This window comes from Anser anser, assembly GCF_964211835.1.
Source record: "Anser anser genome assembly, chromosome: 4".
NCBI classification, from domain to species: domain Eukaryota; kingdom Metazoa; phylum Chordata; class Aves; order Anseriformes; family Anatidae; genus Anser; species Anser anser.
Genome location: NC_139724.1, coordinates 77,095,166 through 77,226,240, shown reverse-complemented (window position 1 = coordinate 77,226,240; position 131,075 = coordinate 77,095,166). Strand labels below are relative to the sequence as shown.

The 131,075-nt window shown below is 53.3% G+C and overlaps 3 protein-coding genes and 3 long non-coding RNA genes across 11 annotated transcripts in view; 2 read left to right on the top strand and 4 right to left on the bottom strand.

The window, feature by feature from the left end:
• Positions 1–7,630, bottom strand: part of LOC310898747 — an 11,895-nt gene extending 4,265 nt beyond the window's left edge. The window contains exons 1-2 of the long non-coding RNA XR_014583599.1: positions 6,123–7,630; positions 1–5,732 (exon numbers count right to left, since the gene is read on the bottom strand). The exon at positions 1–5,732 is cut by the window's left edge and continues 4,265 nt beyond it. This is a non-coding gene — a long non-coding RNA (uncharacterized lncRNA). The remainder of the gene's footprint in view (positions 5,733–6,122) is intronic.
• Positions 7,631–10,222: 2,592 nt separating this feature from the next.
• Positions 10,223–19,951, top strand: EMX1 (empty spiracles homeobox 1). 2 transcript variants are annotated; one of them, XM_083834151.1, is made up of 4 exons: positions 10,223–10,282; positions 10,726–11,080; positions 13,155–13,339; positions 19,165–19,951. In XM_083834151.1, the coding sequence occupies exons 2-4, from the start codon at positions 10,735–10,737 to the stop codon at positions 19,330–19,332; spliced, it is 699 nt and encodes a 232-aa protein (XP_083690277.1). In that variant the 5' UTR covers positions 10,223–10,282; positions 10,726–10,734; the 3' UTR covers positions 19,333–19,951. The 2 variants fall into 2 exon arrangements, with proteins under 2 accessions (XP_083690277.1, XP_083690276.1); XM_083834150.1 differs by having other exon boundaries at positions 10,245–10,343.
• Positions 19,952–20,818: 867 nt separating this feature from the next.
• SFXN5 (sideroflexin 5) lies at positions 20,819–116,358 on the bottom strand. Of its 4 annotated transcripts, none has more exons than XM_083834145.1 (14): positions 116,187–116,351; positions 106,537–106,605; positions 95,863–95,940; positions 80,760–80,786; positions 79,925–79,979; positions 78,118–78,143; positions 73,448–73,501; positions 72,033–72,089; positions 71,075–71,140; positions 59,850–59,940; positions 55,434–55,549; positions 53,335–53,420; positions 44,810–44,927; positions 20,819–25,634 (listed from the first exon to the last, which is right to left on the bottom strand). In XM_083834145.1, the coding sequence occupies exons 1-14, from the start codon at positions 116,241–116,243 to the stop codon at positions 25,557–25,559; spliced, it is 978 nt and encodes a 325-aa protein (XP_083690271.1). In that variant the 5' UTR covers positions 116,244–116,351; the 3' UTR covers positions 20,819–25,556. The 4 variants fall into 4 exon arrangements, with proteins under 4 accessions (XP_083690271.1, XP_083690272.1, XP_083690270.1 ...); XM_083834146.1 differs by lacking the exon at positions 116,187–116,351 and adding an exon at positions 110,447–112,487; XM_083834144.1 differs by lacking the exon at positions 20,819–25,634 and adding an exon at positions 25,648–27,658 and having other exon boundaries at positions 116,187–116,358.
• On the bottom strand, positions 64,948–66,901 carry LOC310898746. Its single transcript, XR_014583598.1, has 2 exons — positions 66,794–66,901; positions 64,948–65,912 (listed from the first exon to the last, which is right to left on the bottom strand). It is a non-coding gene; the product is annotated as an uncharacterized lncRNA (long non-coding RNA).
• Positions 67,546–68,600, top strand: LOC310898748. The gene is made up of 2 exons (XR_014583600.1): positions 67,546–67,680; positions 67,775–68,600. It is a non-coding gene; the product is annotated as an uncharacterized lncRNA (long non-coding RNA).
• Positions 116,359–120,961: 4,603 nt separating the features above from the next.
• The window catches only part of RAB11FIP5 (RAB11 family interacting protein 5), a 27,007-nt gene continuing 16,893 nt past the window's right edge, over positions 120,962–131,075 (bottom strand). For both annotated transcript variants that reach the window (XM_083834132.1, XM_083834139.1), the window contains exons 4-5: positions 125,726–125,924; positions 120,962–124,720 (exon numbers count right to left, since the gene is read on the bottom strand). In XM_083834132.1, coding sequence (XP_083690258.1) covers positions 124,511–124,720; positions 125,726–125,924 — 409 coding nt within the window. In that variant the 3' untranslated portion in view covers positions 120,962–124,510. The remainder of the gene's footprint in view (positions 124,721–125,725; positions 125,925–131,075) is intronic.

The following is a 131,075-nucleotide window of genomic DNA, read 5'->3' as shown; positions in this document are numbered from 1 at the left end:
CCAAACCCGCCACAGCGGTGTACCGCGGGCCCAGCAGCACCCTCCACCCTGGTAGGGAAGGGCTGCCAGGAACGGGAGGCTTTTCCCTATTTTTCTGCACCACCCCGAAACCAGATCTGTCCCCTTTGCCGCCAGCCCATGCGCGATGCAACCCGGGCGCGTTTTGAGCCTCGTGCCCCACACATGGGGACCATGACACCAGCCAGCCCAGACCCCAAACCCCTTTCCATCCTCTTCCTCCGTCCCCACGCTGCTTGGGGGGTGGGGGGGCAGGCTTTTGAAGTCCCCCCCTGCTCCAAACCCCTTTCCCGGCAGAGCTGCCGGCGGGGCCGGGAGCGCGGAGCCGCATTCACATTCCTGCCGCGAGCGCACTTGTCAGCCGAGCTGTCAGCCGCTCCCGTAATAGGGCCACGGCGGTCACTCGTGTTGGGAGTAAACACAGCCGAATCTGAGAAAACAAGAGCAGAGCCGAGCCCGGGCGCTTCCCGCAGCGCACAGGGGAGCGGGGCTCGTGGCGACACCGGGGGGACGCTCATCAGCCCCCCCGCCCCGTCCCCGTCCCCTATATCCCCGCCGCCACCCCAAAAGCCAGCCCCTGGGAAGGGTGTGCCGGAGCTCTCGGACATTTCTGGGGATGAGGTCAGACGTTCCCGCCAGGAAAAGGGGCAAATGTGGGAGCTGGGAGAAAAATTGGGTCACACGGGGTGTGGGAGCGGGTGCCTGGGGACCCCGGGGGAAAAGGGGCAGCCCCATCCCCAGGAGGAGGGAGCAGGAGGAGCTGCAGGGCGGTGGTTGCTGTTGGTGATTCCTGGCACAAACTCACCGCAGCTGGGCTGGAGAATAACAATTTTTTTATTATTTTTTAAACTAAAAAAATGGCATTTTGCACATGCTGGAGCTGCCCCGTGCCTGTACCAAGAGAGGGCCCAGCCTTCCTCCCTGCCCCTGTCTCATCGCCCACCCAGCACCCATGGGTGCCCCCATCCCCGGAGTGACCCCGGCACCTCCTGGCCACCTCGTGCCACCTCCAGCCGTGTCACCAGCGCTGGAGGGGACCAAATGGGACAGATCCAGGCTCGGAGCCGGCCCCAGAGCCCCGCTCCCCTGTAACATGCTGCACCGGGGGCTGCAGCGAGCGGGGTCGAGCCGACGTGCGAATAATTAGCGCGGGGTTATTTGTGCCACGCTATTCCGCCGACTCCCAGACCCTCCAGCCGCATCGCAACAAAGAGGTGGCCGGCCTGAAAAGCGCAGGATTTAGCACAAAGAAGGGGCCGGGAGCAGAGCCGGGCGGCCGAGGGCTGCGGCACGACGCTCCGCAGTCACCCTGTTAATGCTGCTTTGGGGTGGGGGCACGACGGAGACCCCACAACGCTGCCCACACAGCCCCGGGGATGGGGAGAGGGTGTGGGGCCGGGTGGTGATGCCCACAGAGGATTTGAAGCTCTTAAAATTCCGGGGGGGGGCTTTTCTTGCTCCCCGTCATGAAGCTTGGGATGTGGGTCCCATGTCCTGAGTGGGGCTGGAGCATCCCCACAGCTCCCCGGTGTCCAACGAGGTTTCTTCAAACCCAGAAGCCCTAAAAAGCCGAAAACGCCAGCAACATTTTCTCCTGGCGCGTGAGCTGCTGCGGATGGGGGGAGAGGGGCGGCTATTGTTCGCATCCAAACGAAACCCTAAATGTTGGGGTCCAAAGGGTGTCGCTCCGCCTTTGAAATCTCCCGCGGCCTTTATTCCCATTAAAATATCTCCGGGATCAGCTCCGAGCAGCGAAGTTTCTTCCCCACCCCCTTTTTTTTTTTTTTTTAATAATAAAGCATCTCAGATCTCCGAGTTGCAACTCATCTCACACCTAAGCAAGATTGCGTTTTGCACAAGCCTTTCAGCTGTTTTCTCAATCTCTCCTCTGTCTCATTCTCAATTCAGGCAGTTGCTATAGGTATGTTTTAATCCCCAGCATGGTAGATTTTAATTAGTCTTTGTACAGATGGCCAATTAACATTCATTACTTTTGCCTTGAGCGATTAATTATGAGTTTGGATAGAATGGGAGATGGAGACAGAGGAAAGATGGGCAGGTGAATAAAAAAAAAGGGATTTTAATCAGAGTTTGGGATTTATTTTTTTTTTTCTTATTTATATATATACACACACACACAGAAAGAGGAGGGAAGAGGAAAGCGGCGGCACGGAGCGAGTTACGCTCCCGCTGAACCCCTTCCAGGCCCGGAGGCACGGCCCCGATGCTGCGGTGCCGCACGGCCCCGCGCTCAGCCCGTTGCTCAGATGGGGAAACCGAGGCCGGGAGCACCAGGGCGGCGTGACGCCACGGGGCACCCGCTCCATGGGGCACCCCCGGGTGCCCAGGCAGTGTATTTTGGGGTTGCAGAGGCTGGTCCCGGCAACACACCGCCGGCTTTGCCCCGGCGAGCGCGGCGGCGGCGTGCAGGACGGCGCCTGCAATTCTCCCCGCGCAGCGCCCGCTTCCAGCTTCGCCATGTCACTAATTCTTCCTAATTGATTTTTCACGCTCTGGGGAGGGAGATTGTGACATCCAACAACAGAGCCCTGATGTCGCGGCTTTCTCCGCGGTGAAAGGAGCCGGCACCCTCCCCCCGAGCCCGGCATACTTCTCCCGGGCCCGGGTAGCCATGGAGAGGCGATGCCCAAATCCTTTCACCGCTGCCGCGCCGAGCCCGGCTGCCAAAGCGCTTCCACTCGCTGCGCCCGTGCCAGCGCGCTCGCGCCTGCTATTTCGGGCTCGCTCTGGCTGTGCACGCGGGCAAGCCGGCAGGGAAAATTAAAATAGCAGAGCCCCGGGGCCGCATCCTGCCCTCGCGTCTTGCACCCACGCTCTCTGCCTCCTTCCCCGGCACGTGCGGGCCGGGCACGGCGCGGGGCTGCTGGGCTATTCGGGTCGCTTGGGGCGAGGTGTGGGGAGGTGGGGAAGGGCCTGATCCTGCCACCGCCAGGGGAGGCTCTCCCCGTGGCGGCCGGGCGCAGGAGGATGCGCAGCAGGATCCGTCCCACGGGACTTGGAGGGCTCCTTGCAGGCTGCGCTCGCTCCGGTTTTTACACCCATCCAGCGCCACTCGGTATAAATCTGGGGATTTCTTTTTTAGCGTGTTTTACATCTTGGCCCAAAACTCCGGAGATTTGTCACTTTTCTGGAATTCGGCATCAAAACAACTTCTCTTCTATCAGCTGCTCAGCGGGGGGAAGGGGCCCAGGTCCCTCCCGGCACAGCGGGGACGTGGCCGTGGTTTTGCTGGGCGCCGGTGCCACGTGGGTCCTGGTGTGGTCCAGCACCACGGGGACCTGGTCAGGACCCCCCCGGGCACCTGATCCTTGGGGATTCACCCCCAGTGGAGCTCAGCTCGTCCCACTTGTAGGCTGGGGAGATTTCATGGGGCTTTGGGGAGCAGGGGGCACCCCACAGCACCAAAACAACGATGGGCAGCCACACCAAGGGGCACCCACACCAAGGGGAACCCACGCCAAGGGACACCCACGCCAAGGGACACCCAAACCAAGGGACACCCACGCCAAGGGACACCCACACAGGGGGACCCTCAGACCACACTCCATCACCACCACGCCCGTGAGCTGGATCCATCCTCCAGCCCACAGGGCTGAGCCCAGCCGAGGCCAGCCCACCCCCCACCACCAATAACCCAATTTCGCCATTTTTTGCAGATGAAATATAGATGGGGCGCGCAGGAACCCATGCCCCTGCTGCCTCGAAGGGCAACCACAAGCCAGAGGCCAGCTCGAGGCTTCCTCCCGAGGAAGAGGAGGCTCCGGGTGACCACGGGCGGCCGCTGGGCACCTCGGAACAGCACCGTCCCCACCTGCAGAGCAGTGGCAGGGTATGGCCCTCTGCGAGTATACACCATTGAAATGCGCACATTTCCTAAAAGCAATATGGAACAGCTAAATATACTGCTCACAAATCTGTTTACACTAATAATGGCTGGGAGCCTGCCATCCATATGACTGCAAGGAACCATTGATTCAACATAAATTAACTGAAAATTACTTGCGAGAGGGAGAAACTAACTGCGTTTTTTTTTTCCCCTTGTCTTTTTTTTTTTTTTTTTCCCCGCCGGGGAAGGGGGAAGCGCGGAGACATTGGCACCTCCACCGCCGCCAGCCAGGGCTGCGCTTGGCAGCCTCACGGAGCTGCTCCACTCTTTCCTCGCCGGCCCCCTCGCCCCCTTTTGTGGTGATGGGGAGGAAGGAAAGGAGCTGCAGACGTGATTTTGGGGTCTGGAAGGGCAGCAAAGCCACGGCGACAACCCTGCTTGGAAAGCGACATCCCCCAGGGGTCACCCCAAGGGGGATTTTGGGCAGCTGGGTGCCCACAGGAGCTGCCCTGATGCAGGGAGCTCCGTAACCCCATCCCGCAGAGCACCTGAGCCATGCGTGGGTCAACCCACGAGCGATTTCGTTCCCTGCATCCCTCGAAGCCCGGGGTTTCCATCCCAGCACCGCAGTGCTGGGGCTCGAGCTGCCGGGAGGGAGGAACGAACACAATATTTACCCATCTTCCAGGAAACAGCGATGGAGACGGAAGGGTCCGAGTCATTATTTTGGCGCGGGCAGATTGCTAACTTGTTTAAAATTAAAAAAAAAAAAAAAGAAAAAAATTAAAAAAAATTGGCAGCTCCTTGCATATTAGTCGAAATGCTGCAGACTTGGCTCCCGCTCACCTCCGCAACATAATGTTAAATGGCATCAAGACAGTATATCAGTCATTTACATATGTTGCTTATAGACGCCAAACTTATTAACACAATAAAACTGCTGCTCAGAAGCCTTCCTGCCTATTTTTCTCATGGAGAATGTCAGTGTTGGAAGCACCTAGCCGCCTCGTATGGAAACACACGGGGTTGCCTCTCATATGGCACCCGGGAAAATAAACACATGAATCACCCGGGGTCCCCTCCGACCACTTCCAGAGGGAAGCGGGCGGCAGGCTCGTTGGCCTGGTGCTCCGTGCATCACCAGCACCGAGTACCCACGGTACCGGCTCCTCCTGGAGGCACGTCCCCTGCGGCAGGGCCGCACAGGGGCGAGCAGCATCGTGCTTTTTCGGGGAGCTCCACGGCAGCCAGGGCGCACCCAGAAAACCGGGATTTCCCCAGCGCCCCCCGTTCGCTGTGTGCCCGCTCCCTGCCCTCGGAGCTGAGGCTGCAGAGAGCTGGAGGTGCTCAGAAGGGGCCACGGGAGCTCCGTGGATTTGTTTTCCTCAGTGCCATTTAAAGGCGACCCCCGTGTGCCCCCGTACGAGGCGGCTAGGTGCTCCCAGTGCCGGCGCTCTCCATGAGCAAAATAAGCAGGAAGGCTTCTGAGCAGCAGTTTTATTGTGTTAATAAGTTTGGCGTCTATAAGCAACATATGTAAGTGGCTGATAAACCGTCTTGAAGCCATTTAACATTATGTTGGGGAGGTGAGCGGGAGCCAAGTCTGCAGATCTCCACTGCGACAACACAGCACGGTCCCCGCGGGGTTTTGGGGTCTGTCCCACCATCCGAGCGGTGCACTGATGCCATCGCGTCTTCCCCCGCAGTTTCCTTGCCCCGCCGTGGAGCAATCCCACACGGGGTGGTGCCTCCAACATCGTCAGGGGCTGCTGGGGTGTCGCTGGGGGCGCGATGCGGGGCGCACGCTGCGGTGCGACCCGATGGAGGTGTCTGCCTCCGGGAGAAACGTTTTGCTGCAGCGCTGAGCCTGCAATACACGACAAAGCTTTTCCAAGGGCAGCACCCTACAGCGCCAGCGGTATCCGTGCTGGGGGGTGCTAGCTGGGAGAGCAGGCTTCTTCCACCCCGAAACCAGTGGGGCGGGCTGGCCAAGCGCGGGCGGCCTGGCTGAGCCCTTCTGCTCGCTGTCGGCGGCACGAGTGATAACAGAAAGTCACCGGGCAGCGCCACGCTACGCGCAGAGATCCCTGCCACGGCTCTGGGGGAGGTTTTTAAGGTGCAGGGCAGGGATTAGGGCGGTTTGCAAGTGGGCGTGCAGCAGAGCCATGCACCCTCCGCTGCTGTGCCCCTGGGCGCCGGGGTGCTGAGCCAGGGGGCGGCCCCTACCTGCGGAAGCCCACCTCGAGCTGGGTCTCACCTCAATTTTCAGTCCTCTGGCTCCTCGGTGTGACCATGTCCCAGCGGAGCAGCAGGAAGCAGCCTGCCCCCTGCCCGCCTTCACCCCCCCAGGCTGGCTGGGGAAGGGAGCCCCATCACCCGGGACAGCCGCATGTGCACCTCGCTGGCCCTGCGGATCCGTCCCCGGCTGCCTACCGAGTCCCATCGCCACACCGTGTCCCCCGGGGCCACATCCACGTCTCTGAAACCCCCCCGGGTTTGGGACCCCACCACTTCCACGGGTAGCCCGGTGTGATGCCTGACCACCTCTCCATGAAGAAATTCCTCCTAATACCCGATCACAGCTCCTCCCAAAACCTGTGTGCACTGATGTGGCATCTGCACACGGAGACACCACCCCCAAAACCTTACGTGTTTCATGGGCTATGTTTGTAGGGAGCCCTGGACACCAAAAAAAATCACATTCCGGGTCAGCTTTTCCTCCAAAGCACTGCTTTTCTGCCTGGTGTCTGGGCTGTGACAGGCTCCGCATGCAATTTCTAGGAGCTCTGATGAAGAAAAAGCCGTCGTCAGGAAGCCGATTATTCTCCGTGTCAGACTGGTGCCCTTTGGGGCTATTTCTAAGGAGTCATAAAATCAAAAAGCCCCAGAGAGCCCCAGCTCTGTCGGGTAGGTGGGGGAAGCCGACCCTGCAGCCCCAGGGCTGGGGCAGTTGTGCAGGGGCTGTGCCTGGGGGGGGGGCATTGCCACCCCCGGCCGGGGGGGCTGCGGGTTTTGGGAAGGTTTGGTCGGGACATCGGGCACCTGCACCACCCTCGGCAGGTGCTGCGAGATGTTTCCCTCATCCTTTCAGGAGCTGGGGGTGTAAATGCAAAGAGCTGGGTGCAAAACCCTGGTTGCTTTGCAAGCACAAAATTCACTTTAAAGGCACATGGCTGCATTTCCATCCTTCGCCCATCCAGCTCAGGGGCAGCGGGAACCTGGGCACAACGAGGGCTCGGGGGGATCTGCTCTCACCGTTTGGCACATGGCTTTGGCTTTTGTGCTTTCCCCACCTCTCCTCCCTGCCGGATTAGGCTGGGAGCCCACCAGTGCCCACCACAGCAGAGCCTGAGTCACCGCAGGGCTCCTGGGTGGTTTTTTTGGGGGGGCACCAGGCTGTGCTGGGTGCAGCCCCTACAAACAGCCGTGCCCATCGTGTTGGGTGGGGAGCCAGCAGCACCTGTCCTTGCTGTACAAATCTCTTCCAGCCCCTACTGTGCAGCTGTGTGACCTGGGGGGGGGCTTCCCCTCCCTGGGCTACGTGGTGGGATCCTCTCTCCGTATCAGCCTGAGACTACAAACTAAATCTACTTCCCACTTGTCTGTGCCAGTGCATGGACCTGCCGCTGTCTCCACCGTTCCTACGCGATATGCATCCCTCCATCCCTCCACCCCTCCATCCCTCCACCCCTCCATCCCTCTCCATCCATCAGCGGACCAGTCGACACAGCCACCTTAACAAGGGACGGCTCGGGAGAGGTGAGATAAATTTCCTACCGAAGCCCGAGGGGTTGCTCGGGGGAGGCGGATTCCCCTCCAGCACATCCCTGAACCAAGTGAAATAAATTTAAAAAAATCATAATAATAATAAAAAAAAAGGCTGAGGAGGCGGGGGCCGCAGCTCTGTCCTGGCAGGTGGGGCGGTGAGGAGGAGGAGGAGGAGGAGGAGGAGGAGGAAATGATGCAGCACTTTGAAGTCTGGTCAACTTTTAACATCCCGGCCAGCCGTGCCCGTGGCCACGCTCCGGGGCCCGGGCCCTGATTTTCCACCTCCTGCCCTTGCTGCTGTTACAGATTAACGGGAGAGGGGGGGGGACACGGCTCGCACCTGCCGGCACCGCGCCGCATCGGGCCCTGCTGTCCCCCCATCCGCTCCCCAGCACTCCAGGGGGCTGCCCCCCATCCCTCCACCCCAGGGCCGGGTTTCGGTGCCCATCCTGCCCCCTTCTCCCTCTTCTTCCTCCCTCTTTCGTTTGCTCCCCGGGAAGCCGCCGTGACGCCGTTTGGCCGGGGAGCAGCCCCCCCCCCCCGCCCCGGTGGCACCCCCCGGCCCGGGGGCAGGGACCCCCTGCTCGCCCCCCGCCCGCTCCCCGCGCCGCAGCGGCCCCCCCCGGAGCCCCTTTCGTTGAAGGCGAAGCCCCCTCCCCGCCGCCCGCCGCTCCCCCCGGCCGTGCGCCCCGCGGGGAGCTGCGGGCACCCATCCTGCCGGGGGTGCGGGGAGAAACTCGCCCCCCCACCCCCCCCACCCCCCAGCCAGGGGGCTGCCAGAGACCCGGGGAAAAAAATAAAATAATAATAATAATAAAAAAATAGAATCATTTTAACGGCTTGTGATAGTCGGGGGGTTCCCCAAAGCGAAGCAGCTCCCCCCCAAAATGTTCCCCGGAGAGGGGTGCGGAGGGGAGGTGCTGCCGGCGGGGGTCGCCTCCGGCCGCGGGGGGGGGGCTTCGGCCCCAGGGGATGCTCGGGGGGCTTTGGGGGCTGCCCCAAACGAAATCCCGGCCCCGCCGCCCCCCCTCTCCCGCAGCCCCGGCGGCCCGGCCCGGGGCTGGGCAGGGAACGGGGGGGCTGGGAGGGAACCGGGGGGAGGGAAGGGGCTGAACCGAGTGGGGCGGCACGGAGCGGAGCTGAGCTGGGTGGAATTAAACGCTGCGAAGCAGGCGCACGGCATCCGAGCTGTCCCCGCGTCCCCTTCCCTTCCCTTCCCTTCCCTTCCCTTCCCTTCCCTTCCCTTCCCTTCCCTTCCCTTCCCTTCCCTTCCCTTCCCTTCCCTTCCCTTCCCTTCCCTTCCCTTCCCTTCCCTTCCCTTCCCTTCCCTTCCCTTCCCTTCCCTTCCCTTCCCTTCCCCTTTTCCCCTTGCCCTTCCCCTTTTTCCCTTTCCCTTCCCCTTTTTCCCCTTCCCCTTCTCCCTTTCCCTTCTCCTTTTTCCCTTCCTTTCCCCTTTTCCCCTTTCCCCTTTTTCCCCTCCCCTTTTCCTTCCCCTTCTCCCCTTCCCTCCAGGTGCGCCCCGCTCCGCCCCAGCCGCGCTCCCTCCCCGTTTCTCCGCGAACGCCCATTTAAAAACGCCGAGAGGTTTTTTTTTGTTTTTTTTTGTTTTTTTGGTTTTTTTTTCTCCCTCTCCCTCTCTTTTCGCCTCCTCGGAGGAAAAAAAAAATAAATTATAATAATAAAAAATAAAATGAAATAAAATAAACGGGCAGGGCCAGGCGCTGCGGCGTCGCCAAGGCTGCGCCCCGCCGGCTCCGTCCCGCGGGTCCCATCCTGCCCGGTCCCGCGGGTGGGCGCAGGACCCCGGGGAGGGGGGGGGGGGGGGGCGGTTTGGGGGGGGGTGCAGCGGGGGACCCGCGGGGGCCGGCGCGGGGCATTTCGGCCCAGCCAAGTGGAAAATAGACTTTCAGCCCCCTTTGTGCGGGAGGGAGGCAGCCCCCTCCCTCCGCGCCGAAGCAGAGCCAAACTGCGGAGTGAACTCGGGACGGGCCCGCCGAGGTGCTGAGCATCGCCCCCCCCCCCCCCCAAACCGCTTTGGGGGTGGGGGGGGCACGGGCACGAAGCGCCCCCCCCAAGCGGCTGGGTTTTATTATCGTGATTATTACGGTGACTCTGATTTTTTATTTTTTTTTTTTTACGCTGTTTTTATTCCCCGCGCAGGATCGGACCCGTGGGAAGAGCTTTTGTCCGCCGCTGCCGGCGGCTGGGAGCTGGGGGGGGGGGGGCGCCTTCGGAGGGGGGGGGCGGGCGGGCAAGGGGGGCGGTGCTGAGGTCGGGGGGGGGGGCTTCACCTCCCCCCCCCCCCTTTAACCCCCCCTCCCCATCCCACCGGGACCCGCGGGGCTGCAGCCGGCCCCCGAGGGGCTGCGGGGAGCCTCGGGGAGGGGGGGCTCCGGGGAAAAGGGGGGGGGGGGGCGGGCGGGGACCCCCCCGGCCATCCCCAGCCGCGTTCCCCCAACTTGTGGGCTCGCCGGCGGCGGCTCCAGGCCGGTTTTTCAGGCGCTCTCTGCCTCCCCCCCCCCCCTTCCTTCCAACCTCCCCCCCCCCCACCCCCCCCCCCGCCTCCCCGCCGCCGGCCCCGGCCCCAGCCCCAGCCGCAGCCCCCCCAGCCCCGCAGGTGAGGCCGCCCAGGCGGGCGGGCCGCCCCAGGTACCGGCCGTATTTGTAGGGCGAGCCGGGCCGGGGGCTGCGGGGTCCGCGGGGTGCGCGGGTAAGGGGGTGCTGGGGGGTGCTGGGGGTGCTGGGGGGTGCTGGGGTGCGGGGGCGAGGGGGTGCTGGGGGTGCTGGGTGCGGGGTGTAGGGTGCGGGGTGCGGGTTGTGGGGTGCAGGGTGAGGGGTGCGGGGTGCTGGGTGCGGGGTGCTGGGTGCGGGGTGCGGGGTGCGGGGGCTGCCGGCAGCCCGCGGGTGGGCGGCGGGGGTGCGCGCGTGTGTGTGTGCATGTGTGTGTGTGCGTGCGTGCCCGGGGGGGTGGGGGGGGAGGTTTCTTGCACACACACACACGCACACACACACGCACACACACACACACGCGCGCACACGCACACGCAGCCGGGCGCGCACCCGCAGGACCGGCCCCGCTCCGGCCCCCCCAGGCGCAAACCATGTTCCAGCCGTCCGCCAAGCGCTGCTTCACCATCGAGTCCCTGGTGGCCAAGGACACCCCGCTGAGCCCCGACGAGCCCCTGCGCCCCGCCGCCCTCCCCTACCCCGGCCCCGGCCCCGCCGCCGACTCCTTCCCGGGGGGCTTCCAGGGGGCCGCCGCCGCCGGCCGGGCCCTGTACGGCAGCGCCGAGCTCGTCTTCCCCGAGGCCGTGGGGCACCCGGCGCTGCCCGTGGGCCCCCCGCCGCTGCCCCCCCCGCACCCCTTCTTCGGGCCGCAGCACCGCGACCCCCTCAACTTCTACCCCTGGGTGCTGCGCAACCGCTTCTTCGGGCACCGCTTCCAAGGTGAGCCGCGGAGCCGGGGGAGACCCGGGGGGGGGGGTCGGGGGGTCCGGGGGGGGGTTCGGGGGGTGCCGGGGAGCCCCCAGAGCGCCGCCGGCCCCCACCTGTTGCAGCGCCGCGGGGCCCGGAGCCCCCCGGGGCTGGGGGCGCAGCGCGGGCGGTCGGGGTCGGGGCGCGGAGCGGGGACTGCTTCCCGCGGGCCGATCGCCGGCTGGGCTTGCGTTTCTCTCCTTCCTTCTGCTCTTTCTTTCCGTCTTGCTTGCTTTCCTTCTTTCCCTCTTTCTCTCCTCCCTGTCTCTTTCTTTTTTTTCTTTCTCACTTTCTCTATTTCTTTCTCTTTCCTCCTTTCTTCCTTTCCTTCTTTCCATTTCTTTCTTCCTTTCTTTCTTTCTTTTTCTTGTTTTCTTTCTCTCTCTCTCTCTTTCTCTCTCTTTCTCTTTCTCTCTCTCTGTCTTTCTCCCTTTCTCTCCTCCTCTCTTTCTTTCTCTTTCTCTTTTTCTGTTTCTTTCTCTGTTTCTTTTCCTTTCTCTTTCATTATTTTTGTTCTTAATTTCTTTCTCGAATTTTAAAAAAAAATCCTTCTTTCCTAATTGCTCACTTTTCTCTGCCTGCCTTCCTCTTCATTCTCTTCCCGTCTTTTTCTAACTCTCTGCCTTCCTTTCTTCTTTCCATTCGCCGTGTCCTGTCTCCCTTTCCTTTCCTTTCCTTTCCTTTCCTTTCCTTTCCTTTCCTTTCCTTTCCTTTCCTTTCCTTTCCTTTCCTTTCCTTTCCTTTCCTTTCCTTTCCTTTCCTTTCCTTTCCTTTCCTTTCCTTTCCTTTCCTTTCCTTTCCTTTCCTTTCCTTTCCTTTCCTTTCCTTTCCTTTCCATTTTTCTCCTTCCCTCTCCTTTCCTCTCCCCTCCTGCCCCTGTCCCCCCAGCCCCGTACCCCATTTTCCAGCCCGAGCCCCGCCGGCGGCAGCAGCTCCCGGTGCGGCCCCGCAGTGCCCGCAGCGGCTCCCCCGGTGCTGCCGGCCCCGCGGGGCTCTGCCGCGCCTGTCCCTCCGTCCGTCCCTCCGTCTCGCTGCCTGGTCCTCTAATCCTTTTTCTTTCTCATTTTTCTTTTGCTTTATTCCTTTTTTCCTTTTTTTCCTATTTTCTTTTTTTCCTTCTTTCCTTTTTAAATTTCCTTTCCATTTCTTTCTTTCTTTCTTTCTTTCTTGCTTGCTTCCTTCCTTTCTTTCTTCCTTTCTTTCCTCTTTTCTCTCTCTTCTCCCTCTTTTCTTCCTCTTTCGTTTCCTTCCTTTCTTTCTGTCTTATTTTTCCCTTTCTCTCTTTCTGACTTTCCCTCTGGCCTCAGTCTCGTTCCCTCTCTCACTTCACTCCCGTAGCATTTTTCCTTCTGTCTGTCACAGAGTGCTTTGGGTTGGAAGGGACCTTACAGATCTAGTTCCACCCCCCTCACTTTTTTATTTCTTTCTCTTTATTTTTTCTGTCTTTCTGTCTGTCTTTCAGTCTTTCCATCTTTCTGTCTGTTTCCTTTTTCTTTGCCTTTTTAAATTTTTCTTTATCTTTTTTCTTTTCCTTTCTGTCTCTTTTTCTTCCCCCCATTCTCTTTTTCCTTCTTTCTCTTTTCTTTCTCTTTATCCCCCTTTCATTTTCCTTCCTCTTTTTTCTCCCAGTTTTTTCCTTTTGATTTCTCACTTTCTCCCCTTCCTTTCCCCTCTTGTCTCTCTTTCTTTTTTTCATCCTGACTTTCCCAGTTGCTCAGCCCCCTCTCACATTTCTTAGTCCTTCTTTCTCTTTCTGCTCTTCTTTTCCCCCTTCACCCCATTTCTCTCCCTGCTCTCTTCCTTCCCCGGCTCTGTCCGTGCCTTTTCCCTCTCCCCTTTTCCTCCTCTCTCTCCCCCATCCCCTTCCCCTCCTGCTCTGCCCCGTGCCCAGCCGGGAAGGAGACGAGCCAGGCGGGATCACCGCGGTGCCGGGGGGGCTCCCACCCATCCCTACCTGCCCCCCAGACCCCCCCGATCCCCCAGGACCCCATCCCTCGTGGTGCCGGGGGTGCCGCCGCGGGGCCTGACGCTGCTGCTCTGCCCGCAGGGAGCGAGGTGTCCCAGGAGAGCCTGCTCCTGCACGGGCCCTTCGCCCGCAAACCCAAGCGCATCCGCACCGCCTTCTCGCCGTCCCAGCTCCTGCGGCTGGAGAGGGCCTTCGAGAAGAACCACTACGTGGTGGGCGCCGAGCGCAAGCAGCTGGCCAGCAGCCTCAGCCTCTCCGAGACCCAGGTACGGCACGGCCCGGCACGGCCGGCAGCAGCTCCGCGCCGAAACCGCTCGGGGCCGGGGCTGCACCGGGCGAAATCCCGGCTCCTGTCTCCAGGAATCGTGCACGGAAATTGTGCTGGAGCTGCGCAGGGTTTTGGGGTCAGGGTGGGCTTTTTTGGTGGCGGGAAGCTGCTGCCGTTGGCCGAGCAGTGTTTTGGCATCACGGCCCTGTGCGGCGGGGCTGGGGCTTGGGTAGGGACGCAGGTTTCCCCCCCCCATCTCGAGTCAGAGTCGTTTTCCAGTGTTATTCCTTGTTTGCTCGGGTGTTTTGCTGCGTGCCAAATGTGTTTTTAAAAATCCAGCGACCAAAGCAGCAGCGGTGTCACCCCTTTGGCAGAGAGCTGTAAAAATCTGCCCTAACCCGGCCCAGTTTTGGGGTCTGCGGGCAGCCACAGCGGCGCGCGGGACTCAGGACGGTGCAAAGAAACGTGCCCGCGGAGGGTGCTCGCTCCCAGGGCTTGTTTAGCTGCAGCTTTCAGATTTTAGAAAAGACATCGCACAGGCATTTGGCCCTCAGTGTAGGAGATGAGGAAGCCCAGGAGGACAGGGGGATGAAGGCGAAAGGAAAAGCGTATGGTGCCAGGGGAAAACAGGGAGATTGGGGCCGAGCAGCCCCGCACGCTGGGCACGCTGCTGCTCCCAAAACCCCGGGCGAAGGCACGCCGCTTCTCCTGGTATCCAGTAATGGAGTCAACAGGGAGAGTTTCTGCCAAATTCTGGCTGTTAATTTGGCCCGTTTTCCGTATCCATTTAATGGAAAATAAAATACATTCATTCCACTGGAAACTGAAGGCAGAGCCGTGGGTGTTCCTCGCAGCCGCCTGCCTTGTCCTCGCCCAGGCTCCGCCGGCTTCGGCGCGAGCGGCTGCGAGCAAAACCTGCAAATGCAGCCCGGCGAGAGGGAAGTTAGCAGGGAAAATTCCCTGTAACGGGGACAGCGGGCGGCCGCAGCACCAGGAAATGTAACCAAAAGCAGGCAGCCGGGAGGACGGACCGAGCCCCGTAAGGGCACCGCGTCTCGGGGATGCAGCCCCGAAGCAGGGCATGGCAGGAGCTGGCACCCCGGCTCCGTCCCCCTCTCGCCTTCCTGCGCTGCTTCGGCCACTTCTCGGGGCTGAAATCGGTGCTAAAAATAAAAAATAAAAAAAAAACGAAAGGTCAAAGAACAAACAGCAGCCTGCCTGGGCGGGAAGGGCAGCTGCGGGGTGCCCGGGGGCGCTCAGAGCCCCTCGCGTTTTGCACCATTGCCCCGAGCCTAAGCGCAATTACTTGGGAGAAAGCAGAGGCATCCGTCTCTAAATCCGCCTGCATGAGCAGAATCGCAGAGAGAGGCAATATATGTATTTTTACACGCTGCAGCCTGGTTTTTAGTTCCGTATCTCCTCGTCGTGGGGAAGCTGCGGCACTGCCGGGTCGTTGTGCACGGGGGAGCCTCGGCCCCGGGACCAGGGCGCAGCAGAGAGCGGCTGCAGGGAAACCTCCTCCCTCCCAGCTTTGTGCCTTAAAATATGTCTCTATATTATGTATTGTTTAGATATATTTGTAGAGATAAATATTTATATACCTATTACATACAGACGTTTTAAATATTCTATTAATTACCCAGAGGGAAATAACCCAGCCGTGCAGAGGGCTGCGGTGTGGGACCGGGCACAGACTGAGCAGGACCGGAGGGAGGGGGAGGCAGCCAGGGGCTGCTGGTGGTTACCCAACAGATTTTATACCCTGTGGCCGTGCTGCTGTCACCCCCTTGCTTCGTGGTGCGGGCAGGGGCTGCAGAGCCCCACAAACCCCTCTAAAACCACCGTTGTGCTCCGTGCAACGCGGTGGCATCGCACCAGGCGTGCCTCCACCCGTGCCCCGTCGTGTGTCCCAAGTGGTGTGTGGATGAGGTTTTTTTTTTCGTTTTGGAGCTGTGCGCAGGGGCCGAGTGGGGCTGCTGGGCCTGGCCCCCGCTTTCTCGGCTGCTTTTCCCCTGTGAAGGGCAGCTTGGTGGTGCCGAGCCGGGTCCAACAACACCTGGAGCAGCCCCGGGGGAGGTGAAAAGGGTCCCGGTGTCCTCCCTGCAGCAGGAACCGCCGTGGGCCATGGGGGGAGCGGTGGGGACAGGTGATTAACCCCTTCCCAGCCCTCCTCCCACCAAGGTGCTGCCTCGGCCTGGGACGACAGGCAGAGGGGAAAAAAAAAAAAAAAAAGGGTTTTGGAGAAAAGGCAGCGGCGGCGAGCAGCCCACGGCAAACAGGGGTGTAGTGGGATGAAGCCGGGGGGCACGGCGCGAGAGGAGCCGGCCGCAGGGCGTGCGTGTGCCGGGATGACGCAGAGGCGTGGGGACAGCGTGTGCCACGTAACCGGGCCCGCGGGGCGCGTGGGACGTGCGTGTGTGGGGCTGGTGCGACACGGGGAGACGGCGTGCGTGTGCCGGGCAGCGTGGGACAGGACGGGACACGGGGACTGGGTCGTGCCGGGCTGGGTGGCGCGGGCGGTGACAGCGCCGTGCCCATCGCCGGTGGCATCAGGCCGCCCTGGTTGTCTGGCGTCGCCGGCCACGGGAGCGTGCCGGGCTGGGAAATCACTTTGCCGAGTTAATTTTGCACAACCAGGCCTCGTGCGAAATCCTTGCACGCCGCAGGCTGAAGCCTCCCCATCGCCGGCAGCACGTGGAGCCAGCGCTGGAGGAAACCCCACGCGGGGTCCCCTGCCCGAAGCGCCGGGCTCCTGCCCCGCTGCGAGGCGCGGGGTGATTGCGGTGATGCCGTGTGTGACCCCCGTGTCCCGTCCCCCCCCCGGCGTCCCGCTTGCAGGGCTGACTGCCCCACAGCCCCCGTGGGCCGGGGCTGCTCCGAGCGGCGGTGCCGGTAATCATTGACAGAGCGGCCCCGTGACCGTGCGCTGCCAGCGGATGCCTGGAAGTTACAGGAGGAGAAAGATGGGACGCAGATAAACCCGGAGAGCGGCCGCGCTGCAGGGGCGGGCGGGCGGGTGGGTGGGTGGCCGGGTTCCCTGCGCCCTGCTGGGGCCGCAGCTCCCGGGGGGAAATTTGGAGCCCCCCTGACAGCTCCGTAACACGGGCTGCCCACTCTCCCCTCCTTGGATTCACGCGGCGGCAGAGTGGTGTCCCCACGGCAGGACACCTGGAGGCTGGGAAAAGAGGGATAGGGGAGGCAGCAGGAGCCTGGGGGCCTCCAAAGGGGATGAGGTGGCAGCTGGGGACCGTCCCTATAAGACGGCTCTCGGCTCGCAGGGGTGCACAGCGCAGCCCCCCGGTTCTGCCTGGTACCCGAGCTGGGGGCATGCTTCTTGGGCACGGAGCAGCAAGGTGCCGAGCACAGGCGGTCCTGCTTTGGTGCCCTCGCTTTTGGGGGCGCTCCCTTCCCAGACCTCGTGTCTCACTAAGGCAAACTGCCGAGTTTTGGGGTGTTTTTAAAAGAAAAGGTGGCGTAGCCTGGCTGGGGCTTTGTGGCATGGCGGCGGGGCTTCCTGCGCCGCACACCGGCGGGTGCAGCATCACCTGCGCCATCGGGGTCCCAGCTGGGGACCCCAGAGGTGACAGCACAGCACGAGGGGGTGACAGCGGGGCTGGTCCCGGGGTCACAGCTGCTGCAGAGCTCCTCCAGCTGAAATGCTGCTGCTGGAGCCTCGTGCTTACACCGACAGCACCGCTCCCGGCCCGGGGCTGCTGGGGACACGCGGCCAGCCCGAAGGGTTGGGGACAGCCTCGCCGCAGAGCCACCTCTCCGGGTGCTGTCGGCCTCGTGCGAGCAGGGCTGGGAGAAAACCCCGAGGCAGAGCGGGGTTTCTTGGTGGACGTGGGCTTGCCGTCATCGCCCGGCGGTGGTAACGTGCGGGGTGTGTGCGCACAGCGTGCTGCGGGTGGGACGGTGAGCCCACCCCGGGGGGGGACAGCGGGGGCCTGGGGGCAGGGACAGCCGCAGGACGTCTGCTGGAGCCACGCAGACCTCCAATGGCTAACGTGGAGGGGGTTTGGGAAGGGCCAAACCCCCTGCTTGGGGGTTTAAACCTGGGATGGGGCTTCCGAGGGGGCAGGTTATCCCCAGCTACCCGCTGGGGGGGGTCTCACAGTGCTGGGGTCTCATGCTGCAGGGGGGGGGGTCTCCCCCTGCAGGGGTCTCACACTGCGGGGGTCTCATGCTGCTCTCCTTGCAGCTTTTGGGGCCAGGAACCCCAGGGCCAAGGTGCTGTGGCTCCATCCAGCTGAGAAACTCCCCCAGTCCCGCAGCCACCGCGGGTGAGACGGCGTCGGGACGGGGTCCTCCGAGCTGGACGGCGCTCGGGAGGACTCGGGAGATGCCTCGCACCCGGCTCTGATTGCCACAGAGCCTCAGCCAAGCAGCTTAATCGCTTTATACCTTGGTTTCCCCTGCTCTGCCTCAGGGATAAGGCAACTTCCCCGCTCCCAGAGGGCTGGGAGCTTTAATTAAAGTTTGCAAAGTGCTTTGCGGTTGGTGAATGAAAGGCGCCGGCTCGGTATTGTTCGAGAAATGCCCCAAAGCGAGGGAAGCAAATGGTTTGAGTCCGGGCGGGGGTTATAACAGGCTGCGGTGCCATAAAGCGGCCGGTTCGGTGGAACGAGCGCGCCTCGGAGCCACCGAGTGCCCCCCCTGCACGCCAGGAGGGCTTCGCTCCCCTGGGAATCAGGGGCTGAGGGATGACCTCGGCCTCCTGAGAGCCCCCACCCCAGGAGCAGGAGGCGAGCACGGGCTGGGAGCGGTGCCCGAGAAGTGGGGATGAAGGGGGGGCACGATCGGGGAGGTGCCCGGTGCGGGTGATCGCTCCCACCCGCTGCGTCGCGGGGCTGGCATCGGTGGCCGAGCAGCGGCACCTAGTGTCCTGCCAGGGCCCGCGAGGCTGGGCAGCATCCTGCAGGCTGCTCAGCATCCCGCAGAGCTGCTCAGCATCCCCCATCGCTGCACAGCATCCCACGTCACTGCACAGCATCCCACGTCACTGCACTGCTCACTGCTCAGCATCCCGCACCGGTGCTCAGCATCCCAAACTGCTGCACAGCATCCCGCATCACCGCAAAGCATCCCGGTCACCTCACAGCATCCCACATCACCCCACAGCACCCCCCCAGCACTGCCAGCACCCCCCTGCGCCGCCGAATTCCCGGCTGATCTCAGCGCCCTGAGTCGGCCGCCGTGCCCGTGGTGCCGCGTCCCTCGCAGGAGCTGCCCCTGAGCGCGGAGACGCCGCTGCCTCTGGGGCAGCGTGGTGGTGGAAAAAGCTTTCCTTACACCTGAATGCTGTAAATTAATCCCCTAGGATAGCTCCCTGGTTTTCTGCACTCCAGCCGGAGCGGCTGAGAGCCTCAGACCCTTCCCTCGGGCTTTGCGCACGCGGGGCACAAAGCGACGGACCCGTGCGATGGGCCAAGCCCCAAAATGCCGGTTTTTGCCCCATTTTATTGGCCCGGGGAGGCGAGGGGCTTGGTTGGGCTGCACCCGCAGCTGAAGCAGGGCCAGGACCTGGCGATGCCACCCCAGCCTGGGGGCACGATGTGCGGGGCCGGCTCCGTGTGACCTCCAGGCGGCCGTCGGGGCCACCCACGGCACCGGGCACCAGGGTGCTGGGCACCCGGTCCCATCCTGCGAACCGCAGCAGGGGAAGGGTCGGGAAGGGAAACCGAGGCAGGGCTGGGAACGCTCCCGCAGGGACCGGGACCTCTTTGTGGCCGCTCTTCGGGGGAAATGGAGAAATGGGAACCGCTGGGGTCCCACGGTGCCGGGACCCCAGCGAGCGCCTGTCCTCTCCTCGCTCTCCCCCAGGTGAAAGTGTGGTTCCAGAACCGGCGGACGAAATACAAACGGCAGAAGCTGGAGGAGGAAGGGCCGGACTCGGACCAGAAGAAGAAAGGCTCCCACCACATCAACCGATGGCGCCTCGCCACCAAGCAGTCGAGCGGAGAAGACATCGACGTCACCTCCAACGACTAAGGCAGGGACAGGCTCCTGGTGCAGCCACCATGGAGAGGAACCCGGGGGACGAAGGGGGGACACGCGCGGCGGCACCACCACGCGAACTCTAGGGACGCCACTGCCCAAGCCACCGCCGCCGGTCCTCCGGGGGCCCCGCCGGGGCCCGCACCCCATTCCCCCCCGCCGCCCGGTCCCGCGGTGCCTGGGGCATCCCTCGGGGGCGCTTTTTTGGGAAGCCCCCGCCCGAGCCGAGGAGGAGGAAGAGGAGGCTGCCAGGGCCCCGCGCCCTGGGACACGACCGCGCATCCTCCTCCGCGCTGGAAGCCGCCCGTCAGCCATGAGATCAAATCAAAGCGTCCTACCTAGAAGCTCAATGTGCCCAGCCCTGGTTTTTGTTTGTTTTTTCTTTTTTTTTTTCCTTTTTTTTTTTTTCCTGCCTCCCTCTCCCCCCTCCTCCTTTCTCTGTCGTCGTGGTTTTTTTTTGTTTTTTTTTTTCCGTTTCGTTCCGTTTTTACACGGTTCCGTTTTAATTTATTCTTTTATTTTTGTGCCTGTGTGCGTGCGTTCACCGTCGTAGGTAGTCAGCAGCCGTAGCGTGTGTGTTACTGCGTGGAAATAAAAAAAGCAAAATGCGCTCCAGCCACGTCTCCTTGCCTCCCCCGTCCCCCTCGCCCGCCCGAGGAGCACCCCACGAGGACGTGGCCGCCGGGATGCCGGCGTCACCGGCCACGGGTGGCGTCCCCGCCGCGGTGGCATCGCCGCGGGGTGAGGACGGTGGTGGGAGAGCAGCAGCAGAGGGGGGGCTGCTCCCTTGGGGGTGCGGGACCCGCGACTCCGCCGGGGTGGCCGCCGGTATGCCAGGTATGCGGCGGCTTCGGGGCTGGCAGCCCCCTCGCACCTGCGCCGGGGATTGAATGTCGAGGGAGAGGCAGCCCCAGAGCCACCAGGAATGCCCCGGCCCGACGGGAAGCGGGGCGCTGGGGGCTGCCCGGGGACCCCCCCCTCCAGCACCGGGCACTCGTGGACCCCAAGCGAGGAGGGATTTTGGGGGGGGGACGACACAAGGGTCGGGCACCCTCCTGCATCCCACCAGGGTGTGGGGGAAGGGTGCTTATAATAATTATATACATATATAGTATGCAAATATAGTAGTTATATATTATATATATATGCAAATATGTGTATATATGATATATACAAGTATATACACAAATATTATATACCAATATTATATATACACACACACACATATATATAGGATAAAAACTGCTGCTCTTTGGGAAGGGGCAGCCCTCTCCCCACGTGCAGAGAGAAGCCCCGTCCCCGGAGCAGCTCCCCGGCCAAGCAGCACGACGAGAGTTTGCGTTTTCAAGGCGTCTGAAGGCCAAGCCCGCGCCGCGCCCCGTGCTTCGTGGCACAGCCCCAAGGGTCCCGCGGCCCCGCAGCCCCCTCCGTCCCTCCCCGCCTGCCCCCACGCAACAAGGACGCCTGCCACAGGCGGCGAAGTCTTTAAACGCTTTTATTCCAGACGCGTGGAAGTGTTACATAAAGCGTCGCGGTCGGTAAATCCATCGAGAAGGTTAAAAAAAGAGGGCCCCCCCCCACACACACACCGGGGCGCGGTTGGGGGCCGGGTGCGCGCGGCAGCGGCTGGAAGACGTGGCCGGGCGGCGATGCCCACGGGCTGCGGGGCGCAGGAGGCCGACACGAAGCAGCCCCACCGCCAAAACCCCACGGCAGAAGGGGACGGCTCCGAAAAGGACGCAGGGAGGTGCCGCGGGCTGCGGGCACCCGGCGGTGCCAGGAGCGCTTGGAGCCCATTTCCAGGCCGGAACGATTTGTTCGCTGCTCGGCCCCGGTCGTCGGGGTGCTGGGTCCCCACGGCAGAGCTTTCACAGGGACCGAGGGACCGACCCCAGCCCCGGCACGTGGCACCGGTGTCACCTGAGGGCTGCGGGTGCTGCGTGGCCCCGTGCCTGCGCCAGCCTCCGGGTGCTGCGCCGGCCGTCCCAGCGCTGCGGCCACCCGCCCTTGCCTCGCCGCACGTGGGGATGGAGAGCCAAAAAAAAAAAAAAAAGAGCAAGGAGTGGAAAGCAAAGGAGCTGTGAGTGAGGGGAAGCAAAGAAACGGAGAAAAGGGGAGAAGCAGCCAGGAACACCAAAAAAAAAAAAAAAAAACACAGAAAATAGGTTTGGGTGCATGGGCATGGGACATGGACGCTTTGTGGGGTGGCTGCTGTGCCGGGTGCTGCCGCTCGTTCCCCCCGTCCCCAGGCAGGGAAATCCGAGGTGATGAGGCCGGCAGAGCTCAGAGCTGGTGTCTGATGACCACAGCTCCAGGCGGAGGGCAGGGCGGAGCCATTTCCCATTTCCCATTTCCCACTGCAGGCTCCAGGGCACCGGTTCCAGAGCCCCGTGGCTGTCCCCTGGCTGTCCCTGGCCAGCTCGGGGAGCAGCCCCCAGTCACCCCTTCCAGGAGGGAACCTTAACTCCTTGCTGGCACCTTTTGCTGCAACCTGGTCCTCATTATTTCTTAATTAACATATCCAAGAAATCAATTAACTGCGACATTTCTAATTAAATACTACAGGAGATGATCATCTCATTATTATTATCTGCTGAGGTGAACAACTTGATGTGTGTGGGGTTGTTTTTTTTTTCTTCCCATTTCTTCCACTTCCCCAATTATAGGAAATAATAAACGCAAATGGTTGGGTTGTTCTCACAAACCGAAGGCTCCTTTTGTACATTAGGAAAGTCAGAGGGATTAATTAGCTATTAAGTGAATGTGCATAATGTTATCATTAGCCGTTGTGTGTATTCTTTTTTGGCACGATTTGCTGTCCTAATAAACAGTACTAATGTGCTACCGCTTCCCCAGTGCCATGCTTCTCACTCCTCAGACGGCACCGAGAGCCGAGCACGACACCGAGCCGACGTCCCGCCCACAGCCCCAGCGCCAACCCTGCCGGCTGCCACGTGGGGTGCACCGAGGGTGAGCGTGGCAGGTCCCCAAAAGTGACACCGGCCACCCCGTGTGGCCCCAGCGGGCCCTGCCGTGGAGCATCCCGGCCTTGGATTTGGGGATTTGGGGATTTGGGGTCCGGTGCGCGGCCAGGGGCCGGGCGGTGCCGAAGCGTCTCGCTGTTTTCGCGTCCCGGTGCCCTTGTGCTGGGGGACGCTGCCTCTCTCCTGTTCCCCAGGGGAACCAAAGGTGCTCCTCCCGCACACGCCTTGTCCTGCTCCCCAGGTGAGGGGACAGCCCGGGGGACACCTGGGGAAGGGCAGCAGAGGGGGGACCCGAGCCCCGCGTTGGGTTTCAGCTCCGCTGCTCTCCCGGATGCGCGCACAGCCGGACGCACGGCGCCCTCCAGCCCGCACGGCGTTTTGGGGGGTGTGGGGCCAAGCCCCCAGGCCTGCAGCCCCCCGGCACAGCCCTCACCCCACGAGCACCGCCGGCACAAGCGGTACCTTGCGGTGCAACAACCACGGTGATTTTGGCAGAGTTTAGAAACCGTGGGGACCCCTCTTTGCTTTCCGGATGCCCGGCTGACCTGGAAGGAACAGCAGCTGGAGACGGGCTGGGTCGGGGAGCAGCACCGCTCTGCTGCCGCCCCTCGAGCCGGTCCTTACCCCCTGGAGCAGAACCCGGCCCTCCTGATTTTGATTTACAGAGCAGGGGGTAGCAGCGAACCCCAAGCCTATCCTCTGAACCAGCGCAGCCCTCGTTGTGCGCCGCGGGATCAGCCCTCCGCTCATTAACTCGGCGGCGAGCCGAAACGCTCCGCAGGTGAAGTGTGCGCAGGGAAAAAGCCTCCGTGCGCCCCTTCCCTCTCACAAACCAGGAACCGGCTCCTTTCCTAGGCAAAACCTGCCCGATTCCTGCTTTTTCCCCTGGTATCTCTCCTAAAGAAGTGCAGCGAGCGGGGCCCCAGCTACTTCCCTGCGCGGCTCCGTAATTAGCCGTGCGCGCTGCAAATTACTCACTCCATCTGCAGACCCGGCAGGTAGCGGAGTTCACAGCCACGAAATCTTTGATCTGTAATTACGATGTAAAAACCAAATCACCGTCTCCCTCCTTGCTCCACCCCTCAGAAACCACCCCACTACAAAGTGAAGTCTCCATCACTCCCCCCCTCAAAAAAAAAACACAAACAACACCACAACCCAAAGCCCGAGATAAAAAAAGCTTTGCAGCATCTCAGCGGAATGGCTCGGGCACAAAACCCACCGTGGGGGCTTCTGGGGAGCTCAGCTCTGGGCTCAGCTACGCCGCCAGCCCCCGGTGTGTGTTTAAGACCAGCTCCTTCCCCCCTTCAGGCACATCCTGCAGCACCTCAGGGCGCTCTGCGCCTCCCCACACCCAGCGCAGCCCCGTTTTCGGGGCGACCCCTCTGCTGCGGGATCGCGGGGTGATGCAGGAGGGCAGAAGACACTTCCCCAGATATTTAGTTTGGGGAAAGTGCGCTCCAGCCACGTGCCGGAGGGAAGCGCTCCCCAGGGTGCTGCTCAGCAGCTGGTTTCGCACGGGGAGCAGCAGCGCTGTCGGTGCCGCCGTGCCATCGCGCCAGCCCCCCCGCCCCGAAACCCTGTAGGGATCCGAGGGGTGGCCTCACCTGGTGCTGAGCATACATTCATCTCATCTAGTGCATTCGAAGAACTCTGCTGGGCCAGGTCCAGCTGTCCCTTACCCCGGTGGAAATGCAGAGAGCTCCACGAGCTCTGCGCCCCCACCAGCGCCAGGGAACGAAGGGGGAGCTGGGCTGCCACGGCTCCGGCTCGGCCTGGTGCGGCTCCAGCGAGAGCAGCAGACGGGGGGCCGAGCCCTCCCGCCCCCAAACATTGCACCACATCCTTGTGCATACATTCTGCGTCAGTGGCAATTTGGTTTCCCCCGCTCCCCCCACCCTCCCCAGACCCCCCCCCCCCCAAACCCAACAAGGTGGCACTGGCACGATGGCAACGTGTGCGTTCAGCTGCGCCATCACCAACACGCCTCCGTCCCTGCAACGTTCCAGGCAACCACGACCAAAATCTGCTCCCCTGACCCTCAGCGAGTCGCTTTGGGGTTTGCCCTCAGGCAACAGACACTGGAAAGCCAAATCATGCCCCCAAACCCAACCGAGAGCAGCCAGAGGAGTTTTGCTGGGCCACGGGACCGGGCGCCCGCATGGGACGTGGCTCCCGTACCCAGGAAGCACCCCCAGAGCCACGTCCATGCACGACAGAGCAGGATTTGATGCCCTGCCGGGGGTTTATCCCACCTGACGTGAAGCACCTCGAAGTGGAGCAGCCGAAGAGCGAGATGGACAGAGGGATGGACACCTGCAGGGCGCAGGTAGCCCCTCTGCCTGAGGCTGCGGCGTCAGGAACCCCTCACACAGCTGCGCCCAGGTAGCTTGGAGTGACTGCCTCACCTGCAGAGCGCCTGCGCTAGGTGGGACAAACCCCATCTGTTACGTCTGTGCCAAGAAAAGGAGGAATTAAGCACGTTTTCGCCGTAAGATCCCTTCCCACGCAGGGCACGTTGGCTTTCCAGCCCCTTGACCCCCTTGCCACCATGCCTGGGGGCAGGCTCACGGCACACAAAGTCCCGCGGGTGCAGTGAGTGCCGGTGCCACCAGCACCGCCGGCAGGAGGAGCAGGGACGGGGGGCACGGGCTGTGCCCCCGCGGTGCTCACCGAGCTCCCCACGGCTCAGCACCGGAGCTGCTTTCGTGCGCGATCAGCGGGGCAGGACGGCCGCGGAATCGGTACGGGACACTTATCAAACGCCCGGTGAGGCACTCGAAATCCGTGCACCCGCCGGGCTCTGCGGAGTTACTTCTGTGCAGCGTCTGTGCCGGGGTTTAATTCGCATTGAGAACAGGATTTGCTCGGTGAAGCCTACTCTCGTGTAGTTAGGTATAGCCGGGGAAACGTCCCGGAAACTTCCCTCCATGCAGTGCTAAAAGTTCAGAGATTATTCCTTAGCTACTTCTCTAAAGTGTTTGAATGCGATTTCTCGCTGTTGCTCCTGTGGCTACGTTAAAACGATTTCAGTGTTAATCTTTTTGAGTGGTGTGAGGTGTCAGTTCTCCCCAAGTGTTAGTTCGCTCCCCGATCTCCGGGAGGGGCAGTACGTTACTACCGCTGAGCTCTACGCTCGTTTCGTCTCCTTGCTGTGTTTTATCCCAGTCGTGATCTCCAGCTTCCCCCGGCCCTCCCCAGCTCTCCCGGGCCGGGAAGGGGTGCAGCTCCCACTTACAGCCCCTTGTTGTAGACCACAGTCTTGCTGGCGGTGGCCATCGCGATCTCCGGCTCCAGCCGGGCCGTCTCGATCTGCGGAAAGAAAGAGGAGAGGTCAGAGCTGCTGTGCTCGGCAGGGCCGTGTCCCCAGTGTGAGGGGGTTTGCGGCCGCAGTCCGGCCCTCCGGAGTCACTCGGAGTTGTAAATGTACGTGAAGGATGCAGTAAGAGAGAGCATGCTGCTACCTGGCGCATTATTTCCGCCTCTCCATGCCCTTCAGGACATGAAGTCCTGTACTTGGAGCCCCAAAACGCCCCTGGGGAGACGGACGTGCATCACAAGAAGCGATGCCCGCCCTCTGCCTCAGTCCCCAGAGAACTGCAGAGCTCCTCGGGGGATCCCCGTGCGCCGTTCCCCAGCGGACGTCCTCCTCCCAGGCGGGTCCCTCGCGCCGTGCAGGAACGGAGCCAGCCCCGGCGCTGCAGCTGGCACCCACGGGACCCGGTGGCCGGAGGGGACAGGGGACAGCAGAGCCCGGCCAGCCCTGCCCCAGGGGGGGCACGGCAGCTAAACCCCGGCGTGGTGCCCCTGCGCCTTTCCTCCCGGCACCCGCCGCCGCTCCCCCAGCAGGCACTCGCCTCGAGCAGACTAGACACCACGCTCGGCGTCTCTGGGAAGCGCTCCGATGCACAATTTAGAAACCGCACTGTTTTGTCCCTGCTCCTTTTTCTGTCTCCGCGAAAGCACCAGCCCTCGCCTATTTTATTTTATTTTTTTTATTTTTTTCCCCAGCCAGATCTGCACGAAGCTTTCCAGCGCGCTGAGCTCTCGCCGAGCCGCCGCGTCCCCGCCGGGGAGCCGGGTGCTCCCCGCGCCCGAGCGGGACGGGGCCGCGCGCGGGACCAGACTTTTGGAAACCCTCGACGTCGAATGGGTGCCGCCGCTGACACAATGCTAAGGAACCCACGTTAAAATCGAGATGCTTTTGAAAATGTTTAACCTAGTTAGACAAATTAGCAAAAATTTGTGCAAAACAATTTAGGTATTTAAAATATTCAATGTTTTTAAAAACTGGAAAAACTGTTCTTAGCTTTCAGCTGCAAAAACCCAACAAAATATAACATCAAAGCAATCTTAACATGAGGTGCAACATAACCCTTCAGCAAAGCTGTTAAACAGCTACTGGAGCATCATGGGAAATAGCACTTCATTTATTCAAATGCACATATGTCAGGTTTTTGCACCATATGTCATTCCAAGCTATTTACAGTAATAATTAAATCTTAATCAACGTTTAACCTCTGTAAAATGTTTGAAGGGATCTAATCACCCTTCAGACTGCACTAATGAAGGAGAAATATATAAACATAAAAAGAAAATGATGCATAGATAGCACACCAGAAAGAACAGTAATTGCAAAATTGTATTTCTTTTAAATATAATCAGCAAATTATGTAAAGTAAGCCAACGAGTATTTTAAGTGAAGACATCTTGGGTGTCAGAGGTGTGATCAGCTAATTTTGTACTGCTATCCATAACAGATGTAGCATATTTTCTTTTAGTGCCATTATTAGCAACTTCACCATTTCTTTCTGTGCTGCACCACAAAGTGAAGCATTGTGCTGGGAGAGCACCCGGCAAAGGTAGAGGGGAGGCTACTCGCACGCACACCGGCACCCGGGGATCCATTTTGAGAGAGGATTAACTCCGGTCTGCCCGGCTCTGACGCAGCTTTTCTGCCTATTGTTTTCCTTTTCTTCTTCCAGATACGGAGAGAAAAGCTTCTAGATGCGGAGGCGGGGTGGCTTCACCCCCGGGTGCGGAGACCCGGAGGTGAGAAGAGCTGCAGAATGACCTGGCACCGGTCAACCCACTTGGGTTGGGTTGGCCCAACCCAAGCGGCCCGATGCCGGCGTCGGCAGGGCTTGGGGACGTGGTGCAGCTCGTAGAGCGAGTTGGGAACGTCGAGGGTAGGAGAGAGAAGTTCAGGAGAGGCACCACCGTGCTTGCAAGAGGCTGCGGCGAGGAGAGAACGAGGGATGTTTTGTTCGTGCTCTCTTGGGACACAATTCAAAAAGCGGCGAGTACGACTCCAGCTGAACAGCAGGAAGAGCATCCTAGCGGGAAGGAGCAAAGTACTGCAACCAAATGTTTGGGGAAGGTGCCGCGTCTCTGCGGTGGGAAGCTTCAAGCACAACTCAGACAAAACCCATCAAGAATTTTTTTAAGTGGAGTTGAACCCGTCTCGGTGGAAGGAGAGAGATGAGAGAACTGCTCGTAGGTCCTCTCAGCTTTCTTCCCGGGGGTCTAGGAGGAAAACGGCCTCCTTGTAGAGGGTGGCTGAGCCCCTCCGTCACGGCAAGGCTCTGCGCTGAGGGCCGGCTGGGATGGCCCTAGGAGGGCGGGATCGAGGTGGGAGCTCAGAGACAGGTTGTGGGGTCTGAGCAGAGCGACAAGGGAATGGATGCCTAACGGGACACGTCTACGCGGTCAGGGACCCTTTTAAAGACGTCCAAAGGAAATAAAACCAATCGTGGGCACTGGCTCGGGGATGAGTGTTACTGAGCGCACCCAAGCCCCTTGCTGAAGCCTGGGAAGATGTGAAATAAATGCGATGGAGGGTGACTGGTTGAACCGGAGCAAACTGCAGATCCTTTTTTGGTTGACTTTATTAAAGCAGATACAAAGATACGAAAACCCCGCTATAGAGCCTCAGCGACATGAGCTCCAAGGGGCATCCCCACCAAGGAGGCAAGCACGGGAGGGACAGACCCCCAGCAGCACTGGCAGAGCTGTTCAGAAGGGCGCCGGGAACTACTGATTCCTCTCCCTGTGAAATCGAACGCAGAAGAATGAGGAGATGTGTTCAGATGGTGGGTTACAGATATTGAGGTGACATTCACTAGCTGACCTTGCGTGCCCTGATAAATTCTTTAGATCCATCAGGATTTTCTGATGGAAACTGGAAATTCACCTATTTTGGTGTAGACTGCTGGTCTAGCTGCCCAGAGTCCTGGACCTGGACATGGCATCGTGCAACGGACGTGGAGAGCCCAGTTTCTTGTGTCACGTTTCTTGTGTCCGTGCTTCAAAGAAACCCCCCAGGCTGGGTCCTTCTTGGTCACGGCCATGCCAGAAACCCCTCGAACAGGGAACGGCCGCCGCAGAGGGTGCTCTGAGGAACGGGTTCTGCACTACGCGATGGGACCTGTCCCACCCTATACGAGGTGACTGTGTCCTTCCAAACTGAGCACCCACCATGGCACCGGGTTTGAGTTGTGCCCATCCTCTTCCTCCCAACGAGGAAGTTCTTCTTGTGCTGGGTCAAAGGAGGGATCCCCTTCCCGGCTCTGGCACGACAGCACTGAGGTCCCTAACAGAAATAGGACCTGAGCAATGACACCAGGAGAAGACAAGTCCGAGAGGGACACAGGCTCGCAAGCTGCATGCAGGAAACCGTGGTGTATAGACCCCAGTGCTAAAGGGTGCTGAGAAGGGGCTGGTTTGGGGGAAAAAGACAGGCTTTCGGGATGAAAGCTGCATGAGCACCAGTGCAGTGTTGACCGCTACTATCCTGACATACCAGCGTGAGAGACGCTATGATGAGAGAGCAGGAGAAAGGGAATGGCTGCATCCCCCAGGGGCTACCGAAAGCCTTGTGTAGGAGTGAGGAGATCCTCGCTGAGGACAAGGCCAAGGTGCGACCAGAAGAGTGGCACGGGAAGGGGCCGCTGCTAGCTGCAGAGCATCGCAGCACCCGGGAGCTCCTCTAGCAGATAACCAAGAACAAAAAAGGTGTCCCCTGACCTCCAGGCCCCTCCAAGCGACTGTTTATAAACCAGCGTCACCCAGGTAGCGCAGGCGGTACGGCACTGCTGGCGTTTTGGTGGCACCCCTGACCTGGTGAAACCCATCCCCGCCGGGGGAACAAAGCCGCCGGGAAGGGAATCGCCTCTCGCGGCGCCCGCCGCGCGTGATTCCTCTCCCCCCCCCCCCCCTCCGTCTCTGCCTTGCAGTGGGAGCCTCTCTCCTCTCATCAGCACAGACAAGGCTAATTGGGGTGATAAAGAACTGGCTCCGAGTGCTGGCGTGGGCTGGAGGAACAAATGGTGCGGTGGTCACAGCTGGTGCTGCGGAGACAGCGAGGGAGCGAGCGCGAGGCAGGCGCCCGGCGCCCGAAGTTCCCTCAGCCCATGCTGGATGCGGGGCTGCGAGGTGGGGGGCTGTGTGTGTTTTGCATTCGCTGCTGACACGGGTGTAACGTACATGCGCGGCCGGTGAGGCAGAAGCAGGCAGAAAGCAGATGCTTTTTGTTTGGGGTTGATACTCATTTCTATCCCAGCTCGGGAAAAGGTGTAGAAAGGAATGTGCTCCGACGAGCGCAGGGAGAGAGATAGGTCTAGGCGCTCTGCCAGGGATCCTGCGACGATATGGAAGGCAGCTAGGGGAGACAGGAGCAGATGGATTTGGCATACAGCTCATCACTCAGCCAAAAAGGGGGGGGGGGGAAGAGAGAAGAGAAGGAAAGAAAGCAGCCAATTTTGGTAGGGGGAGGGTCATGCGGCCTGACGGATGCTGCACCGCCAGGAGGGGGAAGGGAGGACCAGCCTGGTCACCGCATCTCCTGCTGCCTCCGCGGGGCCGCCGCCGAGGCCTGGTGGTGGTTTGCAGGCCGAGGGGCTCTGTGGGCCCTGCCAGCCGCCCTCTGCCACCTCCTCCCGGGCCACCAGGCAGCAGGGCAGCGGCTGAGGTGACGCCAAGGACGGGATTTTGTAAATGAAGGCACCAAGCGGCCGCTGCTTGGCGGAGCTGGGCCCAGCGCGCCGCCCGAGAGAGCCTGGGGCACGGCCGGCACCGCTCGCAGGCTCTGCTCCGTCTGAAGACATGGGGAAAAACGAGGTGAGCGGCACTACGGCCACCAGACACCTCTGCTTGTAGCTCAGTGCAACCACGGTGTGAAACCACCGAGCTCCTTCGTGGCGCCTCACGGCAAGCCACCGCCGCCACACGGCCACCTAGCCGGGAGGCAGAACCTCATCGAGCTGGCTTAATGTGCTTCCTCGGGGTCAAAACCAGCCTGACTGGGGTTTTGAGGTTTTGTTCCCGCAGTAAAATTGCCTAAATGTTGTTCTTTCAGATATTTCAGACCTTCTCTTCTTCTTTTAATTGGCAGTAGCTGAAGGAACGCTACTAGGACCAAAATCACAAATCTCTCCTGGAACCTGTGCTTAATTTTACAAGGCTTTCCAAAATTAAAAAATGTTTAAAGAATAAGTTAAAGACCATAAGGTTTTTCCTTAAAAATAAACTCTTTCCGAAACTTTTCCCAGCTGTCAAACAATAAAGCGCCTCACATGGACCCACTTGCTAAGGATAAAGTTGAGGAAACCAGCTAAGGAGCACCACTTGGAAATGCCACAGACCTACCGTCAACCCAAGGTGACCTGACAGGTGAGAGATTTGGGAAATGATCCATCTCACCCCAAAACCCGCTGGTTAAATCAGAGACGTTTTTCAGAAGATATCCAGGCCAGCTTCAAGGTCTCGGCATCCTGCTTCAGCCAGCCTCCTGCTTTGCATTTGCCTAAACTTTCACTTCCAGTGTGGCATTTATCGATCTGCTGCACCAAGGAGCTCTCCTCTGCCAGAAGTTTTGACCCCGTTAAAGTCTTCAAAGATCATCAAATCGCCTCTTTGCTAAGTCCTTCTCCTTTATTTAAATTTATTGTTTGCAATACCGATGCTAAAGCTCTTCCTGAGCACTTTAAAGCTTTCCTAGCTGGACACACTGGTTGTCTTGTGACTGATGTGCACAGTAGTAAATAACTGTGTCAGTAACCGAGACTCAGTTTGCTGGCTAAGTCACAATCCAGGGGAAAAGGATCTTCAGGCAAACATTTTTGTTAGGTTTTCCCTGAAATTAATAATAAAAATCAGATGGAATTGACTAGAAAATGTCTCTTCATTTTTTTTGTTTCTCTCAAGTCTTTTAGGCTCCCCTCTTTTAAAGAAACGTTCACGGCTTTCAGAAGAAAAAAAAAATCATCTCTAGTCAAAATGTTTTCCTTGAAAGCACGGAAACAAGCTATTCGGCTCCCTTTGCACCCCTGATGCTGGCTGGGCTACCAAGGAAATTGCAGCAGAGCCCGGACAGACACAGCTGGGGTCAGCAGTCGGGTGCCCCACGGGGCTGTCCCTGGCCACAGCGTGTCCAGATACGGCCGCACCTCGGTGCAGGAGCCCGGCCATGGGTTCGACGCCATCCCCATCCCCATCCCAGCTGAGAGCTGATGCAGGGGTCGCAGGGCTGGGTCCCCCAAAAGGCAGGGATCAAAGGGAGCTGCGCCGCTGCCGGTGTGGAGAACCGAGTGATTCCCCGGTGAGGGTTTAGAGCCTCCCTTCTTGCCATCCCGGCTTTGATCACCTCCTTTCGGCTGACACCTCGAGGCATTGACATCCCCCGAGAGCTCGCAAAGCTCCGCAGCCACCGACCCATGCAAGGAGCCACGGGTGGGCTTCTTCAGGCTGGGCTGCCCCGGGAGGAAGCATCCAGCTCCAGGACGCTCGCGTCTCGCTGGCTCCGAGTCCCTGGGTCAGGGCAGGGGAGACACCACCAGAAGATGCTTTGGGAAGGTGGGGGCTCTGGGAAGGTGGTGGCTCTGGGAGGAGAAGCCAACGAGGGCCAGGAGGTGCTGCACAAGCAAATAGAGTAAGCCTCTCTGGAGCCCTGAACCTGTCTATTTAGGAAAAAAAATGAACATTTGTGATGTACTCCTGTAACCACCAGCGTCCGTGTGGGCTTGCTGCTTCTAAAGAAGTCAGGCACAGCCTCAACCCAGGCATCAGAGTAGCCTCGGGCTGTAAAAACAAGTGAATGACTGCAAATACCACTCAGTGACTGTAACTACAACTAAACCATTGTAAATACAGCTCAACGACTGTAAATACAGCTCAATGACTGTAAATACAACTCAACTGCACTCAGGTCGAGCAGGTTCGGTCTCTGCCCACCAAAGTTTTCCTCTGTTACTGGCATGCTTTGTAAAACCGAGTCAGCAGCAGACAAAGCTGAAAAAAGTAGACAAGCAGCTCGGGAGAGCATTTGATTTGCACCCCCCTGTCACTGCCATGTAGGTGGATTCACACATACATATGTAAAGTTAGGAACAATGAGACAAGCCATGTAACTTGCAAGGCTTTATTGTTCGGCTGCAAATCTGGAGCCCCCGAGCTGTGCCTAGCAGATGGGCACCGTCAGCTCCCCGCGATGTAGAGCTTTGTGGTGGAGCTCCCATCAGAGACTGCATCCAGAGCCCTGTTTGCAAACAGTGTGTTTTTAGGGATGTGTCATGGCTCTGCGGTAAACCAGGCTTACACTGACGTGCAGGGTGGAAATGAAAGGACCCGTGGCCACTCCGGAGCTAACACGAACTCCCCTGACTGTCCATGGGAAGGCAACCATTCAGTCCTGGCTCCAAAACCCACCTGAGAAGCGAGGAACAGAGGTGCTGCAGCCTCTGCTCCTGCCCCTGCACCATCGGCAGCTGCCAGGCCACCAGCATCTTCCCAGCTCACGGCGGCGCATTTACACCAGCAGTGCATGTTGGTGCTGCCCGCAAACCTCTTGCCAAACCTGGAACAGGCATTAAGAAGTGCCATTGCTTGGGATTAATTTTATCTCTCTTTTCTTTACCCTCCTTGAAACAATAAGGAGGAGGAAAACTGGAGTATTTGGCCGTGCAGGCTCTTGAGGGCTATCCATTTCAGAAAGTTTCTCTGGTTTCTGTCAGGGATGCTGTGACCACGAGCGGCCAAATCCTGCTGTCTGTAGGGCAAGGCAGAGAACAGAGGCTCTTTTCAGACCCGACTGGAAAGGGTCGGAATGTGGCCACACGCGTACCCTGCTACGACATCTGTTAGATATAAAGTATGTCAGTGCCGGTGCCGGTGCCACAAGCTCTTCACACTCTATCACATCTGCTGACACCTCTGCACCGTCCCCTGAACACGTCACTGCTTTTAGCAGAGCACGAAACGCAAAGTGTCAGCGGCACCTTGGGTGCCATCAGGTTTCTGCACTGCGACGAGCAGGAATATTCCTCATGCTCAACAGCTGTTTGGATAGAGATGTGCAATTGCTTCTGAGACAGCTACGAGGCTTCGGATGTTACCGCCCTCACCTTAAATGGGAACAACTGACCCTGCCCCGAAGCAGAATGGGAGAGTTTGCAGGATTTATGGGTCAGTTATGGGATAGCACCTTTATCACGGGGGGAGTTTTTACCTTCAGCTCTGCGGATCTGCGAGCGCGCAGCTGCCTATGCATGGAGTTGCAAATTAGTGCATCACAGCTTCTCGAAAGAAAAATAATATGCATCGCTTCTCCATTAAAAAAAACAGCAGAGTAATCGGAAGGGAAAGAAGGAAAACATGGCATTTTAGGCTCCTGCCCATCGGGGCTGGAGCAGAGCACCGCTCCCGCGGGGCGACGAGCTCCCCATGCCCAGCGGCACACGTCTACCAGTGCTGCAGGAATGACCGATGGTAACAAGTCAGCAGGTGGGACGAAATATATGGCAGCAGGCACCTAAGGCAGCTTCAGTGCTGGGCATGCCCCTGCCTGTAGCTCGGCGGTCCAGCAGGTCCCTTCACTCCCGAGCTCCGTCCCGCAGCCAGGTCAGCGGCAAGGCACCGGCTGCAGCCTTCCAGGTCCCCGTGGGAAGCCTTCGGGTGTCTCAGGGTGACACCGGTGTTGAGCAGGCTGCTGAGATGAAGGAAAACCTCGGCCAGCACTGGGCTCACACTGCCCCAAGACCCAGTCCCCTGAACGACACCTCCAAGTCCCTGCAAAATTGGGGGTTTTGGTCTTCTGGGGAAGGAGAGTGCTGCCTACCGCACCAGAAACCCCAAGTATTAAAACAAACAAAGGTTTCGAAACCATCAAGCTTTAAGTAGCAAGACCAAATAACAGTTCTTTCTGAGCTGGAGAGAGAAGCCAAGACAAAGGCACGATGCATTTCCATACAGTGAAGAACCACGTAAAAGGGCTTTGCAGGAACTAAGACGCCTCTTGTCCTTTCTGATGGAGAAGATCTCTTCATGTGTAAGATAAACGCTCACGAGGTAAACTCTCTACAGGAATTTCTGCAGGAGCTGCTCCCAAGGTGAGTCCCGGAGGCTGGTACCACAGCAGCAGCACGGGTTCTGCCCACGGGTCGGCTGTCCATGGGGTAAGGAGAGGCCACCCCCCCAGGAGAGGCCGTCCTCCCCAGACTGGCTCTGTAGGGCATTCAGTCTACACCAGGAAAGCAAAAGAAACTTCCTCCTGGCCCAGGGAAGAAGCTTCACCTTACAGGACACAGACTTTGATGGGGAACGTTCAAGGCAACTGATGAACCCAAGAGTCATCAGCCCGTCTAAAAAAAAATCTGGAGAATGCCCCAAACTGCCGAGTTTAGGGCGAGCTCAAGTCACCGCGCCTTGCCAGAACGGAAGGTCTTTCTAAAGAGAATTAGAGTTGTCTCCCCTCTTCTGGAAGAAACAAAATCCTGCTTTTGGATGTGGGCGTGATAAATGTGGCAAGTTTCCTTTTGATGAAAAGGAGCAATTCGGTCCCTCCTCGTCATTGTCCCTCAAGCACTTCTGTCGAGGAAGAGACCATTTGCTGCTGCTCGGTGACAACGCCAAGCCCTGCGATTCCCTAGCTATCAAGAAGGACCACGGTGGGTGCTGCAGGATTCAGGGAGGGCCTTGCTGCTTTAAAGAAGCCAAGCAAGTTCCTCGGGACCCCAAGCCTTCGACGCATTTCCTTCCCTTGAAGGACCAACGGCCCCAATTAGAAACAGGCTGTTAGATCCGAATGATTTAAAAAGCAATTACAGATAATTATATATACGGGGGAAATGTGATTAATAGCTCGTTCTCTGCAGTAACCGAGCATGCTTACAGCAGGCAAGTCTGGACAACCGGCTGCCTTCCTTCGCTCGTGTCCTTGATGTCTCACTTGGAGTAATCTGAGGTACGGCTGCTTCAGAGGAGCTAAAACAAGTGTCTGAGGGCACGCAGGAAGCTGCGAGACAGGGATAAGGCAGGCGACAGCCAAGGAAGAGCCGGGGATGAACCCGGCTGCACCAAATACAGAAGCTGCTGGTGAACAAGAAAGGGAAACAAATTATCGGGGTGGGCTGGCGGAAAGAAAGGAAAGGTCTCGGCTTTCAGGCCGAGAGGAATACAAGCAAAACCAAAGCCCTGTGGGAGCTGGGACAATTGTACGGGGCAGGAGGAAAGCGGGATGAGATTGGACGGGATGATCTTGTAGGTCCTTTTCAAGCTCTGCTTCTAGGACTGCCACCTCCGCGCACTGCCCTGCGACCAGGGCAGGAACCCCGGGGAAGTGCTTCGCAGGAGGCGCTCTGTTTACAGTAGGTGCTGCTGAAAGGTGTCCCGAAGAAAGACAGCAATTAACAGGCCTGGAGAAAAAAAATGGCTTCTTTCCACAAAGAGCCTTTTAAGTGTGTTTTTCGAGCCACTTTAAGGGTTAATGTTTAGCTGTTTATCCGGAGTTGTCGGATGTCAGCTCTTTCTTTTGACTCCTAATGGCTTATAGCCATCAGGAGGTGAAGACTCCTCAAAAGAGATGGTGTCAGGAATGTTTTTTTATGCCCACTAGCACCCACACACCTGCAGGAGCCTGTGCTTGCAGGATAGATAGTTTACATACTTGAACCTGTATCCCAGGGACAGAGATATAAACATGAAACCAGATCCCATCCGACGGGGCCGTTGAAGCCCCTGGGCAGTACAAAGGGGTCCTTTCTCCCACACCCACCTCCAGTGACCACAAATAACAGCTCAGCTGGAGCCGTCTCTCCCCGCTAAGAATAAGCTCTGCTGGTCCAGGTTACGATTTTAGGGCTGGCCCCCGACAGGTCTGCAGCGCCTTTAGCTCCAAACGTTGGTCGTGAAACAAAGGGCCGCTCTCGGGAGCGGGCTCCAGGAATCAGCCCCGTCACAAATCAAAGCCCCTCGGACAAGGGAACGGGAGAACAAAGACACCGGCCCCCGATCAATCAGAGCGCTGCTCACTCGTGACCTTCCCCAGGTGAGAGATGTCACTGAGCCTAATAATTACACCGCAAGGTGCAAACAGGCCGAGCAGTTGTAAATCTCACCACCGCGACGTTTCCTACGGGCGTTCAAAGGCAGCTGGTGGGGCTGATGCCCCTGGAGACCGGATCCTTCCTCTTCCTGCGCTCTTCCCAAAGCTTCAGCCCCGCTCAGACCAAATCTTCCCTCTTCCTCCTGCTAAACCGAGGCAGCAGCACGGGTGCAGGCAGGGATGAGGGGGATAAGGGCTGCGGCGCAGGTGCGCGCCTGGAAGCGCTGCTGCAGCCAGCCAGACAAGTGCAGAAGGAAACCACCACACCGCGTGTCTCCCCCCTGCTACAGTCCCCAAAAATAAAATAATAAAGAAAGCAGCATCAGACAGAAGAGATGGGGAGTTATAGTAATGAGAATTTATCCTCGGGCACCCTGCTCTCGGTGTCCCTGCTTGAGCAGGGCGCTGGACCAGGTGGACCCCGAGGTCCCTCCCAACCTCAGCCACGATTCTGTGAATTTGGGGCTTTTTGCTGGGAGTTGGGAGCAGGGGGCACAGGAAAAGGATGTCATGGTCGTGGAATCTGGGCTTCCTTGGGTTTGTTTGTTTGTAGAAGCACGGATGATGGCTCAGCAGCTCCGGCTAAAGCACGGCTGGGAGGGGAGGACAACTAACCTTGAAGCCTCCAAGTATTTAGGAACACCTTCAGTGTGAGACATGCTCAAGAACAGGGTTTAAGGCACGTTTAAGGCTGTGTCCTTCCAGCCTGCCTGCGTGACCTGAGCTCCCCCAGAAGCCCTGCTGCCACTCTGACTCGGGAATTTACACCATGGAGGCTGGGTCAGACCCTGCAAGCTAAAATAAACACAGCAAAAGCTCCGGGCTTAATTCTTTGTGTGTCACACCAAAATACTTCCAGCCATGCACAGACTCCTCCGTGCTCGCAGTCTCCTGGGTAGCAGCCTTCCTGAGCAGCACAATTAGATGGAAACCTGAGGTTGTTGAGGGATCCTGCAGCACAGCAGACGAGCTACTGGGGTATTTTTGTTCCCCGTTGCTTTTACAGGAGACATGTTCTGCAGATGCCAGGCTGGAGCTGCAAAGGGAAAGCCAAAGGGTATGGCAAAGGGAGAAGCAGTGTGGGAAGTCTGGCTCCTCGGGAAGCACACGCTGGGTCTGTAAACCCTGCCTGACAGCTGGGGTGGGTGAAGAAAGCCTAAACACGAGGAGGGCGAAGCTGGGAGCACATCGCCTTCTCCTGTGCTCGACGCTCTCAATGAGAGAGGGCTCGGGGCAGCAGAGAAGGGATGCAGACGTCAGACAAGCAAATGGTAAAAGTGCTCCTGTTCCAAGTCAAGGGATATTGAAACTTTCCAAAAAACCGGCTGTTTAGCCTCGAGTTCACTTTTAGTGCTCACCCCTCAGGCCAGTGGCTGCTTTTCCTGCTCAGCAGATTGCAGACATCGCACGTCGCCTCCTTGGGGTGCACGGGCGAGGGCTTCTGCGGTGCCGTGTCACTAAGGTCCCAGCTCTGCACCAGCTACTGAGACGAGGGCTCAACTCACGGCAGAACTGAGTGTGGGGAACTGGTCCCACAGTGCTTCACGCTGCTCTGGTGAAGATTCATGGTCACGGCTGTGGTTTGGTTTGGGGCAGAGAACAACTTGTCACAGAACAAGCTGGTGACAATCACTTCCACCTCCAGACTTCAGGTCCATGCCCACGCTGACAGCAAGGGCAGGCTGCCCCAGAGGCACAGGAGGACAGATGTGCTCCTTGCTTTGTGTACACCAGTCTCTGACTATTAAAGCAAAGGCTGGAGAGATCTTTGCTTTCCACTGCTCAGCTGAGGCACGGTCCCGTCGTGCTACAGGAAGACACGGCTCTTCCGTAATGCAACATTAAGGCTATGGTCCTGTAATTCCAAAAACCAGCTCAGATAAGCCCCATGAGTCACAAATCAAAATAAACTAGAGGTCCCGGACTAAAACTAACGCACCACAGCTCCCTGAATACTTGCAAACGGTCTCTGACCACGGGACACGCAGGGCTACAGCAGCACAGACCAACAGGAACCAGAGCACATTCTCCCTGGTAGAGCCCAGCTTCCACCCGTATGGCTGGCCTCCTCCCCCAGAGAGGGAGGATTTATTGCTGCTCATCAGGAGCAGTCCGTAGGAACACTACCCCCAGCATCAGCTGGGAGGCCAAAACAGACCCAAGAGGATGCAGACAGCCAACCAGGCTGGCCACCATGGGCCACTGTATACGTTATATACCTGGAAACCCTGCCAGGTTTATGAGTAGAAACCTGCTTTATGACTTCCGTAGGCTGTTATTTCTTTGAAAAGACAAGCTAGCAACTTACAACGGGCACTAACGGGCTCCAGCAATCACCTCCACGTTTATAGCTCCCATGGAAAATAAAGATACTCACGTCTGTGCCACTAGCTACTTCGCCGTAATAGGAAGAGCACACAGAGAAACCTCAGAGGAACTTCTGAACGCTTCAGAAGTCAACAGTGGAGCATCATCTGCGTGGCAGCATGGAACCGAAGCCGCAGGGTACGGCTTGAATCCTCCTCAGTCTTTGGCAGACACACAGAGCTGAGCTCCTAGCCTCCTGCCAGTCCTTAAGGACCTCATGGCTTCTTCTCTAAGATCAACCTTCGTTCCCTCCAAGAGCAACCTCCACCCGAGGGCAGGCTTTGGCCAGCAGCACGCCCAGGCTGCTGGACCCTCAGGGAAGGGTTCCTCAGACCCAAAAGCAAAGAAACCCCACAGAACTTCTCACTTCTCAAACATTTTTTTTCCCCATGGCAGCTGGCAAATCCTTTCCTTTGCTTCTCGTCCAAGTTGGACAAAATTACTGCAGAGAATCCCTCCGGCTCCCCTCCCCCTGCGCAATGCAATCCCAAGGGAGAAATGGTTTCATGGGGACCCCCTGCTGTCTTGCATCTGATTTCCCTCCTAAGTATGGTATAGGGAAGCGTCTCGAGGGCTATGGCTGTGACCTCCATACAGCTCTTTTGTCAAGTGCCATTTCATTAAAAAATCAGCCTTTTAACTGTGGACACATTTCAACCTCACCAAATCTGCTAATTATTGACAGTTGGTGAAGAGGAGATTTCACTTGTTCCTCCTGTTAAACTGCATCTAATTAGTAATTACTGGTTCACTGTCATCTTTACTGCAATAATCCCACTGCACATTGGCTCATTAACCTTTTGCTTTTCTAAAGCAGCCTGCCAACAAGATGAAGGCTAAAACAGATTGGAAAACAATAGCTCAGCCTTGGATTTTAGGCTGTTTATTCCCCTTGTCCTGGAGATCCAAAAGGAAGATTATTTTGAAGAAAAGGCTTTCAGCTGCAACCAGCCTAATTCCAGAAGACGGCTTGTTGTGCCCCAAGCAGCTATCAAAGCCCTTTAAACTTAACCTCTGGTGAGGGCACGTGTATTATACATGCGTACAACCCTTCCTAGTGGAAGGGTTTCTCAGCTCTTGCCTTGGCTCCATTTCTCACCCGGCTTTATCCTTCTTTTAGCAGCATGACCCGACACATGGGCCACGGGATAAGGCAAGCTCCTGTGGGTCTGCAGCCCTCTGGAAGCTCGAGAGCATCCTCTCACGTGCTGAAAAATGAGCGATCTGGATGAGCAGAGCCCAAAGGGAAGAAAATCGGTGGAGCAACCCCACGGTTATTTCTTTTGCTGCTACACTGAATTTCATTTGCACAAGTCCCATTTTCAGTTTGGAACTGTCACAGCTGTTTCTATTGGCAGTGCATAGCTGAGTAGGAGTTGTCAGTGGGGATGCTGTAGGATAGGCAGCTAGAAAAGAGATTCCCCGGGGGGCATGGGAGGCAGTTCGAGGTTGTGGGCTAAATGCATTAACTACACGTTTCTCCCAAACTTAACAGAAGTGAATTATTTAATGCATATTGATGTATTTGGGTTCTGGAGTTAACACTATGTTGGGATGCAAAGTGTAGTTCTCGGTGTCTGAAGTGTGCTCTATCTCAAGGACCTGTCTTTATGGTTCACACTAAGGTTTTATTTTTATAAGGTGATCTTAAAAAACCATGACACCTAGAAAAACGCTCTAATTCTGGAGCACCATGGCAGGCAGCAAAGGGGATTCCATCTGTACAAACTGAAGGAAGATTTGAGGTCTTGGTTAGACCCAAAAGTAAGTCTGGATGCATTATTTTTCCCAGGGCATGAAGGCTGCTTAGCTCCACAATTTTCATTTAGCTGATACTTATGTTTCTGTATGCAAGCAGAGCTGAATTTTGATTCCTCTTACGCTACTTCAAAACAGGACTAAGTGAAGCAGCTACATCTGGGGTACTTTGAAGCAGAATCTGACCTGGTTGAGACCAGCCATTTAACTGGGGCATGGATGCCAAGGCACCGTGTAACCAGAATGGGACCCCGCTGGTCCGAGGTTGCTCCCCAGCTGCGAGTGGCAGCAAACCCACAGGGGCTGCCACTCCAGAAGAAGGTATTTGGCAAGACAGGGAAGGGACATTTAGTTGACACATGATAAAATGGCCGCATTGATATGGGACACTTATTAAATATATCACAAGGCTTCAATTTTGCTTGAAAACTAACTGTAAGTTTGAAACATGCTCAAAAGCCCCTTTTGCAGAGAGGATCAAAAGCTCCTGTGCTAAAACAAGAGCTTAATAACACATCAGCTTCTGTGTTTGCTCTCTGACTAAAGAAAAAGGACTGTGAATGTGTGATTAAGGGCAGAATTTGGCTCATTTACAATTCCTGTAAGGGTTGCTGCTCAGACCATAATCATATTTTTGGAACAGAACACGCCTATTACATCTTGTCGTTAATAATTTACTCCCTGGGTAGAGCTCATTACAACAGCATCATCTCTGCTGTGTTATGCTCCTGGCTGTTTCACCTGCTGTAGTTACAAGGGAAAGCACATACACACACACGTACACATATACACGTATATACCTACAGAGAGTGAGAGGTCGGTGTTCAAAAACTGTTAACTTAGTTACCTGGTGAACGGATGGACCAGAAACCAAGAAGCCACACTTTCTGAGAAATACTCTCTGCAAGGAAACTCGGATTTCATTTCCAAGATTGTGAATAAAATGACTCTAGAAAGATTCTTTCAGGTGAATCACTTGCTCTGCTTACCTGAGCATCCCCAAAGCCACTGACCACTGAGGGCGTCTCAATGAGACTGATGAATGGGAGGAACGCCCTTACACGCTCACACACATTTATAGTGAATGCAGAACTAACTGGGAGGCCGATCAGCCTGGGCTGCTTTGGAAAACCTGACTCCTTGGTGTCAAGAGATCCGAGGTCCAGCTGTGCGAGCGGAGCTCACGCCAGCTGAGCAAAGACAAGCCCTCAGCGGGCAATGAGCCTCACCACCAGCTGTAATGGTGTCTCTTCATTGACACGGTGCGTGGGCAGGGAGCACGTCATTCTGTTTGATCTACTAATCAGCGCTGATTCATGTTTACACTGCGGATAACATTTCATCTGCTTTTAGAAGGTCATTCTCAAGTGATGCTGTATGGTTTTCAGTATTGACTGATGCCTGCAATTTGTATATCCTCTGAAGGAAGAGAGACCTTAATTTTTCTTGTGGGCTAGAATTCATTCAGCTGTTAGCATCAACACAATTTTACAAGCTGCTGTATCAGATACGACACATTATAGAGTATCTGTCACCCATAAAGTTCAGACTATAATAGAAAAGGTAGAAAGACCTTGTGAGCTTCATTATTAGATGAGGAAACTAAAACAATGAATATTTTTAGAGCTCAAAGTGTTTACCTCTGAATGCTTCAGATATAGGTCCCAAAACTTTCGTTCCCACTGACCTTAGCTGGCACTTACTATTTCAAAGAATTGCGTGTTAAACGTTGCTTACAAAAAAATACTGAAAATGTACTAAACAATAAGTTTCAAAACAGAATTGGAGGGTCAGATTCCTGTCTGTGTTGAAAGAAAGGTTTGGTTTGGCCAATACTATTAAACATGCGTCATCAGTGAGAAGGGAGAAAACATACAATGACTGCTGATAAAGGTTAGAGATGACACAAAGACTGAGAAAGTGGTAAATAATCAAGAGCCCGAGATCCAGAGGCCTGTAGCTCACATGGCCATCTGTGGAAAGGAAGCCAATGTGCATGGTACTACGGTCAATAACAAAGCTGCCTCTGGAAGCAATGAATGTATGGGACATCTTTTTGGGGGAACGGCGTCAATGCTGCCTTTGGGGTAAATGACATGTTCCTCAAACAGGTGCTAGGCCTGGAAATACTTCTCAGTCTTTCATAACCGAAACCTCTGAGCAGAACTTGGGATCACGGTAAATAACCGATGGACAAGGAGCTTCGGTTGAGCTCATGCCAAAACGACTAACGTGCTCTGTGGACGTACGAACTCAAGCAGAAGCAGGCAAATCACACTGCCCCTGTAACTGGAACTTATGCAATTCCTTACTGGAATACCATGTCTGGTTCTCGTGGAAATGCTCCAAAAAGGATGTTGACTAATTAGAAAAAGTTTAAGAAAGAGCCACACGAATCATTAAAGCAGCAGAAAACATGTCTTTTAGCAAGAGACTCCAAGATTCAGATACACTCTGTTTCTGACACAGAAGATTAAAGGACAGTTTTATCTCAGTCTGTAAACAGCTAGAAGAACAACAGAAAATTGGTAACATGTTTTTCAGTCTTGCAGACAAGTGTACAACAAGATTCCCTGGCTAGAAGTTGTGGATAAACCCATCCAGACTTTAAAAAAAAAAAAAAGGAAGTAACCAATAGAGACTGTGATAGGGACTGCAATACGTGTTCCTGATCGATTGTTCCATATGAAACAAAAAGAACTTCAGCAAAGCCCTTTGCTTTGTTTGATAGAGGTTTTACCCCTTTGTAAGTGACCCTATCTGCAAATCTACAATTTTATAATCTGCAAATCTACAAGCTCCAAGCACTGAATAGTCAAAATTCATGACTCACAAAAAAATACACCTTCACAGTTTGCTCAGCCAATTTAGGTACAAGTGATTTCATTAGCCCTTCTGCCTGTTTCCTTGGCTAGTTTTCCTCTGTTCGCTTCCCTTACAAAACTCCCATCCTACCTTCTCCTCTTGCATTTTAGTGCCCACAAGATGCAGTATCCATCCAGGGAAGTGTTTTGTATTTTTTCCCCTGAAAACCACCCAGGCTCAGACTAAACATTATTCCGAAACGCCAAGAATGTAGTGGAGACTGCGAAGCGGGGAGAAGCCTTGCCCCTGAGGTTGTGTCTTCCTGGAGCCAGTCTAGAAGACAAGCAGCCAGGAACCCTCAAAGAAGCTCTGGGAAAGTAGGTCCACATCAGACGTGTATCCCAGTGGCAGCTCTGAGTAATGGGATATATACTTATTTTCACCACGTGAATACCACGGAAACATCCCTGCCACAGGGACAGCGAGCTGAGCCATGTTCTCCCTGGTGCAGCTCAGCTCTGACTAAGCTCAGGACCACCCACAAGACAGGACAAACCCTGCTGGAGCCACGGGGCAGAAGCCATCAGCCAAAAATAAAAAACATCTCTTGATGTGATCTGACCCCGCCAGACCTCGGTACCACTGGAAGAGGAACCAGACACCCAGTTATGGTCGAGATGCTTCTCTGAGACCAAGCAGGCAGAACATCAGCCTCATACGCTTCCCAAAATGCTCCAGCCTGCTTGCCCCACTGCTCCCTGGTGTTTTGATCGCTTCACAGTCCCAACACCCTCCGTACAGGAGAAGCAGATCCCTGTGGTGCGGTACAACAGATATGAAGGAAAGGAGGACCACGCACTGTCCCCCCTTGTCTTTAAAAGGTATGTTTGCTGGGTGGAATGAGGATTCCCCTTGGAAAGTACATCCCGCCACATGATCCAGCCACTGGTAGAAGTTGGGGCAAAGCCACGTGCTGTTAATCTGTGGTGTAGCATGTGCTAACAGGAGGGACCAACAAAGCCATCACCTGACCAGTGACTTGTCAAGTGAAAGAGACAGCAACCAACTTCATCACAAAATGAATTGGAGAAACGAGACCGTTATCCAGAGGGCAAAACAAGCCGTGGCGTTGGTAAGCCATTCTGTGACATCCCACTGCAGGGACCAGACAGGTACTGACCTCGGACATCTGCGGGAAGAGGCTGATGGCCAAGGGGAGGGCCAGGCCGAAGGCCGCGAGGCACACAAGGCTTTGCACGGGGAGAATCATCCGGGGACGGGACCTCAGGAGGGATGTCCTGGAAAAGAAAAGCTCCGTTAGACCATTTCACGGACCGGACCCACCAGCCTTCCCCACAACTGGTGCGGGTTCCTCCCGGTGGGTCATCCCAGCTGAGAACACCCACAAAGGATCCTGAGTCCTGCACCGAGCTCCTGCATCTGCTGGGGTTACACGGTCCAAGGCCATTTAAGTGCTCACTTTCCCACATTACACAGGACCACTTCACGCAGGCTTCCCCCATTTCAAACCGTACCACATGTGAGTAAACCGCACACGGGGTGATCCGGCCACACGCAGGTGCTGCTCGCTTTAAGGCTTCGGAGGCTGTCCGCGAGCAGAAGGAAATTAGGCTCTTGAGAGACACTGGGAACTCTGTCAGCTGCACCACACAAAAAGGCTTCGTTAATGGGGTAATAAAGTAGTAAACTTGACAACGCCTTAATCTGTGCAAAATGAAACTTCTGCGGAGTGGGTGATAAGGATGCTTTACCACCGGCTGTCCCCAGGGGATATGTTTGAGTTCAAGCCTTGTTAACAGCAAACTTGTGAAGCTACCTGCATGGTCAGGTTCTGATAATGACCCATTAAGTGACTCTTCCAAGGCAATTAACACTGAATGACAGAGACAGCATCTTGCTCGTAGAAGATGCCATTTTAAGTATATTCCAGGATACAGGACCTTGGATGGTTTACGAACGTTAGGGGATAAAATATAATTCTTGAGGGGGTTGTTCGGAAGCTATCTGCACCAAAATGACACCTGTCATTAACTTTTTTTCTACCAATCCAAAACAAATGGAAATAAGACAAGTAGATGGTGAGTTCTGCCTGAGTATTCAGTAGATGTTAACAACGTAGAGGGGCAGCCAGATTTGCCGCAGGGTCATCAGCTATGGCCTTAGTCCCTTGGTCCCAGAGTCCGTATCTCCTCTGACCATCCCTGAGGATGCTGATGCCTCAGGGCCATCAAACATGGGCAGAAATCTGCTGGTTAATGCCCTTCCACTGGGACGAGAACACAAAATCAAGGCAAACAACCCTTCCCACATCAGGACATGCTGCTAGCCTGGGATACGAGCGTTTGGCACACACACACACATTACCTTGCAGGTGCATCTCCCTGCGCAGCCTGTGCCTGCAGCCCATGCAAGAAACCAGATTACTGCAGGCTGCAGGCACGCACCTGATGAATTCTAACGGAGCAGCTGATGTGTGGGAACTTGTTACCCTGCCGTAGGTTGTCTGTGTGCCTGAACATTCAGACTCCGTGCCCTTTGCTAGCAGTGCTTGCTGAAAGCTGTCTTCATTGTAAAAAGGCTTGGGGAAAGTGGGGAAGGAAAACAAGATCTGGAGACTTAACTCCTCCGATATCTCAATTGCTCCCTAATAAGCTAATGAGACAGAATCAATCCTATCGATTTGTGAAGGCCAGGCTTCTCTTCTCCAGCACTTAGCTACTTTGCTTTGCACAGAACATGATCTAAACTACTCTGGACTGAAGTCCACAAGTGTTTGTGTGAGCCAGGGAAGTACCTGCTCCCTACCTTGCTCCATGCTCTACCTGCATTCACCAGCTACGGTTCTGTAAATGAGACATTTGGGAATTGCCAGCGATGAGTTGTGATAACGAGTCCCTGGGACGCAGACGGACAACTGCTGGAAGTGATTTCTTCTTCTGCTAAAGCTGCCGTGATCCACGAGAGCCCTCACTGAGAAAATCCAAAGACCAGCCTCCTCCAAGCCTCCCTGGAGCACGGTTTAGAAGCAAGACATCACTGCTTGTACCACCCTGACACCTCAGTTTGGAAGCTGCACCCTCTTTAATTACTGCCCTGTTGGGGACCTTATAATCACCCAAGTAAAAACTCAACCAATTTAAAGTGATCCCCGGCACAGCCCCCAGGTGGGATTTCCAAAAGTGCCTCAGACCCAGGCCAGTTCAAATTACAATGGCTAACCTCCTAATTAAGAAGAGTTATGGCTTGATTTAAAAAGGAGAGGGGACTAATTAACACATGTAGTGTAATGTCTTAATTGGGATTCGGATTCTAAAATTTGCGTAGTTCAGAATAAATGACTCATAATTAGTTGAGAGGTCACTTTTCTTCCGTCCCTAGGATTGTTGCTCTCGACACAGATCTCAGAAGAATATTCAGCTAAATATTGCTTGCTGCATTTTGGTAGCTGCCAAATGCGATCAGAGCCCCTCTGTTCAACCTTCCCCCCCGGAAGTGAATGATGAGATGTTTCCCGGTGGTTTCATTGCAGAGTATTATAGCAGATTAAGAATCAATAAAATTAATACTCATCTGTTGAGGGAATTAGTTTACTGCATTGTCCTGTGTGCTCTGCCTAGATCATGAAGGTCTGGACCTTTAGATGCTCCTGACAGCCCAGCTTTGCCCCTGGCATCTCCTTTAGCAGATCGCTATATTCACAAGAGTGAATATTATATATATTCACAAGAACGAATATTACCTTAATGGTGCAAAAGCACATGAAGCTGTTCTTGGACAAGACCAGCAGCTTTATGTGCTGCCCTGTACACGGGACAGGGTTGGCAAGGCTCTGGTTCAAACCTTGGCACTCGGATTAAACTCCAAGAGACTGAAGTCTGCACCAAGAGAAGGTGTCATGCTGGAAATCTGCAGAGACACAGTAATATGATCTATTGTTCCTGCTTCAGAAGCCAATTTGTTTATGCATTTGCCTTTGGATGAAAAAAGAAGGTCTATTTTTGCGATACGTTCCTCCACGCCTCTCTCTTCTTCTTTTTTTAAAAGATTTGTTTCTTTAGCCCCCTTCAGAGCCCCCTGACGCTTCTTCTTTCTGCAATTTGCTTCCGTAAAATTTGCCCGGTGGACAGAAAAAAGGCAGCAACGTACCGGGGAGCTTCTGGCTTAATAATTCCAGGTAGCACTTAGTGTGAACGCATGTACCTAAACCAGTGAGCCCTCACGGGTAACTTCAATATGCATGAGCGTGCGTGTACGTAGGTACAGACACAGACACACGCATACTTGTACAGACAGTACATCTGCTCCGCAAAGACAGTGTGTTGTAGCTCTTGTAAATACACCTTCATTCAACTTTCATCACATTGTTCATTAGTGGTTTAAATTTTGCATAATTTGGCAGCTGCCTCCGGCGTTTTTCAAGAGGTACTGTAATTTATTCCATATGGAAGTCAGTCGCTGTACTAAAAAGGAGTTATCAGGTTCAGTGAACCAGAGCTGTATTTGTCTAGAAGGAGGTGTCAGATGCTAAACTAAATATGACAGGAGTTAACCAAAGTCTCCCAGCTGACAGATTCTGTGGGGTTTCTGTAGTGTTTGGTATAAACAGGTTCAGAGCTAATGCATACACTGCAAGACGCCGAGGATGCCAGCGGGGTAAGAAAAGCACGGGAGGCTGAGGCTCTGGGTATCCCGAGGCACCCAGGCTCCTCGGAGCCCAGGGCTCTGCGACCCGTCTGACACAACCACAAAATTTGGGGTGACCGTCCCAGCCCAGACGGTGCACCCCAAATCCCTGCTGTGCTCAGAACTTGCTGGAGCCAGCACCGTGCCACGTCTTGCTTCAGAGAGACCTTTGCTGCTCTCTGCAGAGGGTGTTTGAGCTTCTCTCACTCATTTGGGGTCGTTTCAGGAAAGCTGGGCTCCTCTAACAGCCCGCGGCTCTGTCTGCCACTCCGTCTGGCCGGGCCACCAGGGCTTTGTCCACGCTCAAGAGCATCTCCTGCTCCGGCTCCGGCCTCAGAGCCTGCTCCAGGGGACACAGCAGATGCAAAGGGAGCGATGTTGGGGGATTTTTCTGCCTGATTGACATAATTAAAGGAGCAGTTTCAATGTTTACTTTGGAAACAGCCACGGCAGTTTAAGGTGTCACTGCTGGCAGCTGTTTGGTTCAAACAAACTTCACCGAGGGTTTAGCTGGATGGAGAGACTTTGCACTTGAGGAGGAAGAAGAGCACCTGCAGGAATCGTTCTGCAAGCAGATCTAAAGGGCAATATCTCCAGCAAAAGGCCACGAGCACAAGGTCCAGGAGGATCTCCTACCTCGCTCTCATTTCTGCAGTGAAAATCATGGTTTAAGGCTAAGAAAGCCACCACCGCAGAGCCATGGTCTGAGCACCGAGTATCCTTCAAGACAATCCATTGCTCACACTTTAGTCTGGCTTAGCGATGCCTGAGCAGCTCTGCAAGTTGATCCAGCCTGAGAACATCCTGATTTGATGAGATTTACAGGAAAACAGCCCTGACAGCTGCCGTGTGAGGATGCTGCTATGCTGTGGTGCTAGCAGCTCTGCGAGCCTCAAGATCAGGGTGATGTGGTGGTGAAGGAGGTGTAGAAGAGTTCCTCTTTCAGGGACACAACTCTTCTGCTCCCTCCTTTTCTCAGCTCCTGCCCAGTCCCAACAGTTCCAGCTTTATCTCCCCTCCGTAAGCTCTGCACAGCAGCTCTGGGGACTTTTCCTGTCTAGCCTGACATACGTGAGCTCCTGGAGCCCGTCCTCAGGCCATCTTCTGTGCTTCAGACCCTTTGAGGTTACCGGTACTGCGAGGTAGAGGAGAGGCTTTAGGATAAGGAGATAAGGAAGAGAAGGACTCATGTTCTTCTACCTCCACTGCCTCAAAGTGTCCATGGCAGACATTGCTGGTGAGCTGAGCTGCAGTCTGCCTGTCCATCACTTGTCCAGAGCACGCGAACCAAATAACACCGAATTTCAGTTTTCCCACCAAAGAGATCAGGGGAACCCAAGGCTGGACGTACACAGATCTGGATGCTCTACACACTGACCGTCTGCGTGGTGGGCTCCAGTTCTGCAAGGAGTCAGAAACCTGACAAAGACTACGGGAGAAGCCTTGGATGATGGCTCTGTAACTGGTCCTTTCTGGGAGAAAGCCGTGCAGGTTCTCAAATTCCATCACATAAAAGGATTCACAGAAGTGTATGAATAAAGAAAAATGTTTGAAGTGCACGAAATCCAACTTAACGCATTAGATGCAGTTGTCCTCACATCTCCGTGACACAGGGGTACTAACGAAGTTTTCTTTTCTGATCTGAAGTCAGCTGACTTGAGATCCCACAGATGACTCTTCTCCATCTTACAGACAATATGAAACCAATATTTTTCCGTATTAAAGTTGCCAGCACGGATATTATTTATAAAACTTAAATGAGAATACATCTGCACAAAATAACTGACACCGTGTTCCCCGCATGGCATATGTAGTCTCAAAATAAACATTGATTCTATATGTTAGCTGCCTCAACAGAGCGTCCAAGCAGCAGGAAATGCATGAAACATGGGGAAAGAATGGAGCGCTGCGGCGCTCGGCAGTGGGAGGTAACATTGAATTACTTGGAGAGCAGAGAAGGCGGCCCCGGGAGTTAAAATACACAGCAGGCAAAGAGATGAGAGAAGCCAAGAGAGCTGAAAAAAATGGCACAAGAGACGAGAGAGGCAGCTGGGGGAGTTAAAACATGCAGATGGAGAGATGGCTGAGAGAGAGGAAAGACCTGGATCCAAGTGGAAAGACGACGACCAGGAACTGGCCACTTAAAATAAACTTTCTGAACGCCGAGACACAAAGGAGGGAGCAGGTTTGGATTCAAAAAACGCTGCTGGGAGAACGCGGCTTGCTCCTGGGGTGGTGCGACTCCCAGGCAGCTGCAGCACGGTCACTCTTGTTGTTCTCATTTACGGACACCGCAAGGGCTTCTGTAAATAAACTGATAATACATGCCTGGATGTGACTGCCAATATAAAGTCTAACTAAAGTTTTACTGCATTAAAAAAGTTAAACTTTTCACCAAATACTCCATTTTTTTCCCAACATGAGGTTTCACTTCTGTCCGTGTCCTTTATTTAAGAAGATCTGAGAGAACACCTGGACTGCAAACCCCTCGGATATGGGAAGGGATGCCTTCCGTGCCAGGTGGATGCTTTCACATCCCACAACCTCTGCATGGCCAAACCACACCCCAATCCCTATCCCTGTTGTTTCTCACTCAGACTTCCAGGAATCCGAAGACATATAAAGGGAAATAAAACTGTAGCCACGAAGCTCTACGCAGAATTTAGGCAAAATCAGTGCCCATACATCTTATATCATTCGGGGTGGTGAGAAGGAAACCATTCTCTTGCAAACCTGGATGAAATCCATCAGATAAAACGATGACTTTTTGAAGAGAACCTCGTGTATGTCCACACTTGCTTGACAGATAATCTCAGTTTCAGTAAGTCTTGCCTGGAGCACGGGTGCATGGAGTAACCCACACGGTATCAGTGCAGGAGGTGACGATGCCCAAGTGCAAAAGCACGTCTTGCTGTTAGTTTTATTTAAGGTTGTGGTCCACAATGGTCCTCAGTGTCTCCTGTTGTAGAAGATCATTCTCTGACCAGGTTTCTATGAAACTTTGAGGCTTTGCACATAAAGATTTTGTCTGTTCATGATAAATGGAATAGCAGAGATCCTCTGAATGGCAGGGATAGAAGTTTGTCCTCTGGGGTGATCCTGCCTGGATGAGCTGGTCACCAAGGCACAGGCGGACAGGAACAAGTGACCGCGCTAAGTCAGCAGGAACAGCCACAGCCACCTTGGTGCAAAGCCTCAGGGCTACAGAAAGACGACAAGGAAGAGCCCTGCGGCAAGAATACCACAAATCCGCAATATTTCTTAAGTGTCTGGCATGTGGACAGATGAAAACAGGAGCCCTTTAGGCTGACAACGGCAAAGCGGTTTTGATGGGATTATAAAGGTTGGAATCAGGCATCAAACACTGCACAAAATCATCAGGGCTGGAATCTACGCCCGGTCCTTGTGGGTCTCCAGCAGCCACCTCCAGCCAGTGGCTGGCAGCAAGTGCTACCAAGACTGTGCCCTGCTGCAGGGAGCCACCATGGTCCCTTGGAAAAAAGAGGAAAAAAGAGAAAAAAAAACAGAACGTGTTGGCCAGCAAGGGCTGAAAACTCACTTCAGAGTTCCCAAAACAGCGTTTGTTGCTATATTTCTCCCCACACCCAGGTCATGGGAAGAAGTGATCCTGGTGTGAGCCTCTGAGTGCTGTAGGGGTTCAGACAATAAATATCTTTTAAAATCTGGGTGCTAAAAATCAAGCTCAGGATTTACAGAAGCAGACCCAGCCTTCCGTTAAGGAGAGAAAATTGCCCAGGGGTGTTTCTACAAGGGCACACAAGGCTAACCAAAGCTATGGGTCAATCCCTAATCGTGCTAATTGCTATTTACTTTGTCAGTGGAGTGCTTTAGAGCAGCCATTATCAACAAATTTGTTTAAAGAGTGCTTCCAGCTTGGCTGTCCGGACAAAGGCAGCAAGCCCTTTAGCACCCCCATCTTTCAATGCACTAATCAGTCTCCAAAGGAAGGCAAGGTGATCCCCACCCCAGCACGGGCCATTCACACTGCCTGAGCCTCCATGGGATGGGATGGGACGGGCAGGCAGCTGTTAGCAGGCAGATCCTGAGGAGGAGCCCCAAACGACCCAACAGCTGGGCTCCAAACGTCTCTGAGCAGAATTAAAAGCAGACGTGTTGGGAAGCAAGGTGGGGAGAACATCCAAGGGACGGGGCAGGTCGTTGGGGTTTTTTGTTAGTAAGAAATGTGAGGGATGGTTAGACCTGAAATAATAACCCTACCCACTCTCCTAGCACCGGTGCTCCGTGGCGACATCTAGCAGGAGAGATTCCGTCTTAAACAGGGATGGAAAGCAAATTTCTGCGGAAAGCTGTGATGGTTTGTGCTCTGCCTGTCTGCTTTGGCAGCACAGGGGCACAGCCTGGAGTTAGCCAGGGCTGGAGACAGGCAGGAAGGAGAGAAACCCAGCAGAGGTCCTGTGGTCATGAATGAAATGGCGGTGAATAGAAACCTCGTATTTGCAGTCCCCCACAACGTGAGATGAAGGAAGAAGCTTGATCAAAGATGGGTTTAAAACAAACTAAATGAAGTCTTTTTACCCTGCCATGCCTAAGGGGTTATTGCAAGAGAGCAGAAATGAGTTCAGCCAGGGCAGACTGTGGCGAGGACACAGCACTTGGTCCCCAGCGCTGCCTGAGCACCTTTCCTCTGACCCCATGTGGCAGCTCCAGTGTTTGCTGCACGCAGGACCGAGAACTTCTGAACACTTTTCCACTGAATTCAGAGAGTTTGGGCTCACGCTGACCCACAAAACACAGTTATGCAAACTGCTGGAGGCTCAGAAAGATGATTTAAAATAACCACATCAATGTAACACTTTACCAGCCTACAATGGCCAAAAATGCTGGAACATGAAAACATGAATAAGCCAAAAAATGTCTTTGATGAACAAATTCTAAGAAATACCACATTATAATACCTACTGAGGATCTTTCCCCCCTTCCTCTTGAAAAGTACCCCCCTTCGGAGTACCCACCACTTACTTTTCCAGTATGGACATAATAATTGGAGGTAGAACCAGTATAGGCATTGGCAGGACCACTCTAGTCAGGGCCGTTTCTAGCAGTGCCTGGAAAGGAAAAACAATCAAACAGACCCAAGACATTTAAAACAAATCCCAGGAGGTACCTGCGCTGCACAATCAATGCATGGGAATGGTTTGGCTGGCCTTTCTTGGTTGCATATGTGAACAGATGTATCAACACCCATTTTCAACTTTGCTGTCAGCTCTTTGCACAGAACTGATTTTTGCTCTGTTGCTACAAACGATGGGTGGTTATAAATCCAGTGGAATAAACAGAGAGAGGAATGCAGGGAGCAGGGCCGTGCACCTAACAGCTTCTTTGATGTTACTTTGTGTGACCAAAAGTGCTCGGCCACCCTGTCGTATTTCCACACAAACATCTTGGTGCTGCCTGGCAGATGCCGCGAGGAGAAATATCTCAGCACAGGTTAAGCAGCAGCCTCAATCCTTTCTCCTTTAACTGAGTGTCAATTTCAGTGAAGTACCTTAGTGTTTGATCTGAGACTAATTTCTGTACTTTAACCTGCAGTGGTTTACTGAAAAGCACTGCAACAAGCAGGGCTCCTTTTTGCAGTAGGATGTCCAACTGCAGAGCTATCGTCGTCCCTCCATGGGTGCTTTCTCCCTAGCAAGATTCACCAGGAAGCACCAAACAGAACAGCTTGGCAGCGTGATACATATAAATCACCAAAACATCATCATCGGTGCTCTAGGAAGGTGTATAAACATCACTGTGCCTTCCTCACCTACCTCTTCCAACTACTTTTGGCAGCATCCACTTGGGATGCCCTAAGCACTGTGCCCATGGGTGGGGCTTTGCCAGACTTAGGCAAAGGTTACCGTAGGTTTGGGATGGGAACGCTGAAATTTACACATCCGACCAGGCTTGGGAGCACTCAGTCCTCCTAAAGTGGGAGGAGGTTTCAGAGAGGCGCAGATGTAACGCCAAGGATCTGCCAAATTTTACACTACAGAACCCAGCACTGTGCTATTCAGGAAGATGCATCAGGACAAGATGGCATCTGAGCAGAAGTCCTCAGAAGTCTGATGCCGAAACTCCACTTAAACCAGTACCTTCAGTTTTAATACTTCTGTTCCATGTTGTCTGTCTTCCCCTAGACCATTAGGACGGAGAGGGGAAGCAGGGTCTTGAAGCCAGTAATGTTAAGTGAGGAAAACTGGCTCAAACAAGTATCTCTGAGCCCTTCAACAGATTGTTTTAAGCTCCCTGTTAAACATCAATATGGAGCAATATTAGAGATCTCCCATTTCTCGCTGAAGACTGTAAATCTGTACATTAATTGCTGTCTATGAAGTGCCTTAAGAGCCTTGGACAGAAGGAGCGAGAGAAATGCCAAGCATTATATTATTAACTCCTCTGCCTGGGCGTGTGCTTCTGTACATGCTTTACATTTCAGATTAAAGCCCACTTGGAAACAACATGCCTCAGACAATCAGATGATGCTCAGAAGACAAAACTATGTAAGAAGGGAAGAAAGGGGAATAATTGCAAGCAGATGGCAGAGTGTAGAAGGTTACAGGGGAAAACAAACCAGGTGTTAGCACGAGGATAAAAACATCTGGCTACCCTCACAGAGCTTGGGTTAGCAGTTGTTAATGCAGCATTAACATGGCAAGGGTTAAAAAGCTCCTCAGCTCGAAAATGAAGTCTTCCTCATTTAGAAAAAGGTGTAAGTTATCTTTGCTTCCTATTCAACATGAACTGCTTACAAGTTTCCACAAAGAAATCCTAAGGCTGTGAATGCATCGGTGTGGTCCAGGATCTTCCTGATCCAGCCCGCTCCCTTTCAAACCATTACACCAGGCACTGGGTGTGCCATGCTCATGTCCACCAGCACGCCCACTTCTGTGGCTACCTTACTGCACGTGTGCCTACAAAGAGGCATTAAGTTCTGCTGCGTAATTCTTCATGCATGATAAATACAGGTCATCTATTTCCAGCTCTTTCAGGTCATCAGCTGTGGGAGCTGCTGAGCCTGAAGGCGAGCTGTGTACGTGCTCGTGTAAGCGTTCACCAGGTGCACCACAGGTACATACGTGTTTTGCAGCGATTCTGGAAGACCCGACGATGTTTCCGTTATTGTCCAGAACATCAATTCCTTCTTCCAGCTCCGTGTGCCTCATCAGGACAACATTGCAGATATTGGCACTAGCTGAGGATGAGAAAAGCATGATGATTAGCACTGCAGCCCTGGTCAATACCAAATGGCAAGCTTCTGTTCTCCACGACATCCCTTCAGCTTTGATTTCATCAGCCTGCCAAGAAGTTTCTTAAAGTCAAGGACTCACTCTGGTACTGAGAGTGAAATGTGATTCTGAAGTGTGAATAATAATCAAGATCGTTTCCTTTTATTTGCCACCATCAGAAACACATTGACACAAAGAAATAGCAGCATTTCTACACCTCCTGTTTTGACCTACGAGGCCAAACCAGGTCCTTGCAGTGGGCCACCAGCCGGCACCGCTGGCTGACAGCTGCCTCGTCTCACCTCAGATCTCACAGCTGGGTTTGAGTCCTCTTACTACGCCAGCAGACAAGCTCTTCTGAAATAATGAATTTTGGCAGGTGTGAGGGAAATACAAGGCAAGGGATTCCACCGAGCTACGAAGGACAGCTCAGGTCCGAGCCCTCAGGAGGGCAGAAGTTTCCTTTGAACCAAAGGAGACACGGTTGGGTTGCTGTCATGGACACGTAACCTGTTAAGAGTGGTTCTGCTGACTATTTGCATTTCTTCCATGTTCTAGGGGGAAAGTGGCCCTGTGGACATGCTCTGCAGAGCTGGAGCTGTGGTTGTTTGCTTAATGACGCTTTTTCTAGCAGGGACGAAAGCCCCGTGCGGGCTGGCCAAGCTCACTTCAGCTGCTGTAACTCCTCGAGGCGAGGGCAGCCCAGCCCAACCCTAGTGATGCTCCCAGGGGGGCACCGGCTGTCTCCCCCTGCGGCCTCCCCGATTCCCCCAGCGCTGCCGTCTGCCGTGCACGGGCTCTGAGGACTCCCAACGGGCACCTCAGGGCCGACGCAGTTCAGTCACCTGGCGGAAAAAGGGGATAATTCCTCTCTGGGAGGGGTGGAAGGACATCGCCGCCTCTTTTGGTGCCATCGAGCCGGCTGCTGAGAAATCACAACCCCGCACCTGGGGCTCAGGTGGGGACAGATCTGGTCCCCTTCCCCAAAAATCTCCCTTTGCCCAGCTTTCTGCACTGGTGCCTTCTCAGAATGACCCCAAATCCTGCTCCTAGAGCGACGTGTGGGGCTTGTGCTTCACAAACATCCTTCCCCAGGAGCAGCTCTCCTCCGGGGTCCCCGCAGAGGTCTCCAAGTCCCTGCAGGGAATTCTTAAACTTTTCCAAAGAAGAGCTGCTAATTCCTGCAAAACTTTTGTTTCTGATAAAAACTGGCATTTTCCAGCTACCCCCCCCCCCCCCCACGTTTTGTTTTTCCACCCAGAACTACTGCAAGCCCACTGTTGCTGCGGTACCGCTGCTTCCAAAAATGTGTTTCTGTGCTGCTTGACGGGTTAATATTCGCTAATTAATCTCAATTCATGTCATATAACAAATGTCTAATTTTTTTGCGGGTGGTGGGTGGGTGAGCCCTATATGAATGCAGCTCCCTGCAATCAAGGATGATTTGTGGTGACAAATGCTCCTTACACTCCAGAATAAGAGGAACATACACACACGCACACTCTGTCTCCCTCTTTAATATTCTAACTACTGGACCACTCTTCCCATCTATCAAACTCCCTGTGCTACCAGCCCTTCAGCTCGCTAACCCGTGATAAAAAAAAAACAAAACAAGCATTTCATTTAAGCAAGTTTAGTCCCTTTTTTCCCTTTTTTTTTAAACACTCCCATGCCCCGGACTTGTAGCTGGCAGCCAAAACATGCCAGCAGCGATGCTCTGTGCTGCACAGGCTGTGAGGCTCGGGGTGAGGTTTCCAGACCCGAAGCTCACCGGTCACCAAAATGTGTCCCTGAGTCTTTGCATCCTACTGGGGCTTCCTTGGCCAGATCCCAAACTCAAGACCTGATTCCAGCATATTTGCTTGAGACAACCCCTGGTTTGTTTTGGTAACACACGCGGAAAGCAGGAAATACCGCAGGCTGCAGGTAAACTTCGGCTTTCTGAAGGCGTCAAATGCAAAGGGAAATGGGAAATGCATAAATACAGGCGTAGACAATTTGATTTTCAGAATTTGGAAAAAAAAATGGTACCACAGCACAGAAACTGCTCTTGTGAAAACACTTATTTGAAACTGGATTTGGGTACAAAGCAATCCACCGCTGAGCTCTCTCTGTACATATTTCTAAACCAAATGGGTGCTCGCCACACGGTAAATATGCCCATGTACATATTTACAAAATTCACAAATTTAACCCCATTTACAACAGAACAAAACCAAAAAATAACCAAACCACGGAAATGTTTCCTGGGAGAAGAAAACCGTCCCCCTCCTCACCTCCCTTCCCTCCAAGGGGCATCGTTCCACCAGCGGTAACCTCCTCTGGAGCAGGCCTGGGAAGAAACTTTTGGGGTTTTGGGTACGTGGCTCTCTTATATCCTTTTTGATGCCCTTTGCCACCTAGACTTCTGAAAACGGCTCCAGCCCCTTCTTGCTCAGCCCTGGGAGCAGCCAGGCTCCAGAACACACCACCACTACGCCCCTTCCTGGTGAAATTCCTGCAGATTTGGCCCCTGCACCAAAAACCCTCCCGGTGAAGAGATGATGCTGGGGTGGCTGACACCGAGCACGGAGCCTTTTGTGCCAACCCTTTTGTGCCAAGCCAGCTGCACACGCGGAGCTTTGGCCGCCTCCACGGGCTGCCCCGTGTGCAGGTTCGTTAAATACGTCCTGCAGGCAGCATTTCTGCTCGGTTTGCTGGGTGAAGACAACAGTTTCAGGGCCCCGAGGAGATGGACACGCTGCCGAGAGCGTCTCAGCCCGGGTCGGTGGGATGGGGAGAGGGAGGAAAGAAGATGCGAGGGGAACTTGCTCAGTCCTGTGCACGGTGGTGGAGCAAGAGGCTAGCACCAGCTTCCGGCTTTTCGCGTAGAAAATGTTAAATCCTGCCCTTCTGCTGAGGGCTGGCAGCTCAGAAGCAAGGGGAAGGCGCTTCTTAATTAAACAGTTTGTCCAGGTCTGCAAAGCAGCGACTTGCAGCTTTCAGAGCCGCAAAACAGCAATTAGTAGGAGGATTCCTGATGTCCTGGCACATAATGAAGCATGACAGTACACAAATAAAAGAAGAACGAGAGAATTAATTACAGGCTAAACAAATTAATTACGGGCCCTCAATCAACGCTGACGCAGGCGTAACCTCCTGCTCCCGACACCTTGGGACACAAACAGAAGAGCCCGGCAGCGAAGGCTTCCCGCATGCCTCTCTGACTCAAACCCAGCCTCCGAGCAGCCTCTCGGGGCCGGTGCTCAACTCTCGTGCCCTCCTGGCTCCAAAAAGCAAAAGGAAGCTGAAAAGCTCTGAAAATAGGCTCCGGGGAAGCAACAACAACATCCACAGATGCCCTACGTAAAAGCTGAGCGCTCAAAAATGCGACCGAGACCCTAATCCCCGTTGTCCCTGCTCTGCTCGAAGGGCAAGCAGCTGGTTTTCTAGTACAAAAAGAGGAAAAAAAAAAAAAAGCCCCAACAACCTGGGAACTGCAGGCAGGAGGGGCAGAGCAACGGGCTCTGTGCAAAAAAAGGAGCAGAAGGACCAGAGGAGGAGACTCGGTCACGCTTGGAAGAAGCTCTGAGAACTTGGACTGCAAAGGGAAAAGCTCGAAGGGAAGTTTTGGATTAAGGAGTTTGAAAAGGGACCCGCACCTGTGAGCAAAACCTTTGGAAACTGATTTCCTCCGTGCTTGGACAAAAATGTGTTTGCACTGTCTTTATGAAAAAAATCATAGGTATAGGTATAAAATAACCCTGACACCACTGAAGATTTCTTCACAACGAAGCCAACTCACAATTTGCTGAATGCTGCAGCCGCTGGATTTAGCAAAGCCTGAGTGCCCCCCGTGTCCCCAGACACTAGCAGTTTGCTGACAAACCACAGAACATTATTTTGTGCCCTAACAAGCCCGCAGCAGCCTCAATTCTCCATGTACATAGGTTATTTTTTGTTTTGTTTTTTTGTTTTTTAATCAGCAGCTCTTAGAAATCCGTGCATTCAGAGCAGGAGCATTTCACTCCATTTCTATCGGAAAAATAATTTTAAAAAAGCCCATGGTGGTTATTTCAGCTGCTTGGGAGTAGAAAGTGCAGCCGGACGGGGCTTCGCAAGCTGCCGCATCACCTCTGGGCTGAGTTTTCCTGCGGCCCCGTGGCTCAGCAGCATCCCGGCCGTCCCCACGGGGACACAGCGGAGAGGCAAGAGCCTGGGAGACGTTTCGGTGCTTTGTGTCGGCGTAGGGCGAGGTGAATACAGAGAAAAGGCAGGGTTTCTTACCGACAGCAGGGAATGGCACAAACCTCTGGATCAAGAGACGCGTGGCGGGGGTAAACTTGTTCGCTCTCTGAACCAGAACATTAAGGCCCACCTTTGAACAGAAAAAAAAAACACACAGAGAAAGGGCATCATTTAGCTAGCAGGAACGGGACAGGTGCCACAGCTTGCAGCCAGCAGCAGCACCCTTCGCAGTGACACGCTGGGGTCTCTCTCCATGCTCCTTTTGAGGACTAAATCCCCGGTGCCACGGGTTTTTGCTGTGTTGGGCTCGACCCTTGATGAAATTGAAGCCATTTCCAGCCAAAAATCAGGCTACAAAACACTGCAACGCCCTTACAGGAATGCCCCTCGCTGCACTTTTACCCCTTCCACTAGCATTTTCCCAGCTGCTCCTTGCTGGCTTTCCCTTCTAGCACAAAATTACTGGGGCTGGGGGGTCCTAACCCCCAAAACACCAAACATCCCTGCTGGTGGGTGCTCCAACACAACTCATTCCTCCTTGTGGGGCCGTACAAACCCCTGCACCCCGCTCCAACGCAAGCATTTGGGCCATAACGGAGCTATTAAGAGGCAAGAGATGGTAGGCAGCTTATTGTAACCGCAGATCCTTTTTTTGTTGCCTCCTCCAGCACTTGAATAATGCAGATTTCTACGGTTTTGCCGGGATCTAAGGCATGGCAGACGTGCTGCAGGCAGTGCGGAGGAGACTCCCTGCCTTCGCAGCCGTGCCGTTGGGTATCGGCGGTAGTTGGAGAACCTCCACCAGCATTTGTTTCCAGCAGAAATGGGGTTATTAATTAAACCAACCCCAGAAATGGGGTCATTAACTAAACCAACCTATTCGCAAGGAACGGCTTCTGCCTTCAAATCACTCCCCCCCTCCCCAATATTTATTCTTTCTCAGCCGAAAAACAAACATGCAAACGAAACCCAACGGCCCCCAAGTGTGGGAATTTTCGGCCGAAAATGGAAGTTGTTCGCAGTGCCTGGCCAAAACGTTTTCAGCCAAAAATGCAGCAAAATTCAAAAAAAAAAAAATCAGCCAAAGCCAAAAACCTGCCAGCAAATAGTGATTTGGGGGCTTTTTTTTTTTTTTAAAAAAAAAAAAGCAAAGCATGGGAGAACATATTTTGCAAGCTGCTACATTATACATGCATCCGCAGCGCATCTCGTCTCTTTGTAGGCTGCGAGGAAGATGTGGAGAAGCACAACTGCTGGGCAAGCCCCGCATAAGCACAGCCTGGTTTTCAACACCCATGGAGCATTTCCAGAACCCCACAAGGCCTTCACCAAGACCCCAAAGGGAACCCTTCCTCCTGTCCTTTGCCATGTCGGCTGATCCCAAGAGAGTGGCGTCCCCGCGGTGTTTCTTCTTATTCCCGGCACGAATAAGGGTTTTGTCTCCTTCTTCTTCCCACTCAAAACTGACCGAATGCTATTTTCTTACATTTTCCGAGTACTGGGACTCGCAGAATCTGAACGCTTCCAGACACCAGCCTAAAAAACGTGCCTGGAAAAGCAAAGCTACAACAGTTCTCAGCTGGCGTCGCTGGTGCTGCCCCGTGGATTCGGGTATTTATAGCCCAGAGACAGCTAATCTGTGTAGATCGCAAATTTCGTTGGGTTTCCAGCCTCTGCTTGTAGGTTTGATGGAAGGATTCGAACGGGAAGTGGAAGAGCAGCAGCTCTGGAAACAGACAAGATGCAGCCGAGCCTGGGAGCTCCTCCACTTCCAGCAGCCACCCCGCTGCGAATATGAAATTAAACCTTGCTGCGGATTGAAACCCCGTCTCCCAAATCCCCAGCACGAGGACTACATTTAGGAGACTAACGAGGCTCTGTTTTTAACAGTTTTGAAATGATTTTGGCCGACCCGTGGTCCCCTTCCTGCAGGTCACCAAGGGGATGGCAGCACCCCCAGGACAGTGCCCAGCCACGGGCGGGTGCCCCCCGATCCCAGCCCTCCACCAGCAACAGGCAGGGCTAAAGGGGTTTAATTCCCAGGGGCTGCCCAAAGAACACCGACTACGGAGTAAAATTCATCCCCAGAGCTGAGAAAACAGCCGCGGGAGGATTATTATCATCACGCTGCCTACAGCCTGAGTCACAGCTCCGGGATCCACCACGCTGGCGCTGCGCAGACACGTAACGGCGTCAGGTGGGATTCATCAGAGCAGACGTGGTGCCTCCAGATGGGCTCACTTTGCAGCCCAGCCCGGCGAAATGTGCCTTTTTCAGGGTGTTTATTCTCCTCCCAAGACAGACATTTACGTGTGCTCCCATGAAACACCCCCAGCGGTGCCCATTCAGCTCTGCTGACTATGAAAGGAGCCCAGGGACTGAGCTCGGATGAAGATATCTACGCTGGCGATGTCTAATTTCTGGCAAGACAATGCATTTTAAATAATGATTTCAGTGCAGAACTGGTTCAGGATATTCCCAGGCTGCAGCCTAGACTAGGGGACAGACCCAGCTCTTTTAAATGGCTTATTTTTTCTTTGTGGGGTTCTTCCAACAAAGCCTTTGCTCAATTTGGTTGATGGAGCATCCCGACAAGCTGGGGAAAGCTCGGTTTTGGGGCTGTGTTACAGCACGATTGCTGCTGAAATCCTGCTCCACAAAACCAGGGCTGCAGGCTGCTGGTGCTGCTGAGTGTGTAATCATCACCCACCATTTCCCTTTCCTTTTCTTTTCCTTCCCGTCCTAAAAAGTTCTGACTTCATGCCCCCTAAGACGTGAATTTAAAAAGCATGGAAACCACACAACAACAACAAAAAAATCCCTTTTTATTCTGAAAATTAACTAAAAATTACCTTTTTTCCCCTCTACGACTATTAATATTTTTGAAGCCTGAGAAATGGGATTTGCAGGCCTAAGGCTGGCAACTACCGAGCCACTTGATAGAGATCCGACCCCCGTGCTCTTAAACCAGTTCCATGGTGGTAAATACATCAACTTGCAAAGTTCACTTGCAAAGAAGTTATTTCACTTAATTTTGTCAATATTTATAAAACAGGAGGCCACAAACAAGGTGGATGCTGCTGGGCAGCTCTCCACACTCCACTCGCCACGTTGGTTAGGTCTCTGTTGATTTAAGGGGTTCGACTTCCCCAGGTTTCAGCAGCTTTTGGGCAAACGGGAACACCACAGCACGAGCTGCTCCCAGCGACTTAGAGTCAATGGGGAAGGAGGGAATGGCTCTAAGGAAGCTTATCCTTCAGCCCCCAAATCACCAGATTGCTGAATTAAAACACCACAGCACTAATTGGATCTGATGAGCCCCATCCAGCTGAACTAAAGAAAAGAGCATTAGGAGAAGGAAGGAAAAAAATCATTCATTAGGGCTGAGAGGTGAAGATGGAGGCAGAGAGATGGGAAACTGGGCCGCTTCCCAACTGGAGCTTTACCAAGGCAAGGAGAACAGAATGGAGGAGCACAGGGAAGGGAAAGCAATAACGAACCGGGTGGAAAGAGAACGTGGAGAGGAGCAAGAGTAGGGAAGGAGGTAACGTTGGTCAGACCCAAAATGACGGCAGAAGGGCTAAGAGCAGCAGCCCCGCAGCTGGATGCTTTAATGGAAGAAAATGGCACGGTTTGGAGAAAGAGGTGAGAATACAGGAGAGGTTTGAGCAGAAGAGTGGATTAACAGGGGTAATGAGCGAAACTGGACGTGGCAGATGATGAGGAAAAAAGAGGAGGATGGCAGTCCCATGCCCAAGACCAGAATTTGGTTTAACATGGGGTTTTCCATGCATCCGGGTCCTGTTCAGCAGCAAACAACGCAGCTGAGCCTCAGTAGGCCCGAGTGGGGCAGGAGGAAAAGGCATGGAGGAAAACAAAGGAGCCAAAGACACACCAGTGAGATTAAACAAGGGAGAAAATGCTGCCGAGGGGACCAACGTGCAGAGGGTACAGAGAGGCCGGAGCCAGGCTCTGCTCAGCGGTGCCCAGGGCCAGGCCCAGAGGCCGCGGGCCCAGCGCGGAGCCCCGGCGGCTCCCCCTGCCCCTCAGGCAGCACTGCTGGGCCGGGCGGGTGCCGGAGCCCTGGCACAGGCTGCCCAGAGCTTGGGGGGCTCCTCCTGGGGGAGCTTCAGCAGCCGCCGGGACGTGGGGCTGGGCACCCTGCTGGGGGGGGCCCTGCAAACAAGAAGGCAGCAGGCGAGGACCCCGAGGCTGCTACAAACCCCTGAGCCCAGAGGCAGGGTGAAGGGCACCGGCCCCCCAGCACACCCCATCCTACAGGTGTCTTTGTCCCCGCCACATCAAAGCAGCCTCAGTGGAGTGTGAGGCTCAAGGCTGAGCCGTGGGGAACAGCTACGGCAGCTCCAACAGCTTATGGGCTACATGTAGGAGCTGCTGAGGACCGCAAAAATCTCTTCTGGACCTCGTAGCCGTGAATCATGTGGGGAGGTGCAGCAAGGGGAGCTTCTGAGCACAGGTATCGACCGCATCGCTTCATTTCAAGAAGTTTAGGCGGCACACCAAAGTTTACCACCCACTCCTCCAACCGACTGCTCCCATAAAGCTTTGTCCCCAAGGGGGTCCCGGTCCTGCTCCCGTCCCGTGGCAGCCCCGGGCAGTGGGAGGCTCACAACCTGATTACGGGCATCACACCACAGCCGCAGGCTGTCAATGCAGCCGCGCCGCGCGGCTCACAAACAATTATCGGGAAGAGGGAGCTGGGATTAGAAAAACCCACAGGGGCGCCTTCACCTAGAGAGGAGAGTGAAAAACGGTGTGTGTGCGTGTGAGTTCAGTGCCGTGGGGAGGAGGGAGAGCGAGCGGCCAGCTACGGCGACGGCACGAGAGGGAGAGGGTGGACGGCTCTGGACCACTACGTGAGAGCTCATGGTCCCAGGCAGCGATGTGCAGAGGAGACTGAGCACCTCCTAGGTCCAGCGGGTGCTCCTGTCCTCCCTGAACGAGGACACGAAGTTAAGATGCTGTGTTTTTTTCTGCTCTTGAATTTTCCAAGTGCAACGAGCCAGCCTAACTCTAATTTATCTCATTACTGTCTTAGATTCTCCTCTAGGTTTGGATAAATGCCCTGTCCTCATGCATCACATAGCTTTACTTTTTTAAGGACAGAGCTGCAGTATTTAAATGTAATTTTTTTTATTATTTTCACTCCCTGGTGGCAGATTTTTAAACCTGCACATTGAAGCACGCATATCCCCTGCGAACGGCATCCGCTACACTGCTCGCTGAGCCGCGGGAGTCAGGACCGCGAGGCCAGGCATTGCCAAAAGCTGGCTGCGACACAACCAGCACAATGCTGATATTATTTTACAGCTATAATCTTAGGCTCGAGCAGTCTTCACCTCTCAGCTTCCTCAGGAGAAGGTAAATAAATCTTCCTGCTGAAATCCTACGTGGTTGCAAGAATGTCTTAGGCTGTAAGGGGCGTTTCTAAGATAAAGCACATTTTGATTTTACAAGATGCTGACTTCTTCTGGGGCAGAAAAAAAGACAGCCTGGCTTGAAAATACCATTTTTGCCCATTTGTCTTGAAGCAAACTCTGCTTTAATCTCTCAGACACAAACTGGGCTTTGCTGATTAGACTCCTGCACTGTTGTGGGTTTTTTTGGTTGGTGGTGGTTTTTTTACAGCTAAATATAAACTTAGCAGATTTACATTTTGCGTAACCTCTGTGCTCAACCCGTTCTGACTGCAGCTGAGATTCCTGCACAAATTATAATGCATGAACCTCGTGAAACTAAATAAGAAATCTCCGGGACAAATGACCACGATTCAAGAAACCAGAAGCTACGCAGAAACCCTACAGAAACTACGAGAGGCCCCAGAAGCCGCATTTGCAGGAGTGACAAAAGCTGTTCAGAGCTCGCAGTGCACAGCAGCTCCACACATTCACCACCTCTGTTTTGGTTTTTTTTGTGCAGATTTAGACGTGCAGCCCGGGCAGACAGCAGGGCATCCTCGTGCAGACACCTCTGCAGGAAGCTGCTGTTTCTTTTCCAAAAAGCGAGTTATATTTTCTTGGAAATAACATCACCAAGGCGTCTGTACAGGAGAAGGTTGCCCCAGGATGACCTACAAGACATCTGCAAGGAGAGGAGGGATTTCTTGCTGCAAGAGCGGGCCTTCAGTGGGCAGGTAGGTAGGAGCGGCTGGAAAGACAGACCTCCACCTTGGCTCAGCTCCTTGCAGCCTCAGGTTTGCTTAAGCCATCAGTTTTTTGCCCAAAGCCAAGCAGCACTCGTCCACTACATTTCTACTGAGCCACTGCGGGGACACGAGGGGTGACACGCGGCCGGAGGGACACAACACCTCCAACTGCTGCAGCTGTTGGCTGGATGAAAGCACATCCAAACCCACAAACCAACATCATGAGGATCGGCTGTCCTAAAACCCATTTGTACAAAGCCCTACGCTACCAGTATTGCTTTTTTTCCCCTTGTGTTCTTCCAGGATACCTTCATGTTCCTCCAGGATACCACAAATCATGGGGGCAAACCCCTGTCCCTCCAGCCTGGAGGTACCCGAGCTCACACACGTGCTTGTGTTTCCCTTTTTATCGGGGGAGAACTGAGCCCCTCCTGGAATCTCTGGGCTGCCCTACCTAGGCAGCCCCAGCAGATGTTTCCTGGTAAAGCTGCACACTTCTATATACATAGGACACGTTCTGCCTGCCTGCCAGGTTTTCTGGGGTCTAATCATGGCCCATCCTGTGGACAGGAGAGGACAGCGATGTACGTGGCACCTCCAGGGCATGTGGAGTGGACAACAGATGGGCAACAAACTGAGCAACACCACATTGCTTACTGGGGGGCATCAGAAAGGTGTCCAACAATACTGAAAGAAGAAAAACCCCTCGGAGGATCTGCACAGGGCTTTCAGCATCCGAAGGAGCAGGTTTTGGAGTCGGTCCTTCCATGTCCAAGACATGGAAATCAGCGGGAAAGCGAGAAACCCAGCGACTCACCACCATGGTCTCCTGGTCCCCAACCCGCAGCTCTCAGCACCAGTGACACCCCAGCGAGTGACACCTGCTCACAGCTCTTGGCCTGATCGGGTTTGATTTCCACGCGTTTAACTGCAGCTGCAAGAACCACGTCGGGCTGAAGTCAGACTTTAAGGCCCTAATGCCAAACAGCTGAGGCAGAAGCAAAAAGGATCAGCAACACAGGGGCAAATCAAGTTTGGATCAGAAGCTAAGAAACATAAAATATGCAAAAAGTTATCAACAGCACTAATAATAAAGATGGTTTTGATTGAGTAGCTTTTTTAACCTTTTAAAAGCTTGACAAAAGTAGCAGAGAGGGAGCGTGTGTGTGTGTCTCTCCCTGCTGGAAGGATTTTCTGTGTAATTACAAACCCTCTGATTAGTATAGTTCCTGGCGCTAGAATATTTGGGGAATAAAATTAAAATATTCTTGGTCTTTCTCAGTTCTTATTACTACTCTCTGCCTTTGCTTGCCTTCCTCGGGATAACCAGCTGGTATTAATTGTGCATCAGGAACAGCAGCCAGATATCAGAAACCAAGGCCTAATCCCAGGAATCCACTCAATTGTTAAAAAAAACAAAAAACAACAATTACCACTCCACGTTCAGAAAAGCTGTAAATCTGGAACGATCAAAACAAAAGGCAGGAGGGAGGCTTGGCTATGGAGAGCACGATAAAAATAAACTCAAATCGCAGGAGGAGGAACACAGACCTAGGTTACCTAAGGGTAATCAGAAATCACAAACCATAGGGCATCCCAAAAGCACAGCGCTGAGACGCCAGGAGCGGTGAGCGCTGTCTGCAGAGGCGGTGCCTTCAGAAAGCAGAGTGCAACTGCCACGTGTGAAGAGCAAGGGGGTCAGAGGTGCAGGAAATCTGCTACATCGGCTCTTCCACCTCTTTACCTGCAGCCAATCTTAAGGTTACTCCTCCTGATGTCTTCTCTAACCTCCTTTCAGGTGATCGCTTCAGCTGATACCATACCGGAGAAGAAACACAACCCTGGCAGAGCTTTCTTTACCCAAAGCTGAACCGTGAACTGGGTTGGGAGTAGATGGGGAAAAAAGGAGAAAAAAATATTGAAAAAAAGAAATACTGACAAATAGTGGAAAGGAATATTTAAAAAAGCACATTCATTCCTCTAAACTCTCATCCCGAAGGACTGCAAACCAGGGGACCCAGACCTAGAGCTGGGTCCGTGCTGCTTCTCCGTGACAGCAACTTCCCCCCCCTTCCTCCCTGAAATGGGAAAATAATCAGGCTATTTGCAAAGATTCGCCGAGGCTTCTAGTTTAATTGCGAGAAGCGTAAAGCCAAAATCTGCTCTTCCCTCCATGTGAGGAAGCCGTTCGTTTGTCCCTCGCTGTGGATGAAGCCACAGAGGGTTAAGCCGACGGGAGGCACGATCACAGCTCGACTGATCTGTCGCTCCACCAGCCTTTTCCCTGCGTCGCTTGCCAACTGCAAACATGGAAGGGGCTCGCTTTAATTAATACCGGGTCTCAGCAGACCACTGGAGGCAGTGGCACTTGTTTTCAGGTCATCTGGTCCTAATAGGCTCACACTGGGAGGTGATCTGTTGCTAACTGACAGCAGAGATCAGTTAATGAGGGCTGAGGCCTCAGAATCCAGGGTAATGAAACTTGGGGCTACCGCTAAATTATTTGTCATCGTCATTAAAAAAAAAAAAAAGAAAACTGCTTCAGGAGACGCTGGTTATTAATCCAGATATTTACAGCATAAAAATCACTCCCTGCCTGCAGGATTTTCTCTAGGCTGCTCTGTGTGGGGATTTGAGTACGCGATAGGGATCAGCAGGGCTCCTCTGCAGCAGCTCGTGCAGCGGTCATGTCCCTAACAGCTCCTCTGCACCGGGACAGCGGGGTGGGCAGGCTTCACCTCGGCTTTGCAAGTGTCCATAGCGAGCACACCTGAAGTGCCAGAGCTTAATCCGACAGAAGCAGACCTCCTGCAAACATCAGGAAGCATCCATAAAACCTGCTGTCCCCTGCTGCCCCCCCGGCCACCTCAGCAGGTGTCGGGAGGGCTGCTGCCCCCTACGACAAAACCTCTGCCCCTCAGAGCTCCGAACAGCTGCTGCGCCACCGTGCCCGACACTCTGCACGCACAGGGCATCCCCGTGGCACTCCGGCTCGGCGTGCCCATCGTGGCGTGGTACCTACCACCGGCAGACTGACGAGCCACCCACACGCGTGTCACCGGTGGTGACAGCCACCCTGCAGTTACCGCAGGTCACTGCTGGCTTGCAACGACTTCTTTTATCCCCAGCTCTTGGTTTTTTTCACACTGCTTCAGGGAATGGGCGTTTCTCCCACCACCACTGGCGGTCCCACAGAAGCCCCTTTGCAATGTGAACCTATCTTGCTGCTTCAGCTCCTCTGCAGGCAGCACAGGAGGGCCCAGAGATATCAGAAACCTGCATCGGCTGTCCCACCACGGCACAGTGGATTCCTTACCAAAGCCTGTCAGCTCCTCGGGGTGACAGAACTGCCAACATCACTTCTCCATTGTCTCCTGCCCTCTATCTGCTCCTGTTGCCAAAACGGAGAGGAGCATTATTGCCAACAAGGGGAAATTATCTGTTATCGTCCCTCTGCTGCAGCTGTGCTTGCTGGTGGCTGGTAGGCAGGTGGTGAGCAGCAGCAGCACGGCAAGCTGGAGCGCTTTGCTTTACTCAATTCACAAGGTGGAAAAAATTCTGAAGTAAGGACCAGAAGAGATAGCGACGCTCTCCTGTGCTACGCCAGGGAACAGCTCACAGAGAACTGCTGCTAACTGAAGCGCTGAGGGTGGTGCAGTGGGGACCTGGATGTCCCGGTATTTCAGCTGCAAAAGCACGGGGCTGGTGTGCACGCATCTACACGGGGTTACGAAGGGTGGGAGCTCACATCAACGCAAGGCTGGTCAACGCACACGGGGCTGGGTTAATTCTAGTAGGGGAGCAGAGCGGCAGCCAGTGAGAAAGCCAAGCCAGAAATATGGAAAGCTATTGGGAAGAAGTGTATCTGGGAAAGCTCCTGCCTCCGTAATTCTGCTATCGATCCCCAGCCTGCTCTAGAGAAGAAAAAGGGGTGACAGTTTTAAAATAAAAGAGAATGGTTTTATATGTATGTATTTATATGTATTTATATGTAAGGAAGAAATTCTTTACTCCCCAACCCTGGCAGTGCCCAAGGCCAGGCTGGATGGGGCTGGGGGCAGCCTGGGCTGGGGGCAGGGGGCCCTGCCCATGGCAGGGGGCTGGGGGGGGCTCTGAGCTCCCTTCCAGCCAACCCAAGCCACTCTATGGCTCTGTGACTATATGAACTGCACCTTGTAAAGAAATCTAAACAAGCCCATGCGGCCTCTTCCTCGGGGTGAGTTAGGGAACGTGGCTACAAACAGGGTGGGGAGCAGGCTGAGCGCTGACCCTTCCCATGGCTCAGTCTGTTTGGGAAAGAACGCCTGGAGAAGAGGGGAAAAAAAAAATCTTCCCATAGGATCTTTAATGTTCCAGCAGGAAAAACAACCATACATTTCAGAGGTTTGTTTAAAAAGCCACCAAAGGAAAGAACTTGTTTAAGTTGCTCCTGAAAAACGCACCTGCCTCCTTGGGAATTAGCTGCCAAAGATGTGAACTTGTGCTCCTGGAGCATCACACCGCGATTCTGACGATTACGCCACCAGACCAAGATTTTAGCAAATTAATCATTTAAAATCGCCTCTATTGCAGATTACTTTAACTGTGACTTGAACACCAGGCTCCAGCTTGAACGCTGCCTGCAGGTAAAAGACGTCACTTGGAGCACTGCCTCTCCTTTAGACCAAGGTGCAGAGCCACCAGGGGACCACCTCCAAAAGCTCAGCACATCAGCTCTCACACTGCCACTCTGCAGCCTCAGGGTCACTCAGGGGCTGGCATTTTAACTTGAGCTAGGCTAATTCACCAGAACCTAATGCACACGTGGATAATTTGAGTCGCCCAGCAGTAAAGCCACAGTGCTGAGACACAAGCGGAGCACAGTGCAGGACATGCTGGAAGCAATCCCTGGTAGAAGTCTCCTTCTGCTGAAAAGTTTGGGCATGCATGGACAGAGACATCTTATGGTTAAAATATTTTCCTGTTATTTGGACTGAATTATGTCAATTAAAATATAAACATGCTTGGCAATTCAAAGAAACATCTCACAGGCACTGCGGTACTACTGTAAGGGAGCAGTTATGAGTAGGGAAAGATACAGATATAAAGCGTTACCCACTGCTATTGAGACAGCACTTATGACAGCTCCCAAGTAGCCCTGGATGAACTTGGACGTCGGAGAAGGCTTTGGAAAGAAAAACAAAACATATTTTCAATAAACAAACTTCTGGTTATTAAAATACAACCAAGCTCCTTTTTTTTTTTATCTTTTCTGTATTTGTTTTAAACCAGAGACAGGTTTAGTTTTGTCATATTGTTCGGTGACACATGGTCTGTCATCTAGCAGCGGCAAAACCAAGGAACATTCTGACCTCATGAGCAAGGTTAAAGGGAACGGAAAATTAATTGGCATCAGAAAATTATAATAGTAGCAGCTAAAAGAAAGTATGTGAATGAAATATAACAAATGGTAAAAAAAAAAAAAAAGAATAATAAATTGGCATTCTAATCACTAGCGGTGAACCCCAAACTCTCCACATAAAATATTTGTCCTCAAAATGTTATCTCAATGAGTTGGATTCTTTCCATTTTAGCTCTCTGTCTTGATGTCCCACATCCCAACAAGAGATGATTGACACTAAAGTAATGGGAAGAAAGCAGGAAGGCCACCACCACGTCCGCGGCACCGTTCATGGGAGCACTGCTAGGAACATGTAGGAAGTCCTTACGACACAGAAGTGTGACCATGGCCCCTTCTGCTATCCAAACACCCAAATAGACATCATCTTCGTGTTCATTTACGTATCAAATTAAACCATTTCATACCAGTTAGACTATATACTGGTTCAGCACGAAGGCACTGAGCATCGCTCGTGAGCCTCGAGTGCTTTTGAGATCCTCCTGCCATTTACAGCTGAAGTTTAAAATGGAAGTGTATTCAGGAGAATGGGCAATCTATAAATTCGTCACAGTGCCTACTCCGCAGTTTCTATTAACAGCAAAGAGACAAGACTTATGTTTCCGTGTCAAAACAGAGCTAACGTGCAGCACGCGCTGCATATGTTGGGTCTCCTCACCTTTGTCGCGTTGCGGTTTGCATAGTTGACGCATGCATTGTGGCTCTGATTCAACCACTGAAGAGGAAACAAAAAGAGAAAGAGATAAATATAACTTCACAAAAATAAGATCTACAAACACAGGAGCGACATCTTCGTTTGGGCCTGCCTGTGACTTGCCACATCTTTTCAAAGGCTTGTGCACGCACCAATTCTGATGTGATGCCCTTCAAAGCGAGGCAGAAAAACCAACGCACGCAGTTTTCACCAGCTCTGCTCCCATACAGAAGCACGTGCACAAGCTCTGGTTCACGAAAGTAAACAACTAGATCTAAAAACAAATCTCAAGATCGTGTTATGGAGCAATTTAAAAGCTAACAGGCATAATCTTCACCTAAAACCTTGTGCAGTGTCAGCGTGGGGCTATGTGGGGAATGACTTTGACATGAAACCCTTGCAGAAAATAGTGGAGGGGAAGCATGGATGCTCTCTGGCTCAGGAGTTTGATGCTTGTGATATTACTGATGCAAGAAAGAATACGAAATTCAAGGAAGGACTTCCAAAATATCACTCCGATTTGGGACTAACTGGTTTGACACTGGGTCCAGCAGGCTATGAGCTAGAAGAGTTGAGACCCATCCATAAACCCAGTGCCTCAGGCACACTACGCTCACCGGCTGGCCTGCTGTGACCTCCCTCTCAAGTGGGCTTGTTTTGATTTTGTGTTGGAAATAATCTATTTAGTTTTAAAAGGGTCCCCCCTCCTTTTAAAGCTGAAGGCTTCCCCTGACCGCATTTGGACCAGCTGCACAGAGATGGGGGAGCAGGAGCTCCCAACTTGAGCCGCTTACAAGACACCTTGCAGTAGCTATCTCCAGATAGCCGATCTACCCAAAGTCAACTCTTTCCACCTTCAAAGCCCAAAGCCAGGGGAGGCAAATTGCCTTCCAGAAATACAAGCTTAGAGCTAAATACACCAAATCATAAGTTACTGGGATGTACCTATATATTCTCAGTTGTGCAGACTTTCTGACATCCTAGGCAGATCTAATTCTGCTTTGACACTTCTTAGCTGTGTAATTCTCTACTGTGAGTTACACTAGATCATAAAAACCAATTTGCAACTAAAAATGAAAATAACTTTTTTTTTTCAGTTAGTCCTGAAATATTACTTAATTGGGGTGTTTACTGTGGTTATAACTCATTCATGTGCACACTCCCTCCCCTTACTCTTAGTTACATCTCCCTTATGATGGCATAAATTGCTGGGCATGACAAAGCAGACCCAACACTTTGCTTACAGCCCACTCCAGACCTGCCAAACCCTTCTGTGATCATACCCAGCCACATCACTTTCCTCTTAACAAAGTCAGAGGCTGCTTTCCTTTTCCTTACATTCTCCACCCATTCAGTGCATGGAAGCAGACAAGCGTTACCTGCCAAAAAACAGTGGATGCCAGCGTCTGGTTGGGCAAGAGAAGACCAACAACCTGCAAGAGAAGAGATTTTCATGTTAACAAATATATGGTTGGTTTGGGTTTGTTGGTGCTCTGGTAGGCACGAAAGCAGCAAGCGTATTTTCATTGACTTTAAACAGTTGTCTTCATTTATTAATTTATTTCATGGTGAGTGGCCAGAGTACAAACCAAGAGCAACTGGGTGAGGGAACAGACCCATCCCTCTAGTTCTTCTAAAAGTGCCCACTCCAGTAAGAAGTGATAAAGGCTAAAAGGGAATAGATTCAGGACACAGCCCTGTCGTTTCCCCCCTGAACTTCCCTTCAGCCCACCGTCTTTCAATTTTCCAGTGGGGAAACTGGGTAACACATCTGCCCCTAAGAGCTTCACAACTGTAATTATTGCTTGCAACACACTTCTAAGAGTCTGTCAGCACAAACTGTCCGAAGATTAGTTCATTAAAAGTAAACGATTGATTTTATCCAAGTATTTCTGGAGTACAACCCAAAAGTTGCAGGAATACAAGAGTTCAAAATTGCTCCTATTGGCAGTGAAGTTTTTTTTTTTTTCTATTTTCCTTTGGCACATTCTCTGTTTCAAGCACAGGGAAGAAATGAGATTTGAACATCTGAAGACAGGAGTGCCACCTGGAAGCACATGTGCTCCTGTTTGGGAGCCCTGAATTTTGTTTGAAGAGAAGGGAATTGTTGATGTGGCATACTCGGGAGCTGCGAAAACTCCTGCCTGGGTTCCGAGCTGCGGCTGACGACGGCTCGAGGCAGCCTGGCCCCGCACATCTGGCGAGGTCTCTTCCAACCTAGGTGATCCTGTGACTCTGTGTACCGCCGCCGCCGCGCGGATGCGAGGTGCCGCAGGCTTTGCAAAGTCACCCTGAGCAGCATCTGAGCGCAGACACGTGTGTGCTGCCCATATGGTCCTGAGAGCATCCCGGAGATGTCTCAAAATACCGTGATATAAAATAGTCTCTGCCAGCCTCCTTCCTACCTCGTTTGGTGGCAACCTTTCCTTTTCGAGTGTAAGAAGCTGAAAGAGAGGAAAGAAGAAGAAGAGGAAGAGGAAATTGAAAGCTGGGGGACTCCCAGCAAGGAACCCAACCAAGAGGGATAAGAAGGTGAGTTCTTGGGTAACAAACGGCCAAGAAGTGGTACTTCCTATCATCTCCGTTTTCTCCCTTCCTGAGCCTGAAACGCCCGATAGCTTCTGAAGACGGTCTTCGTGGCACGCAATCACACTTGCAGCTTTGTGAAGGGTCTGAAGACCGAACGACTCCTTTCAACTCCAAACGCGTTGACTTGCAGGATGCTCAAACATCTCCGAGGCATCTGCGCACCTGGGCAAGAAGGCTCCGAGGTCACTCACTCGCAGATCGTCTTCGGCACCATTTTCTTTAGGTTTGCTCCAACAGAAGCCCAGAAGACAGAAAACTTCCCTGTCACGGCACGGGGAGCCTGCCGCATGGCGGGACGAGCTTGAGCTGCACATCTGCAGCAGCAGCAGTTGAAGAGGAGGCAACTTCTACGCTCGAGGACGTGGAAGAGAAACAACAACAAACCAAAGGGTACCGGGGTTGGGAGGCCTGATTTCATTTATGCCTTCTTTCCTTTCTCCTCCTCCTCCAGCTTTTTCTCCTCCAGCCTTTCTGGAAGTTGCAGCTACTTGGTGCGCTGGCTGAAGGCCAAGCCGTGCGAGTTCCCACTAATTTGCTGCTCCCATTCAATCTGGGGATCTTGTCCTTAATTACGGAGCCGCCGGTCGGAGCCGAGCGAATTCAACAGGCGCTGAACCTCCTCGTCCCCGGGACCGATGCTCACCCCAAAAGCCATCGGGCTAACGAGGCTTTGGAGGAGAGGGAAGGCAGCAAGCGGCTCCCGCATTGTCAGCCGGAGCTCGGCGCGAGAGGAAGAGAAGGGAAGGGAAAATAAATAAATAAAAAAGAGCACCCAAAATCTGTATGACTGAAAGAGGCACGTTTAAATGCAAACTCTCCATATGTGCAAGAGTCTGTCAAGAAATGTACAGTTTCACTTTTAATTACTGTCAGGGGAAAAAATAACTAAGAAGGAAAACAAAATATACGGGGAAAAAAAAAATAAAAAAGGTTCTAAACACCAGAAAAGTACTGACTACAAAATTTAATTGCCTATCAGGTGTGAACAGCCCTCTGTGGCTGCAAAGCCAGGGCTGCAGACACTTCCTGGATGTCTGCTGGCTCTTTGCACGTTTGGTTACGGGCTCCCAAAAGCAAGCCCCGTGCCCTGCCTCCTCGTCAGGCGCCTGCGATGGACAGGTGGGACTTCTCCAAGCGTTTCCAAGTGGCAGCGAGGCCTCCCGAGCCTCCCGTCTGCCTCTCAGAGGACAAAGGAGCGGGGCTGCAAATTCCTTCGGGCCCTTTGTCGCCGGGGTTGTTTGGAACCGCAGGCGCTGCAGCCGGGTGCTGGGCCGGGAGCTGTCAGAGAGCAGCCAAAAAACGCGAACCTGGCCAAGGGGCCGGCTGTGCTGGCACTTCGAAAAGGGGGAAAAAAAAGAGGAAAAATGAAGTGTTCTGCTCTGGTTTTAAATGGCTGGGGAAAACGATGTGCCCCAAGGGTCCCGGGCTGGGTTTCCTAAGTGCAGAAGAGCCTCTTCCTTGGGTGAATGCCTCCTCCTGGGCTGGGAACCCCAACCAAGGCGGGGGGAAACACAGGGAGAGTAAAAGGGTGCCCAACAGCTGCCCCGCCGTGACCGCTGGCACGTCGCACCCCTGTAGCAAAGGCAAATAACGCTAGCAGCTTGGTTTTGTGCCTCGTGGGCTGAAATCCAGGCAGGCAGAGACAAAGTGGTCCTTATACGTACCCCGTCCTGCTGCTCGCTCCAGTCCCACCGTGCCTCCGCAGCCCTTCGGGGGCTGAGCCACAAAGACGGCCACGAAGGGATGGAGACCATAAAAAAGCCAACGATGGCAGCTCTCTGAGCCGGGTCACTCTGCCCAGGGGACCGATACAGGCAGAGAACACACAGCCACAGGCTTTGGTGGTGTCAGGGGAGAGGCTGCTTAAGCCAGAAGAGAAGCGATTATTCTTGGCCAGACCTTAATCTCTTCCACAATGAGCTGAACCGCACTGAATTATTTTGCATTAGCTATAGGGTGGGGGGGACAAACCCCCACGGATAGAGGCCGCGCTGCGTATTGACTGGTGGGCAGCAAACCTGGTAATGCATAAACTGATCCCGTTCTGGTTTGGGGTGGTTAGGTGACCCCAACACACCGGGACAGGCAGCCCCGGAGCAGCGGCACGCCGCCACGGCTTCACCGGCGCAGATCCCACGCGAGAGCTCGCCGCAGGCACACCGAGCCTCTCTTGAGGAAATCCCATCCCCCTATGCTAAATGCAAGACTCAAACTGTTTTTATGCTAGAGCAGGCTGCCAATTTTGTCACTAAATTTCACAGATCGATTGGCATAAATGTTACATTTTAATTTTAACATTTGAAACGTTTGGTTTTCTTTTTTTCCTTTTTTTTTTTTTTTTTTAAATGACAAGAGGTTCCAGTTTATCCTTTACAGCTAGCGAAATTGGGCTCATCTGACAGCTCTCGGCTCCTCTGACAGCTCTGGATTTGGGCCGATTTCATTGTCAATTTGATCGTTAACTCGTTTTTGTTTAACCTTTTCTTTTAAAATGCCCCCTACAAAGTTACCGCCACGACGTTACACACGACAACAAATAGTACCAGCAGGGCTGGGCTCTGCCTCCAGCTTCCAGCCACCCTGCTAGCACCGGTCGGGAAGGGATCGGTACCTTTCAGCGAGCTTCGTGCCACCGTCCCCAAGGTTTAGGAAGATGAAATTTAGCAGATTTTGCTCCTTGGACTGTTTTAATGCACTTGACCTCAAAGGCTGGGAGAAGAGCTGGAGGCTGCCCAGAGCAGGCTTCATTCACTCAGCCTTCTGGCATCAACTTGGGTGGTTTGGGGCAAAACTCTTCGCCCCAGCTGGCCTATTCACAAAAGGAGGTTAATTAATAGCTACGGCTCTGAAGATGAGCTGGGGTTTCAACAGGAGGAGCACGGGATTATCTCCGTTCTGGCTGTCAAGAGCACCCAAACGCTTGCAAATTTCACAATAACAAGTACCAACCACAAACGCCCTCAGCAGTAACCCCACGTAAAGCACTCGCAGCTTTAATTAATTGAGACGAGGAGACACGGCGCTGGCCTCACCGCGCTGCAGCTCCCCGCGTTTCTCACGGCCGGGAAGCGACTTGCAAACCATGCAAATAATAATGGGGGGAAAAAAAAAAGGAAAAAAAAAATACGCCTCCAAAGATGAATCTACGAGTTGCAGAAGTTGCAGGCAATGAGCTCATCCTGGTCTTCCCTTTCCAAAAGGGAAACACGGAGCTGGAGACGTTGCAGAGACCAGCGGGAGCGGTGGGAGGTAGACAAGGAGCCCTGAGCACGCCACGCTGCGGCCACAGGGCACGTTTTGCACCACCGAGCCCTCGCGAGCATGTGAGGGGAAAGGTGTGAGCCCCGCGTGAATCTGCGGCGAGGCAGCACGGCGGAGTTCGGAGAATCGTGTGCGGGTGCTAAAAAATGCATTTCCTGTTACTCGCAAACAAAGCGGGGAGGGATGCTGCAGTACTTACAATGGGCGTTCCGAAGGGAATGTAACCTATTAAAAAAAAAAGAGAGAGAGAGAGGCATGCATTTTAATAGGTCGTTTGGGGCTGGAAAAACATCACACCTAAGAAATCTAACAGCGCTACCATTTTAGGGTACAAGTCACACCTGGCACGGCAGCCTGCTCTCGCGTCTACCAGCCCGCGCCACCACGGGCACGGAGATGTCAGCAGCGAGCATCAACAAGAGCAGACTCCAGGTGCTTTCTAAATCTCCTTCCCACCCTCTTTTTTTCTTGGGTCGGGGTCTACGAGTTTCCCTGAAACTTATAAAGCCTCATCTAGACCCTAAAACTTACTCCAGCGAACCCAGTGTGTGCCAGTACGTGCTGTGAGCACTTCAGAGGGGACAACGTACGTTATGGAGCAGGACCGTGCCACCATCCTCCCTCTCCTACCTCTCTGATAACAACTTCCCAGCAGGGGAGCTCATTTATTTCTGGGTCACTTGAAAAAGGAACAGGGTATAAGCACCCTGAAGAAAGCACATTTACACGCTCAGGAGTGGAGGAGATCTGGGCAATTTTAATCATAGGTATAAGTTAAAGCTCTTTGTCATGGAGAAGGCTTTACCCCAGATCTTGTTGAGCACCACAAAAATCAAATGTTTCACGTTTTTCCCCTGTTAGGACTGCCGATTTTTGTGCTAATTATAATTTATCTCAATGACTTCCACCAGAAGGTCTCAGGATTTCACCAGCATTACTGAATTACGCCTCACGGGTCCAACTTAAGTCAGGAAGGGCAATGACCCGAGAGGATGAAAGATTTTTCCAAAAGTACAGAACAAGGCAGCACAGGTCCTGGCTTTCCTTCCCTGCACGTCACCTCCATCTCAACCTTCCTCAAAGAACAGGAGAACAAAACCCATCGGCCCCAATATTTGTCCCCATGGAAATATGGAGCAGGTGCTATTAAGGAGGATGTTGTCCGTCCCTTTGGGAAAGGACCAGAAAGGACCAAGGTGCACTCGCACCCTCCGGCGAGCAGTGACCCAGCGCACAGCAGAGGTAGCTGCGGGTCTGTGCGCAGCAGAGGGACACCCCAAAATGGGAAGGAGGTGAGGATTTAATGATTAAGCAGCCGCCTAAGCCAGGAACAAACACAGCCGATCCTTCCCAGGCTTCCCGCTGCTACAGCTATTACGTACGTTTATTTTTTAGTGTTTATTTTTAAAAATAGAAGCTGCACCAGGGGAAGATCAGACTGGGTCTTAGGAAAAATGACTTAACCATGAGGGTGGTCAGACACGGGCACAGGCTTCCTAGAGGGGTGGTTGTGCCCAATGCCTGTTGGTGTTTGAGGCATTTGGATGCTGCCCCCATAAATATGCTTTAACTTTTGGGCAGCCCTGCAGCGGCCAGGCAGTTGGTCTCAAAGGTATTTGTGGGTCCCTTCCAACTGAAGTGCTCCGTTCTGGTGTGCACGTGGAGAAACAGGGCTCATCCTGCTCGATCCTGGAGGGTAAAAGACCACGCTACTGGCTGGGCAGCAAGCTTCAGCGTTTACCACAAAGCTAAAATGACCGCTACAGCGATGGATGCCAGAAAGGACATCAACCCGGTAAGGAGAGGAAAACTCTGAGCACTAGATCTCACGTAGGTATTTAGGATCCTAACTCACCTTGATTTCTAAGGGATTGAGGCATTTGAGTTATTTTCTGGTCCTAGCCTAAATACATACAAGATGCACTGCAAAACCAGAGGGAAAAACGATAGCATTTTGTACCAAGTCCCAGTGAAATTAATGAGTGCCTGGTTGGGCTATACTCTACCTGACATTCTGAAAGGCATGAAGATGGTCTCGTTTGTGTCGGGGTGGATGATGGCCTGCAAAACAGTCAGCAAACAGCCACGGTGAAGGCACAGAAACCACAGGTGAGCTGCCGAGGACGCCACCGGCCTCACCGTGCCCGTGGCTCTGCCAGAGGCACCCCCTGTCCCAAAACCTCCTCCTGCTGCTGCCATCCCGTCTCCTTAAGTAATTTATCATAAACTACAAATTGATAAGGAAATAATTTGGTTTGAAATACAGAAGCGTTGCTTCAGAATGTGTCTGAGCTTGGAGCAAAGCCTGCCGGCGTGGCTGGCACTGTGAGGGTCACCCAAACAAAATCCTCGTGTGCCGTGGGCAGCCCAGCCTCCACGGAAACCCTAATTCTGGTCTGCCGATGAGCAACAACAAAACTCACCTGGCCCACATGCTTTTTTTTTTTTTTAAAAAAAAAACAAATTTTACAAGGAGGCTGCGTTAAGAGGCAGGGGACGACAGCCTCCGTCCCTCCGTGATCCGGGAGCGCAGCGGAGGGAGGCGCCGCACAGCCACGAGCCTCACCGAAGAGCTGCCAAACTATTTTTGAAAGGCTTGGAGACAAGAAATCTCTTGACAAGACGGGAAGGAGAAAATGAAGACATCAAAATATATAAATACAAAGCAAAAAAAAAATAAAAAAAATCAGACTCTTGGGTGGCAAACAGTGCTCGCTGCATTTACATGTCTGTGGCAAGGCAAAACAGCAACTGGCAGAGTCACTGACGGAGAGGGGACAGCATCACTCAGCAAAAAGGGAAAAAGCAGCAACGGGAAGGAAATACAAAAAAGCGCATTACCTGCTTTATTTTTTGGGCGGCCCACAGCTAGAAAAACAAAAGAGAAAGTGACATTGAGAAAAGCAGCAGCGAGAGCTTTCCCCGTCCCGAGGTTCACGCCAACCCCCAAATATTCCTCGTGTAGCTGCTGCATTCATTTTCTGCATCCTCCCGGACCTCACGCTCGTGTTTAAAGCTTTTACACAGACCCAGCTCCTTCCGGAGCCGTGGCCGGCAAGACACCAGGCAGAGACATTATTCTTTCGTATACTGAAGGATGAGAAAGAACAACCCCAGGCTTTACAGATCAGGAATTATCTTTGAAACTCTGCTGTGCGTAGATCCCAAGGTAAATTTAGCCCAGCCTTCCCCTGAAGGAGCTTCCTGCGGAAACCAGAGCTTGCCGGGGAACAAAGGTGGAGCAAGCAATGCAGGGAAATAAAATCAAGCATCTCTTCACACAAACCCTGGACTCAGAGCAAGCCACCACGAGTTTTCGTTTTTAACAAGGGAAAATCTTTTGCAGAAAAATACTCGTAAAGGGGAAAAAAATCTCATTTAAAACTCTCGCGGGTGCCTACTGTTATTTACTGATTGCAAGTTAGCAGCAACAAAACACCCCAAATCTGGCTCAGACAGCAGAGATCTACGAGAAATAACAGAAGAAATACAGGAGAAACAACAGAAGCTGTACAGGAGATGCAGATCCAGCTGGTGAGTAGGGGACCACTACCAAGACACCTGGCACACTCTGCACGGCTTAAATGCAAATGACAATCTGGAAAAAAAAAATCCCCATTTCGATGTATACATTTCTAGAGATGGACAAGTAAAACGTGACTCCCAACAGTTAAATTGCCTTTGCTATTAAAAACTGTTCTACCTTTTCAGCTAAGGTCTGGCTTTGTCTCCCAGCCACCAGCCTGTGCCGCACCTCTGTCTGACAGCCTTCAGAGCCGTCTATTTTTGTTCTTCACGCAGGTACTCAGAGCTGCTAAATCCCCCCTGTAACCTTCGCTTAAAGAAAAAAATAAAACAGCAGAGCCAGGAGACTGGCTGTTTCCTTGGCAAGGCACATTTGCCAATCTCTTAACCACCCTCGTGGCTCTTTTACATCTTTCCAATTTGTCAACATCCTCTTGAATCGAGGACGCCAGAAAGCAGACAAATTATTCCAACAACAGTTGTACGGGTGCCAAACCAAGGGTAGGCTAACCTGATGATTTCTGCTCTTGCTGTTGATAAATCCAAAGATAGTGATAGCTCTTTTCGCTCTGAGAGCTCATGTTTGTCTGACTACCCACCAGCTTACCTACCCAAGCGCCGCGGGCTCATTCTGCAGTGCGGGCAGTCACACTTGGATTTTGTTATTGTTCGGCATAAATTAAGCACAGCTCTGCCATTCCTCTTTACCTAAGCATTGACTCGCTCCTTCCCCAAATAAGAAGCCATGGAAATGCTGCTGGAGTAAGGTAATTATTCAGCTTTACATAGCACGAGTTGACCCACTGACACCAGCAGCCCCAGGATTTCACTCCAGATCCAGCTCTCGCTCCAGAGCTGGAACTCCGTGCCGAACGCCACCGCGTGCGATGAGTTACTGGAGCATCTAAATGTCACGGGCTGATGCACACATCCCCGGGGCTCTTTCCTGGGGAAAACGTCCCTTTTTGAGGAAAATTGCTATTCCCCATTTTACAGATAAAGACACAACGAGGCAATCTTTGTGCTTGGCAGGCAGACAGCTGGATCTGCCTTCATTAACCCCAAAATCCAAAGGGTGGGAGGCCGCATGCCAAGGCATCGACCAGGGCTTTTCCCCACGTGCCACCCACCAGCTTGAGGATTTTGAAGGGACGAGCACGCTGCAGGTGCCCGCTCAGGGTGTCCCAGCCATCCTGTGGCTGCTCAGGGCTCATGCATCTGAGCTGTGAAACCAAGCCACGAGATTTTCCTCTCCGACTGCAAGCACCAAGACCAGCAAAAAGGAAGAGGGATGGTTTCTGAGCCAGCGCTATGGCTTTTTTGGTCAAGTTATCTAATTTCATTAATTGATCCCAATATTTATGCATTTTCCTGCTGCAGTGCAAATATTGTTAGAACATGTGATTTCATTACTTCTCAGAAAGAGACTTTACAAGATGCACCTGATGAGTCACCTAAAGATTCTGCCAGCTCATTTTCACTTCTTTATCCTCTAATTCATTTTCTGCTTGCAGCATCTTTCAATGGCTCCAGTACTCAGAGGAGTCTTGCCAGCTGGGGAGCTCGTTTCTGAGAGCAAGGCTCTGGTTTTGCTGGGGATTTCATTCACGCTCTCTCCGGCCATCTTCGAGAAGCAGCCAGATTTTGATCTCATTTACACCAGCATGAATCCACAGCATCTTCACCAGAGCACGTGGAACAGCTCCAGATTTCTGCTCAATTTATGTCAGAATTGGGTCCATCATCTCTAAATATAGCCTGCACAGGGTGGGTCTCCTCTAGCAGATGTTCCTCCTTTACATCTTACTCTATATTACTGACTCAAAGCTACACAGGGATTTTGCCATCTTTCTAATTCAGAAGCAAGAAACAAACCTGCTCACACACGGATTTACACCAAAAACCCCAAGGACGAGGGTGCAGGAGAGCTGGAGCAGGCAGCGAAGGACAAGTTGCTCCAGCCTGTGGCCAGCGGAAGCTACCAGCAGGACAAACCAGCCTCTCCTTCACAGAGACATCCTTTATGGCCGTGAAGAACTCCAGGACCCTTCACAAAAATGCTCCCAGCACCAGCATTTTAGGATGCTGAACTCACGGACGAGGTTTCCATCCATCCTTCGCAGGGTTCTGATTTTTCTATCATTTTTCAAGGAAGGGATTCACACCTCTTTGTTCACCGCCTACAGCTTTAAAAGGCATGAACTCTGGAACTGAGCTCAGTTACACAGAAATGTTTTGTGCTTATGGGGTTGAAGGAAGGGTATCAAAGACTGCCATGACCTAAAGAGATCCAAAGCTGCGGTAAGGAAATAAAGAGGGGAACAACTCTTGGGGAATAGATGTGGTCTCTGGTTGACAGGACGTTCATTAGCATTCCTTACTTAGCAGCAAAATCGCAGCTTAGACATAGCTTTCAAAAAAGTATTTACTTAAAGACTATACCCAGCCCAAATCTATTAGCTAACACCTGCCACTACAAAAACAGCACACAGGGTACCAGCTATTAAGAAATTAACTATCTTCTTATCAAAAGCAGGGAAATTTCACGGTCCTGGAGTCAAAGACGGGATTTTTTTTCCCCTCTCTACAGCACAAGTTTCACTTAGGTTGGAAAGCTGGGTTTGCAAACTGTTCACCCTCGACTGCAGCAGGCTCCAGCCCCGCTAAAAGGAGCGGCCACCTCCGCCCGAGGCTGGACCCTGCCCAACTGCTCCTCTGCGAGCTCGGGCCCCGCAGGCTGAGGTCAGGAGAGCTCCGACAGGTTCACACCACCGCTGTGCTGCCAGAAAGGCCTCCCTGCAGTCTGTGAGACGCGGCAGACTTGTGAGATTTGTGTCAGGAACCCGCAGAAGCTGCTCCGACTCTCCCCTCCTTCGGCTGCACAGCGAGGCAGTAGGCATCCAGTGATCTGAAATCCTACAGCAAACGCTCTGGATATGCCATGTCAGCAGTAACCCTATGTAGAAAAAAAATCCCTTACCGATTAATCACACTTTAATGACAGGGCACGGCTATTTTCAAAGAGTTAACGAGGAGCCCCATGTTCGACGGGCCTATGTGCAAGGGAAAACACAGCGGCCTAAGCGCTGCAAAACAAAGCGGCCTACCTGCGTTACACTCCGCACCATCACTCACAGCAGCTTGCAGAATTTCCCTAGTGAAGGCAAAGTAGAAGAATTCCTCTGAAAAGGGTCGTTTTGTCCCTCGGTCAGAGGCAAAGCTCCCTCTCAGATCCGCTGGTTCAGTTTTGCTCCGGCAGGGGGGCTCGCACCCCTCCGCCAGGCCCCGCCTGCACCCACAGGGTCTCATTTTAACGAGGTAACAGGCTGGAGTTGGCACCCCGTCACAAAGTGCCAGAAGTTTCACACTCCTGGAGCTGCAGGTTTTATTAAAGCGAAGCTCGGATGATCTATCCCACACTGAATTCCAAATATTGGGTGTCGGGACCGGAACGTGTGATGCAGCAAAGCTGAAGAACAAGAGCGAGCTGCTTTGATGTGAGGGACAGCCTCCAAAACCAGAGGTGATTTTCACCAATCCCAATTGTTTAAATGACATGAAACCAGGGGGAATAAAAAGAAAATATTGTTCAAGAGGCCTAACTTACTGTACATGCAGAGTTCACTAAGGGATACTTCAGTGCAAAGACATGGGTTGGGCATCGTGTTACTGGTAGTAGTGACTGAATAAATTTTACTTCATTCTACATCCCTTAACTGGTAGTCATATATGGTCAGAATAAGACGCCAGGGGTGAGACTCATCCCCTCTAACAGACATCTACAACATCCTAAGTATTTTCTGCAGCACATCCTCTGGATGCCCTTTGTGTCAGCAGGCAGAAATCAGGCAGCTCCTCTCACCCCCAGCAGAGGAGCAGTCCTGGCTGCACAAGTGCACTCCAGCAGGGCTTCCTTCCCTCCGCCGACTTTAGGATGGACCCTACACGATGAGTTCTGGCTCAGGTAGGCCCAAAATGTAAAACACCCCGAAGCACCAAGCACCTGCAGCTCGTACCAACATCAGCACAGCTGGCAAAGATATGGCACCTTTTGGATTCCAACGGGAGCCTGATGAAAGTTGGAGATTTTAGGTTAGCACATTTAGGAATCCCAGAATTAATCGCTACAGCTTTTCCAAACAGATCTCCCACAGATGTAACCAAGCAGATCCAGTCTTTCAGCAGGGCCAGCAGCCTGAACCAGGACCGCTCACCAGCAGCTCCACTATGAAGTCAGCAGGGTTCGCTCATCTTAACCTTCCCTGCAAGGTTAAACACACTGGTAAAGTCGCACAAGCCTTTTGGCCAGCGGTGCTGTGGGACATTTCCATTTGCTTCTGCTGCTTCCACTTCCACTGCTTCTTGCAGTGCTTTTGGGAAGAAAGTCACATCTGTAGCACGTGCAGCTGGAGAGAAACGGCCACCCATGGCCCCACCACTGAAGCCCCGTTTGCTTAAACAGGAGGCCCATTCTAAACTAGAAGTGTTCTCATTGACATTATTTTGCTTGTATTTCAATATGCTTCTGACAGTTTTTTTTGTTTTCTTAACTTTTTTTTGTTACAGACGGGGACCTCCCAAGTGCCCGCTGCACTGCACTCTCCAACACATCACCCTCGCTGCCAGCACCACATTTTTCTCTACTGCCTTCCTAATTATTAAAAGCATTTATGGTGGTCAGTCCGCTCCAGAATGCATCCCCAGAACCTCTCTGCTGTTAAGAGGAAACACTTATTTTCAGTATTTCACTACACTCAAACACCAGCGCCAAACCCAAGGCAGTTCAGTGCAGCACCTCCTGCTAAAACGCGTGCTGCTCTGCTCCGCTCCCCACCCCTACTCCCTTTCCCATGAGAGCAATCACGCATGCTTTGCATGGCTTTCTCCCACTTCTCTCCAGCTCCAGTCCTAAAACCCACATTCCCACTTCTTGAAAAGTGATATTTTACACAGAGACAAACGCACAGCACCATCTCCAGCCCAAGCATTCAGCTGGGGCTGTAAATGTACGGATTTACGGCGGTGGAATCCCAGACCTTTTGGCTCTGCATTTGACATGGCTGAAATGTCTGCAAACCTGGTGATGTGCTTAACCCTACCCACTAATATTTATGGAAATCTGATGTCTGGCTTTAGTAATAAACATGAAAAACAGAATAACATAACACACTGCCTGCACTTGCTCCTCAGGAGGAACTCTTACCAAAGGACCCTCCTCAGCCCCGCTCCTGGCGGTATTTACCTTAGAAAGGTTTTAGCTCTAAGGGGACAAAGCTCAAATAACACATGCATGGTGTAAATCACAACGTGTATCTACACGTTTCCTGCACCTGGCACTGAAATAAATCAACAAAAGAGGCACCAGAAGCTACCGCCCTTCTTGGATGCCAATGGAAATCTCCTTCCCCATCCTAAGCACCATTACGTCCCAACGCCAGGAGCTGCTGCCCGTCTGCAGAACCACAAAACCTTTGAGAAAATGCAGGAGTTGAGGCTGAGACACCTGCCTGCACCGCAGGCGTTGGGAACCGGATCGGAAACCGCGAGCAATTCCCATGAAATACACAGATTTACACAGATACAAACCCAGTGTAGGTGGAAACAGAATCAAGTCCTCACCGATAAAAAAAGATAGCACTTAAATAACACTTTGCAGCTTTGCAGCACTCGATAAACATTAACTAATTAATCCTTACAGCATTCTACTGGAAAGATTTAAACAGAAGAAGCAGCACTCACAGAAAAGCATCGCTTACACCAGGGTTGGGGAAGGACTTGGATGCCATTACATGGTTTAAAGCACAGCTTTGGAAAGCAGGCTTGCTAATGCAGCTAGGTTGCTCGATATCAGATTTGTTTCAGCTTAGTTTAGCCATATGGAGTTTGCAAATCTAATCTGATTTGTAATCTAGATGTGAATTGAGATAAACTCTCCTAATCCTCAAATGATGAGATGAAGCAAAGCCAGTTTGTAACTGAGTAAGAACATCAGGGGTAGAATTTACAACAGTTTATTTAATGGGCATTAACCTCCAGCACTTCTGCCCGAGCTCCCCAGGTGCCTGCTGCCCTCGGATAATCTGGAAATGATGCCCTAAATGTTTGAGCCAGCATAAACCAGGCCACAGAGAACATTCAGGCTGCAGAAGAGAGAAGGTCCAAGCTCTGTCCTTGGAGCACCGAGCAGGCTGCTCGCTCGCAGAGACAAGGAAGCAGCAGGACAAGCGATATATCTGCGCTTTATTGTATCCTGCAAGAGACCAGAGGAAAAAAAGTACAGTTTACTGCAAATGGACCTCTTCGCTCTTCATCAACACTGTTAAGAAAAGCTATTATTCTGCAAAAGGGGTGCTGTTTAGCCTCTGATAGATTCATTGTTCTCTGCTGTGTCTGGGACAGCGTGAGCAGCTCTTCCCGCTGCTAACATGATTGAAGGAAGAACACAGTAATAAATATATGCCCATTAAGCCGGTGAGTCTCTTTTCACTTCACTGATACTAATGGGGAAGAAATGAAACAGTTTCAAAACAGCAAGTTGCCAAAGCTGCATTTGGAAAGGCTGAGGAGTGAGAAGTCACAACTGACACACCACAGTTCATGCTCCGCCAACGCTCGCAGGAAGGGGCTGGCTGGAGAATAGCGAGTGTCTGTCTCCAAGGGACCATTTCAAAAAGCTGCATCTTTCCTCTCACTACAGATCATTCAGTTTGGGGTGGTTTGCTGTTGGTTTTTTCCCCCCTCCGAACACCCCCCTTATGCTGAAGCTTTCAGACCAGAGTTGCAAAGGGTAAAAAACCACGTAATATTGCCGTCTCGCTGTTATCTTCATTTCTAACAAATAGATTTTTATGCATCTTAACCTATATGTATAAATAAACATACAGTCAAATGAACAAGGAGGTTTCCTGCAGCAGATCTAGGGACCTATGTCCTGAGGTCCCTTCCCACCTGAACCAGCCTGCGATCTGATGGCAGACAAAGAGGAAGGTGTGGATGGATCAAAACCTAAATATCTGGTGTCTTGGTGTCTCAGAGCTCCACGGATGTGTAGCAAACGATCAGGATGTTTAATTCTGGTCTTAAGAAACCCAGATACATGTCCTGCCTCCATCACAGACTTGCCTGACCCCCAGCAGCTGGAGCTGACGCGTGGCAGTGGCACCGCAGCCCCCCCCGTGCCTCCGTGTTTCAGGCACACAGGCACTGAGTGAGGTTCATGCAGAGCAGACAGAAAATATAGGGAGCTGCTCAACTCGACAAATGAAGCATTTTGGGAGGAGGGGAAGGGAGCTTTAGTTTTTATTAAGATCAGCTCTCTGAACCAGCTGTGCCAGTGCAAGCGAGCAAGGAGGTGGGAACACATGGCCAGGAGGAGAGGAGGCAGAGACATGGCAGTGCTGCCTTAGATCAGCTCACGCTGCCATGGCATCGCACTTTCCCTTGCAATATTCTGGGCACAGAACAAATTTGTACCAGTTTGCGGATAAAGTTCAGAGAACAAGAAATTCAATAGGTGCCACCTCTGTTGGGGGGGCAATGAAAGATGAAGTCATCTCCACGAGGCGAGCAGCAGCACGAGGGCTGCATTAGTTAATTGCGCAAGTTTTTAAACCTCTTATCGGTGCTGTGCTGACATGAAACAAACTCAGACCTTGCACGAAAAAAGCACCGCTCGCACTCGTGAGCCCTCGTTCCGCGCACACGAAGCACCCTCCGAGGCTCCTGCTGGCACGGCGCTATTCTGTGGCTCTTTGCCTCTCTCTGCTGGCAGGACCAAGGGGAAAAGCTGGGGCGCAGCCAGAGACCAGGACCAAAGGGACACAGGGGAGGTGGAGGAGGGCAGCAAATCTTCATCGCCGTATCTCTTAGACTGTATTCCAGTTCCTGGTTAACACCGGTTTTTAGGGCAGAGTGGTATGAGTCTACAAACAGGGCAAATCAGGGCTCTGATCCTAGCTGGACCCAGCCTGGTATCACACCAAATACTGAGCAGCAGCAGCACAGACACAGAAACAGCTCGGCAGCTATTTCTAACACCAATTTCAAAGGCAGAAAGAGACCTCCGGGCTCAGCGCACAACAGAAAGGACACGTTTTGCTGGGCTTGCTAGCTGTGTAGCTCAAGCATTACACTACTGCAGGGAATTTCAGCAATGAAAACGAAAGTATAGGGCATTCTGGGGAGAAAGCTAGAAGAAACGAGCAGAAGTTCGTAAGAAAATCTCCCCAGCACTGATGCAGACCTTCAGCTGGTGCACTGCTGTGCCAGAACACCTTTGCCCACACCCCATGTTTGCCAACCATTCCCAGGGCTTTACTGTGCTCCTTCCCGCAGCACCAAGCGCGATCACCACACAGTGAAAAGCAGCTGTGTCATAAACCAGGCATGATTTAAATCCCTCTTTATCTGATAGCCGCCGAGTGCTGCTTCTCTTAACTTTTACCACCGCTGACATGCCAGCATCAATCTGTTCTTCCAATCTGTGCTGGTCTGTTGGACAGGTTGGGAAAGGGACTCACACACACAGAGGACACAGATGCAATCCTACAAATTAGTGAAAGAAGCCTGAGGATAAAGGACAAAAGCCACATCATTATGCCCGCAGTTGGTACAGCCTTTTGGTTTTGAGGATAAACCTCAGCACCGACGCTCCTGAGCTGGAGAAAACGTCCCCTTTTAAGCTCGGTGGCTCTTCACCCACGTTTATCAGGCTGATATTTGACAGCCACTGTTTTTATAGGAGAGTGCACTCCATCAAATGAAACCTTTTTACTCCAGCGGAGATTCCCTCCAGGAGGCAGTTGGGGGAATTGCCTGCCCTGTTTAGAATTGGATATGTTACAGTCTATACCTTCTGCTGCAAATTGGCTCCCGGTGCACTTGTGTGTGTCATTTTCACCTACCCACTCGCAGATCGCACCAGCCACCGGAGCTCCGTGCGAAGGGCCGGATCCTGCCAGCCCCGTCAGCTGCCGGTGGAAACCGGCACCAAAACCGGCTTGCAGCAGCGGCCTTTTAACACATCCTGCTCCCTCCGGTCCGTAAGGAACGCAAGCTGAAAAGGTCGCTCAAGTGTAATGAGAGCCCACCTAACGAGGAGCACCAAGTGCTGGAGAACGTACCAGGGAGATGAAGAAATCCCGACGGGAGAGCACTGACACAACGGTACCTACGGGGCTGGGGAAGATGGGACAACTGAGCTGGTTTCTTCCCTTAACACAAAGCCCACAAACCTCCCTTCTTGCCCTCTTTGTGGATCCTACAACTTCTCAGCTGGTCCCATCCGAAGGAGGAGAAGTGGGATAGCAGGGGACAGCAGCAGGGCCGTGCCAGCCCTTCCAGTGCACCTGACCCCTGCAGAAGGAGCTGAATAAAGGGCATCGATACACGCGGTTGCCAAACAGAACCAAAAAACAGAAGTTTACTAAACCCACGAGTACTCCTGAAGTTTTCCAAGCAGGATTTTTTTTATTTCTAGGCAGAAGAATCTTCGTACTGGAAGGTTCTCATTCTGGTACGAGGAACAGCTGCTTCTTCCATCAAACACTTGTGAAGCCATGGGATCCAAACACCCAACACAGAGACACGCAGCACTCCCAAACCCCCCAGCAGAAGACCAAACCTCCCCAAAGCCTTCAGGGAATTTGTTCTCCCTGCATGTTTTACAGTTCTCACCATCTGGATGAAATATCTAACCCAAACGACCAAAAGAACAGAAATACACTCCAAATGGTGGCATTACCAAAAATATATATGTTTTTAAGAGAAAAAGCATGAAGTCATAAGAGCCTGTCAGGGAGGAGGCTTAATTACAGCGTGGGGTATTGCCACTACACAGAATGGTTTTGGTTGATGGGATTTTAATAAGCAGAAGTTAGAACCCAGCTACCCAGCTAAGCCAAACCAAGTCCGGCTGTCAAACGTTCAGAGAAAAAGTTGGGTAAATAAGCTGAGCTGAGGAGGAGGAGTTTGCAGCGTGTCTTCTTGCCCAAGTATACAGCACTGCATAAATAATCATCAGGCAGCTATTCATCCTCCGCTCTGCTGAGTGCCTAACTGAGACAGCAGCCACGGCAAAAGTCATCTTTTAAAAAACATTTTTCTAATATGGAAGAAAAGCTCTGTTTTCCCTCAATAAAAAGCTATCAGCAGTCTGGCAGCTATCGACAGTTAAGAGATTGATTCTTCATTTTTGCTAATGATGCCCAAGAAATAGGTTTTTACCACCTTGAGTTAATGGTCACGCTCCTGAGCGGTGAAATCACTCCAGTTCAAGAGCGAGCGCAAGAGCTGTGGGATTTTAGGCTGCCCAAAGAGGCTGGGGGGCTCCTCCTTGGAGAGCTTCAGCAGCCGCCGGGATGTGGGGCTGGGCATCCTGCTTGGGTGCTCTAGGACCCTGGGATCTGGGACCCTGGGATCTGACCTGAAAGCAGCCGAGCTGGGAGTGGTGGTGCCTTTGAATCATTTCACGGAGAGCTGGAGCCAAGCCACGTTTCTTCTGGAATCTGGTTTAGAGATGGCCACGGGGAAGTGGAGCAAAGTAATATTATGGCTCTTCGGAGATTTTTTTTTCCTTCAGATGGTCCATAAATGTTCCACTTCAGCACATTTTGAAAAACCTGCTCTGGAAGTGCCGAAGAGAAAGCCTAGTCCTACAAGAGCCCTGTCAAGAAGATAAGCGTTGAGGAGACACTTGGCGTTACATAGCTTTAGGCTTCTACATTTTCCATTTCTCAGGCAGTAAAACCATTTCATCGAGCAATAGAGATTGTGCTGAGCTGTTGTTATGCTTTCAGCTACTGCCTGCCATCCTTCCTGAGAACCATGAGTTTCCGAATGAGGGGAAAAAAAAGGAGTTTGAACACTGTCAAACGCGCCGCACCACAAAAGCGGATCAGTCAGGAGATTAGCGAAGCGGCTCTGTCAAAACAACTCGTCTTCTCCATCTCGAAGCTGATATTTGAGGGGGGCTGGTGGGTTGTTTGGGAAGCTAATACATTAAAACTCTGCCCAAAGTCTTATTTTAAAGGCTCCTAAGGCGATTATGACTTTAATGGTGATTGTGAAGCCCAGCAGCCCATTCAGACATCTCGTCTACCCACATGCCTTACCCAGTCTGTGGACGCAGAGCCCGTTACATGGGTAGAGATTCCACCTCTAAGGGGCTCCAGCAACCAAACCCTCTGGATGAGCTCTTAAAACAAAGAAGATAAAGTTGAATGTTCTGCTCTTGAGCTTCACATGAACCTCTGCCCAGCCTTTTTGACCGTACAGCTCAAATAGGGCATCAGCCCCACTCACACCATGATGTTAGGTGAGCCAAGCAGGTACCCAAGTACATTCTTCCTGCCTACAACAAACACCGGGTGACTAGCTCTGTTCAGTCAAAAAGGATTCAAATAAATAAATAAATAAATAAATAACCTTTCAGTCAAAAGAATCAAGTTACCTCTCATCTGCTGGTCTTCTGCCAGCACGTGGCAACTCCACCAGTGCCTCAGAGGTGTGCGAGACCTACCCGGTCATGTAAAATCAGGTGGCTCCCTCTTTTATTCCAACCTCAGCCGATGCACGTGAGGCACCCGCCGCAAAATGGGCTCCTCTTAGAGCAGCCTCGCTTCCTTTTCCCAAATTAGCCTGGAAGAACTGTTAATGCCCTGATGCCCGAGCCCATCCTGCGGCTCGTGGTGCACGGAGAAGCCACAGAAATGGTAAAACTGAGCTCGGGGAAAGTAAAATAGGACTCTCCGGGCACCTTTGGTTCCCGAGGGGGAAATCTGGGGTGAAATCCATGCAAGCGAGGTGTTTCCCCACCCCCAGAGCGATCAGCCAGCACATCGTATGTTCTGCAAAGGCACCGGCAATTAATGAGACACGTCCAGCTGTGTGTATCTGGCACTCTCGTACTCAGCTCAGCACCGGCAAGCTTCCAGCTCCTCAGCTCCCCCTGCGTGCTCCCCTCCAGCCTCTGAGATGGAAACCAGCGGGTGCCTACAGGAAGGGTTCATTTCTGAACTGGTGGCTCTGCTCGAGAGGAGGAAGACATTCCACCCGTTTAGCGACAATGCTTCTCTCACCAAAGACGACCTAGAGCCAGATTTTGAGGATTTTCCCCTGCTTTCGCTGCAAGGATATGCACGCAAGTAGCTTGTTCAAGCCACCCAAAAGCGTGTGGAGGAGGAGAAGAGCGCTCAGACACACAGGGCTGAGGTTTTTCAGGTGTGCCCAGAGGAGCAGCACAGCCTGAAAGCCACACCGATCCCTCATCCCCTTCAGGTCCTCCCAGCTGACCCCTATCGGAGCAGTTTTGACACCAGAAGCGAACAGTCCAGTTTCACAGGCTCGCTGGGATCTACCCACGGCTTGCTCGCCTTTCCCTGAAGTTTTCTTTAATTAACACTGCAAAGAACAGTAAAACACAGCAAGAGGCACACGCTGCAATCCCATGCCAGGCTCCTCTTGGGAGAACTCCTTTATCCCACAGTCAGCAGAAGCTACTTAAACCCCTACCAATATAATCGACATTGCGATGAAAGCAAACTGTGTCAAGATTTTACTACAAAAAATATTGTTTTTAAAACCGATGTGCTAACGTTTCTCTAGGAAAGACATTTCTGGCATCATTTTCTCTTTCCTCCTCTGCCCCATACCTTTATTTTCCACTTGAAACCCTCTGGCTTGTATAATAAGGTTCGCCTCCCGCTTACACTGTCCTGACTGAAGGAAACAAAAAATGTGAGGCTTCTGCTTGCTCTCTCTCAGTGCAATTCTGAATGAACTCTGGGTACATCCTAGGCTTGTCACTACGCAGACCCAAAATGTAGGTCAAAAGTCTGCGTGGTTTGCCTCAGCAAATGACTTCACTTCATCTGCCTGAAGGCAGATGGGAACTGAGTCATCTGCTGCTGCATCATTCTTTGCTTTGCTGCTTCCCTCAGCCCCGGTTGCTTTTTTCTTACCATCAGATTACGGGTGACTGCAGGCACTGATATCAAAAGACCAGGAAAGCAATGCCTTGTCTTGCACATTGCACAGGGAGGGGATATCTCCTGTTTATTCTTCATTAAAGCCGTGCCTTTTTCCCAAAACAGCACCCACCACATACGCTGCCAAGCTCTAGAGTGAATTCAAATGTCTTTTTTTTTTTTTTCATTTATCTGCTATAGCCATCTTTCATGAGAATAAGCTATTATACACGAGCATTAAAAGAAATAAAGGGGTTATTTGACCTGCGGGCTGTAGGACAAGAGCACAGTACCACTTCCATCACTGTCTGCACGGGAGGTGCACGGGTCCTTTGCCGCGGCCGCTTCGTACGGCTCCTGTCTGCCAGTCTGTGCAGCTCTGCGTTACCTTACACTACGTGGGGCTCAAGGCTTTTGTGCTAGATGCACAAACACACACCGCAGTAAAGCCCCTGGCTTGGTGCTATGGTCAGGTGTGCACACGTGGATGAATAAGGAAAAGAATACAAGACATAAATACCTGCATCTGCAAGAGCAAGGCTCAGAAAGCAGTCTGGCTCCTCTGCAATACTTATCCGCGCTTTCACGAGTTCTATGTGTTCATAAAGATTTGATAAATGTTCAGAAAAGAGGACTGACAGGGTCATGGAGAGATCACCCAACCCATCCCTCTGTCCCAAAGCAGAATCAGGTTTTACCAAAAACGACCCTTTTCTCAGCAGCTATCTAAGCCATGCTACGGTCTTGGCATCAGCGCGGTTTTTGCAACTTGAGCAAGTCTAATCCACGCCTCCCTCCCAACTCCAGGCACATTACCCAATAAAAAGTACCACTACTGAATGTATAACCTACAACGTGAGGATATCCACAGGGTTATGCGTAGCCCAAACAAGTTATTCCAGTGAAGAAATGGTAATTATTATAACCAACAGGAATGCAGTAGAAGAGGGTGCTGATGCATCACTGCTGCTGGTGCAAGAACCCACAAACCTGACCACAAGGTTTCCCTCACCTAAAATGAAAACTATTTTTTTTTCTTCAATTCTGCAAGCCCATTTTGCAAGGGGAAGGGAAGCAATAGTGTTGGCCAAAGGTAGTCAACAACTGTGCAAGTCAGAAAACCCAACATTTTGACTTGTTCTAAAGACAATTTTTGTATGCTCATAGCAGAACCCTTGCTATCGTTTCTGTTCAGCAACATTTATACCGGGGGAACTTCCAAACAATCAAAATTTTCTCCAATGTGCTGGCAGTTGAGCTGCAAAGGACCCGAGGAACCACTGGAGCATGCAGCAATCAGCTCAACAGAGCCAATCTGGGATTTTTCCAGTGGAAACACCAAAAACGTTCTGCAGCAGTGCATTCACTGCAGACGCAGCTTGAAGCACCACCTCATCCCCCCTCTTTAGGCTGCACGAAGCAGTAGAAATGTAAGAAAGGCTTTTTCCTCTCACCTCTTTGTTGGTGACTCCCGGGGGCAAAGTCCCATGCTTGTAATCCTCCAGCAGCTGCACAGCTTCCTTCAGGCGACTCTGCGAACACAAGAAGCATGGGTTGCAACTTCTGCTCCACACTGAAGCGTTTTATTGAGGGCAATGGACTCAAGCTATAAAATCCAATCTTCTTTCACGAAAACCTAATGATGGGTCCTTTTATAAATTTACACATGATATAAAAGAGATGCGTGGACATTTGCTTTGCTGGTTGGCACAGCCTTGCTGTTTGGTACGTAACCATACATGTAGTATAGAGGAAGAGGGGGGGAAAAAAAAAAAAAGGAAAAAAGAGAAAATACAGAAAGTCCCCTTTGCAATGCCTCTGGAGGAGGCATCATACAAACCTGACGGTCTTCACTGAGACCTGATAAACCTCAGAGCAGAATGAGTTCTCCCTTGAAGGTAGAAAATGGATGGGTATGCTACGTTATGCCCTAAGGCGTCCGCTTTACCCTAACTCAGAAATCGGTATTACTCCACGTGAGCTCTCAGATGAATATTTCCTGGTGATATCGACAGGGAAACCCCTCAACACAGCTGCTGCTTTGCCCCCTGCCCTCGCCCAGCACACGTCTCCAGAGGGATGAGCGAGGCAGGTGCTGGCACACGTGCAGCACCACCACTGGGGACTCAGCACGCACAGAGAAGCGACACTGCAGCAAGCTGCGGCCCGATCTCAGCAAAGCTGTGCGGAGACCAGCAGCTGTACTGCCTCCGGCACCTACCGGCACGCAAGGCAATGCCCCAGCACCGCTTTGTAACTGCATGCTGAAGTTCAAGTCACTTCATCCTACATTCTGTGACGTTTTCCTGTACTTCAGAGAGACATCGGAGCGCCACTGCACTGAGCTGTGCTGCTTTTCCACGGGACTGTTACATATTCGTGCAGAGGGGGTTTGTGCAACCAGCCTTCTTCTCTCTAAGAACACCACGAGAAGTCATCAGTGCAAATAAAGTGAAAATCTGACCCTCAGTGAGCACGCCTGTGAAATACCCTAGCAAATAAATGGACGTGTAAGTGAAGATCTTCTTCACGTCGTGATAAATAGAAGGATAAATGCATTTCACGTGTTCAGGTGATCACAGGAGCACTAAGCCTTGCTACCAGCCTGGCACAATCACCCCTGTAACAGGACAGCTACTCATATACCTATATTGAAAGTATATATAGAAAGTTTTCTGCCGTTGAAGCAAAGTTTACATACTTCGTATGTATGTATATACTAAATAAGTTTACACAAATTTATATAAAACCATATCTAAGCATATATTTTGTTTTTTTTAATCCTTTACATATACAGAGCTCTTGAAGTAAAAAGCCACGGGGCAGACAAGTACAGCTTCTTTACTCCAAGCTACAGAGGAACAAGGCAGGATACAAAGAGCTGCTTCGGTGGGGTTAAATCTGCTCATCCAAGCCTGCAGAAGGCACCAGATCGCCGAGCAGTGCCTCCCAACTATCTGAAGCCAAACAAATCACTCAGCCGAGCATTTTCAAAGGACTCCTGCAGGTTATCTGCCACCCAGATGAATAACACCGCCTTCAGTTTGATGTTTCTGCACTGGCTGTTGTTTTGGCACCTTCTGCAATACTCGTTCTGTATTTATGAAGTGTCCCCTGGCACATTTAGCAGCGTGCAGCCGGACTGCAGCTCCCCTGGAGCCCCGTGGTTTCGGCGCAGCGGTGCCACGGCGCAAGGCGAGCGTCCTCCGGCTCCGTACGCACCGCAGTGCACGGGAGGGCTGCAGGAGAATCCTGCTCCGCCTTTCATCCAAACTTCAAAGACTCCTTTGTGGTTCCCTTGGAAGTCCCAGCAGTTATGCCGGCCCGAAAGCGGCGACTCCTGAGCGACTGTTGTCTTTAAAACTCCTGGCACACCAGGGAAAAGTGGCGATTCCTTCACGTCCTGGGGCGAGCGCGTTGCCCCTGGACCTGTGGCTGTTTTCACATGGGCTGAGCTCGCATCCTCACATCACACGTGTCCAGCCCTGGCACTTCGTGTGCCTGCAGTTCATTCCTACCTGTTCCTGGCCTTGGAGATGACGCTCGCAGGTTTGAGTGCTGACGCCGAGGTCAGTGCTACCACCCGAGGCTCTCCAGTGTCACTAGACACACGTAACAAGTGACAGTTTTCCCGTTTTCTGCCCGATTTCTGTGTTTTCAGCCTGAGCAGGCTCCCTCTGACTGAGCCTGTTCCTCGCTCCGTGCCCGAGATGCCCCGTGGGAAGGGCTGCTGGGTGTCCTCACGCTCCACCGCGCCACGTGCCGAGGGCTTCAGGAGGTGGCCTGGGCTGCTCTCAGCAGGCAGAACATGGACCCACTCAGGTCCTGGCATCATCCTCGACTTGTAGCACACTCATCGCCCACCCCGAGGGGCTCCAGGTCACACGGAGAGCACGAAGGATGTCCAGGAAAGACAGCGAAGACCAAATGCGGACTGTGTTTCAGTGGCAGGCACGAGAGTTTCTTTTGCTCTTCTATACCCATTTTTGGGGGGCATTAAGGTTGGAAAACTGTGCCAGGGGGGTTTTGTGGTGGTGGCAGTGGGTTTTTTCCTCCGGCTTTCACAAAGGGTATTGAAGATGAGTAATGAGCAAGTTTGAGAACCTCCCCGTTCTTCAAAGGCTAGGCAGTCACCCATCTCACCTACAAAGAGTGGAAACCCTCTTCCTTCCCCCATGAAACAGAGAATAATTTTAAAGATAAAAGCTTCACCATCGGCACAGAAGAAGCAGCCACCTAACTCCAACTTTCTCCAACAGCAGCCATACGCAGATGCACGGGGAAAATCAAGAACAAGGCAAGCAGGAACCAGGTTTCCCCCAAGCAGCTTCCCAACCTCCCGCTGCCTTCAGCCAAGGCAGACGAGCTTTCTGTGGATCCAGCCACCTTCAGGGCATTTCTCTTCCAGCTGCTCGTTCAGCATCCCCTCGAAGCAAAACGCCAGCATCCAAGGAGACTGAGCAGCCACGGTGTAGGCTGCAGCTGTCGCTTGTGTCCTAACCCTCAGCCCCCTCCTCCCTTTAAGAGGGTTTAAGCCAAGTGCTCTCGATGTTGGGCGGAAAGGAAGGGTTATGAATTAGGACGGCATTGCCCGGGGAGGCAGTGCTGGGATGGGCTGTTCTTCCAGAAGGACAGGGATCTCGTACAGGAAGGAAAGTCGGCCTTGAGAAATGAACGCCTGGGATGAGATCCAACGGCACAACCACGTGGCCGAGCACTTCTGGGCTGGCCCGAATTTCTGCCAGGCCCTTGGGAGCTGGAAACGACCCACGAGAGGCAAGAGCACGGGCTGGTCACCACGAAACTGTGAAGCAAAGTAGCACCATGAAAAATAAATAGGATTTTTAGGATGAACAACAGTTATACAAGGCCGTAACAGGACGTTAGCCTCTTCTAGTTCTTGGTAGCTCCTTGTCTTAACAGCCCCACGGTTGTTATCCCATATTAGCTCACGTAGGAAAAGCCATTACCTCACCTGAACACCAATAAAACATAATTGTATATAGGATTTTAGATATTCCGATAATCCAGAGGTGAAAAAACAGAGACACCTGACTGCCTAACGACCGCAGAGCCGGGAAAGACAACCCTCCTTGCCTCCAAAGCTGGGAAATCAACCAGCGATGCCAGCACAACATTCTGGAGAGCCATTTGGGCTCATTATCGGGATGGTTTTCTGCCGCTGAAATTACCTACGCTGTGTGTCTTGCAAATTATCTACATAGAACAGCATGTAACTCTGAATGAAAAACTGGAAGTAAGAGATGAATGGGTCTGTGTTCTATTTTTTTCCTCCTTCTCTTGAGGAAATCTTAGTAGTTACTATAACAACCCTGGCCAGATCCCATCTTGTTTGGTGTGGTAACAAACAGAAAACAAAAAAGCCCGATTTCGCTTTTAAAAAATCGCACTCTTCATGAATTTCCCCTTTCAGCTCGGTGCGGGGAGAGGGGAACTTTCTCAAAGAAAAGTCCCAGGCCAACGCTGCTGATGGCTCCTGAGATTGACCAAAAAAATGGTGCAGAAAGCAAGCAAAAACGTTAAACGCAAGGACCCCGCTAAGGAGCTGCCTTTCACGCAGCTTAGAGGTCTTCAGATACTTTCAGCAAACAACTCAGCCTCAAAATTTTGTTAGGGAAAATGCACGGTTGCCTCGTTCCCCTTCGAGAAAAGCCAAACGTGCTCTTTTAACTAAAGCCTCCAAAAAACAACAGCGAAAAAACCCAACAACAACAAAAACCCGGGAACTTTTCTGCACGCAGCAGCTCAAGATGCCAAGCAGCTCCACTCCCTAGCTTGCAGCACGAGAAATCATTATTAAGAGAGTTGGTAGTGTCTAGGATGACACTGCTTTTCCCTTTTAACAAGGGGAGAGTGAGGTCTGCCTACAAGGTCACGCTACCATTTCAATATTTATTGTTGCTTGCTTCTTCTACTGATATCTGTAGGAAGAAGTGTTACTGGAATTTTTACAGCATCGCTTAAAAAAAAAAAAAAAGCGCAACCACAGTTTTTACTCGGATGTATCATTTCCTTCATCCCCCCTTTCCTCGTAAAAACTAGAGCACTTCTAGTGGTGGATCGCGGGGTCTCAGCTCTCACAATAGGGTGCTAGACGGACCATCTGCACCCAGGGAGCGTTCTCACCAACCCCGGCCCAGAAGCGGTGCCAGGGATCCACCGAGCTCAGCGACTCGGCCGCGCACAAACTCCCCTCTTCGTGCCCCAGCACCGCAGCCGAAGCCCCGTCCGTGCACCTGGGGGACACCACCCAGCACAGCGCCTCGTTGCAGAAGGGCTCAGTCTCTGCCTCACATGAACACGGCCCCAAAAAGCCTTGAGAGCTACAGCTCAGCTCCTTAATAAGCGTGCCCTGGGCTCCCACTGATCCATATGCCTGGGTTTCATGGTTACAGCTGCGCTACTGAAGAAGCCCAGGCATGAGGCTGCAAACAAACATCAGTCCCGGTCAGATGTCGGCACCATCTCTAGCACGGCTTTGACTCAGACCAACCAGCCCTCTCCCAGGCAATCCCCAGTCGTGGTCTGGGAGTTACCGCAGGCCAGGAGCGCTGCCAGCAGGCTCCTTTTGGGGAGTAAGAGAACTCAGCCGCACGGCACAAGCCTCACCAGCTGACTGCACGGCCAAAATCCAGTCCCTGGCTCAGGCTGGCTAACTAGTTTAGCTGTGACCCTGAGTTTTCAGAGCAAAGAACAAATATAACCTGTGCTGCCTTGACTCAGGGCAACAGGTATTGACCCAGCAGGTCACTGCCCAAAACACACTTGCAGGAGTCCGTTGGAAGAAGAATTGGTCTTTGTAGAGAGAGTGGCTGAAGGATCACATTATTAGGGGCTTTGGTGCTCCAAAGAAAGGAGGAGAAAGAACAAACCCGAAGATGCCAGCAGGACCTAAGCCCTCACCATGCTGAGCTGATGGCCACTGCCAGCAACCCATCGGTGGCACCCCCACGTCCCTCGTGGCCATGGCTTCAGCGCTCCAGTGAGACAGAGGACAACTGCGTTGGGTCCCACGGACGACTGCGCACGTGTGTAAATTTATATATTCGTACCAGACACCTCCTTCCAGCACGTGAGCTCTTCTCCTCTTTTTTCACCTTGCCCCCCGCGCGCGAGGGCACGCCTATTCCGTCTCCAAGATCTGCGCCTCCTCTCCTCTTGGATCTCAGCTGATGCCTACACATGGCTCAGAGCTGCCTCCAGAACCCCATATGTGCACAGAGAGACCAGAATAACAGTCATTATGCCAGAAGCACTACAACATTGCTGTTACAGAATCAACAGAGAGAGAGGCAGGTTTTGCACTCCAGCCTTTTAAGACAACGCAGCGATGGGACAGGGCTCGCCGAGACAGCTTGCGCCTCGCTCTGCTTGACCGGGGCTGGTGCTGGTGTCAGCCCCGCGCCGACCGCTGCCTGCCTGCGAGCTCTGCTGGTCCCAGGATCCGACCAGCCACGACTTACTTGGCACTCGATCCGAAGCAAGAGTCTCCTGGCCACCAGCGCCACAAACTCAAGGCGGGATTCGGGAATCCAGCTGTGCTCTGCCATCAGCAGCTCCCGGCTTCGTCTCACGGCTCTGCGGATGATCCATACGGCAGACTTGACTCCAGCTGGCCCTATTGTATTGGATCTACAGTGACAGACAACAGGAGCCAGAAACTTTTTGTTCAAGTAGAGCCAGCAGATGTGACACTGAATAAACACAGACAGTCAATCTGCTGAGTAAGAAGGTATCGTTCATATAAATAACATACATCTAATCCTGCTTCCATTTTAAACCCAAATATGGGAATGCAAGATGCTCGGCGCTCTGTAGATTTATGCTCTGAACAATGAGATAAAGTAAAGGCAGATAACACGCAGCTCGGTTTCATTCTCATGTCGCTTTTGCTTTGAATCGTTATCGGATCCACAGCTTTCCCCACCAAGAGCTTCCCGCAGAGCGTTAACAGTCTGTCCAGGCTGATGTCAGATGGGATAAGTTAGCCTCATAAAAATATCTGCCAGTCCCTCCTGCTTCTCCCGATGGACCTTAATTACGGAGCAATTAAAAGCTTTACTCCAATCGTTTTAACCTCACACGTTTGGGAAACAGGCGTCGCACCCACCGAGGGGTTTCTCGTGGTCTCAGCAACAGGCCTTGTTGGGCTTGACCTCTGAAATGACACATTTTCTGCTGGTTGGAAATGCCTGTGAATTTGCAGCTGCAAAATAAACTATTTCATTAGAAAGCTAGCCACGAGATGGATTAGCACACGAGAACTTCTCCTCTTCAGAGAGCACAGGCCATGCTGACACGGGCTTGGTGCCCTGTTGCAATACCCTCTGCAGTTAGAAAGCAAGTGGAATTGGTAGGTGAGTTACAGATATTGTTCTACCAGAAACCCTTTAATATAAACCCAAAGAAACTGGTGTTCAACTGCCCCTGCCCCGCACAAGCACGCGCTTTTTGCAAGTTCAGACTTCAATACTCCAACATTTGGCACGCATCCCTTGAGGATGAGTGCTTAAGAACCTCTAAAAGAGGAGGAAGTTTTTAACCGAGTTAAGAATTTGCTTTATTTAAAAAAAAAAAACAAATGAGTTAGAGAGGACTGTCATTGAGACTAATTATACTTGATATCGCTGTGCTGGGTTTCTCCCACTCCGCGGAATCGCTGTATCCTTCCCCAGAGCACAGCCACCAGTAGGATGCAAGGATGCAACACACAGCAATTAAAAAAAGGACACAGGAAAAAAAATAAATAAATTATTACATTTCCCAGCCTCTTCCATGGGATTAACCTCCGTTCTCATTAGAGGCTCATTTATCTACTTTTTTCCATTTGCCAGCGAGCTCCTCCAAGACAAACAGCAATTGGTTTGTTCCCCGAGAACCCCGGGCCTGAACGATGCAGCCATCTGTCAGGGGAAGGAGCTCTCCGTCAGCGGCTGCTTTTTCATCAAACCCTTTTAGATTTTAATTTGCCACTTAAATCACCAAGTGAAACCAAACAGCTTTCAGCTCCACGCGTACGCATGCGAAGCATTTTGAAGCACGAGATCAGATACACAGAGCCCAGCCAAGCAGCTTTCGTGTTCGGAGAGGTGCTTCCCGTGCCCCCAGGTGTTGGTATCTGCTTGGCCAAGACGCTTCCCCAGGGAGGAAGGGCTCATGTGGACCTCACAAAATGCACTGCAGAAGGTTTCATGAAGCATTACTGTTATTAATTCAAACCCCCAAGGGAAATGGACAAGGGTATTCCCTTCCTTGGGCAGCCACCAAGCCATTCCTGAAGACCACGGACGTCAAAGCCATGATTTTTAGACCCCATAGAAGGAAACCAAACCTCTCTCGTTTGTTGGGGTTCTGTTTGGGGTCCAGAACTGCTTGAGTTCCCTGGATTTTCCTCTTTTTTTTTTTTTTCTTGTGTCTCACCTTCTTAAGAAGAATCACATCAAGAGAGCCTCTGGAAAAATTAAGTTATGCCACCCGATGGCCCTCCACCCGCAACCTTACCAACCCCTCCAAAAACTTCCAAGAATTTGAAAAGGGAACAGCGGGAAGGTAGAAAAGCACACAACTGAGCTAAAGGAGGGATCATCTCGTTTAAGTCCAGAGCAGTTCTCCAACTCGCAGGTGGCTTACCCAAATTTAAGACACCCCCTCTATTGAACAGGCAGCAGGAGCGAGGTAATTGCCCTCAAATGCAGAAGAGATTCAGCCCTTTGAAAGCAAGAAATTCATGATTTCTTGTGAAACCATGGGAAAAGGGTAGCCTGCCAGGATCCTAACCGAGCTGTTTTCATTCTGGGAGCGAAACTGATAGCGAAACACACCGACAGAGTTACGGGCTTGGGGTACACGGCGAGACCAGACCGAGTTCCAGTGCTCAAACTACTTAAGCTTTTTCATCATACTACCACAACTAGAGCGTAAAATCCATCCCAAATGGGAACACACGAGATTTTCTTAAACCCGTAGCGTAGCTGCAAGAAGTAGAAGCGCTAACTCGATCAAGTTCAAACGTATCTCCCCACTTCGGGGACACACAAGAGGTAGGTTTGAGAATTCTGTATTTTGTCTGCATTAATGCCATTGTAAAAACTAAGAGTTTGGTCTTGTATCGTACGTTAGCCAGCTGAATAAAAACACACATGCTATAGATTTAAATGGAGATTTGAGAATGAGCATTATTAAAACACGTAACCACTCCCAAAGTAAGAGAAATTTATCCAAGCAGAACTGGATGGATTATCTTCACCCCACAGAACTTTCCTCCAAAAAGAGAACAAGAAAATAACCTGTGGCATAACAAAACACACCAAAAAGATGGCCGGGAGAAAGGTGAGCAGAACCACCTGCATCTTTTGTCCCACCAGCAGAACCTCTCTTCCACAAGACCTCCTGGTGCAGCCCCAGGACCTGTGTCCCTCCCCAAAAATCCGCAGCACGTCCTGCCCCGCGCTCTGTGCCCCGGGGCAGCCGGCTGGGAAGCAGAGTGCTCACCTGCAGCTGGAAACCAGCCGGTCACAGCTCTGCAGAGCTTTCCAATGCATACTAACCCGGAGAGAGAGCAGTGTTTCCATGTTTGCCTAGAGCCAGGTATTTCCGAGCCTGTTTCCCCACCGCCTTTAGATGCTTAATTAGCGTTCTCAGCAGATTACAGAAATGGTCGAAGAGTTTCTCTCCCTCCTCTGACCTCCGCTTCCCTTTTGCACGTGCTCTTCGTCGCTCCGACGAGCATCATTAGGTAGCGCAGGCTCTCTGCCTTTTGATTTCAGAATCAAAAGCATGAAAACGGAGAGGGAAGGCTCACAAGCTACACCCAGCAGCCTCTGCCTCACAAGTGCACAGTGCAGGATTCGCACGCTCCCACGCCTCCACCACACACTGCGTTGCTCTTAACACCAAGTTTCTGCGAGGGAACAGCAGCACCAAGCCTTCAACGCGTAGTTAACGGGTTTGGATTCTGACCTGGGTGCTTACACTCTCCCTAAACAGGAGCTCTAGCACCTGCAAAGCGCCCTGGATCCTCAGGTTGGGATTTTCATTCCTTTTTATCATGAGACATGAGGGCTAACAGCATCCTTCTCGAGTCACGATGTTCTTTTCAAAGCGGCCACCTCCCCACGCTGAGCTCTGTATCAAGGATGGTGGCTTTTGAAAACTGATTTCCTATTTGATCTGAACCTGTGCTTTTACAAATGCAAGTATAATCTTCCATCTGATGGTGTACAGCTGTTTTATTGTCTGCAGTTCTCCTGAGCACGCATCCAAAAGGTACTCAGAACTACACAACACATTTTAGCCTTGTGTTTTTGAAAAAAAGCTAGCTGATTTGGGGAAAAAAAGAATTATTTAATGTTACAGCATATCTCTTCCTCTCCCCCCTCCAGTGTGTAAGGAACTGGACTCAGTCCATCACAAGGCTGTAGTGGAGAGATCAGCTCCCAGTGTTCTGAGAACTAGGCAAAAAAAAGAGAGAGAGAAAAAAAAGGAAAAAATCTGGCCATCAGGCAGGATTTAAAACCACCAGCAGAAAGAGATCTTCTAAGGGATTTCTTACAATTAGCTGACGATTTTATGAAAGCGGAGAAATGCAATAACACTGGACAACACTAAAAGAAATACAAACAGGCCAGGAACTCTAAAGCTTGTTAAAAACAGGATAATAACTAAGGAAAAACTACTGCACCTTGCTCAGAAAAAGTCTTCTTGAGCAGCCACTGAAAATCTGCGGCTTGTGCCCCCCCAGCTCACGTCCTCCACCAAGCACTAGGATTTGCTCTCTCCTCTACTCACCCGTATTTTTTTTTCCATGAAAATTTGTACAAGTTTTCCCTCTGAGAAGGCTGCATCTGGCCACTGGGTCCGATCAGCCCAGGGGCTCGGCGGACACAGAGGGAGAGGGGCAGAACGAGCCGTGCGGATTCACCAGTGGCTAATACAGCAAGCTGCTGCTCAGCCCTATCAGGGCTTGGCCGGGCAATCAATCACCTGCGAGACACAAACCCACTGGAAACCCGGCTTCCTTACCGCTGCCGCTCACAGGAGAAACTGTTTTCAATCCAAACCTGTCTAATAAAGAGTGCTTTTGAGAAAGCAAGGGGCATGCACCTTACCTCAGTAACAAAGAGAGTGCGCGGATCGATGATGTCCAAGAAGTGCCTGAATCTGCCATAAAACGAAGTCTGGAAGAGAAGAACAAACAAAATGTGCTCGGTTAGAAACTGCCTTTCATCTTCTGCGCAAAAATAACTTATTTCCTCCGCACAACTAAGTAGCAGCTGAAAAGCAATGGCAGAAAAGCTGTTCGCTATAACGATAGGAGGTCTGGAAGGAGGAGACGAGGACTTCAGCCCGGGGTTGCTCCTAAGGCAATACCGCTACAGATGCTTTAATGAAGGGATGCTATCAAGCTGCTAAAATACCTCTGCTCTGTCCCAAAAAGAAGCACTGCCTGCTTTGCCTTCCCCGTGGGACTGACGGGAGATGCCTCGTGCCCGGGGAGTGTCCAGGCAAGGCTCCAGACCTGGCGGTGCTGCTGAAGGAAGCCCCAGCCCGTGGGGTCTTCAGCACCACTGTGAGCTGCTCCTCCTCATCCCACTCCTCCCGAGACAGGCGAGTGATGGGACTGAGCACAAAGCCAGTTTCATGCCTCAGGTTCACTGCAGGGCTGTCCAGGTGCTAAATTAGGGCCGGGTTTCATGGTGCCAGCCTGCACAAACGTGGAGTAAAAGACGGGCTGTGAACCTTAACGATTTTAAAAACAATCAAAGCTTTAAGGTTTGGGCTCCTTCCTATTTGCGTGCTTGGAGAAAATCCAATTAAATACGTTTCCAACCTGCAGAACATTCAAACGTTGCAGACACCACGCTGAACCACATACAGAACAAAATAATTGGTAGGGTTTGATGGAATTAGAGAAAAATCTACATTCAACCCCACCACGCTCACGTCAGGCAATGCTCCCTGCTCCCAACATCCTCACAGTCTAGGGAGGAGAATAACTGATGACCAAGTGGAGTAAAGCTGATAAAGGGTAAAAAATGAATAGGAAACGTTCTCCAAAGCCAAACAGCTGCTGAGTCTGGAACCAGAGAGACAAGGGGAGGGCGAGAGCCTGGTGCTGAGCCCGGGTGCAGGATGCAGACCCCAGGGAATGAGCCGGGTTCCAGCAGCTTGCACTGAATTCACACCCAGACACCCGGAGCGCAGCATCACTTGGGTCCGGGTTCACTCCTAAATAAAGGGCGGAACGTGGATGCAGCGTGGGAATGGCATTTAGTCACAGCCTGGCAGCATTTTATGAAGCCTGCTGGTTCTCCTCCGCTGAAGCCATCGAGCACAGAGGCATGCCGATGCCACCGCTGACTGATCCGGGCAGAAATCCCTCCCTAAAGGCGGCTCCCGCTGGCACTGCCGCAGCCCCCCGCTCTCAGAGCTCTGCGCCGTTGTCTTCCCGTGTCCTGCACTAAAAAAAGAAAAACCTGCAACTGAGCACAAACAGCTTCACATAACTTCAGGAGAAAAAAAAAAAGAAAAAAAAAAGCCTAGTGGTTTTTAATTAGCGTTGATTTAATTAACGCTAATTCTGGTACTTTCCAGCTTTTTGAGCTTGGCATTTCGCTACCTTGCTTTGATTTCCAGCACAAAAACCTCCGCGGGTGCCAGCGCCCTGCAATCACCGCTGCCCGGTGCTCGCAGCGGCGCGGGGCCGAGCGCTGCCACAGGTCCTCTCCCCTCTCCCAGTGCCCGTCCTGCGCTCTGTAGTCTCATGGGGGAGCCCAAAAAGCCTCAGGTCTCACCCCAAAATGAGGGATCCGTCTCCAGGTGGTGCCCGAACCAGTTCGCTCTGCGCTCGGACAAGCCCCAAAGCAAGGGAAGGGCCATTTGAGTGGGGCCACGGATTGCACAGCAAGGTCCTGGGCAAGAAAACTTGAGAATAAAGAACTCAGCACCATCACGCGGAGCTGCCGGCCACCCCTTCAAATGCTTACAGCCCCCAGTCCTGTCTTTGAGCACGCAGACTGCAGAAAAGCCCAAGACCTCTTCGTGCAGACCTTTCAAGCTCCACGAAGCCAGAAAAGCACACTTTTTCCTCCCGTCTTCCCACTGCGGGTTCCTGGTTGGCTCTGTGTATCCTTCTCCAGGAAGCAAAGTTGTGTTACCCTCCTGGCTTCTTCCTCTGAAAGAACAGACTGGGACCTGAGAAGTGACGGCGGATGAGCGGCGGGTGTCGTGCTGCGGACTTGCTGTGAGATTTTGGCCGCCGTGGCCCTTCCTCAGGTATCCCAAAGCTCCTCACAGTGTGAGCTAACCCAGGACCAGCTGCTTTCCTGCTGGCAAATGGGGCTATCCAGCATTTGCTTCTTTCGCCCCCGCTTCTAAAAGCAGTGGAAAAATGAAGAAATTCTCCTCCTGCCACTGCTACTTCGAAGAAGGGGCGGTGGGAAGGCAGAGGTGCTTTTTCCCTGGGCTGAGCACAAGGCAGAAACCAGCTCTCAGGAACATCTCTGGTCACCAGGGATGCAAAAAGAGCCCTGCTGAGATGGAGCCCGTCCTCCCCGCCCTACGGCAGGCAGCAAGACCTGACTGATCACCCGTGGCCTCCACTTTCCTCCTGAATTGTGCAAGTGCGTTTGTAGAGAGCCCACGGCGAGCTCGCTTCTCCTCCTTGCTATCCACGAGCTGCTTGCAAGCAAAAACCACTCTTAAAAATCTCGCACAGAGGGAATTCTGGCACTCAGACGCGACCTAATCTTACTTCTAAGGGCTTTTTCCACACCGAGGTTAAATCTCCAGCACGGCAATTCAAGGCAAGCCCTCCCAGCCCCCTTCTCCCGACCGCAACCAGCAGGGCCAGCGGCAGCCCTGCAGCAGGGAGGACGCCCCGGCGGCTCCCCCTGCCCCTCAGGCAGCACTGCTGGGCCGGGCGGGTGCCGGAGCCCTGGCACAGGCTGCCCAGAGCTTGGGGGGCTCCTCCTGGGGGAGCTTCAGCAGCCGCCGGGACGTGGGGCTGGGCACCCTGCTGGGGGGGGGGGGTCCCTGCGGTGTCCCCGCTGGGTCTGGGTGCTCCACGTCCCCCAAACACACGCAGCGCGAGGCATTTACGGACGTCTCGCCCCGCTGTCTCTCATCCAAGCTCCTTCAGAGGAGGCGATTCTGCGTTAAACCTCAGCTACTCCCACGTCCGGGCCAAGATTTTAAAGAGCAGCTCTGTTAATCAACCGGCTGGAGAAAAAAAAAATTTAATTGGTGTAAAAAGCACTTTTCTGCTTCTCCCCCTCACATGCGCGCACGAGGAGGGCTCTGTCACAATCACAACTCTTCATTTGGGGAGGAAAAATGTAAAAAAAAGCTCAGCTTCGGACAGGGAACAGCCACGTCGCAGTGAGGCGAGCACTGGGGAGGGACAGATGGAGGTCCCAGACCTGACGCCTCGGGGTCACTTCGCTGCTATGTGCCTTGCGTCATGAAAACCAGCACAAACACAGCCTGGCAGCGTGAGCTGGAACCAAAGCTCACGCTTGGGAAGCGCGTATATCCCGAACCGTTCTGAAATTCAGAGGCAAGTTAAATTAGATCCGAGTGCTGCACCCCAAACACAGCCCGAGATGCTTCCCGGAATTAACCGCAGCGCTGCCACTCGCAGCAGGTGAGGATTTTGCTCTCCAGTCCCAATCTGAAATCCTCTCCTGCAGGTACCGAGCTTCTGCAGGATAAGTAGGAAATAAAGAGCCAAAACCGCAACGGACTGTCCTGCGGGTTGACCGCAGACAAGAAGCCTTCAAGAACAGCTTGGTTCCAGCGGAAACTAAGAATTGGTTTTCATGGTAGGGCTACGAGCACCCAACCCAGAGACCCCTGAGCACCTTTGCTTCCAGTGCCGCGCTGACGTTTTACACTGCCTGCTTGCTCCCGGCCTTCACTGCACTTCCCACGATGGCAGCATCGTGTTTAATTGAGAATAAAAGCCAGGAGAAATCAATAAGACCACGACAAAATTCCTTCAGCTTGAAATACAATCACCTCCCAGATGATTTTCCTACAGCAGCCACATCCTTTGCACGTCGCTGGTCTTTGCTGCGCTCCAAAGCCCCGGGCTCGTCTCAGAGATCAGGATCACTGACTGCTCAGGTTCCTCACAGGACTTTCTGGCTCAGCTAAGAGAAAGGAGAAGCCCCTACCAAGAAAACAAGCTGATTTAAAACACTTGGAACAAATAAATTCAGAAACGTTATCACAGAGATAGTTTTCTTATTCCTTTCTAGTTAATATTTATCACAGAGACATTTTTCTTATTCCTTTCTAGTTAATATTTTTTTTAAATCTATTCAACATTTAGTGTAAAGTTAGCTCAGAGCAGACACTGCCACGTCGTCCTGGGGCTCCCGCAGCAGGGATGCCTCACCGAAAGCCCCAGCCTTGGGAAAACGAGAGCCCGATGTCAGGAGAAGCACAAGATCGCAGTTCCTCGCCGTTACGCTTTTCTTCTGCGACTGCTTGAAGTTCTGCCGCTGCTAACGAGCGCTTGCCTTCCTGGGCTACGGCTGCTTGCTTTTTAAGCTCTGTTCGTTGAGGGGCTTTAGGATGCGGGAGGCAGGCCCAGTTTTCTGGTCCGTAACAGAACGATCTCAGCAAAATGCTGCTGCTGCAAGCCGGGGAGCAGGACGCGCAGGGGAAGCCCAGCTGCTGTGGCACACCCCTGCCCTCGGTGCAGATCGCAAATCCCCGTGCTCGGGGATCTGCTGTGGGTCTTCACGAGGGAGCACCCTGTTATTCCTGCCAAGCCACAGCTCAGCCCTGCTCCCCCCAGCTACGACCCGGTACCAGGCTCTGGCAAACACTTGCTCATTAATTATTGCAAGGTCTAAAATGAGGGAATTTGACTTTATTTGCACGCCAGAGCGCTCAGCGTCATTACCTGCTTTTGCTTTGACTCGTCCATGGACCACTTCTTTTCCTCTCCCCTATCCCAACCCTTTTTCCATCCCCCCGTGCCCACGCCATGCCTGCCATCATCCGACGAGGGACAGCAAGGTATTACCACCTCTCTCCACGCTTCACACTTCAGGCAACCAGCCCCCGATTTCAACGAAAATTCGGGATGGTTGCTTTCCAACCGGATTATTTCCGGGGACGGAGCTTGCAGAAGCTTGACCTTCAGCTCCCAGCTACACCCAGCGTCTCGGTCGCCGTTTTATTCCTGTAACATCTGTTGGAGTAAACTGTCATTTGGAGGAAAACTGCATAACACAAATTTCCTGTGATTAATCGGGGCTATTTTGGTACCGCTTCTCACCAGCCTGCACGCAAGATGAAGTTCTGGGAATATTAATTCCCTGCCACGGCACGGCAGCGCGTTACAGCTCCGGCTCCATTAAGTCGCCGTGCTGCAGCCACGCAGGATCCAGCTGACTCCAGGACAAACGCTAGAAGAAGCAAAATACTTCCTGCAGGCTCCAGAAATTTGGAGAGAAGGGTAAGTGACCGCTGGGAAGCACTCGTTTAATCACCTTCCTTTAACGAAGGGGGCATTCCTCAAAACCACGCGCTGGAAGAGGAGGAGACGAGCTCAACTTTACTCGCTTAATTACAGCGTGATTGTAAAAGGGATTTAATTAAGCCAGAGCAAAAGGCACGCAGACTTATTTTTTTTCTAGCTAAAAATCAGGCTTAGGTCAGCTTTAAATTAATTAGGAAGAGATTTAAGCTAAAGCAAAGAAAATATATGTTATAAACTACAAGCCATCGAGCAGCTGTGCGCTGGCAAGGTACGGCTGTGAAACTGCATGCACATTTACGATCCACCCCAATTGCAGGTTTAGGCTTCAGCTATGGACCCTTCCAACACTCTGACATTGACTTCAGAGTATTTAAGGGCCCAGAATCTGTCCCTGCATCTTCACCTGCAGCAACAGGCAAGGGTTTAGATGTCCTCAGACCCAAAGCGAAGAGACAAATCTTCATTTTCACCTTCTAACAGCTGGCACCGCAGCTCGTGGACTTGTCTTGTAGCCAGCAGCTTGCTCCTGGATTGTTTTATCCCTACACGATTCCCAGCCTTTACCTTCAGCCGCCCAACCCAACCCAACCCACAAGCGCTCGCACATACAGGGGGGTCTCAACAAGGGGATTCAGGGTGCCGGGAGCCTGGCAGGATTTACATCCTGCAGCGCAGGACACAGACAGGCAAACTCCCTCTTGAAAATCCAGTCCTGGCTGACAGAGATGTAGAAGAGCCTGTGGAAGGCTTTTTTGGCAGATCCTACAAGGTCAGCAGCTAAACACCAAACCCAAAGGTGTCTGCACTTCCTCTTCTCTACAGCGGCCGCAAGCCATCCTGAAACGTCCTTCTGTAGCCTTTTAGGAAAACCCCTTCTCTGTCGCGGTGGTCTCATTCATCTTCGGTGGAAACTAACTTCAAACTGGGAAGCAAGAGCAGGAACTTCTGTGTAACTTCACGGCCTTATAACACAGCCCTGGCTCCTCGCGCTGCCTGCATCAGGGCTTCCAGCGACTACCGCCTGCAATCAGCAAGCCATCAGGCTCCCGAGAGGCGCATCTGATCAGAGCTCCTCTATCCGGACGTTATTGCAGGGCTTATCTCGGACCCAGGAGGCACACGGCTCTACTCAGAGTAATAAGGACGTGCTGTAAACTTCCCAGATCAAAGTACGCGGAGAGTAGGAGAGCATGATTTTCAGCACTGACACCCTCACGAGATGCTTCCGAGAGGAGCGCGTGGCGAGGCCCAACACGTAAAATACCTGCGAGGTCAAGCTCTGAGAGCAGCGTGCTGCCACCGACATCGCGGTGCCGCGAGTGACATCTTTGGCCAACAGAACAAAAAACATCCGAAGTGCATCGGGTATTTGTGCCTGCACGAGGGCCCAGGGATGCTTACAGCTCTGGGTTGGGTTTGCTCCCCTTTATTTCCCTCTCCTTCCCCTAAAGGATCTCAGGTACGCTTTGCAACGAGGACGACACACGTCTGACTTGTCGAGGACGCTCACCTCAGCCGGGAAATCAGCTCACCTCTTGCTCGGCTCCCTCTGCACAGTTCGCAGCCCTCCCCGCACCAGCCACGACAGCCTCGTGACGCTTTTTAGGGGCCTGACCCCAATAAAAACCCCCAAAGTTTAACTTGCACTACCTGCCTGCAGCAGTTAACACCGCTGTTTGGCGAACCGCTGTGCCCAAACCTTATGTAGAGCTCTGCTGGAAAGGTTTCCTCAGCTCTGCTGCTGGAGAATGCATTTAACTTGCTGAGAAGAAGCAGGAGCCCTGGGCTGCAGGCAAAGACCCCGGAGCTTTGGGAACTTGCGTTTGATGTTTTGGCTCAAAGAGAGGGAGCACTTAGCAAATCCTTTTTTTTTTTTTTTATAAAAAATGGAAAAAAAGAGTACGATTAACAAATTAAAATGACTTGTCGGAAAACTAAGCCCTTATCACACATTCTCAAGCCTAATGTCCTTATTTCTTCTTTTACCTAAAAATAACCTGCTTCCCTTGGGAGGCAAAAGCTGCTCCCAGCACAGGAACCAAAAATGTGACTTGACAGATGCGCCTTGCCTGAAGAGCAGGAAAAACAAGTGAGCTGCAAAGCAAGAGGTGGGAGAAGGGGAAACAAGTGCCAGGGCGACGCTGGGGATGTGTGCCTCCCATCAGCTGCCCTAAATGCTGCTCCAGTCCTTAACCAGGGCTCTGGATCCCAGCGAGGGAAGGAAATCGCCTCTTCTCCTCCGGACCACATCCCCAGAACACCGAGTTTGCTCTCCGAGGCTTTTGTTCCTAGCACACAACTTTTCCTTGTTTGTTTTTAGGACAAAGCTGCCTAACACAGCTCCCCTGCGTCTCACAGGGGCATTCTTCCCCAGCGCCATCCCGCAGCCCTGGAGACTGAGGTTCCCTGTGGGGAAATAAATACCAGCTCGCTACGAGGACGGGTCGGGACGCTGAAAGTCAGGGAGCCCGACGGGAGCAGATTTGACCACAGGACCCAACCAGGCGCCCTCTCTCTCTTGCTCCATGACCCCACAAAGCTGCCAGACCCCAAATCGGGCTGCCTGGATGCGCTGTGGACACGTTCCCTCCGGTGGAAACGCACCCAGCTCGCCTCCCCGGCGTGGCGGTGGGGAGAGAGGACGGCTCTGCTCAAACGCAATCATTAACATCCTGCCATACCCCTCGAAACATTTTCTAAATGTTGCTACAAGTGACAGTCGCTCCTTAATGAACAGAATGCACCGACTCTGTGCCTGACGCGCTGCCAAGTGTGCCTCGAATCATCTGTGGTGTCTAGAAGGGAGTAGTGTCTCCTCCTCCTCCTCCTCCTCTCCTTATTAAAAAGCTCCGTCTCCCCAGCCTGAGCATCCCTCGGTTCGTGTAGCCGAGCAGAACCAGCCCTTGGCTTGCCGCAGGGCATTTGTGGCTCCAGGGAGGTCCCTGCACCACCTCCTGTCCTGCACCCAAGGGAGAGCCCAGGGGTAAGGTGGCCGGGACGGGCACGCAGACCCGCCGAGCGCTGGCCCCACATGTGAAAACAGCGACCGGACTTCTCCTTCACCACCCAAACGGGCGGCTTCGGTCAAGCCAAGCTCTGGGATCCGCAATTAGCGAGTCAGATGGTTGGCAAAGAGCGGTCCTCTGCAGATTTCGTGAAGAAAGTCTCCTTGGAGATCTCCCCAAAAGCCGGGGGGGGAGGACGCGTTAGCGAGCAGGCTCCAGCTCCTCCTGGGTTCGGTAACCGCAAGGTCTCCTTGCTTTTCGTGGCAGCCTCGCCCCGCTCCAGAGAGGAATCGGGAACACGTGAAATGGGCTGTGTGGACTTTGAGAGCCACGTCAGAAGCCTGATACGGCTCCGCAGAAGCAAAGCGTGAGCCGCACCCCGGCAGGGGCACTGACGGTAACTCAGGAGCGGCAACTTTGGGGTGTGTGGGAGCCAAACCGCCCTGAAACCCGCACCAGCTTTCCTCACCTCCGCCACATTTACCGGCACAGGCTGTTTCAGGCCTTTTATCCCACAGGTTCTGGGGTGGCCGAAACACCACCAAGCTCCACAGGATCCTGGTGGCACGGCTCCCCGAGGACCCCCCCCCCCAAGCCCCACGCAGGCCCAACCTCCCCTCATGGAAGCCCCTTTCCTCACAGAAAGCGGCCATAAATAAACAACGAAAACTCCACGCTTCCCTCACACTTCACGTTTTTTATTTTAACGGACTAATCACCTCACTGAGGACCGCCTCACACCGGCGGGGGGGGGGGGCAGCGCCCACCCCTCAGGGTTTCGGGCACCATCTCGCCCCTCACCTCCACACAACCTTGGGCTCTCAGCCACCTCCGCCGGGGCCTGGCCCAGCCTCGCAGCACCGTACCCGGGGACAGGCGGCCACGCTGCGACCCCTCACGGGGACAGGCGAGTGACACCAAGGGGTGACACCAGGGGACCCCCGCCCCGGTTGCCCCCCCCCATCCCCAGCCGGGTCTCGAACCCGCGACCCCAGAGCCGCCGACCGCGCGCCCACCCCCCCGCGCCACAGGGGCACGGCGGGACGCGCCAATCGCAGCCCGCCGCGGGGCGGGGCGCCGCGGCTCTGAGCGACAGCTGCGCCAGCCAATGGAAGGCGGGACGCTGACCAATCGGCGCGCAGCCTGAGGCGAAGTGGGGAGAGGAGGGGGCTCTGCCCCCCGGGGGGGGAGAGGGGGCGCCGTGAGGGGCCGCTCCCGCCGCCGTGCCCGCCCCCCTCCCGCCGCCCGGTGACGGTACCTGCTCGAAGCGGGGCTTCCCCAGCTGGAAGGGAGGATAGTCCGCCGGCTCCGCCATTCCCTTCGCGCGCTGCGGGCGCCACTTTAAACAGCCTCCCCCGCCGCCGGGCCCGCCCCTTGCGGCGTCGCCGCTCTGATTGGCCGCGGCCCACCGCAGCCCCCGCGAGGCACGACGGGAAATGTAGTCCTTCCCCCCCCCCGGGGCCGGCTCCTGGCGGGGCGAAGGGGACGCTGGGACGCGGTGGCCCGCTGCTGCCAGCCAATGGGGAGGGCGCGGCGGCGCGGGGCAGCATGGGAGATGGAGTCCGCAGCGGGGCACGGCGGGAAGCGGGGTTTGGGCGGGAAGCTGAGGGGAGCCCTGAGGGGCGAGGGAGGAGGGCGGCGGGGGGGGCGGCGCTCGGAGCCCTCACCTCAGCCGTGGGGCTCCCCCTGCCCAAACTGCCATTAAAGCTGTGGGTTTTGGGCAGCGAGGGGTCCTGAGGGAGCAGCCGAGGGGGTTTGGTGGAGCAGCTGTGTCACAAACGCCTCAGATGTCTGCCCGAGCACCCTCCGCACTGGAGGGGTCCCAGTCTGCCCAGTCAGAACTGGTTAGTGGAAGCAGTGCTCCAAGGGCCACATACAGGATATTTCAGTCTTTCCCCTGCGTCAGCTGCCACTTCTCACCATCTTCTTCCCTGTTCTCATTTCCGAGGAAGAACTGTTGAATTTAGCAACCACCAGAAACCAGTCTGAGGCAACGCACCACGCCCGGGTGACAGAATTACGTTCTTCCTTCCCCAAAAGCACATACGCCTCACAGCGCACATCTCAGCCCAGTTCTGAAGGAACACACTCCAAAGTGTTATTTACGCTCAAATGCCAGGGACACGGCAGCCCCAATATGCACAATATGATAGAGGATGCACAGGAACGTGACGTGGATAGCAGACACCTGCCTTAACTCCGAAATTGAGAAAATAATTGCACATAGCAAGGTGAAAGCTCAAAAGCCTCTGAAAAAGAAAAAAAAAAAACACCTCAGGTTTCATCATATCCTTGTGAAAATAATATTCTTGCTTTGATGGGAGCCTAACAATTGCTATTGACCTCTAAAATATATGATTAAAAATAAAGAATGGGAAACCTGGGAGTAATAAGTTTACTTTGATGCAGGCTTACTTATCGGCTTCATCAGTATTACGATTTGTGGAGATAAAGGCAAGGTTCGTGTGGGGCTGGGAGCAGAAGGGGCGCGTATGAAGCAATCTCCGGAATCCTCTTCTCTAGATTAGTGGAATAAGAAATGCCCGGCCCTTCAAATGCCGCTGAAATTGTTTAGAGGATTAGAATCAATTCTCCGAGGAAGAGCAGAGAGCCGGTGACGACCCTGAAGATGCAGATGAAGCAAGGAATGCGGTCAGGGTATAAGAGGAAGGCTTGGTGCAGCAGCAGATTATAGAGCAGGTCAGAACCAGAATTTCCAGCTAAAGAGAAATTAAACCATATACCTGATTTTATTTATTTATTTATTTGCTGTACAGGGAAAAAAAACAGCAGAACATTTTGCTCTGGGGATGCTGCTGCTCTGTTTCGTGGTTGTGGCTGCTGACGTTTGGTGCTCTCTTTTCACGTGCAAAACCAGTTTCGTTCTTCATTTTTTAGGCTAATTCGGCACTGATCCCTTTCACTGAATCTCAAATCTCTCTTGCAGCTCCGGGCAGAAAAGGGACCCAGCACCATGCCTGCCACAAGGGCGATACCTCACGGCATTACCACAGCATATAAACCATCAGAGCTGGTCGCGCGGTGCGTCAGAGGCTCTGCTGAAGCTCGTGCCGGCCCTGAGGCCCTGTGCTGTCTCATCACCACTCTGGTCTCACTTTGTGCCCACAGCCCCTTGGCCATGTTTGTTTGAGGGAGTCCCGTGGTGTCACGCAGGTTACGTGGCAAGGGAAGGGGTGAACCTGGCTTTACCTGAGCCTTAATCCACAGTGGGAGCAGAAACTGGGATACGCAGCCCAAAACAGCACGCCAAAGTGCACCTACCCTTTGTACCGGCACGAGAAAGGATCAGACTGGAACAGAGAAAGGGCATTTTCTCATTTCTTGTTCCTTTTTCATTAGAGATACTACCCAACCCATTCCTTCACACAACCCCAGACTGGCTGAGGTTGGAAGGGGCCTCTGGAGGTCATTGGGTCCAACCCGTTGCTCACGCAGGGTCCCCTAGAGCAGTACCCCGGCCTGTGTCCAAGTAGCTTTTGAATATCTCCAGGGAAGGAGACCCCACAACCTCTTTGGGCACCCTGCTCTGCACCAGCCTGCCCCCACGACAAGCCTGATGCAGCTGCAGGCTGCCCGCCTCCCACATCGCCTCCCTTTTTGCCCTTTCTCTGCGTAGCCGTGTGAAAGCACAAAAACGTGACCCCCCCCCCCCCCAGGAATGGACAGATGATAAGCAAAGACCTGGTCCCACAACAAATTCTGCTTACTGCTGCGTACCCAGTGCTGCCCTTGTACCTTGTCCTCAGAGTTAATGGTTTGCTTCCCCTAATTAAACCCCGCTGCAGCGAGCACTCGCTGCCTGCTGGCCCAGCTGTGCGACCAGGACAGGGTTTTGCGTGGCTTAAACCTCATTTTTGACCCCACAGGACCCTGCTGCCTTTCTTACCCACTCCTCGTGATGCGGTATCAGTCTTAATCCCAAAGAATGGTGTGTAATTAGGGTTTGCTTTCTTCTAGGCGGGGTCTAACACTGCTTGGAGCCCTAACATTGTCTTAAAAGGGAAAAAAAAAATCCCGTTGCTATGACTGGTATTTTATAACACAACTCTTCTTTTTCTAAAGGTTTTATTCTGTATTTCACAGAAGTTAACCCAGGAAAATCGTTAGGGCTCCGCAATAAATATGGATTATAACCCAAATCTCTCAGCCTCTATACCAGGGAAATCCCCCTCCCTCCTATCGCGGCGAGAGCCAGATAATTGATACAATCCCTAATGTTGACACACTAAATGTTTTATAACAACAGAGGGGAGAGAATCTGTTTATCTAAAACCACATTTGGAGTGACATAAGACTATCACTTTTTTGGTTAAATACCAGAAAGAATATCAATTCTTTGGCTGATATCAATCTAACCAGATCCATTTAGACTGACAACTCGCGTTTCACTGGTTTGGGGAAGGAGGAGGGGGGGGGGAGGATTTGCTTCCCTAGATCAGGGACTGTTAAGTCAACATTGACATTGCTTCCCGTTCTGGCGGGGGGACATGCACACACGACAAAGCCCTCGGCTACTGAGCAAACTTGTCTGGAAAGCAAAAAGAGAGATTTGGGGGGCTCAGACAGCCACCCCGCCCGTGACAGCTGGGTGCAGAGCCGGGCTGCCTGCTGGCTCTGGGAGAAAGTCGCAGGAACATTTCTTGTCGGCTTCCATCTGTAAAGCCAGATTTTGAAGAAAACTTGCGGCGGGCTGCAGAACTCAGGCTTCGATCAACAAACGCCGCCAGTTCTTCCTGCAGGGACAGGAACCGTTTGCCTTAGTCCCGAGTCAGCGTGTGGAAGCTTCCAAGCCGCCAGAGCGATTCAGAGCAATGCTGTCAGCTTTAGCAGGACTAAGGTCTCAAAATCCTTTTTCTTCTTCCTCGACAGACTCCCGACGATCCTGCCTTCTAATTACTGCCGCTCTGCTCCACCCCGTGCGCCACCGGCGGACAGCCCGACCAGCCCCGTCATTTCGGGCTGCCTTTATTTAGGATAGGCTTTCAGAGGGTCACGGGTCAGCGCCCTGATCCCGCTCGGCGGCGTGCTGAACATTTCCCCCCAGCCGATCCCGGCTCTCGGGGCTAACATGATCCCCCCCGGGGCAGGTGCTGGGCCCGCGGTCCAGCTGGGTGAAAAACAAACCAGGATTAGAGCTAACGAAACTCTTCTGTCTCTTATAGCAAAGTCATTTACTGAAGCTTAATGGAGGCTTTTTTTTTTTTTTTTTAAAGGAAAGGGCATGAATGAAGGAAAAAAGCAGGCCTTGGAGAAGGAAAACAGCTGAGAGGTAAAACAGGTGCCTGGGATTAGGGCGCAGAAGCTGAAGGCAAAGGTCTGGGCTGCAGATCAGCCCCCTGCCGAGCCAATGTCTGCTGCACAGAGGGGAGAAACAAGCACTTCGTGCCCAGGAGGAGCAGGTAAAAACCGTGTGCTCCCATGAGCAGTGGCACAAACAGAGCCGGGTGTCCTCTCCAAGCGCCCCGAGGCTGAACTCCGGTGTCTGTGCTGCAACACGAGCTCTTTCTGAGCTCTCTCTCCCTCCAGCACCGTGCTGTTAGGGTCTCCCTCCCCTCCTCAGCTGCCGTTTTGCCACAAATCCTCAGGAACGCAGCAACCACCTCTGCGCTCCTGCAGCATTTTGGCCAAGTCAGCAGCGAGGGAGCCGCAGATCCGAGCCCCCAGGGCAGCGTGGCCGCCCGAGCCGAGCTCCTGCGGTCTCTCAGCACAACACACAGCAGCAAAGCACACGGAAGGAAGGTAACGGGGGCTTACACCCCTCTGGGGGCAGCCATCAAGCCACGCAGGGGCAATATTTGGAGAGGAACTCAAGGTAATCCTGCAGCAACAACACCCCCTCCCAGCCACGCGCGGCAGCGGGTGCTTTGGGACTGCTAATGATGCTCATCGGAGTGGAAAAGCTGCCGGAGAAGTTGGGCACCAGCCTCCTCCTTCAGAAAATAAACAGATAAATGTCACTCACTGTCCAAGTGCTATCAGCACAGACGCTGTTGTCAATAAATCAGAAGTATCTAGGAACAGCTTGAACAACTTTTATTTTTTTTTTTTAAAGTGCTTAAAACGTAAATAACAAGCTCTTTATAAACATTAGTTGCAACTATTAAAACATGAAACACACAGAACCCGCTTCCCACGTACGCAAAGTACAGGGAAATCAACAACTCCCCGAACCCCAACACTTCTCTCTCCCGTTTCTGGGATGTTTCTCCACCCCACACAAAACGCGCGCGGCTGTTTCTTCACAGACAAGGCGTAAGGCTGGGTTTTACGTGACACTTCGGTACCCACGTCCCTTCAGGTTTCTTCCAGTTTAAGGATATGCCTCAGCCGGTCTTCCATCCCGTAACTCCGGGCCGGAAGGGGCAGCAAACACAAAAATTAATCACTCGGCCAGAGTTCTTTAAAAGCAAGAAGCCCAGCTGTGGGCTGACGACAGAATAGAGCGGATGAGAGCAAACCCTGCGGAAAACCTGTGAAACAGCTTGAATGTGGGGAAAAAAGGACGGACCAGGATGCAAAAGGCAAAATACGGAGTTATTGCTACGGCTGTGGTTGAAACCGCACCAGCGAAACGCTGCGGCTGGCCCAGGCGACTTCGTTAAAGTCCTTTTGTCTGCTCCTTTCAGCAAAAAGCCACAGAGCCCCGGGCGTCATCCTGCACGCCGAGCAGCACTGCTCGCCTCCCTGTTTTCAGATAACCCCTGAATACGGATCTGGGACGTGAGCAACCTGAGAACATCTCCGCCAGTTACTTCTCTCACCCCCCCATCTAAGAGGAAACATCGAGGTCCCCACAACCAGTCCCTCGGGTGACTTGGAGGTTTTACTTCGAGGTTGTAGCGACGAAGTTACACAGACTCTGCCTTTAGTGTCGGCCCCTGGTGTAGTCAAGCTTGCTTGCTCTTATGCAGAGAACGAAAACTGCAGGGAGGGAACGTTCTCGGGATGGTGGGGTGGAGAAACAGAAGACGAGCACCTTCCAGATGCCTCCTAAACACAAGCACGCGGCGCGCAGCGGGCGGGCGGCAGAAGGAAGCACGTGTTGCTGCAGAGGCCGCGCACCTGAGACGGTGCCCCGTAGCTCTGAGATCGGCTTGAAGATCTAAAGTGCAAAACAGCGGGGCTTCGGGAGAAAAGGCAGAGCTGACCGAGGCAGAGAGGGGCGCACGGAGGCGGTCAGACGCGGTGAAGAGGAGGAGATAGGCAGGGAGGAGGCGCGGCAAGCTCCTTAAAAACATCGGCACTTGTGTGTGGGGAGCACCTGCGGCGGGGAGAAGTCCAAGGAAGCAGCAGAGCCAGCGTGGACGCTGCAGGACTTCTGCCCTGTGTAATTTTCTGTCCCCTAATAACGTCCCTTTGACATTTTGACGTGAGCTTTTACTGCTTGGCATCCCTGCCCCTTCTCCCTGCCCTCCTCCCCTCGCTGCGCAGCTCTCCTGACGTCGTTCCAGCTGTCCGCAACTCCCTGCCCGGTTCCAGGTGAAAGGGAAGGCTTTCCTACAGGACACGGGCACCCAGAAAGGGAACCCTGCTCCCAGACCATGGGAGATTTTGATTATATAGGCAGAGAGAAGTTTCTTTTTTCTCTCTCTCTATATAGAGAGTGAAACATCTTCCCTCAGACCCTCACGTCTTACACCAGAAATGCGAGTCCCCGCATCTGAGACACACGGAGGAACAGAAAGATGCAGGTAGAGAGCTGCAAAACCCCAGATTACCTCCCTGTTAGGGACAAGGGCAGGTCCAGGCTCACAAATCCTTTTATTACGGTGGTGTGCAAGCTAGATATGGACAAATACTGTCACCGACAGCAATGCCAAATCCCCTTTTAAGCCGATACCTCCTACTTCCAACAGCCTCAGGCTGCAAGCGCGACCCAATCCTGTCTTCACGCAGCTGAATTTTGTCTTGTCATATCTGCCATGCCCTACGCTCAGCATCATCCCTTAGTATCTGCATCTCCCCTGTCACAGAGCTGTCCACGCAGCCTGGCTGCCAAAGACCAAAGCAAACAGCCCACAGGGACGGGAAGGCTCCGCTGATTGCTTTTAGAAATAAACTCACCTAGTTCGAATTAGCAGGCAAAAGCTGGCCAAGCCACGTTACACTGAGCTGGAAATCGGATTTCAGAGCCTTTTTTTTTTTTGTAGGAAACTGCCATTGTTCTTTTGCGAAAGGCACAATTTTTCAGTCCTGGTACACATGGAAACAAGTAAGGGAAAAAAAAAAAAAAAGAGTATGAAGTTTAAAAAAATCCAGGAACTTTTTAAGATCTACAGAAAAGATGCCCTGCACGTTGAGACAGCTCAAGTCCCACACGCGCTGATCCTCCGCCTGCACGGGCACCTCGTAGCCAAAACACCGGCACGAGAAGAGAGGGAGCGACACCTCTTCCGTGCCCTTCCCCAGCATCTCCAAACCAAAAGCTGCGCCGTACTCCAGGGCGGCCAGGAGCGTTGCTCGCCAGCCTCAGACTCTCACCACCTACAGCTACTACACTGAGCGTTCGGGGAGCCTTTACACGGTCACTCCAAGTTAGCAAGAAGCATTCAGCTCCCGAGAGAGCTGGCCTAGGACGTCTAAGGGTGGGCCCAAGCCGCCCGAGACCTGACACGGGCGCGTAGATGGGATATAACTCTAGCTGCTTTGGGACTAATACTGGCTCGAAGGTGATCTGCGCTGGTTAGCGGGTCGCTGGCTGTCACAGCATGTGCTCGTGTGTGGCGGGCGGCTGCCTGACCCGCGGGGATGTCATGCATAGAGGTGGCAGGGCAGCCAGGCAGCCTTTGCACGCTGGCTTCGGTCCCCATGGCATTTTCCTGTTGCGTTGAGAACGACAACGCGAAGTCGACGGCGGGGGGCAGCCGGTGGAAAGCAATTCCTGCAGACACAGGACTGGGGAGGGGGGGTTAATACTGATCCGAAATTTCGCCTGTGGTTTGTACGCACGAGCGGAGGGCCGGGCGGTGTGCGAGGAGCTCTCCCCCAGCACCGATGGTGCACAACAGCATCCGACAGCGGCCCCTTGCCCTAGCTGCCCTGCTGAGCACGCTCAGGGGACAGTGACATGCTGGTAGACCCTCACCCAGTTTAAGCATCCCCCAATTTCGCCAACCAGTTTAACACTGCCCATCGGCCAGAGCACGCCAGTTCAGAGAAGAGACCGCGGAAGACTGCAGGGAGGAGAGCAGCAGCAGCACGACGAAGACGAGGGCGAGGTGGCCGGTTTCCAGCGCTCAGGATGTCCGTGGACCACTTAAAGCGTCGGCAGGATGAGTGCCTGAGAAGGTGCCACTTGGACGGGAACCTCAGGAGGCATCTACCTCCCGCGGAGGGCTCTGCTCCTCCCCACAGGGCGGAGGACAGCCTCCCACCCTATAGTTCCCAGGAGCTGGGTGAAGCTGGGGCTGGGGAGGCGCAGACCACCTTTCCTGCTAAACTCTGCGAACAGAAGCCACTGGAGCCCTCTTGCAAGAGGAGGGGGGGGGGAGTGCAGGGGTGTTTGCAGCGCGGTTATTGGAGAAGTGCCCTAGGCAAGTGCTGCCGGGCTCCGCAAGGAGGTTACTTGGTCTTGGCTTCCCCCAGCGGGATCTGGAGGAGCGTGGGGGACTGCTCCATGATGCGCACCAGCAGCTGGTCAATGTAATTCTCCAGTTCCTGGATGTGCTCCTCCTTCTTGCTCAGCTCCTTCTCCCTCTGCAGCAGGAGCTGGATGAGTTCGTCGTGGGTCAGGTGGTAATACTTGGCGGACTGGTCCAGCACGGCGGGATCCTGCGGCAGAAACCAAGAGGGACATTCAGCGAGTCAAAACCACCGCCCCCTGTAGCGTTTGCAAGGTCTAGCAGCACCCAAAGCAGTTAGTTTTTCCTGCGACTGTCTCGTTTCCAAATCCGACCTGATGAGCGTGGGACATCCTGCAGCGGCCACGTCTCACCCTCACAGAGCGGCTCGCCCACATCCCATCGGTTGTGCAAAAAAAAAAAAACCACAGGAGGTGGAACGACCGCCTGGGCATGCAGGCCCGTACAGCCTGGATGCACCTCCCAAACAGCTAAAAGCTAAAAGGCATGGGCGCAACGGAGCCCATCAGCCCGGCAAAATGAGACCTGGCATTAGCTGCTCTGGGGCTTCCTCCTCCTTCCCCAGTCCCCCAGCAGCAGGCCTGGGCGACGGCCCGAGAAGAGAATTAAGGGCTGAAAGTGCCCTCAGGAGCTCCCATGGGATGAAAGCCCTCGGGCGGTCGGATCTCTCAGCAGAAGCAGCGCAGGGGAGCGGGAGCCAGCCAGAGCTCATCCCAGAGGAGCTGAGATGCTCGCAGCTCACAGCGTGCACTCCCCACGGCACCACAAAGGGCTTTCTGGGTACGGCGGGGATGCACGTCTCTTTCCACCCACGTGAAGCCCCGCAGCAGCATTTTACTCGCTGAGCTGGGGAGGCAAACGGAGCAGCAGCAGACAAAGGGGAAGGGAAGGCACCCCCGGGAGATACAGATTTCGCCTGCCCCAACACACCACCGCCTGAAACACAGCCAGGCAAGCAGCATCTGAACGAGGCTCCAGGAAGCATCCTCCCTCTGCCGGGAGAAAAAAAAAACCTTCATGCCCTCGGTCGGGCAGCTGCCAGGCCATCCTCCACCTTCCACAGCTTGCAGATAACCAGGATTTGCTCACGTACGGTACAACAAAAACCCAGAGAGCAAAGCCGACGGGAGAACTACACAACACCACGAGCAAAGCGGGTGGCGACGCGGCTCGGATCTTCACAACCGGTTCCTACCTTCAACTTCTTTGAGTCCGCTTTCTCCGGCTGCGACGACGGCGCCAGGGGCTGGATGCTGCCCGTGGTGACCGTCTTCAGCTTCTCCAGGCCGTTGCTCAGAGCCGCCGTCAGGCCGGACTTGTGCTGCTGCTGCTGCTGCTTCTTCTCGCCAGGGGCCTCCTGCACCGCGGCGCTGATGGGCTTCACCGGGTGGGGGCTGAGGGGAACAAGGAGGTCGGGAATTTAGCATCCTGACAAGCTGGGGAGCGACGCCGCTGGCTGGCCCTAGGGGTTTTAAGGAGGACGGGACCCACTTGGCAAATTTGGTCACCTCCACGCAGCTAAATCATCTACGTATGCATTGCTCAAAGCTCACCTGCTCCGAGGAGAGAAGAGCCAGCGCCCTGCAGAGCCCACAGCACTCTCCAGCGCTGTTTCCAGCCCGAGATGGGACCTGCACAGACGAGGAGCCCCAGGGTGAAACTCCTGGCGGCCAGGCGTTGGCCCAGCCGGGGGAAGCTTAACCCAGGTCCCACATAACCAGGGGCTGCTACGCTGCCCGGGTGGGCTTTTGGTCACCCAGGAGCCCCCAGACGAGTGCCTGGAGTCACTACTGAATGTGTCAGCATCATCCTGAACCACAGTGCGTCAGGTCCTGCCCTGTCCCAGCCCAACAGCCAGGCCACACCACAAAGTTTGCCCCCTTCCACTGGCCACGAGGGAGGGCAAGGAGAGTGGGTCTGAATGCACCTCCTATGTCAGCTCCAGAAAAACTACGTTTTCTTTCATTTTTGCCTCACTCTTCACCCAGAAGACTGAATGAAGTGCGTTGCATTTCAGCACGATGGAAAGAGAAGTGACCTGACAGCACCTTCCTGCAAGGAACAGACAGACCCGTGCAATGTACTTGGGATGGAAAGATCTTTAAAAAGATCTTAAAACCTACCCAGGACCTCCAGGAAGCCTCTGCGCTCCTCAGGAGCGGCAGGCACCCTACGAAGGGTTATAATCCGAACAGTTCTGCAGGGGAAGGGGGATGTTGTGTTCACAGGGCCTCAGCTCTCGAGCGAGGCAGGCAAAGCACAGCCTGTCTTCACAAACAGGGACCTCAGGCGTCGGCGGGACGAGGTGTGGGAGGCAGAAGAACACCCACAGTTACCGTGCGAGCTGCCAGCCAGGCTGACAGACGCCTCTCTTGTGCTGTGAGTGCCTGGCTGTGCTTGATTTCAGCTTCCAAAGCGGAGCAGGCGGCTTTCAGCCCCGCTGCGGGTCAGAGCTGGCAGGTGAGGCTGGGACGGAGGTGGCATCACATCAGGCGTCTGCCCCAAATCCTCAGGGCTGGCGTCCTTGTGCCTTGTCAGCGGTGGCGGATCAGGACGTGCCACGCGATGTCCCCATCGTGCCGACAGGGAGAAGTTCTCTTCGTACCTAACGTGCTCTCCAACCACGCCGCCGCCTCCTGTCTCCCATTTTCTAGGAGAGGACAGCGGCGCTGACACCGCCCGGCTCCGACAAGCCATTAACGCCCCTTGTCAGAGCTGTCCAGCTGCACGGACAGGTCCCACACAGCTTGGAAAGACGGAGGGGGCTCCTACAAACCTGGGTGGGAGCCCACCGAAACGTCAGGGCTGGGGAAATCACCGTTCTGTACGCCAGCCTCGAGCACTCGGTGCCCTGCCTTAACTCCTTTCACCCAAACTGCAAGCACCACCATGCCTCCCAGCAGCTGGCTGCATCCTTTTCTTGCTACATAAGATGGGTGAGGATGAACCAGAGCGGACCAGAGGCCGTGAACAAATCCTGAAAGATGTCCTTTTTTTAAAAAAAAAAAAAAGTCCTTTTTAAAAAAACAAAACAAAACAAAAGTAATGATTTTGCTTGCTTGAACCACGGAGCAGGGCTGCAGAAGCAGGAGACGCGCCTGTAACAAAAAGCCTGCCGGCAGTCAGACACTTGAACCATTTCAAACACCCAAAGGCATTTTTCTCCTGCGCCAAACCCGAAGGCCACTCGGCAAAAAGAAAACCAGCACCAGCCCTGGGATGGCAGCGGGATAACCGGGATGCGCTTCGGTAGCAGGGGGACGTTTCCCACTGCAGGGCTGATCTGGAGCAGCTCTCGCTCCTGTTGCCAGTGGGAACACACGAACGTCTGCAGAGCTGGAAAACACTAAAAATAAATAAATAAATAAATCATTATCCCTTCTCCTGGCAGCAGGAGAAGCCTGATCCACAGGGCCGGGTACCAGGGCACCGCCAGCAGCACCCAGGTCGTTTCACAGCCCCGTCCAAAGTCCCGCTGGGTCTGCTGAGACATGGGACCCGTTTCCGTCTGCGAATCCACCGCTGTGTCTCCAGGTGACCGTGAATAAGATGAAAATTAACGCCTTTGAGATGAAACACCTCAAGATGAAGGCAGCGCGACCCTGGCCCCTCTCCCTGCTCCCGAGCAAGCCTCGCCGGGTCGCGGCACGGCTTCCAGCGCTGCTCCCAAGGTCGCTGCTGAGTGCGGTCGAAGTCTGGGGGGGATTTCCCTGCAGCAGCTTAGGAATTAAGTCCTTTATCTTCCCATTAAAATGCTCCTCACAGAGAACGAGGCAACAAAGGACAAATCCAAGGAAAGCGGTCTGACTCTCCTTGCTGTGCCTGCAGCACACCGCACCCGAGGGCCAGACCTCCCTGCAGAGAGGGGTTACCGAAGGAAAGGGATAGAAAAAACAACTCGGGAGAAGCAACTCTTCTCCTGAATCTACACGTGGATGTGGCAAACCGCCCTCCGAGCACCAAGTGCTCCACGGGAATTGCACTCGGATCACCAAGAGTGGGACGTGAGTGAACCTGAAGCCTCCTTTTAAGACGATTCTGCTGCGCGGGTGGCAGAACGACCTCAGCACCAGTGACATTCCCAGTCCTGCCACCTGCAAGAGCCGTCACTTGCCACGCTCACACGTCCCCCGACCGGTAAGGAGCCGCCGGGCTCCTCCGAGGTAGGGGAACCCCCCCGTCACCACGGGCTGGCCTTCAGGTCCCACCTGCACCAGGGGACGTGACCACAGCCACCTTCCCGGCAGCGAAGGCACCCTGCTGCCCTTCCCCAGAGGGCCAAGAGGGGAAGCCTCTGCACACCCCAGCGCTGCTGCTGCTGTTCCAAGCACCTGCCTTACCTCAGCTGCTCCGGATTCGTGGCAAGAGCCCTCCCGTGCTGCACGAGGGCTGGGGAGAGCACGTGCTCTTCTGGCCTCCCCGTTCCCCAGCTGTGTCTTCAAGGCTGGCCCCCAAGAAGCCGTTGAGAGGAGGCAGAACCGCAGCGGGACCAGGCAGGACGCTGCCACTCGCAGACGCACGCGTCTACCCGCCGCCTTCACGAGATGACCAGCGGAGAGCCGCTCCGGCCACCAGGAGGGAGACATCACCCCCATCACACCAGACCCAAGCGTCCACACCACGCACCGCTGCATCCTCTCGCTGGTGGAAGAAGAGGCCGTGTCCCAGCTGAGCCCTTCCGCCTGCGCTAGGTTTGAAGCTTTGCCTTTGTCCTTCCACCTCTTTTGTACACCTCGACTGTGCTCATAGATGCTTCTGGGAAAGGCAGGTGCCACCACGGGGACCTCACCTCTCCCCCATAAGAGCGAGTCACGTCTCCCCAGCCCTGTAATGCACTCAGAGCCTCCCCCAGAGACCCTGGTAACTCTCCTGAGGTCCTTGAACCGTAACACCAAAAATCCAAGCCATCCCTGCCTTCACAGGCAGAGGAACCAAGATCTGAGATGCCCAAGGACTTCTGAGACACGTAAGGTGACAGAAGCCAGCACCGACACGATGAGACCCAAGCCCCCTTCCTTCCCACGAGCCGGTCAGGCCTCGAGTGGCTGCACGGGGTGCCCAAAGGTGTCTGTGAGCACACGCTGTGGACAAAGAGGTCCTGCCCCTGCACTTCTCTCTCTCCCTGCCCGAGTTCAGCCTTGGGGATGGCAGGACACTTCTCTTTCCATGAAACGTTAACACAACTCCGGACACCTGCTGCCTGCACGTTTTGAACAAGGTGATCTGATAGAGTAATCCAATTAACAAGTATTTAAAGACCTGGCCTCGATAAAGAAAAAAAAAATCACTGAACAGACCCGTCTCTTGCTGGTCTGTGCTCCCAGCATCGTTCTGCACACCAGCCTCACGCCAAGGAGGGATCCTTGTGCAGGAGGACTGCAGCTCAGGTAATTTCTACCACCCCCATCCTCCTGTCCTCTCTCTCCCCAGGAACATTACCCACGTTATTCTCGGGCCAGAAGGGATTTTATCATTTCAGCACCCCCACAAAGCTCCATTTGCCTTCTGTTGCAGGCTGTTCAAATCGCTGCTAGGAGAACCAGGCCCCTGTGTAAACCGTAGGAGTTTCCAAATGCAGGGGACCTGACCCTTGGTGCTCTGGGCAGCCGGAGCCTGGGACAACCTTCTCCTGCCCAGAAGGACCCGAGGAAGGGCTGCCACCACAGGAAGGGCTACCGGGGAAGCCAGAAGAAATATAGAAGGACACAGAGCAAAGACTCCATGCCCTAAACCCAGCACCTTTCTCCACTTCACAGCGTTTCCACCAGCACAAGGCCTGGGAGGAGGAAGAGAGCTTTCTTTCCTCCGCCACGGTACCCGCCTCCCAGCACCCCACGGCTAAGCCCTGCTTGGTTCCTTACCGCTGGGCACCTTGGCAGAAGGGGGCAGGAGATGGCGTTTTGCCACCGCCCCGGTGAAACTAACTTTTATTTTGGCTATGGAGAGAAGTTTTTAGTACCCGGAGGTTGCTTTAAAAGGAAAGAAACCAAAGCTGCATTAATGGAAGGGGCAATAGCTGTGCACATGCCGTGAAGGAGCTCACGAGAGCTCTAACAGCTGGAAGCTCTCCTGGCAGCCACGGGAAAGGCGCCCGGTTTGCAAGCAGGGGGAAGATGATGGAGCCAAAATCAGCACCGAGCGAAATGCGGGATGCAATTTGTGGCTGCATTCTCAGCTGGGGCAGGTCTCGGACGTGTCAAACCTTTTGCCCCGGATTAGAGCAAAGAGGGGACACCAGCGGCCGCTCCCCACCGAGATCCAAGAGAGCCGAGGGCTCGGGCTGCCCAGGCAGGGCTCTCGAGGACCACAGGTACCGATCAGGAGGGGAAGGAGACGGAGGGCACCTCCGCGGCGTCAGCACAGCCGGGAGCTGCCGACACCGAGCTGGGGTCCCCGACAGGAGCAGAAGGGAGACGGGGTTACGCCTCTACCAGATACACGCCCTTCGCCTCCCCCGGAGTGCTCACCTGGTCGTCTGCTGGCAAAAGGGCTTCTCAGCTGGCTGTGTCTCCCTGGGCAAAACCACGAGCGCTGAAGCTTGCGTG

Excerpts from the sequence above, each read along its gene's own strand:
- SFXN5 (XM_083834144.1), bottom strand. The coding sequence starts at position 116,243 with ATGGCGGAGCCGGCGGACTATCCTCCCTTCCAGCTGGGGAAGCCCCGC. Across the intron at positions 95,941-106,536 it reads GCACTCTCTTTGTTACTGAG|AGTCGCCTGAAGGAAGCTGT; the intron begins GTAAGGTGCATG and ends TTGTGTTCGCAG. Across the intron at positions 73,502-78,117 it reads TTCCCTTCGGAACGCCCATT|GTTGTTGGTCTTCTCTTGCC; the intron begins GTAAGTACTGCA and ends CTTCTCTTGCAG.
- EMX1 (XM_083834151.1), top strand. The coding sequence starts at position 10,735 with ATGTTCCAGCCGTCCGCCAAGCGCTGCTTCACCATCGAGTCCCTGGTG. Across the intron at positions 11,081-13,154 it reads CTTCGGGCACCGCTTCCAAG|GGAGCGAGGTGTCCCAGGAG; the intron begins GTGAGCCGCGGA and ends CTCTGCCCGCAG. Across the intron at positions 13,340-19,164 it reads TCAGCCTCTCCGAGACCCAG|GTGAAAGTGTGGTTCCAGAA; the intron begins GTACGGCACGGC and ends GCTCTCCCCCAG.